The sequence below is a fragment of the Pelodiscus sinensis genome, unplaced genomic scaffold, assembly GCF_049634645.1.
Source record: "Pelodiscus sinensis isolate JC-2024 unplaced genomic scaffold, ASM4963464v1 ctg34, whole genome shotgun sequence".
NCBI classification, from domain to species: domain Eukaryota; kingdom Metazoa; phylum Chordata; order Testudines; family Trionychidae; genus Pelodiscus; species Pelodiscus sinensis.
The window spans coordinates 1364187-1507879 of NW_027465849.1; the positions used below are offsets into that span (position 1 = coordinate 1364187).

Here is a 143693-nt window from a genome sequence, read left to right on the forward strand (position 1 = left end):
TCCCTCAAGCCTATGGGGAGTGTCCACTGAGCCCAGGAAACCAAGTAATTACTTGGGACAAATAAAAAGAAAACAGGGAGGAATGTGAGGGTCAAAGGGCTAAAACAAGGGTACCAGATGGAGACACCAAGCAGAGAACCCCAGACCGCGATCACTGCCCTTTGAACGTCTCAAGAGAGCCAGCGGACACTGCCCAGTGGAACTCTGCTCGGATACGTGAGCAGATGCAGGAACGGAAATAGGCCCCACAGTCTCAGGCTGCTCCCTCGGTCAACCTCTGCTCCCTAGTCTTATAAATTACCATCTTGGCGATAGTCAGGAGGAGGCTGACCAGGAAGTCCTGCGACTTTCTGAGGCCTCAGATGGAATATGCGTAAATTAACAGGTGTGGGGAGAAGTGCAGCCAGAACCTTAAACAAAGGTTCTGGAGGAGCCAAAAGAGGGGCTGTAACCTGGCTCACTAGAGGTAGACGTGTGCCAGGTTCTTCCCCTCGCCACAGAATGGGCTGGTGTTGAGAATGAAGGTGAACCGCGCCAAATACAAGCCCATGCTCACAGCTCCATGCAGGATTCTCCAGCAGATATCCCCGGTGGGCCATGAAACCAAAGTGGAAAAGAGACTGGCCCACTGGGGCTGCCCAACCTCTATTCATGGTAGGAGATCCTGCCACTTGGTGTCTGGGCGGGACACAAGGGTGGGGAAGTGGAGCATGTGAAGCACGAGCGTGTACAGGTGACTCTTTGGCGCAGTTCGGAAGGGGACCGGCTGCAACGCACGCAGCCAGCTCGGGTGATGAGGGGGAGATGATCGGAGAGGCATGTGGAGCTTAGGGACGATGGATAGATCAGGCGGGCCAGGGGTGAGGTGCGGGCAGGGTGCACCTTCTTGCAGGACCTTGTCGAGAGAAACCCAAGTGGTGGGTGGCAAAGCGTCCTTCACCTCCTGAAGTACGGGCCGGGGAGTACATAGGGTGGAGAGCCCCATGCGCTGGGCGAGGGCCTGAGGATCATAGTCCAGGATGTCTCCGATTCTTGTGACTTCTGCCAGGACCAGCCTCTGCTGCACCGAAAGGAACTCCGCTGCCTGCACACGTAGATGGGGATTGTGTAGCAGGGGCTCTGCGAGGACGTCTGTTCCCATGGTGGCTCCCAAGGACTTGGTCACCATTAGCAGCTTCCAGATCTAGAGGAGGTCCTGGTAGAAGGCTGGCAGCCCATAGAGGTTCGTGAAAGACCTCTCAAATAAAGGAGCTGCCGGTCATATCGGAGCCCTCGGAAGTGGTGAAGGAAAGAGTGTGCCACCGTGCTCCACGCCAGACTACCTGCATCAAATAGAAGTCTCTGCAGGGCCTGGAGGTGGAGGACATGGACCCGCGTGTGCAAACATATCAGGCCCTGCCCTCCCTCCTACAGGGGAAGATGGAGAATCCCTGCAGAGATCCAATGCAGTCCTGGCCAGAAGAACCACAGCAGCAGCTACTGGATCTGATCCAAGAAACCCAAGGGCAGTACCAGGGTGCTGAGACGGTGCCAGAGCATGGACAGGACTAGTTGGATAAGCATCAGTACCCTCCCAAGCAGAGGGAGGCACCAGAGCAGTCCCATCCATCTGCGCAACTACTCAGCCATCCTGGACTCTAAACCTTGCCAGTTCTCCGGAGGAGAGGGATGCATGGAAGAGAGAAAAAGGTGAGATAGAGCAGCGGACCAGTGCTTCACCTGATGGCCTGAAGAGCGGCTGGGAGGAAGCTCGACTGCCACCTGGCCCCTACCACCAGGCCAGAGCTCTTGACCCAGTTGACCCGGGCGGAGGAAGCTGCTGAGTAGACGGCTTGGCAGGCCTCCACCCGCGCCAGGTCTCTCAAGTCCTGGACCATGAGGACCTGCATCTTCAGCTCACAGAGCACCAACCCCGTCAACCTCTTGCGAAGGAGACGGAGGAAGGGCTCGATGGCCAGAGTATACAGCTAGCCTGACAGTGGGCAGCCTTGATGTACTCACCGCCCGAAGCTGATCAGTGAGGTCAGGGTCCAGCTGAGCTTGACCAAACACTCTGCAGAAGCGTACAACACCTGGAGAAACCCCACAAAATGGGGCCCGAAGCCGAAGGCCCTCAGAGTGCCCAGGAGATACCTGTGGTCCATCCGGTCGAATGCCTTCTCCTGATCCAAGGACAGGAGGGCGAACGACAGACCATCCCTACACCCTAGCTCTAGGAGATCCCAGACCAAATAAAGGTTGTTGAAGATGGTATGGCCCGGGATGGTGTAGGTCTGGTCTGGATGGACCACGTCCGCCAGCACGGACTTGAGTCTCAGGGAGATGGCTTTGGCTACAATTTAATAGTCCGTGCTGAGGAGCGAGACGGGACGCCAGTTCCTCAGATTGCGGAGGTCCCCCTTCTTGGGCAGCAAGGCGAGCACCGCTCGCCTGCACGATAAAGGGAGGATCCTGCTTTCCAGGGACTCAGCCCAGACCTTGGTAAGGTCCGGGCCGAGGATGGCCCAGAACACTCAGTAGAACTCCACAGTCAGCCGTCCATGCCCGGGGATTTATTGGTGGGCATGAGATGGAGGGCTTCCGAGAACTTGGCCAGGGAGAGAGGCAGCTCTAGCCGGTCCCGGTCACCCACGCTGACCGTCGGGAGTTCGTTCCAGAGAACCCTGAGGGTGTCGGCGTCGGTTGGATCCGGGGAGAAGAGAGAGGCGTAAGAAGGCACGAGCCCTCTTGCGCATCTCCACCGGATCCGTGAGGGGGTGCCATCCTCTGCCAGAAGGCGTGTCTTTTAGCCCCCCTCTTTTTCTCCAGGGCATAGAAGAAGCGGGAACCTTGATCCATCTCCCGAAGGAGATGGATACAAGAACGAACAAAGTCACCTCTGGCTCGAAGGTCCTCGAGGGCCTGGAGTTCCTCCCGCGTCTCCCGGTACGCTCCGCAGAGGGGCAGATCCTTGGAGCCGGTGGCCAGCTGCCTCTCTAGTTCTAAAACCTCCCGTTCCAACTGCTCTATCGCCGCATCCCTCCGCCGGCTGGCCCCCCGGGTGTAGTCCCAGCAGAAGAGCTGCATGCGCACCTTCCCCACATCCCACCACTGCCGTGCCGAGGGAAAGGCGCACCGCCACTCGCGCCAGGCCAGCCAGAACTCCCGGAAGGACCCTAGGAAGCCCATGTCCTCCAGCAGGCTGTTATTGAAATGCCAGTAGGCTGGCCCCGGCCTCTCCGAAGAAAGAGAGGCCTTCACGGCCACTAAATGGTGGTCCAAGAACGGGGCCGGCCAAATGCTGGAGGAGTGGGCCCAGAAGAGATGGTGATGAGACAGATAAATGCGGTCCAACCGGGAGTGAAAAGACCGATGGCCTGCCACCTGGACGTAGGTAAATACCGTTTCCTCGCCCAGGTAGAGGTCTTGCCAGACGTCCACCAGGCAGTGATGGTTTATTATCTCCCTGACGATGTCTGCGGCAGCCGGGCACTGCTCGAGCCCAATACGGTCCCAGTCCTCGAGAGTGCAATTGAAGTTTCCGCCCAGGACCAGGCACTCGCAAGGATCCAGAGAGCCGAGAAAGACAGACACCTGCTGATAGAAGCGGAGCCTCTCCGAGACAGATGACAGGGCGTAGATGTTGACAAGATTTAATATCAGCCCCTCTATCCGAACCCGGAGATGCAGCAGGTGACCCTGCACGACCTCAGCATTCCCCAGCATCTTGGGCTGCAAGTTCGGGGAGAACAGGGTAGCCACCCCAGCTTGACGGGCTGACAGGTGGATGAAATAAACCCTATCCCCCCACTCCAGCTGACAGCTAGCCTGGGCGGCCAGATCTGCATGGGTCTCCTGGAGGAATATGACAGAGTACCTCCCCATCCAAAGGAAGGAGAGTACCTGACACCTCCGGAGACTCGACCCGCAGCCCCAGGTGTTCAGAGTGGTGTCAAGTATGGGTTCTCTTGGCCAGGCCTCGTGCGTATAGCCAAGATCTACCTCAGCAACCTCACCACGTCACATGGATAGCAACAAGGCTTATCTACCAATAAAATGGAGCTTGTTAGAGTCCAGCACTCAACACCATATATGGGCCTCACACCACAGCCAGACCACACCCATGCCACTCCCAGAGCACAAACAATACCAAATATGGTAATAGGCAAGAACATAAAAACCTCTCTGCCCTTACCTTGGAGAGGACTCCCAAATATTGGAAGACAGAATCTGAGTCTGGCTTAGGACCCAAAGGCCGCCTCCCACCCACCGAATCTAAAAAGGGGTGTACGAATCTCGAGCATGCTCCGATTCCTTGTGTGTCTTTGTGTTGTTGTTGCTAAGTTTGTAAATATTTAATTTACCTTCACTGTTGTTAAGTCGTTTAAAAGAGACAGGTTAGGAAATATATTGCTCTGTGGTAACTTTTACCCTTGCTATTGTTTGTGTTAGAGAAACAGTTTTTTTAAGGGTGTATATATTTGACTTAGCTGTAACTTAGGTAGAGTTTAAAAATTGTTGTGTGACAAATATTAGGTAGTTGCTCATTTAAGTTGTTCAGTTTAATAAATCATTCCTTCTTTGATAAAACTTGTTTTGCCATCATTTGGTATTTTTACTGGGTATTTGGCCTTAAGCCTCTGGGACTCCTGCCATTTTACCGAACCAAGCACCAACAAGTGGCAAAGATGAGTGGCGGCATCGAGAGGGCTGGGGAAGATCCTCATTGGCAGGAGTGCCAGCAGCCCCCATTGGGCCTCGCAGCAAACCATGACTGTGCCCAACAGCGAGCAGGGTGTCACGGAAGCTACAGACTGGGTGGTAAGCTGTGGCCTCCTGGTCCCTTTACCCTCCCCCAGAAGGGCCCTTACTGTTTGTAGGATGAGATGAAAATCTCCCCAGAGCTGAAGGGCGAGAGGGACTTTGTTCTTGGAGCCACGGATGTCTTCCAAGAAAGCACGCATCTCGCCCTTCAGTGCATCTGGCATCAGGGCCTCGGGCCCTTGAACGCCTTGGGGTCAGACCCCTCCGTGAGCCCCACGACCCATCGACACGGGGATGCAGGGCGTCTGAGGTCCCTGCTGGGAGGACAGTGGCGGAGGGAGACCAGCCCCAGATGTGCTGGGAGCAGGGGAAATGAAAACCGCCTCCTGCGGGCCAATGTCTGGGCTCAACGTGGCAACCCCAGGGGCAGCAGTAACAGAGTAAGGGGAGGAAAAGAGTTCAGGCAGGGGATCAGGAAAAGGAGGGAGACGAGGAAGGGGAGTAGGGGGAGGAAGAGGTGAGGGATTGGGGAAAAGACAAGGATGGGGGGGAGGAGGAAGAGAGGTGGGAATCTCAGTTGGGAGGGGGTTTGAACAGGGAGCAGGAGAAGGAACAGGGTGAGAAGCCCCAGCAGAGGAGGCACCGGGATGCGGTGCCTCCTCGCAGGGCAGAGAATTGGTGGCAACAGCAGGGGTAGTGATACTCTCCCCGGTGCTGGGCTCCAGTGCCACAGAGAGTGCAGCACCAGAGGCCACAGCACCGGAGGTGATGGATATTAATGGGACCTCCCACCCACTGAGAGCCTCAAGGGTTTCGGTGGCCGTGGCCGAAACGCTGCCGATAGCCGGGCAGACAGTCACACCCTCAGAGGCAGGGAGACAGGATAGCGGTGGGTTGGAAGGGGAAGGAGAGGTCGGTTGTTGACCCTCCAGGACCTGATGATCCCCCTCTGAGATAGCTGGGGTCAGCCCCAAAGCCTCCACTTCCTAGGAGAGGAAGGCGAATGCGCTGCCCTCCAGCAGATGGTGATCTTTGTCGGTAGCAAGGTCAGTGGCTGCTCCCTCAGCGGAGGTGGGAACAGTGGGAGGATCCTCCATGGATGCCCCCTCTTGCAGGGACCCGGGAGGGAGGTGTTCACCTCTCCCGCATCCGCCACGGTCACCTCAACTGCTTCATGGTGCTCTGAATCATTCGAGGGCTCAGAGGGTGGGACAGTTCCAGCGTCCATTCCCATAGGTGCAGGGCGGTTGTCCTCCCCATGAGTGGGTGGGGTGGAATGCCGAGCACGCTTTCGGCGCCTCCCTGTTGCAAGCTCCCATCCCTCTGAGGAAGAGGGATGGGCCTGAATGGAGGAAGAGCCAGGGGACAAGGGCGGTGGTGGGAGGGCAAGGGTAGATGAGGGCTGGGCAGCAGGGGAAAGGGATGCCTCCCCCTGAGGTAGGTCCTACCCGAGTCCCGTCACTGACCCCGCCACCCTCTCCTCCGCGGACCTGGCCTTGCTGCTTTTGGCGGTGGCAGCAACAGCACCCGCACGCTCGCCTGGGCCCTGCAGAACCTGAGCGGGATTGACGACGGTCACAGTTGGAGGAGGGGCGACCCCAGGGTCTGGACCATTAGGGACACCGACGATGGTAGGACCGGTGCCCTTACGGACGTCGGGGGTCCTGGGTGCCTCTCCAAATCGGGCCAGGAGACAGCCCTTTTGGACGTACCTCATCGCCCAACAGAGAAAACACTGTGCCTCCCCCATGGTGTAGTACACCCGGTACCGGGCCCATTGATGGGGCACCAGAAATGACCCTTCGAGGGCTTCTCCGCCACGTCCCGCCGGCAGTAGTTGGATTTGTACCTGCCAGCGAAAGGAGAGGACGTAGTGGAGGGAGGGATCTTTGCAGCCCAGAGGAAGGGGTCTTAGGACTGACAGAGGCTTCCTCAGGGTGGAGAGGAAAGGCAATAGGGTGGCATTGGGGAGGAAGGAAGAAATGGAGGACAAAACCACCCGTACACCTACGTCCTCCAAAGGCTCGAGGGGAATGTGGACTCCCCCCACCGCCAAACCCCTTTCCACTGCCTCCTGGGTGGCAGCCTTGGACGCCAGGAAGAATACCACCCTCCCGAACATCCTAGAGGCTGCCACCACGGCCGCGGGCCCCACCACACGGGCCAACGCCCACACATAGGTCTCCATGTGGGGCGAGGCCGCCACCAGGAGACAACGGACCCCGTGCCTCCTAGTCAGGGTGAGAAAGGGGCCGCGGCCGACGGGGATGGTATTCTGGGAGGCGGATCGGGAGGCGGCAGGTGGGGGGGGTGGCAGCTACCTGGGCGTACGCCCTGAGGCCTGGGACACCGTTGCCCCCAGAGCTGGTGGAAGGAACAGGGGAGCAGGAAGGAGGGGGGGCTGCGGCCAGCAGATGACTCGCGGCCGGGGAGTGAGCCCTCACCTCAGGAGGTATTGCCTTCCGGGGAGGGCTCTTGCCCTTCTTGGTTCCCCGGCCCTTCCTACCCTTCAGGAGAAGTTCTTTAGAGGTAACTGGAGGTGCCGCGGCAGAAGCGGTCAAGGCCCCGGGGAACTCATCCATGTTCACCCACCCTACCATAGTGATGGGGGGCCAGGCAGCCTCAGAGGGGTTGTTGTTTTTAGGGGTGGGCGGGGAAGGTCTGGCAGGGGTGTCACTGGACAACCCCTCCATAGTAGATATAGGTGGGAAGGAAAGGCAAAAAAAAAAAAACCAAACAATTAGGGGAGGACCAAAAAAAAAAAAAAAAAAAAACCACCAGGGGAGGGAACAAGGAGAGGGCGGGTATGTCTACACTACAAAGATAGTTCGAACTAACACACGTTAGTTCGAACTAACTTTGATAGGTGCTACACTAGCGCTCCATTAGTTCGAATTTAATTCGAACTAACGGAGCGCTTAGTTCGAACTAGGAAAACCTCATTCCACGAGGATTAAGCCTAGTTCGAACTAGCTAGTTCGAATTAAGGGGTGTGTAGCCCCTTAATTCGAACTAGTGGGAGGCTAGCCCTCTCCAGCTTTCCCTGGTGGCCACTCTGGCCAACACCAGGGAAACTCGTATGCCCCCCTCCCGGTCCCGGACCCCTTAAAGGGCCACGGGCTGGCTACGGTGCCCGTGCCAGGTGCAAGCCTGCCAGCACCCAGCCAGCAGACCCTGCACCTGGCATGGATTGAGCCACCCACCCGATGCCCCCCAGCCCTCCCCCTCTTCCCGGGACCAGGCTGGCGGCTCCCGGGAGCTTGTCCGGGACCGCAAGAGGCGGGCACCCGCCTGAGCTAGTGCGGACATCGTGGACCTCGTCCACGATCTCCGCACTGGGCACAGGAAAGTGGCCGGCTAGGGCAGGATAGCTGCCAGGCTGGCCACCCAGGAGCAGGTGTGCAAGAGAATCAAGGGGGTCCACTGAGACCCCCGACCCTGAGCCCTGAGCTTACAATGGCCGTACTGGGTCAGACCAAAGGTCCATCTAGCCCAGTAGCCTGTCTGCCGACAGCAGCCAACTCTAGGGACCCTGGAGGGGATGGACTGAAGACAGTGACCAAGCCATTTGTCTCATGCCATCCCTCTCCAGCCTTCCACAAACCTTGGGCAGGGACACCACTCCTACCCCCTGGCTAATACCACTCAATGGACCCAACCTCCATGACTTGATCTCACTTCCCTTTAAACTCTGTTCTAGTTCTAGCCTTCACAGCCTCCTGCAGCAAGGAGTTCCACAAGTTGACTCTTTGCTTTGTGAAGAACAACTTTCTGTTATTACTCTGAAGCCTGCTACCCATTCCTTTCCTTTGGTGTCCTCTAGTCCTTCTTTATGGGAACTAATGAAGAACTTTTCTGTATGCACCCTCTCCACCCCACTCATGCTTTTAGAGACCTCTGTCCTGTCCCCCCTCCATCTCCTCTTTTCTAAGCTGAAAAGTCCCAGTCTCTTTAGCCTCTCTTCATATGGGACCTGTTCCCAACCCCTGATCATTTTAGTTGCCCTCCCCTCTCCCACCTCCTTTTCCCAGTCTCCCTCAGTTTTGTTCAATAAAGACAGATTCCATTTTGGAAGACATGTTATCTTTATTTTGTACATCAAGAAGAGGGGCTAGGGAAGGGTAAGTGGAAGGAGGTGAGGGAGGTGAGCCCCCCAGTTGCCTCCTCTCCCCAGATGGCAGCCTGCGGCAAGTGCAGCCGGGCTGATGGCCAAGTGGTGTGATGTGCCCAGTGTGGGTAGTCCGGGCAATCCAAGCCAGGACTGAGAACTGAGAACTGTCTGTCCGGGGTGGGGGTCAGGTCCCTTTAAGCACAGCCCTCGGCTAGCCTGAGACAGCATCTCCACGCTCTAAGTCCTCCTCTGATGCCCTGCCAGCACTGCTTCCGGCCATCCTTAAGCCCGGTTCAGGGTCCACTTAATGTGGACATGCTAGTTCGAATTAGCAAAACGCTAATTTGAACTAGTTTTTTAGTCTGGATGCGTTAGTTCGAATTAGCTTAGTTCGAATTAACTAGGCTGGAAGTGGGGTTGTGACAGACCGGGCCGTGTCTGGGCACAGCTGAGGGTGTCCGCTCAGGGCGAATTGCTCAACTTTGGGGCTCCTTACAGTCCCCAGACTGGTGACCTCTCCAAACAGGCCACAAACCAGTCCCACAGAGCGTGTCAGCTGCCTGCCTGAAGTCTCATGAGCAAAACCCCTCTGACACCCGAGCAATATCCGTGCCCCAGATGGCCCCGGGCCTCATACACAGGTGGGGGGTCCTAGCACCCAATCCCACCTACCCCGAACAAATTCTGTCTGGTTCCAAGAAACCAGCCACAGATCCCTGGTCAATTTACCCTCTGGAACTTACCCACAAATCACGCTGAGCCAATCCTTTAGCATCTAACAACTAAAGGTTTATTACCACGAGAAAGATAAGCATGAGAGTAAGGTTGTTAAAGGATAGTGCATTACATGCATTGAATCTCCCAGTTCTCAATGCAGGCTCTAGCAGAGATGTTACAATGCTGTCTAAAAGTCCTTGTTGCGCATCCTAGGATCAGGATGGGTCCACAGGTCTTCTGGGCTCTTCGATCCCTGCATTGCTGCCTCTGGGATCAAGTGCTGAGCTGAAGATCAAGATGGCGTCCACCACATGGCCTATTTATCCCTCCTTCCTGGTCTCCTCTTGGCTACAGCAGGTCACTTGGCCCACGGCTTATTCCTGTGTTCCCTGCTGGTAGCCTTTAGGAATGAGTCACCACTTATTCTTTAGGTGTGTCCTTGGCCCATTGAGTGCCATTATCCCATAGGGCCTCGCCGATTAGCATGTCCATAGGCCGGGCTCTGCGCACTGCTCATCCACATGCAGAGAAATATTCAGTATCCACACAGATTACAGATTCCTAACTACACACACAGACATTATAGAATCCCATGACTAGTGTACACAGGATTATCAGACCGTAAGCTTCTATTCAACACCCCACATGGCGCCTTTTATACCTTTTTGGGGCCAACACCCCCACCTATGGGTGCATCAGTGATCTGGCTGCTCCCCTCTAAATCCAGTAACGTGACAGGGGTGGAGGGTGACAATTCAGAAAGGGGAAAGGGGAAGGAGTAAGGAATACAGCTCCCAGCACAGGATAGTAAGAGCAGCTCCTCTGGCTGCACTGGGAATGTGAGAGGGTTAATTATTTGAAAGACATGTGGGAAGTGAAACAGTGTGTGGGGGAAGGGTAACTAAAGAAGAGTGAGAGGCTCAGGCATCAAACGAGATGACAGAGGGGGCATGGGCACACGGGTAGAGGAGGGTACAGGCTGTGAGGAGGGGCCTACTCAAGAAAGCAGGAGGGCAGCAAGATACTGTGGGCCGGGGGGAGGGGGAGGAAGCGAGTGTGCCCACGGGTGCCTGAGTGGCAGGCTCACTGTACCTGCTGCAGGACCCACCAGAGCAAGGGAGGGGCGGGGAGGCAAGCAGTGGGGCCAAGGAAGGAGATGGCACCTGCAGCCCCTGAGGCTGGAGAGGGAGCAGCAACAGCAGCAGCAGAAAAGCAGGGGAGACAACAGGGAACAGAGGGAACCACCCCCAGTCCCAGCACCCCACAAAAGCTGTGCCAGCTGCCACCTAGGGGCCCAGATGGCAAGAGGCTTCTCACAAACACTCACCCCGCCCCACAAACTTGTGGAGGGGAATTAAGAACCCCAGGAGTTGCTGTAAAGCAGCCCCCTTACCTCCTCCACTCCAGAGGGAGTAGCAGATGGAAAATGGGGGTCCCGCTCCCCCCACCAGGGTGAGGGCAGCAAAGGCCCCCCTATCTACCCCCAAACCCCCAGCAGCTCCTGCAGCCAGCTGAGGGGTAGGGGGTGGGGAAAGGCTGCCTGCAGACAGAGCAGGCAGAGAGAAAAGGGGACATGGCCCAGAATGTAGCCAGGGCCTGCCTGCCACAACCCCAGTAGCCCCCCCACCCCACACACCCCTCCCAAAAAGGGGAGGGGAGGGGTGTAGGGGAGGAAAAAGCACAACAAGCCCAGACCAGCAGCCTTCCGTGGTCAGTGGAAGAGTGGTTCCTCTCTCTACCTCAACTATGTGGTGTCTGGGAGGTGGGCGGGCATTAGCCAGCCCACATTTAAAGGACCTCCCCCCAGCCTGAAGGGAGGGTCCACAGAACCCGGAAGAACCAACTAATTACTGGGGAAAAATAATGAAAAAAACAGGTACGGGTGTGAGGGTCAAAGGGTTAAAACGAGGGAACCGGATGGGGATACCGAGCAGAGAACCGCAGACAGCGCCCACTGCCCCCCGAAGGTCTCGAGAGAGCCAGCGGACACTGCCAATTGGAACTCTACCCGGATACATGAGCGGATACAGCAATGGAAATAGGCCCCACAGTCGCAGGTCCCTCCCCAGGCCAACCTCTTCTCCCTGGTTTTGTAGATTGCCAATTTGGCCATAGCCAGGAGGAGGTTGACCAGGAGGTCCTGAGACTTTGTGGGGCCACGGATGGGATGTGCGTAAATTAACAAGAGGGGGGAAAAGTGCAGCCAGAACTCCAACAGGAGGTTCTGGAGGAGCCAAAAGAGGGGCCGTAGCCTGGCGCATTCGATGTAGATGTGCGCCAGGGTCTCCCTCATGCCACAGAAGAGGCACGTTTCAGAGATGGGGGTGAACTGCGCCAAGTACATGCCCGTGCTCACTGCGCCGTGCAGGATTCTCCAGCAGATGTCCCCGGTGGGCTGTGGAACCAAGGTCAAATAGAGGCTGGCCCACCGGGGCTCCCCACCCTCCATTGGTGATAGGAGATCCCACCACTTGGTGTCTGGGTGGGACACGGGGGTGGGGAAGTGGAGTGTGTGAAGCACAAGAGTGTACATGTGACTCTTTGGCGCGGTTCGGAAGGGGACCAGCTGCATTGCGTGCAGCCGGCTAGGATGATGAAGGGAGGCGGTCAGGGAGGTACACGGTGCTGGGGGCCGATGGAGAGATCAGGAGGGGTGGGGGGTGAGAGGTGGGCAGGGTGCACCCTCTCACAGGACCTTGTCGAGGTAAACCCGAGCAGTGGGCGGCAAAGCATCCTTCACCTCCTGAAGCACGCACCGGGGAATACATAGGGTAAAGAGCCCCATGCGCTGGGCATGTGCCTGAGGATCCACCCAGTCTCCCTGGTCATAGTCCAGGAGGTCTCCGACTCTGGTGGCTTCTGCCAGGACCAACCTCTGGCGCACCAAAGGAGACTCCGCCACCTGCATACATAGATGGGGGTTGTGTAGCAGGGGCTCCGTGAGGAGGTCTGCCCCCAAGGTGGCTCCCAAGGACCTGGTCGCCGCAAGCAGCTTCCAGGTGCGGAGAAGGTCCTGGTAGAAGGCTGGCAGCCCGTAGAGGTCTCGCGGAAGACCTCTCAAATAAAGGAGCTGCCAGTCATATCGGAGCCCTCGGAAGCGGCGAAGGATAGCATGCACAAGCGTGCTCCATACTGGACTACCTGCATCAAATAGGAGTCTCTGCAGGGCCCGGAGGCGGAGGATGTGAACCCGCATGCGCAAACACATCAGGCCCTGCCCTCCCTCCTCCAGGGGGAGATGGAGAACCCCTGGAGAGACCCAATGCAGTCTTGGCCAGAAGAACTGCTGGATACAGGCCAGGAAACCTGGGGGCAGGACCAGGGTGTTGAGACGGTGCCAGAGCATGGACAGAACCAATTGGTTAAGTACCAGTGCCCTCCCATGCAGGGAGAGGCACCGGAGCAGTCCCGTCCACCTCTGCAACCGCCCAACTACCCTGGCCTCTAAACCTTGCCAGTTCTCCGGCGGAGAGGGATGCCTGGCAGAAAGAAAAATACCGAGCTAGAGCAGCGGACTTACGCTCCACCTGATGGCCTGAAGCGTGGGTGGGAGGGAGCCCGCCTGTCACCTGGCCCCTTCCACCAGGCCTGTTGACCCGGGCATAGGAGGCTGCCCAGTAGACGGCTTGGCAGGCCTCCACCCGTGCCAGGTCTCCCGGGTCCTGAACCACGAGGAGCACGTCGTCGGCATACGCTGACAGGACCAGTCTCGTCTCCGGCTCACGGAGCACCAACCCCGTCAACCTCTTGCAAAGGAGATGGAGAAAGGGCTCGATGGCCAGAGCGTAGAGCTGGCCTGACAGCGGACAGCCTTGACATACTCCCCGCCCGAAGCTGACCGGTGCAGTCAGGGTCCAGTTGGACTTGACCAAGCACGCTGCGGAGGCATACAGTACCTGGAGAAACCCCACAAAAATGAGGCCCAAAGCCGAAGGCCCGCAGGGTGCCCAGGAAGTACCTGTGGTCCATTCGGTCGAATGCCTTCTCCTGATCCAAGGACAGAAGGGCGAACGACAGACCGTCCCTACATCCGAGCTCTAAGAGATCCCGAACCAGAAAAAGGTTGTCAAAGATGGTTCGGCTCGGGACGGTGTAGGTCTGGTCTGGATGAACCACATCCGCCAGCACGGACTTCAGGATTAGGGAGATGGCTTTGGCAACGACCCTGCCACACTACTTAAACTAAGGTGTAAGCTCTGCTAGTGCTTTTCATTTGGTTCTCATTTGGCAGCCCTGGCTGGCCAGGATGCAGCTACTGAACTAGGCCTTGTAGAGCCACATGCCTTGGTCACTGTCACCCAGCTAGAGGTCATCACCTCAAAAACCTAATTCCTGTCCCCATCACTGCAGGAGGACAGAAAGCTGAGCTAGGATGGCATGGATCCAGCTTGTCCTGTTTTGCCTGGTTTATAACTTGCTGGCTCTGCTGTTATGTGTGATCTAGACACTCCTTGCCAGAGGCTAATGGTTGAGCTAGCTCAGTGCCCTGCTCACTGCTGGGAAGGGAGGTTGCTGCGGGGAGGGTGTTACAAAGGAAGCCCTGCAGCAGTTGTGTGTCCCCAAACCCGACCACTTGTAGAGGGAGCGTTCCTGTGAGCCGAGCCCCTTCAGAACCAGGGGATCTTGCACAGGCAGGCTCTGACCCTGGACTTGGTCCCCCTCCCTCCTGGCTCCATGCCTCTGGGCTGCTGTTATAGGGCATGTGGGTGGGAATGAAGCATCTGAACTCTGCAGTGCATCTACTGCAGCACCTAACTTGTTGCTGAGTCTCAGCCAGCAGGTGCAGGAGCCTTGGGATCTCTGTATCCATGGAACTGGGGTCTGGCCAGCACACAGCCTGGAAAATGAGTACCCTACCAGGCCCGTGTACCCTGCCTCTGATCCATATTTGACTCCAGAAAAGCAACTCCAGACTCCTCCCAGGAATCACTGGGTATCCTAGCATGCTGGCTGAAGGTGGGAAACCTCTCATAGCCCATCAGGCCACTGCCCATTAACCTTGAGGAGGTTTTAGAGGCCTTATGTCAGACAAAGGGCAGAATGGAGGATTGAGAGATTCTCTCAGTGAGCATTTAAACATGGTGCATTCTGGGGTTGATGGAAAAATTTTGTTTTCACCTGTGGAAAACTGCAATGAATTTCCACTTCAATGGTCCACAAGAACCATTAAATTTTAACATTTAATTAAAAAACTAAACAGTGGGAGAAACTTTTCAGCTCAACTTCCAAATCTACCATCCATTTTAGAGTATCTGTCTGTTTGTTTGATCAAGAATTCCTCGGCTGCATCTAGACTGGCAAGTTTTTTGCAAAAGCAACTGCTTTTGCGGAAAAACTTGCCAGCTGTCTACACTGGCTGCTTGAATTTGCGCAAGAACACTGACGATCTAATGTAAGATTGTCAGTGTTCTTGTGCAAATACTATGATGCTCCCGTTCAGGGATAAGCCCTCTTGCGCAAATGTATTTGCGGAAGAAGGCCAATGTAGACAGGGGAGGATTGTTTTGCGCGAAAAAGCCCCGATGGCGAAAATGGTGATTGGGGCTTTCTTGCGCAAAACCTTGTCTAGATTGGCACGGACGCTTTTCTGCAAAAAGTGCTTTTGTGCAAAAACATCCGTGCCAATCTAGATGCTCTTTTCCGCAAATGCTTTTAACGGAAAAACTTTTCCGTTAAAAGCGTTTGCGGAAAATCATGCCAGTCTAGACGTAGCCCTCCTGAATAGTAAGACCTAGGAACACCAAATTCAGTATGCAGCTTCCTCTTATCCTAAGTTAAGGGTTTGGCTGTGCCAGGAAAACAGGAACTGCCTGGTGTCATACCGAGGTGTCTTCATATCTCTGTACCTTTGGTAGTCTGAACTGTCAGCGTCGTCTGGTCAGGGTCGTCCTGGTGCGCTCCTGACAGGACCTCTACTTTGTCGGTGGTGATAAACTTTCGGCTGCATGCGTAACAATCAGTACTCCCTTATCTAGAGCAGCGGCGGATATAGAGCCGGGTGAATGGGGCGGCTGCCCTGGGCCCCGCGCTTCAATAGGCCCCGCGCACGCACCCCACGCACGCTACTTCTGTGCTGCCGAGACGCATGTGCGAAATGCTATATCCGGTCGGTTGATATCGAGGTGCATGCACAATATTGTGCCTCCCCAGGCTCTGCGATGCAGCCCTGGGCCCTGCAAAATTATCATCCACCCCTGATCTAGAGTGTTAGACCCTGTGCACTTGGGTCAACACAAGAGATCTCTGAGAGGCCCCAGAAACGACAGATGCAGGCGAGGTTTGAAATCAATCAAGCAGGCTTATTGTCAAATGTGAAGCTCTACCAGTTGGTAACAGAGATCAGTACAATGTTACACCAATGGGCACTACGGCCCGCGTTGACAAGGTTATGATCTAGGGCAGGGGCTTGGGGTGCAGGGTCTAGAAGGCAGTATGGGCACAGGAGAGGATTCTGGTCTGGGGGAGGGATATAGGAGGGAGTGCAGGGTCTGGGAGGGAGTTATGATCTGGAAGAGGTGGGGAAAGGATATACAGAGGGTTTGGGTGGAGACCTGGGGTGAAAGGAGGTGGTGGCCTGGGGTAAGAAGTTGGAAGAAGAGAGGGGATGGGATGTCAGCGGCAGGTTATGGCTTGGAGATGCTTACCTAAGTAGCTCCCAGCCAGCTGCCTTGCAGAAGCATGTACCTCTGCTCCAGCACAGGGAGGGAGGCGTGAGGGAGGGAGGAGGCTTTTCTCACTAGCCCTGCCTCCAGGAATATTTGTCAGTTCCTATTGATCAGAAACTGGCCAATGGGAGCTAAGAGATTTTGCTAGGAGGCAGGAACAGTGTGAAAAGCTTCCCCATCTCTCTTAAAAAGGCAAGAAGCTTCCAGGAGGGGGAAGGCATGAGCAGAGCTCCAATGACCAGGAGGTAAGGCTGCAGAAGGGGACCATGGACAAGTTGTCCAGGGGTGCCCCACTGCAAAGGAATAGGGGGAAAGCATTGGCCCAGGGTGGGATTAGTTTGGAGGCCCGTGGGCTGATGCATTGCAGGCAGGAGCCCCGTCAGCCAAGACAGGAGGCTACTCTGACTCCGTCTTTAGGGCCCGGGACGGATACTTGGAGAGAGGGTGGAACCGAGTCTCCCTTGCCCCAGGGATCTCATTGCAAGCCTCTGAGGTGGCACGTGGCTGAGGAAAATGGTAGTGTACAGGAAGAGGGACAACGAACTATGTGACTGTTACATAGAGGAGCAGTCCCCCAAAAGATGTCCCCAAACTGGTTATTAGGGAGACGGTTTATGAGAGGGCTCTTACAGGAAGCAGACCTCCCCCCCAATAGTGCCATTGATTGTCCAAATACGGAAGGGGAATCCTGTGAACGGGCTAGAGCAATACAGGAGTTGGCCCCAAGGGCGGGTCACACCCCGAAAGGGAGGCGACCCAGGGAGTGACGGCCTGACAGTTTCTAATACCCAAACGCAAATCATTTGTAACACAACCCTAGCTCTAGCGCAGATACCTCTGAGCCCTAATCCAGCCAGTTTCCAGCCTCTGGGTTGTGTTTTGCTTTCATAGCCGATGGGGTCAGTTTCATGGACTGACAAGACATGAGAATTCCTGTCAGAGCTGTCAGCCTCGCTGGGCCTCTGGGCAAGGTGTGTTTTGGGAGGAGGGGGGGAGAGAGACTCCATGCTCCTAAAAGGGAGGGGCCTTGGGCAACAGCCAGCAGCACCATCTGGCCCATGGCACACCTCACCACCAGTCCTCACAGCTGCGCAGAGTGCATCACATTGTGCTCTTGTCATCGTTTAAAGGGCCCAGGCAGTGGTATCAGGAATCCCAGGTCCTTTTGAATCACCACATCCTGTGACAATTGTTCTGTTTGACCCCCCCCCCCCCAGCCCCTGTCAGTGGGCCTGCTTCCCATTGCAGACAGTGAGAAGAAGGATCTTAGGGTTCAGGCTTAAGGTCTGGTTCTTCAGGTCTATTCCCAGCAGTGCTAATGACTCACTGTGTGATCTTTGAGTCCCCTCCTGTCTGGCTGCCTCAGTTTGCTCCTTTTAAAGCCAAGGAAAGTATTTGCCATCTCCATAAAGGTGTTTGCAATCAGTGCAAGTCAGTGTTCTTTCTCTTTTTTCCACCCACATGCAGAATGAATTTTGTTACATGTTCCAGTACATGTGTGGATATGCACCATCAAGAGAAACACATGCTGCCAGATGTGGGCTCTGTGCTAATCAGTTGGCCACCCAAGTACCCAGCTTACAGGCAATATTGAGGCAAATCTAAAAGCAGACGTGGAAATGGTTCTGAACTACAATAACAAAGCTGCATGTGGCTCCCCATCACCAAAAAGACAGCCACAAACTAAACAAGCCAGCAAACAGAAAAAAAACACCATTACAAAAAAACTTAAACCAGCCCTGACATTGCCAAAGGCATGTGGGGCAAACATCCACAGGAACATGATTTTAAAAGCCGGAGCACTCACCTCGCTGCCTCTGTTCCTGCTCCCTGCATCTTTGGAGCCTTCCTTCTGGGCCACTGCTCCCAGAGTTCCCCAGCATCTGAGGTTTGAAGAGATCTGTTCCAGGACACAGATACATGGACGGCATGTGGCTTTCCTTCTTCCAGTAGCATGTGTGTCCCCACTGTGATTATTGCAGCTCCCTTCAGTCATGTCACAGTGTGGGGGGTACTGACATAAGGGGTACCCAGTGGGATTACCTCTGCTTCCCATGTATGGAGTGGACCTCACTCTGTTTGAGGGAAAGCCCTTTGCAGTATGAGGTCCGAACACAAACCTGCCCATATCCCAGCAATGGGTTTTAGAAAAGAAACACTCCTCACCCACCATGGATGATGGGGGGGAGAAGGCGTTTCTGTGACCTCAGCACTCAAATTAAACCTTCAAACAAACCTCTTTGTGGGCAGTCCTGGCACTCAGCCAAAGATCTCACAATCTCAAATTATTTGTGTTCTCACAAGCAGATGTGGGCAAAGGATTCCTGACAAAGAGTTTACTTGCCAAAAATGCAGTTTTAGCCAACCACAAATCATCCATGAATTTATCCCAAGCAGTTTCTAAATGTAATTCTACATAATGGGCGCGCTATTCAGGCATCCCTGTAACCCTTGTTCCACAAGGGTTAAGGGTTTTGTCGAAATAGTGCTTTATTTCAAAATGTGGTGCTGTGTAGACAGTACCAAATTTTGAAATAAGCTATTTTGAAATAACCTTAAAATAAGTTACACAATTTGCACTACACAAATGGTGTGGCTTATTTCAAGATAGGGTGCTGTATAAACACACCCTCAAGAAGTAGGAAATGCTGCTCAAATGCTTCCTTATGCAGAGGAGGGATTTCAATCCATAGCCCCTGCCACCCAGCTGACTCCTCCGTTATTCTCACTTGTTTGCTCTTTGGTCCTATTAATATTTAAGTAGTTAATGCGAAGTGGAACAGCCTCCACAGGAGAGCAGCCACCCCAGCATGGCCTGTGACCTGCAGGTGAGGCTGCTCCCATTCAAAACCCTGCTTTGACCCTCTCCAGACAACTGAGTTTCTTTTTTATCTGAGGTGATTGAGAAAAAGCAGAAAGCATATAAGGAGTGGAAGATGGGAGGGATCAGCAAAGAAATCTACCTTATTGAGGTTAGAGCATGTAGGGACAAAGTGAGAGGCTAAAAGTCATGTAGGCTGTGTCTACATTGGCGCGCTCTTGTGCCAAAGTGGCTGCTTTTGTGCAAAAACGTGCTGCCTACCTACACTGGCGGGGAGTTCTTGTGCAAGAACACTGACGTTCTAATGTGTGAAATCAGTGCTTCTTGCTTAAGAACTATAATGCTCCCGCTCAGGAATAAGCCCTCTTGTGTAACTGTTCTTGCGCAAGAGGCCATGTAGACAAGCAACATGAATTTCTTGCGCAAGAAAGCCCGATGGTTAAAATGGCCATCGGAGCTTTCTTGTGCAAGAGAGCGTCTACACTGGCACGGATGCTCTTGCACAAAAGCACATCTCTTGCGCAAAGGCATATGCCAGTGTAGACACTCTCTTGTGCAAATACTTTAACACATGTGTTAAAGAGTATTTGCGCAAGATCATGCCAATGTAGACGTAGCTGTAGAGTTGCACCTTGCAAAGGAATTAAAACCAATAGTAAAAGGTTTTACAGACATATAAATAGGAAGAAAACAGAGGAAGTGGGACCGCTAATCATTGAGGATGGAGTGGAGGTTAAGGATAAGCTAGGCATGGCCCAATATCTAAAATACTTTACTTCAGTCATTAATGAAGCACTTAGGGATAATGGCAACCTAACAAATGGGAATAAGGATATGGAGGTAGATATTACCAAATCCGAGGTAGAAGCCAAACTTTAACATATTAATGGGAGTAAATCGGGGGGCCCAGATAATCTTCATCCAAGAATATTAAAGGAATTGGCACATGAAATTGCAAGTCCATTAGCAAAATTTTTTAATGAATCTCTAAACATAAGGGTTGTATAGGCTGGCCAGTTTTTCTGCAAAATCAGCTGTTTTTGTGGAAAAACTTGCCAGCTGTCTACACTGGCCACTTGAATTTCCGCAAGAACACTGACGATCTCATGTAAGATTGTCAGTGTTCTTGCGGAAATACTATGCTGCTCCCGTTCGGGCAAAATCATTTGCGCAAGAGACAGCCCAGTACTGTTTTGCGCAAAAAAGCCCCGATGGCTAAAATGGCAATCGGGGCTTTTTTGCGCAAAAGCGCGTCTAGATTGGCATGGACACTTTTCCACAAAAGCACTACGAGGTAAGACTGACCGGCCTATAGTTCCCTGGATCGTCCTTCTTCCCTTTTTTGAAGATGGGCACTACATTTGCCTTTTTCCAGTCATCCGGGATTTCTCCCGATCTCCACGACTTTTCAAAAATAATAGCCAAAGGCTCCTCAATGACATTTGCCAACTCCCTCAGTATCCTCAGATGCATTAAGTCTGGCCCCATGGATTTGTGTACGTTTAGCTTTTCTAAATAGTTCCTAACCTGTTCTTTAGCCACCACAGGCTGTCCATCTTCATCCCATCTTGCATCACTTAGCGCAGAAGTCCAGGAGCCGACCTTGTCCGTGAATACAGAGACAAAGAACGCATTGAGTACTTCAGCTTTCCCCACATCATCTGTCACTAGGTTACCTCCTTCATCCATTAGGGGCCGCAAACCCTCTCTGATCACCTTCTTCTTGTTAACATGCCTGTAGAAACCTTTCTTGTTATCCTTCACATCCTTAGCCAGTCGCAATTCCATTTGCGCTTTCGCCTTCCTGATAACCCCCAGGCATTCTCAAGCTATACATTTAAACTCCTCCCTGGTCATTTGTCCAAGTTTCCACTTTTTGTAAGCTTCCTTTTTGTGCATAAGTTCACCAAAGATTTCCCCTGTAAGCCAATCCGGTCTCCTACCATGTTTGCATCTCTTGCTACGCGTCGTGATGGTTTCTTTCTGTGTCTTCAATAAGGCTTCTTTAAAATACTGCCAGCTGTCCTGGACTCCTTTCCCCTTCATGTTAGCATCCCAGGGGATTCTGCCCATCAGATATCTGAGGGAGTCAAAATCTGCTTTTTTGAAGTCCAAGGTGTGTATTTTACTACTCTCTTTTCTTCCTTTGGTCAGGATCCTGAAATCTACCATCTCATGATCACTGCTTCCCAGGTTGTCACCCACCTCCACTTCCCCTATTAGTTCCTCCCTGTTTGTGAGCACAAGGTCCCTCCCCCTACCAAGGCTCAGCCAATCAGCAGAGACTTCTAGAATTCAAACTTTAATTAGAAGCCAACAGTTTCCACCTGCCAATCATACCCAATCACAGCACAAACTCTATCAAGGGGAGGGGGAGGGCAAAGGGGAAGTGGGAAAAAAAAAGCTTCACTCACAAACACGGGGGGGGGGGAACAAAAAACAAACAAAAACAAAAAAAGAACACACACCAACCCTCACTCACAAATACAAGCTCAGAACACAGCAAGAAAGCCCCAAACACAACACACACTTCCCTCAAGACTCCTGTATCTGCTTCTCCTTTACCTGGAGAACTCCCTCTCTAAACTCCCTGTTAGCACTCACCTGTTCGCAAGTACCATTTGACTGGAGAATTGCTAATATAGTTCCTATTTTTAAGTGGGGGGGACGGGGGAAAGTGACCCGGGTAACTACAGGCCTGTGAGTTTGACATCTGTAGTATGCAAGATCTTGGAAAAAAATGTGAAGGAGAAAGTAGTTGGGGATATTGAGGTTAATGGCAGTTGGGACAAATTACAACATCGTTTTACAAAAGGTAAATCATGCCAAACCAACCTGATCGCCTTCTTTGAGAAAGTAACAGATTTTTTTTTAGATAAAGGCAATGCAGTGGAGCTAATCTACCTTGATTTCAGTAAGGCATTTGATACCTTACTACGTGGGGAATTACTGGAAAAGATGGGGATCAATATGAAAATTGAGAGGTGGATAAGGAACTGGTTAAACGGGAGACTACAGTGAGTCATACTGAAAGGTGAACTGTCAGGCTGGAGAGAGGTTACTAATGGAGTTCCTCGGGGATCAGTTCCGGGACCATTATTATTTAATCTTTGTATTACTGCCCTCGGCACTAAAAGTGGGAGTGTGCTAATAAAGTTTGCAGATAACACAAAGCTGAGAGGTATTGCCAGTTCAGAAAAGGATCGGGATATCATACAGGAAGATCTGGATGACCTTATAAATTGCAGTAATAGTAATAGGATTAAATTTAATAGTGAGAAGTGTAAGGTTATGCATTTAGGGATTAATAACAAGAATTTTAGTTATATATAAGATGGGGACACACAGTTGAAATAATGGAAGAGGAGAAGGACCTCGGAGTCCTGGTTGATCATAGGAGGACTATGAACCACCAATGTGACATGGCCGTGAAAAAGGCTAATGCGGTTTTGGGATGCATTAGGGCGAGGTATTTACAGTAGACATAAGGATGTGTTAGTGCCGTTATATAAGGCATTGGTGAGACCCCATTTGGAATACTGTGTGCAGTTCTGGTCTCCCATGTTTAAGAAGGATGAATTCAAACTGGAACAGGTACAAAGAAGGGCCACTAGCATGATCCGAGGAATGGAAAACCTGTCTTATGAAAGGAGACTCAAGGAAATTGACTTGTTTACCTTAACCAAAAGAAGGCTGAGGGGAGACATGATTGCTCTCTTTAAATATATTAGAGGGATAAATACCAGGGAGGGAGAGGAATTATTTAAGTTCAATACCAATGTGGACACAAGAACAAATGGATATAAGCTGGCTAGTAGGAAGTTTAGACTCAAAATTATACAAAGGTTTCTAACCATCAGAGGAGTGAAGTTCTGGAACAGCCTTCCAAAGGAAGCAATGGGGGCAAAAGACCTATCTGGCTTCAAGATTAAGCTAGATGGGTTTATGAAGGGGATGGTTTGAGAACATGATCCTGGCAATTAATTGACCTTTCGCTATCAGTAGTAAATAGGCCAATGGTGGGAAGATAGGAGTTACTATAGAGAACTTTTTTCTGGGTGTCTGGTTGGTGAGTCTTGCCCACATGTTCAGGGTTCAGCTGATTACCATATTTGGGGTTGGGAAGGAATTTTCCTCCAGGGTAGATTGGCAGAGGCCCTGGAGGTTTTTCACCTTCCTCTGTAGCATGGGGCATGGGTCACTTGCTGGAGGATTCTCTGCATCTTGGGGTCTTTAAACCACCATTTGAGGACTTCTGTATCTGAGCTATAGGTGAGAGGATTATTCCAGGAGTGGATGGGTGAGATTCTGTGCCCTGCATTGTGCAGGGGATCAGACTAGATCATAATGGTCCCTTCTGACCTTAGAGTCTATGAGGGTATGTCTACACTAGCTCTGTAGTTTGAACTAGGTAGGCAAATGAGGGCAACCAGAGTTGCAAATGAAGCCTGGGATTTAAATATCCCGGGCTTCATTTGCATCTTCCCAGGCGCCGCCATTTTTAAATCCCCCTTAGTCTGAACTCCGTGCCCGCAGCTACATGCAGCAGGGAGTAGGTAGCTCCAGTTAAGATCTCTAATTCGAACTACCAGTACTCCTCGTGGAACGAGGGCACGGAGTTCTGACTAAGGGGGATTTTAAAATGGTGGTGCCCGGGAAGAGGCAAATGAAGCCCGGGATATTTAAATCCCAGGCTTCATTTGCAACTCTGGTTGCCCTCATTTGCCTACCTAGTTCAAACTACAGAGCTAGTGTAGACATACCGTGAGTTTCTTTCTCAAATGATAGTTGGGCTTCCCCTCTCATTTGACAGTTGGGGTCCCCCATCACCTCAGGTGGCAGTTGGTCATTCCCCCTCCCCCCTTTAGGGGCCCGTTGCTGATTCTGCTCACCAGACCCTTCCCCCACAGCAGATTTCCACATCGCTGCTAGCTGTTCTGGCCCATCCCCGGCACTCGCTGCACCCAGGGCTGGAGGGTTCGGCCCGTCCCAGCAGGGCTCCTCAAGGATCCAGCCAGTCTCCAGCTCACAGAGCAAAGGGCCATGGAGCCCCTGGCGGTTTGCTCCCCTAGTGACATCCCCGTGCCCTGCAATGCAACACGCGGGTGACACTGGCAGTGCCCAGCCATGGCCAGACACCTGAATGAGTGTAACAATGAGGCGGGCTCTGCCTGCTGAGGCGCCCACACTGGACAGGCCCCGAGCAAACTCCCAAGCTCTGGGAGCTGGCCTGGAGCCCAGTAGATCCAGGGGCTGCCGAGCCCACGCTGTGGGTGTGTCTGGGTTTTATTAGCCAGGCAGGGTGGGTGAGGTCAAAGCTTCTATTGCACCAATGTCTGCTGGGGAGAGAGATGCTTTTCAGCCACACGGCTCTGCTGTCCTGGGACCTGCACAGCTCCAACACTGCAGAGAACAACGTTGGTCATGGTAAGAAAAGCCGTGGTAGCAAGGGCCTGTAGAGGAAAGAACCAATGGCCACCACTGCCAAAGGGATAGCTGCCTATCCCCATCAGTGTGTGTGTGTCTATGTAAGCATATGCTAATTGTTTTGCTATTGTATTCTCAATAAACATGGCATATTGCTTTTTCCCTCTGTGATGGGGCAGACAGGCCCCGCACTGAGGAACAGGGGATAGCCCAGGCCCAGCTGGCAGAGGAAGCCCGCCCCGCTGACCCTGCTGGGCATGCTCCCAGCAGCGGCCGGGTATAAAGGCAGAAGGAGCCCTGCAGTCAGGGAGGCCGCCGGGTGAGGGAGGAGACCAGGCCGGACTTGTGTTCCTGCAACAGCTGGGACCAGAGGCGCCGCTCATACCTGACACGGAGAAAGCAGCCGCCGACCCAGGACATCCGGAGCGTGCCCACAACCCCGGCAGGTACTGCCTCAGAGGCGAAGGGGCCCCAGGGGAACCGGGGAGCGGTAGGAAGCAGCCCAGGGCAAGGGCTGCAAATTGTGGCTTGGCGTGTATGGGCCGGATTCCCTGCCGAGCCGGGTATTGCGTAGACCCAGTAAGAGGGGGCCGAAACCCCTGACAGGGGCGTAGCCCTTGACACCATCTAAAAGATCTCATGTGATTCTTATAACCATAACAGGCAGTCCTCAAACTCAACAACAATCTCACCACAAACAAGTTTGTGTTCTCACAGGCAGTGCTGGGTGAATATTTGCTTCACTGAAAAATGCTGCATTGACTAATGCAAAACTACGCATGAATTTAACCCGATTAAATTTGTCTGGACAAAGGTTGCTAATACGGTTTTCAGGTCTGCTTCAGAAGTGTGTGTCTAATGCCTAAATGCCCTCTGTGGGCTCTTGCATGTATGCGCCACCCAATTTGTTTCTATCCTGCTTCTGTTTCCTTTCCTCCATCATGTTTGCATCCCCTGCTCTGCTCTCCCCATGTCCACCCCCTTCATTTCTCTCCTTCCTCCCTCCCCATTTCTACCCCCTTTCCTCCGTCCAGCCCCCATCCACCTCCCTCCATTCTACCATCTGCCTCTTATCTGAGGAAATTTCCAGATCTCCCCTCCCCCCACCCCAGCCTATTAAGATCGTCCCCCTCAGGTGGCAGTTGGGCTCCTCTATCCCCAAGTGGCAGTTGGTTGTTTCCCCCCTTAACATGCCCCTCCCCCCACAGCAGGTTCCCAGTGCTCCGGCCCATCCCGTACTTGCCACACCCAGGGCTGGGGGGGTTTGGCCCATCCCAGCAGGGCTCCACCCCCCAGGTTCCAGCCCATGGAACAAAGGGCCCTGGAGCCCCTGGCTGTTTGTTTCCCCCAGTCAAGTCCTCGTATCCTGCAATGCAACACGCGAGAGACACTAGCGGTGCCCACCTGTGGCCAGACACCAGAGCGAGTACAGAGACCACATGGGCGCTGACTGCTGAGGTGCCTATGCTGGAGAGGCCCGATGCGAACTCCCCAGCTCTGTGAGCTGGATTGGAGTCCAGGTTGCACAGGGATTTACACAAATAAGTAAAAGAAAAAAACAATTTTTTGTTTAGTATAGTTTTGTGTCAAAACATGTCCTGGGGCAGTTGTCACTGGACTATAATTTCTTCAGTGCAATTAGTGTGCATGGTGCTGTACAGCCAGGTATCATACATCCCTGCCATGACAACTTGCAACTTGCTCCTGATTAGAGCATTAAATCTCCCAGCATCCTTTGCTGAAGTCCTAAGTATGTCTGTGGCTTGGCCCAGCTGCTCGGTCAATGTCAGTTTCCTTGAATCTTTGCCAAAACCAACAGCTTCACCTCATTCCTGTTTCCCATTCACCATTAGGTGGCCCAGTCACCCCAAATTAAGCATCTTCTTCCTGTGATCAGCCAGGCACTGAATGGGGTCTGATACCTATTGCACTTTTGATCTTTGAGGCAGAGTCCCTTCACTAGATTTGGGGCTGTCTCTATCGTAAGCTCACAACAGAACCCCAAATCCACAACCTAAACTCAGGGGAAGATCAGATTCAGACCCACAGCTGGAGCTAACCCTCAAGGCCCCATTTGCAGTTGCCGTGCACCAGTCCAGCATCTCCCTCCCTGGTCCCCTCTTGCACTGATCAGTTGCAGCCACTGGAGTGTTTAGAAATGGGAGCCATTAAACCAAGAAGGAGCATCTCCTTCTAGTTTTTAGACATGTTCTAGCTCACCTAAGTGCAGGATCCCTGTGGGAGGCTCTCTGACCTGGGCTGTGCAGTTGTTCAGACTACATGGTCCCATTGGTCCCTGTGACAGACCGGGCTGTGTCTGGGCACAGCTGAGGGCGTCCACTCAGGGTGAATTGCTCAACTCTGGGGCTCCTTACAGCCCCCAAACTGGTGACCTCTCCAAACAGGCCACAAACCAGTCCCACAGAGCGCTTTAGCAGCCTGCCTGAAGCCTCACGAGCAAAACCCCTCCGACACCCCAGCAATATCCGTGCTCCAGATGGCCCCGGGACTGGTCTATAGCAGGCCTACGCCAGGGTGAGGGAGCACAGATCACACACTCGGGCAGGACCCCATACCTGCCGCTATTACAATGATCAGCACAGGGAGGTGGTAGCCCCTCAAACTACCTCCAGCTTCTGGTATAGGCTGTAATTGTGGAATATGCGGGTGTCATGAGCCTTGCCTGACCAGCTGACGAAAATGTCTGTGAACTGTCTGCTATGGTTGAGCAGGGCCTGCAGAACCATGAAAAAGTATTCCTTCCATGGTTGGGGGCATGGATGGAGAAGTGAGTTCCATCAATAGCCCCTCCATTCCATCCCCCCGCAGTTGGGGAAGACCAGGGTGGCAAATCCAGTGATGATGGGGTCCAGGTCTCCCAGGCAGATGACTGCGCAGCAGGACAGTGTTTATGGCCCTTACCACCTGTAGAACGAGACAAACAAAGACACATAACAGAATCAAAGGGGGTGCCTGAACCCTTGGGAGGTCCCTGAACACTCTCTTCCCATCCCCCTCACATACTTCATGAGCCACCCCCTCTGAAGGCTGTCCCCCTAAAGGGCAGTGTGAAGGTGGAATTGCAGAACTGCCCTGGGGATGGGGTTTCCCCACCACCATGCTCAGCCTAGTGCCCACACCTCCAACCCCCTCTTTCCTAGGGTCTCTTTTTCAAGTAATCCCCACCTCCAGGGACTGCAGCCTGAGAGCACCATACCTGCCTGAGTAGGGCCCTGATAGTCAACTTTCCCACACCAAACTGGTTGTCAATGTAACAGTAACTGTCTGGCATAGAGAGCTTCCAGATGGTGATGGTGACCCGCTTCTCCAGAGGGACGACAGGTTGCATCTGGATGTCACATCATCGGAGAGCAGGGGTGAGCCAGGCACATAGCTCTAGCAATGTCTTCTTCCTCATTCGGAAGTTTTGGAGCCAACTGCTCCGTCACCAGCGTGTCCCAGCCGTCGGAACTGGTGTCTAGCTTCCAAAACCATCTCTCTACCATGGGAGACGATTGCAAGGGCTTTGGTCCCACACACTGGTGGAGGTTCTTAAGGATGAGCTCAGAGTTGAGCTTATGCAGGAACATGAAGGCAGCCTGCATAAACTGCTGCAAAAACTTCAGCATGGTAGTGTTGGACCATCACATGCCCAGAGGCAGCTCTGGCTGCATGGCAAGGAGCGTGCTGTGATGTTCAAGGGCAGGGCAACCAAAGTACACAGTACAAATGCTTTGCTTTCCCTCAGAGAGGTAGGAAAGCAAGTAGAAGACCCTGACAAATGGCTTTCTCAGCTAGCCTTAGGCAGCAGCACCTGGAAGTAACTGCTGATCTAATGCCCTGCCTGAATTGGTTCCAGGTGGCCTAAAATGTGAGATTCAGTCCAATCAGTGTGTACAATATCTTTCAAAATAACACATCACTATTTCATTTCACTTTTTGTGGATAGATGCTCTATTTTGAAATAAGCTTTTCTGACAGAAGTTTGCAGTGTAGACATGCTCTATTACTACTTTTATATTAAATGGTATTAAGTGTTTTGTCTTTTTGCTCGGTATTCTGTTTTGTTCTGTTTGCTATCCCTTGTGATTGCTTGACATTTATATTTTGTAATTAACACACATGTTCACTCTTTATTACAAAATCCAGTTCATATGTTTCATATAGGAAGAGGAGGCAAAAAAAAAAAAAATCTGTGCATATCTCCCACCACATTAAAGGAGGGATGAATTTCAAGAATGCACAAGCATAGCTCTTTATGTAGCACAAGACACTGATCACAGAAGGTGTATGTGGGCTCAGCAGGACACTCACTCTCTGGACTTTGAGCTGGCCAGACCACAGATCAATGAAAACAGATTCCCAGCACTCCTGCTGCCTGAGTCTCAGAAACAGGTGAAGTCCTGCAGAGCCTCACTGGATAGCTCAGATGCTTCATCTCCCTTTCCCCACAATGCCCACCAGAGACATGGAGCCACCCGATGGTGACCAGCAGGGCTGGGGATCCAGAAGGGCCTGTTACACAAAGGGAACCCAGCCTGCTTGGCATCACTCTTCCTCCAAACTTAAGCCCCTAACATAGGAACAAGGGGAGAAAGGACACACCACTGAAATTTCCAGCTATTATTGTTTTCAAAATTTGAAGCAACACCAACCATTGTTCTCGACTGGAACTGCCTGACAAAGCATCACAAATATTTTCTCTAAAAAAAGACACCCCCAAAGACTCTCCCATTTCTCTAAAACTGCTCTACCCCTGGTCCCACGTGGGTAGTGCGTGGGCCACACACAGATGACGTTGGCCATGGGTCATACTGCACAGATGGGCCTAGAGGGGCGGGTCTCCTTGGAGGGTGGATCTGGCCTCAACGGGACTGGAGGAAGATGGGGGGGGGACATAAATGGGGCCTGGAGGATTCCCTGGAACTCTGTGGATGGTCCTGTGACTCCTTTCTCCCCCCCCCTAAAAAAGCGTAGCTCATTTTGGTATCACTGTGTTGTACTGGGAGTGGGTGGGCTTTTGGCTGCAATCCTTGGGGGCTCAGAGCATCTCAGTGTGAATGCCTAAAAGGCTGGGAGTGAACAGAGAAGAATGCGCCAGGTGGGACAAACAAATGCTGTATGGACAGACAAACGAGAGTATTTCCTCCTCTGCCAGCTCCCTGCACACAGGCAGCAGCTGGGAGCCTCTCACTATTGCTCCTCTGCCCCTCTTGGCCCCTGCCCAGGGCTAGTGAAAGAGGTGGCAGGGCTCCAATTCCAGCTGATCAGAAATGGGGCTGAGCCCAGCAGCAGTTGGGTGCAGGAACAGCTTTCCCAAGTGTTCCAGCGGGTGAAGAGTGGGAGGGGAGAAGGTCAGCACCATTGGGGATGGGCCCATGGACATTCTCAGCCCTCATTTGTGAAAAGATGCTCAGACCCCCTGAGTCACTGGCTGGGGCTAGAACTGATCAGCATTTTCTGGGTGGAGAAATGTCGCAGTGGAGAATCTAATTTTTCTGAAATCAGTGTTTGCGGAGGGCAGCAGAGATTGATCTTGCAGCAGAATTCCCGAGTGTGAGCCTATGGAGGACACAAATGCTGCCACCCCTTCTATCGTAACAGCAGGAAACCAGTGACTGAAGTGTGGGAAAGTTGTATTCCCATCCAGCCTTGGGGAAATATGAAGGGTCCAATGAGAACATCTTGCATGAGGATTATTGCTAAGAAAAGTCTCCTAGGAAAATCCCCCTTTGCTGTAAGCCCTCCCTGCGCTATTGCAAAAACCTCATGTCACAGTTACAGGCTGGCTGCTCCTCTGTGTCCCCGCTCTGAGTGACCCCTTGGGCCTTCCCTGCTCTGAGACCAGCCCTGGGCTATAGACTGGAACTGGTGGCCATCATGGGAAATGCAACGTAGGGCCCCATGGTGCCTCGGCACTAGGAATATTCCTGGCCCAGGAACCAGCTGTAGCAAAGTTCATTTCTGGTTCTCTCCCCCAGCACTGCTTGTCACCTTCGCACCCTTCCCCCTCCCCCATGCATCCCTCATTCTGCCCGACACCTTCAGCTGACTATAAATGGCTTGGTGACCCTGCGGCCTCGGGGGAGGACTCCATGTTCTGCACACCCTTCGCCTGCCCCTTTCCACATCCAAACTCCCTTCTGGATCCCCTCCCTCCACACCCCCTTGCACACCCACATTCCCTCCCTGACCATTCATCTTCTCCTTCAGCCAAACTCCCTTCCATTGCTTTAGGCAGGCAGGCAGGGGAAGGTATTTGAGTGGGAGAGTGGGGAGGACTCCGGGTGTTCTGGGTACCATCAAATTTTGTGCAAATCTGGTGGCCATGCTGACTCCCAGCAGGTCTGACTGGACAAGGTAGTGCCCAATGGGAGCTGTGACCACCCCTGACAGGAGAGACTCAAATAGCTTCTTACATGAAGGCTTATTTGATCTCAGCAGGAGGTGCCAGGAATAGTCAGAGAAGAGGATTTCACACACCGTAGGGGCTCCCCCAGACCTAGGCAGCCTGTCCTACTCCAGGCCCTTTTTTCTGGGGCTGTGACTGTTTGTGCCCCACACAGGAGCTGCTCGAGGAGAGCTGCTGGCAACTGGCACCCTAGGTGGAATGCACAATCAGTACCCCCGCCTCCATAGCTCTCAACGGGGTGACATTAAATGCGGCGCCCTAGGCAACTGCCGAGTTGCCTACATCCATGGGCTGCCCCTGCACAGTCTCTGCCTGGCCCCTCCCCTCTCTTTGGGGCATCTGTCATAGCAGCACAAGGTCTGTGTTCCCTGGTGTGGCCCTAAGTCTGGGCTGACCCTGGGTGACTCAACAGGGTCCAGGGTGGTTGTCAGAGCAGCTGAGTCTGCAGGGTCTCCACTCCTTCAAGTGCCAGGAGGTGGGGGAATCGGGAAACCACTGCTCAAATTAAACACTTGTGTTCATGACGTGATACCCAAAAAGTTTTGAAAGCAACAGACAAAGTTCAGAGATAAATTGCTGGCTGCTGCCAGGTAGAAATGGCATGTTGGGTGGTGTCAGCTCCAGGAGAAAAGTGTCTCCCACCCTAACACCTCTCTGGGGTTCATCTCAACAAGACTGCCTTGTCTTCACTAGGATCTGACACCAAGGGTACGTCTAAACTACATGGCTCCGTCGACGGAGCCATGTAGATTTGTTGTTTTGGCAAAGGCAAATGAAGCCGCGATTTAAATGATCGCGGCTTCATTTACATTTACATGGTTGCCGTGCTAAGCCGACAAACAGCTGATCAGCTGTTTGTCCGCTCAGCGCGCAAGTCTGGACGCTCCCCTGCCGACATCAAAGCCCTTTGTCGGCAGCCCCGGTAAACCTCATCCCACGAGGAATAACAGGGCTGCCGACAAAGGGCTTTGATGTCGGCAGGGGAGCGTCCAGACTAGCGTGCTGAGCGGACAAACAGCTCAGTGCGGCAGCCATGTAAATTTAAATGAAGCCTTCATTTGCCTTTGCCTATGTGTCTAATCTACATGCCTCTGACGACAGAGGCATGTAGTCTAGACACAGCCCAAGAGTGCTGCCTGGCCCAGCCAGATCATCACACATACAGCTTTCACCTAGCATGGACCCAGGATTTGTGGGCAGTGCTTCCCAGAGCTTCTGTCAATTGCTAGGTTCCATCACAGCCTGCAATTAACCAAGAACCAGGCCCTAGGGTGAAATGCATCATCCCCAGCAGAAACTCCAGACACGGCACACAGTGCATTGGGGTCACATGTTAAAGCGTCGCACCAGCCGCAGGTAGAGGGTCACGTTTTATTTGTTTTAAAGCCAAAGCTGAGATTCTCCCCCAATCCCAGGACTCCAGGAGCTGAGGCTTTAGGGGAACAGTGAACACCATGAGACTTGGCAACGCTACAGCTGGCAGCCTGTTCCCCTCCTGGACCCCAACCCCCTGCTGCAATTTCCAACAGCGTCTGAACTTCCCTGAGTCCTTGTTCCATGAGAAGCTTCTACAGAATCATCCCTGCTCCCTGTGAGCCCAGCCAGCCCTGCCAGAGCCCATGGGTTTTTTTCAATATCTTTATTAATTACCTGGATGAGGGGATGGATTGCACCCTCAGCAAGTTTGCAGATGACACTAAGCTAGGGGAAGAGGTAGATACATTGGAGGACAGGGATAGGGTCCAAAGTGACCTAGACAGACTAGAGGATTGGGCCAAAAGAAATCTGATGAGGTTCAACAAGGACAAGTGTAAAGTCCTGCACTTGGGACGGAAGAATCCCAAGCATAGTTACAAGCTGGGGACCAACCAGTTAAGTAGTAGTTCTGCAGAAAAGGATCTGGGAGTTACAGTGAATGAGAAGCTGGATATGAGTCAACAGTGCACCCTTGTAGCCAAGAAGGCTAATGGCATATTAGGCTGCATTAGGAGGAGCATTGCCAGCAGATCCAGAGATGTCATTATTCCCTTTTATTCAGCTCTGGGGAGGCCACATCTGGAGTATTGTGTCCAGTTCTGGGCTCCCCACTAAAAAAAGGATGTGGACATATTGGGAGGGTCCAGCGAAGAGCAACCAAAATGATTAGGGGGCTGAAGCATATGACCTATGAGGAGAGGCTGAGGGAGTTGGGTCTGTTTATTCTGCAGAAGCGAAGAGCGAGGGGGAATTTGATAGCAGCCTTCAACTTCCTGAAGGGAGGTTCCAAAGAGGAGGGAGAGAGGCTGTTCTCAGTAGTGACAGATGGCAGAACAAGGAGCAATGGCCTCACGTTGCGGTGGGAGAGGTCCAGGTTGGATATTAGAAAAACTATTTCCCTAGGAGGGTGGTGAAGCACTGGAATGGGTTACCTAGGGAAGTAGCGGAGTCTCCATCCCTAGAGGTGTTTAAGTCTTGGCTTGACAAAGCCCTGGCCGGGTTGATTTAGTTGGGATTGGTCCTGCCTAGAGCAGGGGGCTGGACTTGATGACCTTCTGAGGTCTCTTCCAGCTCTATGGTTCTATGATTCTAGGAAGCAGCTCAGTATCTGAGGCTGACACGAGCATCGCATGTGTGTGCAATGGAAGTGAGTCAGAGCCACTAAAAGACCCTCCCGCTCCTCTTCCCCAATTGGTGTGTATGGAATTTTCTGTTTTACAGGCATGTTAGTGCAGTTCTCTCCAGTCAGCACAGTGCAATGTCTGTGGGGTTCAGTTCTAAGTATTGCAAGTCAGTGCGGGAAGGTGGGGGGGGGGGGTTCTTTTGACCCCCAGGGAGGAGGAAAGTTCAGAACATCCCCATGTCTCTGCGTCCCCTTTCAGGGAGATTCCTTCCCAGGCGCTGCGGTATGGGGCTGGTTCCTCCCTCATCGATGCTAGAGAATTGGCTCAGAGGGCCCCTATGGAGTTGAGTTTGGAAATCGTGCATTTCTCTGTATGACTGCCTTGGGTTTGGGAGGGATAATGGGCTTCGGACGTGGGGGGGTGGGAGGTTCTTTTCCTCCTGCTGGCTGGGGTGTGTTTCCAGGTGTGGCTGCTCCTGCTCTGTTTGAATCCCCTTCTCTGCTTAGGTTAGTGGCAGCAGCTTTGGAGTCTTTTCTCTGCAACGTGCCCTGATCTGTTTTTTCCTGCTTGCTTGTTTCTGGGGGCAGAGAGAAATGCAGGCCCTGGGGCTGTTTCTCCTGTGGCAGGTGGGGAGCTGGCCTCATGGATGAGCGATTGTGCCAGGATGTCCTGCCATTGTCAGACGCGGTGAGTCCAGAGTGATTGTTTTCAAGATCCAGAGTGACAGAAGCTGGGGAGAGACACCAAAGTAACCCCATTAGCCACAGGTCATGCAGGGACCCCAGGATCCTCCAGAGAGAGATTCCAGCCAAGAGATATGGGAGAAGGGAGAGCTCGGCTCATCCAGCCACTCCCTGCCACAAATGCTCCCTGAGCCGCTCCACGCATCTCTTCGCAGCTGTGTGTTGTGGGGAGGGGAAATGGGTTTCCCTGCCCTGTGTCCTTGGCATGTCCAAATCCCAATCCTACTCAGGCATAAGTGTCAGCTCATGATGGGGCTATGGAAGGGGGAAGGGGGCTGCTCAGGCTGTTACAGTGCCCAAATGGGTCTGAATAAATTGCTCAGGGTTTGGTGGGGGATACCTAGAGCTGTGAGTGAAGGGTGAGGGGCAGAGGGGCAAAGCTGGGGCACTGAGCAGAGACTGAGCTGCGCTGAGTGGGCAGGAAGGGGTCAGAGAAGGAGCTAAGGGCCAGACTCTGGTATTAACCATTGAAGTGTCCAGAGTGACTGGCCCGGCTAAGCCTGGATTTGGCTGCAGGAGCTTTCAAAGCTGGGCCTGGCCCATGAGCTGGTGGGGAGATGGGGGAGATGGAGTGAGACTCTGCCAGCTGTGGGGAGAGGCCTGAATGGGGCTATAGGATAGATGACGGGGTGGGGTTGGATCACTACTGAAGGGTTAATGGGAGATGGGGGACATCAAGACTAACTGAGGGGGCTTGGGAGGGAGCTGCCTGGGGTAAGACTTATAGCTCAGAGCAGTGTATTGGGAAACCAGACATGACATCTAGCCCCTGCTCTGCAACCAACACCCGCCTGCCCCACCTGTCACTGGGGGACCCACCACCTCGGACAGCCCAGCTACATAATACCGATATCACTGACCCCAACACAGCGAATGCTCAGCCCCTCCCAGCCCCACTCTCCCATGTAGCTCTGGGTATGTCTACACTTGCTCATTAATCTGAGCTAGGTAGGCAAATCAGGCAACCGGAGTTGCAAATGAAGCCCGGGATTTAAATATCCCAGGCTTTATTTGCATGTTCCTGTCCGGTCGCCATTTTTAAATCCCCCTTAGTTCGAATAAACTGCCCCCGGCTACAAGCGGCAGTTTAAAGTTAAAATGAACTAAGTCCTTAGTTTGGATTAACTGTTACTCCTCGTGGCTCCTCAAATGGAGACACTCACTCCCAGGTGCAGTGCAGACACAGCCCATGATCCAAGGGGCTCAGAGCTCACAGCAGGTATGAGGCCCAGCCCTGGTAATGTACAACAGACATGTTCCCAGATGTGGGCTCCTGTCCTATCCCTGTTCTTATGGGAACCATATGGACAGTGAGTCCCATCAGAGGATACCACACAGATCCCACTCAGAGCACAGTGCATTGGGAGGTTCTGTGCAATCAAGGTCAAGACCTAGGCTTGGAGAAGAAAACAGGACTGGAGTGAGGAGCTGAGGGCTCAGAGGGCAGGGAAGCTGTAGGTGGGGACTGAGGGATGCCAAGAGATCTGGGGTGGGGAGGAAGCCCAGGGCTGGGACAGCAGGAGGCTGCAGGCTGTGGAGTGTTTGTCCCACAGAGAACCCGCTGCCCAGCCAAGTTCTGAGGCCTCTCCCAGTGCCCTGGCATGTCTGGTGTCTGCAGGACATGCTGGCTGTGTCTACACTGGGCCACTTATTCCGGAAAAACAGCCGCTTTTCCGGAATAAGCTGCGAGCTGTCTACACTGGCCCCTTGAATTTACGGAAAAGCACTGACGATCTACTGTAAAATTGTCAGTTTTTTTCCGGAAAAAACTATTCTGCTCCCACTCGGGCAAAAGTCCTTTTTCCGGAAAACTGTTCCGGAAAAGGGCCAGTGTAGACAGCCCAGTAGTTTTTTCTGGAAAAAAGCCCCGATCGCGAAAATGACGATCGGGACTTTTTTCTGGAAAAGCATCCGTGGCCAATGTAGACGCGCTTTTCCGGAAAAAAAGCCCCAATCATCATTTTCGGAAAAGCATCCTGCCAATGTAGACACTCTTTTTCCGGAAATACTTATAAGGGAAAACTGTTCTGTTTTAAGCATTTCCGGGAAAGGGTGCCAGTGTAGACGTAGCCGCTGTGTGGAGGACATCATTCAGAGCCCTGGACGTTACTGAGCCAGACAGAGCAGCTGATACCTGACAGGGCTGATCTTGCTTTCAGGGGTGCCTTTGCTGCTTTGGAATTTCCTGCAATTGTATGGCTGGCAGGTGCCTAATGACTCCACTAGCTGCAGGATGACCTTGTGCTTGTGAAAGGTTGTGTATGGAGACAAGGACATGAGAGCTGCGAGTTCACTGACCAGTCTTGAGGAAGTGATCGCCAGAAGAAAACGTTTTCATGGTAAGAAAAGTGGTGAGGTTGCCATTGGTTCGAAAGGTGGTCTTGTGAGTGAGCGTAAGATCAATTCTAAGTCCCACGGGGGAGGGATGGGCCTTTGAGGTGGGTGAAGGTTCTGCAGATGGTTCTGCTATGCAGCAGGACATTTTCCACTTGTTGGGAGCACTGTTACTCCGCTCCCAAGAACCAGATAGGTACCATGCCGTTAGGTGCAGCATTTGTGGTTGGGGGTGAAGTATTGACCCCTGGTTCTGGGATAACAGGTTTGGGTGGTTCAGAAGCGGGTAGAGAGGTCATAGAGACAGGTGATAAAGACATGTGAACCATATCTGTTGGGGCCAGGCTGGGGCTATCATGATCACTCAAACCCCATCTGTCTGTATCTTCTAGAGGACTCTGGGAATGACAGGAATGGGTAGGAAGGCCTATAATAGGTGCCCCCCCCAAGTGAGAAGCATGGCATCGCCCAAGGAGCAGGTCCCTATGTCCACTCAGGAACAGTACTGGGGGTATTTGGAGTTCTGCCTGGTGGCATCTTTTTGGAATTGTGGAGAGTGTAACCGTTTCGAAGCATTGCCTGCAAAGATATTTGTTTAATTGGTGCAGGTCCATGATAGGTCTCCAACCTCCTGTTCTCTTTTTGGAGAGAAAATATTTCAAATAAAACCTCCTCCCTTTGTATTTTTCGAGGACCTGCTCTATGGTTCCTATTTGAGGTGTAAAACCTCCTGGTAGAGCAGAGTCTTGTTAGAGGGGTCCCTGAAGATGGAGGGAGAGGATGGGGAGGTTGGAGGAATTGCCGTGAAGGGGATAGAATAACTATGGCTGATGATTTCTAGGACCCACCACTATGTAGTGATTGCTGCCCACTGATTGTAAAAGTGGTGCAAGCGGTGGTGAAATATCTTGGTACTTGGTACTTTAATGGGGGGAGGTCAGGCAGACCCTTGACCAAATTTTCAAACTTGCTGCTTGGAGGCCTGCATCACTGAAGAGCGGTTGTTTGGGGCTCTCTATTGTTGGTTTTGGGGTCTGAAGTGGTTTTGTTCAAATGGTTGGTATTGGTGTTGTCTAGTGAAGGTTGTGTCCCAGCATCTTTGTTGGGTGTGAAGCACTTTCTTGATGTAGTGCATGAATCCTTGCTGGAATGTAGTGCTTCATCAGTACCTGCAGCAAACAGTTTTGCTTTATCGAATGGCAGTTCTTGTACTTTGGCCTGGAGGTCCTTAGAGACTCCCACTGCTTGCAGCCAAGATGAACATGCCATCACCATGGATGTCGCAGTGGACCTAGCCGCAGTATCTGAGGCATCCAGGGCCATTTGTAGCACTGTACAGGATATAGTGTTACCCTCCTTAATGATTGCCTTGAGCATAGGTCCTCTGCCAGATTGTACATGAGCTCTGCTAATTTCATGTAATTGTCAAAATTATGATTTTCAAGCAGTGCTGCATAGTTAGCTATGCGTTGATGAAGAGTACACTTTTTTTCCCAAACACATCCAGGCTTTTTTGGTTCTTGTCCTGTGCATGTGTTTTAAGCTGTAGGTTCTTGGACCTTTGATTGGCAACATCGACCACAAAGGAGTTTGGTTGAGGATGCAGGTAGAGAAAGTCCATGCCTTTAGATGGCACAAATTACTTCCTATCGGCTCTTTTATTAGTTGGAGAGGCCATGGCAGGTGTTTGCCAGACTTCATCGGCTGCCTCAAGGATTGCTTCATCTAAAAGCAGTGTGATTTTGGACTTGGCAGAGGGCTGTAGATTCTTTAGGAGTTTGTGTTGTTTCTCCTGGACCTCAGAACTACCTCCTGACTTGTAGCCACCCTTTTCGATAGATCCTGGAATTGCTTAATATCATCAGTGGGTGTTGGGTCATTTGAAATAATGGCCTCATTGGGAACAGAGGATGAATTATCATTCGGTGCTACATCAGATCGGTGGATGGTTGGGTCTGTCCTTCCTCTAGATCTGAGCCCTCAGATGGGGAATGTGATGCATCTGAGAGCATGGAGGGCAGTGACCTTTGTGCAGGTGTAGGCATGCAGTGGAGGTGTGTTGTGGTGCCCAGTAATGATGGGGAACCATTGGCTGTGATGAGTGTCATAGTAATGCCAGTCAGCGTGCCATGGAGGATGTTGGTAATGTGGCAGTCTGTAAGCCCCATAATGTGCATATGCCCTATCTGGGGAGGACTGTTGCAAGGAGAACATGCTCCCTGTATCCCTGTGGTAGGCACTGAATTGTGATAAGGATGGTGACCATGGTGAGCCCCTTGTGAATGATGTTGTGGTGAAGACTCAGGAGGAGGCAGGGTCCTAGACCCCCTATCATGTGCTGGTGGCCCTTCTGTTTTGTGACCTCAGGAATGGCAATGGGATGGTAGACATGTGACCTGTTGCCACACTGGTCAGCACCTGTGGTGGTGGCATGGGTGTAGCCGTGACCCCAGGGGAGCTGGAATTAGTGTGGGTACTAGAGGGAAACTGGAAGTTGACCTATCGGTTCTCTGTGCCACAGGCGAATGTTGTGCTGTGGGTTCGCAATGTGCTGGGGATCTTAAATGTGCCTGTGGTGATCCAGGTGCCACAGGGCCCTTGGTAGATGCCCTTTCATGGTAGCTGATTTCAAGGGCTGTTTTGAGCACATCTTTGAGTCCATTATTAAGGAGGCTCAAGACTTTGCCATGCCTGGTTCGTCTCCTTTGCTAATTCTTGAGGAGAGAGAGTGGACTGGTGAGGGTCTAGGTTCTGAGAGTGTTCTCTGAGGAGAAGGGTTTGGGCATTTTCCCTGAGGAGAAGTTGCACTCACGCCTTATTGCCCCCTTGATAATTATGGGGGTCCAGAGCTCTATCCATACACTGTGTGCACACAGTGAGCACCCTTTCTTTGAGAAATCTCATTGTGAGGCTACGACAATGGACATATTTCTCAGGTATTTGTGTGTCCCCGAAAAAGCATATACATTTGCTGTGGGCATCAGAGACTGGCGTAATTTCTTAGTATTTGCTGCATCTTTTCTCCTTGGGAGAGTCTGGCATGTCTCCCAGAAGCTATATAGAGTTGTAGAAGCAGCTAAGACTAAGGGTCACTGGTTTCTGTTTCCTTTTTTTTTTCTCCTTGCTGTGGATTGCTGCTGCGTGCTGGTAAAAGCTGGTAGTAGTAGCTTTTTTGCTTCTTTGTTTTCTGTGTAAAGAGAAGGAAGTCCTGTGTGCCTCAGGACTATCTAATGTGAAAAGTCTGTTCTGCTTTGTCCCGCAGAAGAAGTTACTCTCCGTGTGCAGTAACGAGGGTTCTTCGAGATGCGTGTCCCATGGGTGCTCCACTGTAGATGAATTTACAGCAGTAGCTTGTGAAGGAGGAGGGTTCAGAGATAATGTGCCATAACTGTGGATAGCACCGCTGATGCCACTGCAAAGTCTGGTATGAGGAGATTGGAGATGGCATAATGTCTGGTGAACATGAAGTTCGATGACCATGTAGTGGCTCTGAAAATATCCTTCAGCGGTACTCCACTGAGGAAAGTGGTGGAGGCTCCTACTGCAAGAGTTGAATGGGCTCTCGTCGTTAATGGTAGTGGTTTATTTCACAGGGTATAGCATCTCCTTATACACTCGACGATAATCGAGGAGATGCATTGTGCAGATAGTGGGTAGCCCCTGGACTGTTCCGCCATAGATACTAAAAGCGTATTAGATTTCTGGAAGGGTCTAGTTCTTTCAATATAGAAGGCCAGCACTCATTTTATACCCAGTGTTTAGGCGTGCCTGTTCCAGCAAGGGATGTGGTTTGGGGTAACAGGTGGGCAGGATTATTGGTTCATTTATATGGAACTGAAAGTTCACCTTGGGGAGAAAACGCGGTTGTGGGCATAGTATGACCGCTTCGGGGGTGAACACCGTATACGGCGGTGAAGCTGATAAGGCAGCTAATTCGCCAACTCTTCTTGCTGAAGTTATTGCGAACAAGAAGATAACTTTCATGGAAACTGTGTGGAGGTCCCACGTTGCTAAAGGCTTGAAGGATTTATACATTAGTGTATTCAAGACCATCTCAAGGTTTCTAAGGATGCGCCAGTTGCGTATGATGTGGAAATAGATTGTCCATTCCCTTCATGAATCTTTTCATCATTGGCCTTGGATAATCGGGAGGAAATGTTGGCAGGCGTTGTACACTGCCCTGAGCTCTAGAAAGTTGATGTGTCTCAACGATTCCTCGGGGGACCGTAGGCCCTGTACCTGTTCATGTCTAAGGTGGGTACCCCATCCGAGGAGTGATGCGTTGGTCATAAGCTGCAATGTTGGCTGAGGATGGCAGAAAGGTATGCTGGACATCAGGTTGTCGTGAACGGTCCACCAGGCTAGCGAAATTCTGACATGGAAAGGGATTACTATTGTCCTGTGGATATCATGAGTGTTTGGAGGGCATGTCTTTTCCATACAATGCTGAAGGCACCAAAAATGTAACCTTGCCTGCTCGACGACATAAGTCGTGGACACCATATGCCCCATAAGTTGTAGGCAGTGTAGTATGGAGACTTTTGGGCTGGTTAGCAGTACCTGAATCAAATCCTGGATTGTTTGGAATCTGGTTATTAGTAAGAAGGCTTGCCTGTGGATGGAGTCAAGTTGGGCCCCGATAAACTGTTTTGATTGCTGAGGTTCCATAGATGACTTCGGGATGTTGAGAATGAGACCCAGCGCCTCAAAAACTGTGCTCGTGGTATTTGTGGCATGGAGTGCCTCTATCAAAGACATGGCTCTGATTAGGCAGTCGTCGAGATATAGAAAAAACATTATGTCAAGGCACTACAGCTAGGGTCTTGGAGAAAAACCTTGGAGCTGACGAGAGACCGAAAGGCAGGACCTTGTATTGGAAATACAAGTAATTGCATTACTCATGCAATGAGGAGTAACAGTTAATTCGAGGGAAGGGTTTTAAATCAGACACAGCAAGTTAAATCGGGCGACTAGCATTTTAAAATGACGACCAGCCACGAATATGCTAATCAAGTGCTGGACATTTAAATCCCGTGCTTCATTAGCAACTTCAGTATGCTTCATTTGCCTCCCTAGTTCGAAGTAGGGAGCAAGTGTAGACATACCCTCTGTGTGTGACGCAGAGAGCTCACATTGTTAATAGGTTGACTTGGGTGAGTCAGATTTTGACCTGACCTGTCCCCTCAGCTCTACCCTGTGGTAATGAAGGTTCTGGGTCTTCTCAGCACCCTCTGTGGCTGGAAGCCTCTGCCCAGGGGCTCCAAGGGGAGGTGGTTGGACTTACCGAGTTTTTGTCTCAGCTGCTCAAGTTCTGTGGATAGAACAGCAGAGAAGCGTTGTTTCAGTCTGTGTTGTTGTAATCACAGAGCCTTGGGACTGTTCCAAGCTAAGCTATATCTGTCCTACAATTGGGAATGAGCTTCCCAATTTGGGCAAGCAGACCTGTGTGAGCTTTACTCACACCAGTGTGCTCAGAGTGGACAATTAGCCAGAGGTAGCAAGTTTGGTGGCTTGGGCTGCTGCTCAAGCTAATCCCAGTCAGAGCCCATGATACCCACTTGGACCCCTGCCCTGAGCCCCCGGTACCCAGCCTCACTGATAATATTAGTGCCCCAGCTCTACTTAAGCCAGTGCATTGGCTCCCAAACTGGGGAGCTCACTCCCAGATACAGAAGCAACAGCTACAGGTCTCAGAACTGACAGGACATGTCAGAAAAGACGGCTATTGAATGACAGACAAGGTCACAGCACAGCCCTGAGACAGCTCACCAACTTCCCCGGAGTTCAGCACCTCTCCATGACAGCAGGGCAGGGTTTGAGGAGAAGGAGCATCCCCAGAAAACATGTGTCCCGTAGAGCAGGGATGGGAAACCTAAGCCCTGGTGGCTGTATTTGGCCCCCTGCTTGACTGGATCCAACCCTGAGGCTCTGGGATCTGCTCCCAGCTTTGGAGAGCCCAGGCCGGCACTCCAGCACCATCACCTCCCAATGGGGCTGGAGCACACAGTCTCCTCAGTTGCCCCCCATGGTTCTGGTGTGCAAGAGGAATGTGAGATGCGTCTTTTTCCTTCTCACTCAGGGGTGACATCAGGGAAGGGTTAGTTTGGTTTTGCTTCTCCCTTGTGTGCTGTCCATGACAGATTTTTCTGTGGGTCATTGTCCTCCAACCTAAAAATATGGTTCCCCACACCTGCTGTAGAGAGGGGTCTATCCTGATTCAGCCTGTCACTGGGTTTCAAACCACCTATTTCTGGGCTGTGCAATTCCTATGTGATGTGATGCTGGTCTACAGAAGTATTAGCTCTAGGATTAGTGGAGGGAAGGAGCTTAGCTGCAGAAGGACTCCCTGGGCTGTGTGAGATTTACTGCCTGTGAAAGGGTCCACCCTCTCATGAGCACCCCTCTGTGGCTGAGGGATGTCTTGTGATCTCTCTGCCTAGCTTTCTGTAGGAAAGTATGTGGCCTGGAATCTGGCTTCTTTACCTCCTTGCTGTGGCTGCTGGGGGGAGGAGGAGAGGCCAGGCTCACCTGCCCCTCTGGGTCTCAGCCCAGGGACCCTGTAAGTAGAAGTTGCCTGCTGCAAGTCTCCACTGTTGGCTACTTCCTTGATCCCTGGGCCACTTCCCCAGGACCCTGCTCTGTCCAGTCATCACAGGGTTCTGAGGCTGGGCTCTCAACGCTCCCTGTCCAGGGTGCTATAACATCTTGTAATCAGGTTGTGGCAAGTCTTTGGTCACTGGAGCTTGGTCTTACCCAAGCCTAAAGCTCAGTTTGCACTTGGAGTGGTCTGCGATGCTGCTGTTCTCCCAGTCAGTCCATAGATATGTGCGGGTAGAGCACTCCAGTGAGGAAGAGGCAGGCTCTAGCCCAAGGGTGGGCAATAATTTTTGATGGGGGGCACTCCAAGAATTTGGAAAGTGGTTGGGGCCACACTCTTCCTAGAGGAGGTGCGGGGTCTGGGATGGAGGTTGGGTGCAGAGGGGGCTGGGGTACCAGAAGCAGGCTATGGCCAGGAGACTTACCAGCCAGCAGGCAAACCTGCCTGCCTGCAGAGCTAAGGCATTCAGAGGTTAAAATGTTTCGCAGCAGGCCAGCATGCTTGCTTGCCCAGCCATGTACTGAGGAGAGGGAATGTGGTTCTTCTTGGCTGCCTGTGAGTCAAACAAGCAGCTCCCATTGGTTGGTCTAGACAGAAACCGGCCAATGGGTTTGTTCTGGGGGCAGGATGGCTCCTGAAACATCCCCCCTCCCCTCCAGTTTTGAAATAGAGGGGATGCCTGTGAGCCACTTTTCTGCACAGCAGTGGGGCTGCAGGGTAAGCAGGAAAGCCTGCCTGGGGTTCTCCGCTGTCTCCATGGGCTGGATTCAGTGGCTTGGCAGGTCACATCTGGTCCATGGCTGTATTTTACCCAGGCCTGCCCTAGTCTTTTATATCTGCCTGCTGGGCCCTGATTAGCCACAGCAGAGGCAGACACTCTGTCCTGCTTGGAAGATCTCTCTTCCGCTACTCTCACCAGGGTGAGGTGTGGAAAGGCCTCCAGCCTCCAGTCAGGGCATTGGGGCTTAGTCCACCCCATTAGTCTGCCCAAAACTAGAGTCATGGGTCTGGATAGGTCTAGAGTGACCATATTTCCCTTGGGGCTTAGGACTTCAGTCCTTCAGGGTGGAGGGAGGGAGGAGGTGCAGCCCTATGGGGAAGGCTGCCAGTGCTCAGGGCTTCAGTGGCCAAAGCCCTTAGTGCCAGGACTCCCTCTGGGGTTGGCAGCTTTCAGAAGTGATGTGCCAAGATTTAACTTATTCAAGGATCTGTGTGACGGGGCACGAGAGGGGTGGGGGCAAGAGCAGGCTGGGTATGGTGACTGTTTTGGGGGCCAGGGGCCATGCAAGTGAGAAGCAAAAAAACTCCACCAAAAATACCCAACCCTCGCTGATGTGGCTTCCAAAAGAGGCAGCTCAGTCTCTGTAGCTTCAGCCCCCCCCCATCACATCTTCCCTCCATTCCATACTTGTTCACCTGCATTGCCCCATCCCCTTTAGGTACAACCCTTGCCCTCTCCCATCCTGCCCCTGCATCCTCCTTCACCACCCTCCAACCCCCACATTCCTGTGCCCCCAGCTCGGGCAGCAGCACTGTGATTAGGAGAGGTGTGTGTGGGGGAAGGGCAGCGGCTCCAGGGCTGGGACAGGCAGAGCCCACAGCTGCCCAACACTGGCTCCAGCCCAGCGGGACACTGGGGAAAGGCTTCCCTCACCCCACACAAACCTGAGGAGAGCAGCGTGGGCTCAGCCTCAGCTCTGTGAACCAGCCCTAAAGCAGGCAGCCTATAGATAGTAGGGGGAGGGTTAACCCCTTAGCTCCTAGAAGCTACATGCCCAGGCGGGCAGGGGCAACCACAGGGACATGAGCAAGCCTCTTCTGCCCCCCAGCCTTCCCAGCTGGAAGCCAGAGCTGTGGGGAGGAGAGGGGCCACAGGAAATCAGCTCGCCATAGGTTGCTGATCCCTAGAACCCTGCTGAGTGCTGCCGGCTCCTCCCCTCCCCTCCCCCGCTGCATGGGAAAGACAGGAATAAGTGCCCTTAAAAAAACTGGGATGCTGGTAACAGGCTTTTAATATGGGACTGTCCAAGGGAAAAGGGGCCAGATGGTCACCCTAGATATGCCCTAGCGCCCATGGGGAAACTTGTGGGTTGTGGCTCCTGTTAGAACACATTTCAGGGTGCACACCCAGAATACAGTAGGGTTTGGAATCCATTAATTTGAGGTCCTGAGATGGAGGGGTAGTGATGGGTGCGGGCTGCAGGAGGGAACAGAACTGGACAGGATGGGGGAGTCCAGGGCTGAGATAACAAGTAGGCATTGGGTTAGGGGTAAGGAACACTGGGATTGTCCTGGTAGCCCAAAGCTGGGATAGCGGGGGATTGTGGCTGCTGGGTGAGGAATATGACACCAGAGTTGAGTGCACACAGGGAGATCAGTTATGTGGCTCCTGCCAATGCCCTGGAATTTGGCTGTGTGCAAGATCAGGACACTGTTCAGATCTATGGACAGCACTGAGCAAGTTAAAGTAGCTGATACCTGGGAAGTGAGGTCTGGCTTCCAGGACCACCTACTGCCACAGGGTTTCCTGCAGTTTAACAGCTTGCAGGTGTGTGATGTGCCCACTGGTCCTGCCAGGACTGAGGGTCCTAGGAGAGCAGGGTGGGATAGCAGAGGGCTGCTTGTAGTGATGATGGTGGGCTATGGCAGACCTGTCTCTGCATATGTCAGTCCAGGGCTGTGTAGCAGGAATCTTGTAGGTCAAAATTGAAATTCAGCCACAGAATTGCTCGAGGAAGTTTGCCCAGAGCCTAATTAAGCCCCACTGATCCATATACACCGCATTCACTTCCATCATTAAGGATGGCACTGAAATATGAGCTACCAACATAGTAATGTTGGGTTATTTCCAGGGCAGGGGGAGATGGTCATTAAGGTGACAAATGGCCAGACAGAGAGGGGTGATTTCTCCATCTCATTATTGTGTAAAAGCCAAGACACAGGTTTACTAGAAATCATCTGATTACCTGATTTCAAGTCCTCCTTCTCCTTCTTCTCAGTCTCTGAAATAGGGGGTGGGGGAGAGAAGGGTTAGACAAAGAGACGTGCTGTGAGATGCGTGTTCAACAGAATGACTTGGGTTAGTTACAGACACTCCACAGCCCCAGTCCCAGCAATGCAAGAGCCAGCCACTTTGACAGGCGTGTGGGTGGAAATACCCACAAACACAAAGGAGCCCCGGGACTGGCAAAGCATTTAACCGTGATGGGAAGAGGTGGATCTGGATCTGGATACAGCTCTGACATTCTCGGCCCTTCTGTCTCAGGTAAATTCCTTGTCTGTGTTACTAACAGCCCTTCAGAGCAACAGAGCTCTGCACTCCACGTGCGACTAGGGAATGGACGTGCAGATGTTGGGGTTCAGGCCTGGAATCTGTCCTTGGCCTACAGCATGGAAATATCAGTTACATTTGGGGAGTGGCCCAGAAGAGCCGGTACTGCTCACTTATCTGTTGGAAATGGCTGGCTCCTTCTCCTGCTTCAGCACAATGTGGTTGGTGCTCAGCTGAAAAAAGCCAGGTGCCCCTGGGCTTTCTAACAGGATGTGAGAGCAGGTAACCCCTGTCTTTGCTGCATAGAGCTCTCAATGCTGCCGTGGGACTGAGCTGACTCTACTGTGACTCTGACTTCAGCCCAAACTGTTCCCTCAGCCCGGCCTGCAGTGTTAGTGCTTCTGGATCCATTCAGCGCGGTGTGTGACTGGAAGCCTCTATCTGGAGCTGTGTTGGATGAACTTACCGAGATTCTCCTGCAGTTTGCTGCACTCTGGGGAGGGAAGAGGAGGAGAGAATCCTGGAGTCAGTGAGGGTCATTCCAAGCACAGTGACATGGGGCTGTTCTCTGCTTGGGAGTGAGCATCCCAGCCACACTGCAGATGGGAGTGAGCATCCCAGACTGGGCAGCAAACACAGGCTAGTCCTGCTTGTGCCCAGGCACTGAGAGCAGAAGAGCAGCTGGGGTCACCATGGACAGCATCTGATCCAGCACCGTCCAACCTGGACTCCAAGGCACACTCAACTGGCCACATTTAGCCACTACCCCTGCTACACAACCAGCACTATGATTTCAGTGTCCCCCACTGAAATCCAGCTAGTGTGTGTCTGGCTACACAAATGAGGCAGCACCCACCAACCTGCCTTGTAGATGTGACCCATGAGTCAAGCGTCTCAGAACCGACAGGGTAGATCACACAAAACCGGTTAATAGGCAGCAGACAAGTGACACAATAGCCGATAAAGAGCCCACAAATGGCCATAATGGGCAGCACCCTCCATTGATGGCACGGCAAGGAATGAGGGAAGGGAGCATTGCTCCTAAACATGTATCCCATAGAGAGAGGCCTGCCCTGCTGCACCCTGTCACCGTGCCTCAGACCTGTTATTTCTGTGCCATGGAACCCCTGTGTTGCACCGATTTGCACAAGTGTGTAAATCTAGGGTGAGTGGTTGGCAGGACTTTAGCTGAAGAAAGGCTCCATAGGGCTGTTTGGGTCTGGATTTACTGTCCATCACTAGATACAAGGGCGCAGGTCTTGTCCCAGGGTGCATGGATACACTGTAGGTTGTGCTTCATGTCCAAATGTAGCTTGCTGAGCACATACAGAGTGGATTGGTATTTGGATTCTTCTTTCATTTGTGGCAGGGGCAGGGCAGAGTGACAGGGAGGAAGCAGGGTTGGAAAGTAAAGGGCTGGGGTAGCAGGTATGCAGTGGGTCAGGAGCAATGAGCAAGAGCAGCACCATGGGTAACCCAGGGCTTGGGCCATGGGCTTCTGAAATTCTGGGGCACCAGCAGGAAATCCAGCATGGGGACAGCAGATATTTTGCAGGTCAGAACTTAGATAGAGCCACCACACTGTCTGGAGGAATTTTATCAGTCCTTGACTTGAGGCCTGTCTGCAGTCTCATAGTTGGGCCTACCTGGGTCTGATTTGCAGAATGAGCTCAAACTTACACAGCCCTTACACAGTCCTTTTCCAGTCCCACCAACCCACAGGAGGGACAGCAATTCACTTTCAGTTGTTAAAAGTAATATAGACATTTGAGTTTCAAACTCTGCAGTGTTTTTTTTTCCCTACAGCTGTGGAAGTGGTCTGTGTGTGTGGCCGGGGGAGGGGGGGGGGGGAGGAAGGAGAGAGGAATGGTGACAGAAGATCTCAGAAAGTCATTTCACAGTGTGAAAGCAGAGAAACATTAAGAAGGGAGTTAGCTACATACCTGCTTCAAAAATCTTCCTCTTATTACCTGAAATGAAAGAGTTAGAATTGGAATATAACCCATAACAACTAGGGTGAGTTGCGGACACCCCATACTCAGCAGCTCAGAAAGGAGCTGGGCTGGATGTTAATGGTTTACACCAACGTGCAGGAGCCTGGGGATTTACAAAATACCTAACCTGATGGCACTCATGGGGCTAGAGTCTGATACAGCTCTGACATTTCCAGCCTTTCTCCTAAGAGGAATTCCTGTTCTGTGTTACTAAGGCTACATATAGAGAGCATTTCTTTTGCAGGACAATGGAGGTAACCTGGAAAAGTAATGCTGTGTTCAACAAAGGCATCCATTTTCCAGAAAAAAAAATCGAAAAATCACACCCACTCTTTCACTATACCAGTAAACCTCTTTCAAAGAGGCATATGGATGTGTTGAAAGTGCATTTTTTCCAAAATTTGGCACTGTGTAGAGGTGCCAAATTTCAGAAAAGCCTCTTTTGAAAGTAAATTGGAAAATTCACATATCTTTTCCCAATTTAATTCTGAAATCTAGATGTAGCCTGACAGCCCTTTGGAGCACCAAAGCTCTGCACTCCAGATGTAACTCGGGGATGAGAGTACTGAGAGCTAGAGCGCAGAGATGCAATCTGGCACTGGCCACAAAGTCGAATCTGGTCTCTTCCTCATTTCAAGTTTCTGGAAAATGACACACAGAGGCAACATTCCAGCAGTTGTCTCTGGGACGCAGATACCCCCTCTCAGGATCCATCAGAACATGTCACTGGCTTTGGATTGTCACAGGCCAGGTGCCACGTGTCTGTCTGATCAGACACAAGGGCAGGTAACCCCCTGTCTGCTGCACAGAGATCACCACGGTGCACTGGGACTAGAGTGGCTCCAGTGCGACTTTCATTCCAGCCAGAACTCTTCACTCAGCCCTGCACTCTTTGAAACCTCAGACTAGGCCTTCCAGCTCTAACTAGGAGATGGACATGCAGAGGATCAGAGTTCAGTCCTTGGATCTCTTCTCAGCTACAATACATGGAAATGGAGGCCTGAATCTGGTCTCTTGCTCATCTCCATATTCTGATAGGATGCAGAAAACATGGCAGCTGTCATGTGTCAGAAGCAACTGCCCTCTTTTCCTATTCCATCAGAACATGTAAGTGGCTTTGGATTGTCACAGGATAGGTGACACCTGTCTGTCCATCATGACATGAGAGCAGGTAACCCTGTGTCTCCAGCACAGAGCTCACAGTGGTGCCACGGGACTGGGATATGCGGTGTGAGTCAGGATTTGAAACACTCTGGCCACTGAGTTCTGCCCTGTATTGTTGGGGCTTCTAGATCTTCTCAGCTCTACATTTGTCCCTTCCCTAGGGCTCAACGTAGGAGGTGAGTGGACTTACCCAGATCATGATGCAGCTTCTGGCATTCTGCAAACGAAAGGAGACAAATGTTGGTTCAGTCTGGCTGGTTGTATACACAGCGCCATGGGAATGTTCCAAATTGAGCTACATCTCTCCTGCAATCAGGAGTGAGCTTCCCAGGTTAAGCAGGCAGACAAGTAGGAGCTTTACTCGTTTAGTACGATAGGAGTAGCGAGATAGCCGGGGGTGTCATGTTTAATGGCTTGGGCTGCTGCTCAAGTACAATCCAATTCATATCCCCTGATAGCTACTTGGGCAACTGCCCTGAGCCACTTCCTGCGGTATCCCAGCCACAGCGATGTTATTAGCGCACTAGCTCTACTTGAGCTAAGAGGCCTGGATCCCAGAGCTGGAGAACTCCCAGTTGCAGCATCAACACTCCTGATGAGTGAAGGATTGAAGAATGGGCAAGACATGCTGAAAAAGACTGTTCATCGTGAACAACAGACAAGGGTATGGAGGAGCAGAGAAACAGAGCTTACATTTGCCCCAGACATGGCTCCTCCTCATGACAACAGCGCAGGGAATGAGGAGAGGGAGCATCATTATAAGACACGTATCCTGTATGGGGTGGCCTGCCTGCTGCAGCCTGTCACATGGCCGCACATCATCTGTGTCTGTGCCGTGCAATGCCTGTGTGGTGCTGAACTGCACAAGTGTGGAACTCCAGGGTCACTGTTTGGCAGAAGTTTAGCTGTAGAAGGGCTCTGTGGAGCTGGGAAGCTCTGGATTTACAGCTCACACAAAGATACAAGGAGTCAGGTCTTGTCCCAGGGCAGAGTGGCAGGAGGGGGCAGGGTTCTGAAGTCCAGGATGGGGGAACCAGGCATGTAGAGAATAGAGCATAATAGGCAAGAGCAGTGCAATGGGTGACCCAGAGTGTGGAGCGTGGGCTTCTGGGGATTGAGGGGCACCAGCAGAAGTAAGTGCAATGCAGGAAGCCCAGCACTAGGACAGCAGATATATACATGTCAGCACTGAGTTGTATCCAGAGAATTGCAAGTAGGAAGATTGCTCAGCCCCTGGCTCAGGGCTTGCCTAAGCAATGTCATAGCTGGGACTACAGGGATGTGATTTGCAATATGCCCCAAAATTCTGCTTGTACATCTGCTGAAAAGATGCAGCAGGCTGCCCTGACATCGTTCTCTGCAAGTAGGAGCTTGTGAATGCAAACTAGGAACATTTGAATTCCCACCTGCAGCATCCAGATAGAGTTAATACAGTTCAGGGCTATGATGTGCATTGAATTCACAACCCTGTAACCTGATTCTTTTCCCAGTGTAGACTTAGCCTGAATTTTGTCAACCCACAGGCTTTAAATTCACTCTCAGTTGTAAAGGAGAATATTGAAATTTGAGCTTCAAACTCTGCATTTTATTTTCTCGCCACAGCAGAGGGAAGGGGAAGATCAAGAAGATGACAGAAGTCCATGCAGGGTATTTGGGGATTTTTCTATGTATTCACTGTGGCTACATCTACACTGGCATGATTTTCCGGAAATGCTTAAAATGAAACAGTTTTCCGTTATAAGTATTTCCGGAAAAAAAGCATCTACATTGGCAGGATGCTTTTCCGGAAAAGCCCTTTTTCCGGAAAGGCATCCATGGCCAAAGTAGACGCGCTTTTCCGGAAAAAAAGCCCCGATCGCCATTTTCGCGATCGGGGCTTTTTTGCAGAAAAGACTACTGTGCTGTCTACACTGGCCCTTTTCCGGAACAGTTTTCTGGAAAAAGGCCTTTTGCCCGAGAGGGAGCACCATAGTTTTTCCGGAAAAGCATCTGATTTCTTACAGTGATCGTCAGTGCTTTTCCAGAAATTCAAGGGGCCAGTGTAGACAGCTCACAGCTTATTCCGGAAAAGCGGCTGATTTTCCGGAATAAGTAGCCCAGTGTAGACACAGCCTCCATGAAAGCAAAGGCTATGTCTACAGTGGGACGGTTTGGCCATAGAAGGGCTGTGGATATGCAAAGGTTGCGAAAAGTGAACACCCATCCAACCAGTTTTTCTGACTCCTATTGTCAACATTTCATGATCATATTGCTAGCTTCCCTGCGGACAGATAGAGCAGAGCTCTGTGAGTAAGTATCCCACAGTGCAGTTTTATGAGAAGGCAGAACTGATCCCGGTGCTTCTTGGGATTCCCTCATAGCTCTGTGAGCTCTCAGTGCTGAAAAACATCAAAGCAGCACAGCAGTATCTCCAACTGTCCCCCTGCAGCAGCAGCCTGCCTGCCTTTGTGTTCCTAGTGGAGTAGAACTGGAGCACTCCAATTATTTGTTCTTTGCCACAAACAGAGCAGCTCACTCAACTCTCAGATAGTTTCTGGAGCTTTGAAAGGGGAGGGGCACAGGCTTCCAGGGCAGCAGAGATCACAAAACACTGAGCATAGCCATCAAGACAGGCCTTGTGGGATAGAGGCACAAACCAGTCCTCTCAACAAAACAAACAATGGAAAACACATTGGCTCTTTGTTGAAAATAAAGGAAGGGGAAAAGACAAACATTTTTCACAGGGTCGAAAGGTTTTGTCATCAGAACTGGAGGATTGTCCCTACATAACATGCATTATAGTGTAAAGGCTCTCACTATTTTGTCATCAGAAGGCAGCTTTTGACAAAAAAAAGTGTCAGAATAGAAAAGGTCCGAGAAACACATGAACAAGGAAGTTAGCCAAGTACCTGCTTCAAAGGCCTCCTTCTGAGTGTCTGAAATGGAGAGGAGAAAGGGTTAGAGATAGAGGCAGGAACCGGGTGATGCTCTGTAACCCATAATAACTGGGGTAATTTAAAGATGCCCCACAATCCCAGTCCCAGCAGTTCTGCCAGGAGCAGGGCTGGTAGTTAATGATAGGCACCAATGCGCATGAACTCTGGGATTTACACAACAACTGACATAGGAATGGAACTAAAGAGGATTACAGTTCTGAACTGTGATCTGGCTCTGGCCTCAAAACTGAATCTGGTCTCTACCTCATCTCAAGTTTCTGGAAAATGGCCCAAAAGAGCCACATTCCAACAGTCATCTATCAAAAGCAGATGCTCCCTTCTCCTGATCCATGAGAACATGTAACTGGTTTTGGATTGTCACAGGCCAGGTGACATGTGTCTGTCTGATCAGACACAAGAGCAGGGAACCCTGTGTCTGCTGCACAGAGCTCACCACGGTGCACTGGGACTAGAGTGACTCCAATGTGACTTTCATTCCAGTCAGAACTCTTCACTCAGCCCTGCGCTCTTTGTGCTTCTGTCTCAGCTCAGCACCATGTGTGACTGGGAGCCTCTGCCCAGGGGCTCTAATGGGGAGGTGGGTGGACTTACCCAGATTTTTACCCAGCTCCTGGCACTCTGGGGAGAGAAGAACAGGAGATCAACATGGGCACAGGGCAAGTTGTTCCAATCTCAGGATCCATCTATGTTACAGCTGGGAGGGAGCTTCCCAATCTGGGGAGGCAGGCATGTGATAGGTCTTCCTGACCTAAGGCGCTGAAAGTCACAGGACAGTGGGACTAGCATGGACAGCAGTCTGGGCCAGCTGCTCTAGTAACAACCCACTTGGACCCTCTGGGCACACACCATTATGCCCTTGCACACAGTCCACTGATACCTTAGTGCACTGGCTCCAGCAGTGCTAGCCAGTGTTTGGCTCCTTGGGAGGAAAAACGTCACTCACAGCTGCAGGGAAGACACACCCAAAGAGACAGGGGTCTCAGAACGAACAGCGCATGTGACACAACATTGTTGTTAATGATCAGCAGCCAAGGTCCAAACCAGCCCCGAAACTCAGCCCACAAATTGTCCCAAGGGAAGCACCCTGAGGTGATGGCCCTGGGAATGAGGGCAAGAAGCATCACAGCTGGACATGTATCCCTCAGAGTGAGGGCGATGTGGCTGCAGCCTGGCACTCCTCAGACCTCCTATTTCAGTGCTGTGCAATCCCTGTGTGCTGCTGATCTGCACAAATGTGTAACTGGCTGGCAGGTGTACAGCTGGACAAGGGCTCCAGGGGCTGTGTGGTCCTAGATTTAGTGCCCATCCCTAAAGTCGTGGGTCTGGACCTGTCCCAGCTCCTATAGAAAAATTAGGATTTGGCTGCTGTAAGAGCACACCTCGCTGAACACGCCCAGAGGCCAGTAAGGTTTGGAGTGTATGTTAATTTGAGGCCCCACACTAGAGTGAAGGGGGGTGGTGGGTGGGAGCTGCGGGACTGAACAGGGCTTGGGAGTTCAGCACAGGGATAGCAGAGAGGCAGTGGGCTGGGATGAGGACACTGGGATTTCCCTGAGTAGCCTAAGGATGGGATAGTGGGGGGTTGTGGCTGGGCAAGGAGGGACACAACCAGTAGTGGGAGTACACAGGGGCTCACGGTTGGGACTGAAGATATTTCACAGGTCAGAACTGAGAAATATCCACAGGACTGCATGGAGGAAGTTTGGTCAGCCACCGACTCAGGGATTATATACACAGTCCCATAGTTTTGCCTACAGGGGACTGGTCTGCAGGACACTACAAACCAATTCTCTGACTGTGCTGTGTGCATGGGACTGGTGTACAGGAAACAGAACTTAGTTTGCACTAACATGGCCCTGTTCCAGTAGGACAATGTTAGCACGAATTAGGAAGCTTTGAATTCTTACCCACAGCATCCACATGGGGTTAATGTGGTGCAGCACTTTGATGCAAATTGTTGTTCACACAACCGAAGTTGGAGCCATTAGGCAAAGCAGATTTGGCTGAAACCCTCCATCCCACACACATAAATTAATTAGCAAATGTTAAGGATGCTGATGAAATCTGAACTGCTACATTTTCGTGCTCATTTCTTTCCAGGGCACAGAGAGATGCCCATGAAGGTGACTCAGGTTGATACTGTGCATGTGGGGATATTTCCATATAATCACACGGCGACAGTCCAGACACATGTTAACGAGCGGATTGGCCTAGTACCTGATTTCAGGGATATGTTCTCATTTTTCGCAGTCTCTGAAATGAAGAGAAAAGAGATAATGACAGAGACTCGCTGTTTGAAGCCGTGTGCCCCATAACAACTGGCGTTAGTTACAGCTACCCATAGGCACACTCCCAGTCCAAACCCCAGAGCTAGAACTTTGATCGGGGCAGGGACAGCAATTAGTGATTTGAAACCACCCAGAAGCATTGGGATTTACAAATCATCTAATCTTGGTGTCAGAGATGGGTCTGGATCCGGATACAGCTGTGATTTTCTCAGCCCAATTCTATGTTGCTGACAGCTCTTTGAAACCTCAGACTAGGCCTTCCAGCTCTAACTAGGAGATGGACATGCAGAGGATCAGAGCTCAGTGCTTGGATATGTTCTCAGATACAATACATGGAAATGGAAGCCTGAATCTTTGTCTCTTGCTCGTCTCCATATTCTGAGATAGGGTGCAGAAAACATGGCAGCTGTCATGTGTCAGAAGCAACTGCCCTTTTTTCCTATTCCATAAGAACATGTAATTGGCTTTGGATTGTCAGTGGACAGGTAACACCTGTCTGTCCATCCTGACATGAGAGCAGGTAACCCTGTATCTGCAGGACAGATCTCACAGTGTTGCCGTGGGACTAGGACATGTGCTGTGAGTCAGGTTTTGACCCACCGGGGCCACTGAACTCTGCTCTGTATTCTTGGTGTTTCTAGATCTGCTCAGCTCCACATGTGTCTCTTCCCCAGGGCTCCAGATAGGAGGTGGGTGGACTTACCCATCTCATGACGCAGCTTCTTGCATTCTGCAAACAAAAGGAGACAAATGTTGGTTCAATCTGGCTGACTGCAAACACATCGCCATGGGAGTGTTCCAAATTGAGCTACATCTCTCCTGCAATCAGGAGCAAAATGCAGGACAATGTAGCACTTTAAAGACTAACAAGATGGTTTATTAGATGATGAGCTTTCGTGGGCCAGACCCACTTCCTCAGATCAAATAGTGGAAGAAAATAGTCACAACCATATATACCAAAGGATACAATTAAAAAAATGAACACATATGAAAAGGACAAATCACATTGCAGAACAGGAGGGGAATGGGGGGGGAAGGAAGGAAGGTAAGTGTCTGTGAATTGATGATATTAGAGGTGGGGAGAGTGGGACGTCTGTGAGCTAATGGTATTAGAGGTGATAATTGGGGAAGCTATCTTGGTAATGGGTAAGATAGTTTGCGCATTTGTTCATTCCTTCCCGGAGAGTGTCGAATTTTAACATGAATGACAGTTCAGAGGATTCTCTTTCAAGTGCAGATGAAACAGGTCTTTGTAGCAGAATGCAAATAAACCATCTTGTTAGTCTTTAAAGTGCTACATTGTCCTGCATTTTGCTTCAGCTACCCCAGACTAATACGGCTACATTTCTATCACTATTCTGCAATCAGGAGTGAGCTTCCCAGGTTAAGTAGGCAGACAAGTAGGAGCTTTACTCATGTAGTGCGCTAGGAGTAGCAGGATAGCCAGGGAGTGGCATATTTAATGGCTTGGGCTGCTGCTCAAGTACAATCCAATTCAAATCCCCTAATAGCTACCTGGGCAACTGCCCTGAGCCACTGCTCATGGTATCCCAGCCACAGCGATGTTATTAGCGCACTAGCTCTACTTGAGATAAGTGGTCTCGATCCCAGAGCTGGAGAACTCCCAGTTGCAGCATCAACACTCCTGATGAGTGAAGGGTTGCAGAATGGGCAGGACATGCCAAAAAAGACTGTTTATCGTGAACAACAGACAAGGTGATGGAGAAGCAGAGAAACAGAGCTTCCCAATTGCCCCACACATGGCTCCCCCGCAAAACAACAGCGCAGAGAATGAGGAGAGGGAGCATCATTACAAGACACGTATCCTATAGGGAGTGGCCTGCCTGCTGCAGCCTGTCACCTGGCCGCAAATCGTCTGTATCTCTGCCGTGCAATGCCTGTGTGGTGCTTAACTGCACAAGTGTGGAACTCCAGGGTCACTGTTTGGCAGAAGTTTAGCTGTAGAAGGGCTCTTTGGAGCTGGGCAACTCTGAATTTACAGCTCACACAAAGATACAAGGGGTCAGGTCTTGTCCCAGGGTAGAGTGGCAGGAGGAAGCAGGATTATGAAGTCCAGGATGGGGGAACCAGGTACGTAGAGAGTAGAGCACAATAGGCAAGAGCAGTGCAATGGGTGACCCAGAGTTTGGAGCGTGGGCTTCTGGGGATTGAGGGGCACCAGCAGAACTAAGTGCAATGCAGGAAGCCCAGCACTAGGACAGCTGACAACATGTCAGCACTGAGTTGTATCCAGAGAATTACCAGTAGGAAGATTGCTCAGCCCCTGGCTCAGGACTTGCCTAAGCAATGTCATAGCTGGGACTACAGGGATGTGATTTGCAATATGCCTCAAAATTTTGCTTTGTACTTCTGCTGTGAAGATGCAGCAGGCTGCCCTGACATTGTTCTCTGCAAGTAGGAGATTGTGAATGCAAACTAGGAACATTTGAATTCCCACCTGCAGCATCCACATAGAGTTAACACAGTTCAGGGCTATGATGTGCATTGAATTCACAACCCCATAACATGATTCTTTTCCCAGTGTAGAATTAGCCTGAATTTTGTCAACCCACAGGCTTTAAATGCACTCTCAGTTGTAAAGGAGAATATTGAAGTTTGAGCTTCAAACTCTGCATTTTATTTTCTCGCCACAGCACAGGGATGGGGAAGATCAAGAAGGTGACAGAAGTCTATGCAGGGTATTTGAGGATTTTCCCATCTACTCAAAGCATGAAAGCAAAGCCTAAGTCTACACTGGGAAGGTTTGGCCATAAAAGTGCTGTGGACATGCAAAGGTTGCTAAAAGTGAACACCCACCCAACCAGTTTTTCTGACTCCCATTGTCAACATTTCATGATTATGTTGCTAGCTTCCCTGTGGACAGATAGAGCAGACCTATGTGAGTAAGTATCCCACAGTGCAGTTTTTTGAGAAGGCATAATTGATCTTGGTGCTTCTTGGGATTCCCTCATAGCTCTGTGAGCTCTCAGTGCTGAAAAACATCAAAGCAGCACAGCAGTATCTCCAAGTGTCCCCTTGCAGCAGCAGCCTGCCTGCCTTTGTGTTCCTAGCAGAGTAGAACAGGAGCACTCCAATTATTTGTTCTTTGCAGCAAAGAGAGCAACTCACTCAGCATTCACGTACTTTATGGAACTTTGAAACGGGAGGGGCACAGTCATCCAGGGCAGCAGAGATAACAAAACACTGAGCATAGGCATCAGGACAGGCCTTGTGGGATAGAGGCACAAAGCAGTTCTCTCAAGAAAAGAGACAAAAGGAAACACACTGGCTCTTGGTTGAAAATAAAGGAAGGGGGAAAAGACAAACATTTTTCACAGGATTGGAAGGTTTTGTCATCAGAACTTGGGGGATTTTCCCTGCAAAACATGCATTATGGTATAAATGCTCTCACTATTTTGTCACCAAAAGGCAGTTTTTGACAACAAAAGTGTCAGAATAGAAAAGATCTGAGAAACACAGGAAAAAGGAAGTTAGCCAAGTACCTGCTTCAAAGGCCTTCTTCTGAGTATCTGAAATGGAGAGGAGAAAGGGTTAGAGATAGAGGCAGGAACTGGGCGATGCTCTGTAACCCACAATAACTGGGGTAAGTTAAATATGCCCCACAATCCCAGTCCCAGCAGTTCTGACAGGAACAGGTCTGGTGGTTAATGATAGGCACCAATGCGCATGAACTCTGGGATTTACACAACAACTGACATAGGAATGGAACTAAAGAGGATGACAGTTCTGAACTGTGATCTGGCTCTGGCCTCAAAGTTGAATCTGGTCTCTACTTCATCTCAAGTTTCTGGAAAATGGCCCAAAAGAGCCACATTCCAGCAGTCATCTATCAAAAGCAGATGCTCCCTTCTCCTGCTCCATGAGAACATGTCACTAGTTTTGGATTGTCACAGGCCAGGTGACATGTGTCTGTCTGATCAGACACAAGGGCAGGGAACCCTGTGTTTGCTGCACAGAGCTCACCACGGTGCACTGGGACTAGAGTGACTCCAATGTGACTTTCATTCCAGCCAGAACTCTTCACTCAGCCCTGCGCTCTTTGTGCTTCTGTCTCGGCTCAGCACCATGTGTGACAGGGAGCCTCTGCCCAGGGGCTGTAATGGGGAGGTGGGTGGACTTACCCAGATTTTTACCCAGCTCCTGGCACTCTGGGGAGAGAAGAAAAGGAGATCAACATGGGCTCAGGGCAAGTTGTTCCCATCTCTGGATCCATCTATGTTACAGCTGGGAGGGGGCTTCCCAATCTGGGCAGGCAGGCATGTGATAGGTCTTCCTGACCTAAGGCGCTGAAAGTCACAGGACAGTGGGACTAGCATGGACAGCAGTCTGGGCCAGCTGCTCTAGTACCAACCCACTTGGACCCTCTGGGCACACACCACTATGCTCTTGCACACAGTCCACTGATACCTTAGTGCACTGGCTCCAGCAGTGCTAGCCTGTGTTTGGCTCCTTGGGGGAAAAAGGTCACTCACAGCTGCAGGGCAGAGACACCCAAAGAGACAGGGGTCTCAGAACAGACAGTTCATATGAGACAACATTGTTGTTAATGATCAGCAGCCAAGGTACAGATCAGCCCCGAAACTCAGCCCACAAATTGCCCCAAGGGAAGCACCCTGAGGTGATGGCCCTGCTGGGAATGAGGACAAGAAGCATCACACCGGATCATGTATCCCTCAGAGTGAGGGCGATGTGGCTGCAGCCTGGCACTCCTCAGACCTCCTATTTCAGTGCTGTGCAATCCCTGTGTGCTGCTGATCTGCACAAATGTGTAACTGGCTGGCAGGTGTACAGCTGGACAAGGGCTCCAGGGGCTGTGTGGTCCTAGATTTAGTGCCCATCCCTAAAGTCGTGGGTCTGGACCTGTCCCAGCTAATATAGAAAAATTAGGATTTGGCTGCTGCAAGAGCACACCTCGCTGAACACGCCCAGAGGGCAGTAAGATTTGGAGTGTATGTTAATTTGAGGCCCCAAACTAGAGTGAAGGGTGGTGCTGGGTGGGAGCTGCGGGACTGAACAGGAATGGGGAGTTCAGCACTGGGTTAGCAGAGAGGCAGTGGGCTGGGATGAGGACACTGAAATTTCCCTGAGTAGCCTAAGGCAGGGTCAGTGGGGGATTGTGGCTGGGCAAGGAGGGACACAACCAGTAGTGGGAGTACACAGGGGCTCACGGTTGGGACTGAGGATATTTCACAGGTCAGAACTGAGAAATATCCACAGGACTGCATGGAGGAAGTTTGGTCAGTCACAGCGATGTTATTAGCCCACTAGCTCTACTTGAGCTAAGAGGCATGTATCCCAGAGCTGGAGAACACCCAGTTGCAGCATCAACACTCCTGATGAGTGAAGGGTTGCAGAATGGGCAGGACATGCCAAAAAAGACTGTTGATAATGAACAACAGACAAGGTTATGGAGAAGCAGAGAAACACAGCTTACCAATTGCCCCAGACATGGCTCCTCCCCATGACAACAGCGCAGGGAATGAGGAGAAGGAGCATCATTACAAGAAATGTATCCTGTAGAGAGTGGCCTGCCTGCTGCAGCCTGTCACCTGGCCGCAAATCGTCTGTGTCTGTGCCTTGCAATGCCTGTGTGGCGCTGAACTGCACAAGTATGGAACTCCAGGGTCACTGTTTGGCAGAAGTTTAGCTGTAGAAGGGCTCTGTGGAGCTGGGCAGCTCTGGATTTACAGCTCACACAAAGATACAAGGGGTCAGGTCTTGTCCCAGGGCAGAGTGGCAGGAGGGGGCAGGGTTCTGAAGTCCAGGATGGGGGAACCAGGCACGTAGAGAGTAGAGCACAATTGGCAAGAGCAGTGCAATGGGTGACGCAGAGTGTGGAGCGTGGGCTTCTGGGGATTGAGGGGTACCAGCAGAAGTAAGTGCAATGCAGGAAGCCCAGCACTAGGACAGCAGACATATACATGTCAGCACTGAGTTGTATCCAGAGAATTGCAAGTAGGAAGATTGCCTCGCTCCTGGCTCAGGGCTTGCCTAAGCAATGTCATAGCTGGGACTACAGGGATGTGATTTGCAATATGCCCCAAAATTCGGCTTTGTACCTCTGCTGTAAAGATGCAGCAGGCTGCCCTGACATCGTTCTCTGCAAGTAGGAGCTTGTGAATGCAAACTAGGAACATTTGAATTCCCACCTGCAGCATCCACATAGAGTTAACACCGTTCAGTGCTATGATGTGCATTGAATTCACAACCCCGTAACCTGATTCTTTTCCCAGTGTAGACTTAGCCTGAATCTTGTCAACCCACAGGCTTTAAATTCACTCTCAGTTGTAAAGGAGAATATTGAAATTTGAGCTTCAAACTCTGCATTTTATTTTTTCGCCACAGCAGAGGGATGGGGAAGATCAAGAAGGTGACACAAGTCCATGCAGTGTATTTGGGGATTTTTCTATCTACTCACAGCATGAAAGCAAAGTCTTAGTCTACACTGGGAAGGTTTGGCCATTAAAGTGCTGTGGACATGCAAAGGTTGCTAAAAGTGAACGCCCATCCAACCAGGTTTCTGACTCCCATTGTCAACATTTCATGATCATATTGCTAGCTTCCCTGTGGACAGATAGAGCAGAGCTATGTGAGTAAGTATCCCACAGTTCAGTTTTATGAGAAGGCAGAACTGATCCCGGTGCTTCTTGGGATTCCCTCATAGCTCTGTGAGCTCTCAGTGCTGAAAAACATCAAAGCAGCACAGCAGTATCTCCAACTGTCCCCTTGAAGCAGCAGCCTGCCTGCTTTTGTGTTCCTAGCGGAGTAGAACAGGAGCACTCCAATTATTTGTTCTTTGCCACAAACAGAGCAGCTCACTCAGCATTCAGATACTTCCTGGAGCTTTGAAAGGGGAGGGGCACAGGCTTCCAGGGCAGCAGAGATCACAAAACACTGAGCATAGCCATCAGGACAGGCCTTGTGGGATAGAGGCACAAAGCAGTTCTCTCAAGAAAACAGACAACAGGAAGCACACTGGCTCTTGGTTGAAAATAAAGGAGGGGGGAAAGACAAACATTTTTCACAGGATTGGAAGGTTTTTTCATCAGAACTTGGGGGATTTTCCCAACAAAACATGCATTATAGTGTAAAGGCTCTCACTATTTTGTCACCAAAAGGCAGTTTTTGACAACAAAAGTGTCAGAATAGAAAAGATCCGAGAAACACAGGAACAAGGAAGAATAGTGATAGAAACACAGGAACAAGGAAGTTAGCCAAGTACCTGCTTCAAAGGCCTCCTTCTGAGTGTCTGAAATGGAGAGAAGAAAGGGTTAGAGATAGAGGCAGGAACTGGGCGATGCTCTGTAACCCATAACAACTGGGGTAAGTTGAAGATGCCCCACACTCCCAGTCCCAGCAGTTCTGCCAGGAACAGGGCTGGTGGTTAAAGATAGGCACCAATGCGCATGAACTCTGGGATTTACACAACAACTGACATAGGAATGGAAGTAAAGATGATTATAGTTCTGAACTGTGATCTGGCTCTGGCCTCAAAGTTGAATCTGGTCTCTACCTCATCTCAAGTTTCTGGAAAATGGCCCAAAAGAGCCACATTCCAGCAGTCATCTATCAAAAGCAGATGCTCCCTTCTCCTGATCCATGAGAACATGTCACTGGCTTTGGATTGTCACAGGCCAGGTGACACGTGTCTGTCTGATCAGACACAAGGGCAGGGAACCCTGTGTCTGCTGCACAGAGCTCACCACGGTGCACTGGGACTAGAGTGACTCCAATGTGACTTTCATTCCAGCCAGAACTCTTCACTCAGCCCTTCGCCCTTTGTGCTTCTGTCTCGGCTCAGCACCATGTGTGACAGAGAGCCTCTGCCCAGGGGCTGTAATGGGGAGGTGGGTGGACTTACCCAGATTTTTACCCAGCTCCTGGCACTCTGGGGAGAGAAGAACAGGAGATCAACATGGATTCAGGGCAAGTTGTTCCCATCTCAGGATCCATCTATGTTACAGCTGGGAGGGGGATTCCCAATCTGGGCAGGCAGGCATGTGATAGGTCTTCCTGACCTAAGGCGCTGAAAGTCACAGGACAGTGGGACGAGCATGGACAGCAGTCTGGGCCAGCTGCTCTAGTACCAACCCACTTGGACCCTCTGGGCACACACCACTATGCTCTTGCACACAGTCCACTGATACCTTAGTGCACTGGCTCTAGCAGTGCTAGCCTGTGTTTGGCTCCTTGGGGGAAAAAGGTCACTCACATCTGCAGGGCAGAGACACCCAAAGAGACAGGGGTCTCAGAACAGACAGTTCATATGAGACAACATTGTTGTTAATGATCAGCAGCCAAGGTACAGATCAGCCCCGAAACTCAGCCCACAAATTGTCCCAAGGGAAGCACCCTGAGGTGATGGCCCTGGGAATGAGGGCAAGAAGCATCACAGCTGGACATGTATCCCTCAGAGTGAGGGCGATGTGGCTGCAGCCTGGCACTCCTCAGACCTCCTATTTCAGTGCTGTGCAATCCCTGTGTGCTGCTGATCTGCACAAATGTGTAACTGGCTGGCAGGTGTACAGCTGGACAAGGGCTCCAGGGGCTGTGTGGTCCTAGATTTAGTGCCCATCCCTAAAGTCGTGGGTCTGGACCTGTCCCAGCTCCTATAGAAAAATTAGGATTTGGCTGCTGTAAGAGCAAACCTCGCTGAACACGCCCAGAGGGCAGTAAGGTTTGGAGTGTATGTTAATTTGAGGCCCCACACTAGAGTGAAGGGGGGTGGTGGGTGGGAGCTGCGGGACTGAACAGGAATGGGGAGTTCAGCACAGGGATAGCAGAGAGGCAGTGGGCTGGGATGAGGACACTGGGATTTCCCTGAGTAGCCTAAGGCTGGGATAGTGGGGGATTGTGGCTGGGCAAGGAGGGACACAACCAGTAGTGGGAGTACACAGGGGCTCACGGTTGGGACTGAAGATATTTCACAGGTCAGAACTGAGAAATATCCACAGGACTGCATGGAGGAAGTTTGGTCAGCCCCCGACTCAGGGCTTATATACACAATCCCATAGTTTAGCCTACAGGGGACTGGTCTGCACGATACTTCAAACCACTTCTCTGACTGTGCTGTGTGCATGGGGCTGGTGTACAGGAAACAGAACTTAGTTTTCACTAACATGGCCTTGTTCCAATAGAACAATGGTAGCATGAACTAGGGAGTTTTAAATTCCTACCGACAGCATCCGCATGGGGTTAATGTGGTGCAGCACTTTGGTGCAAATTGCTGTTCACACAACCGAAGTTGGAGCCATTAGGCAAAGCAGATTTGGCTGAGGCCCTCTATCCCACACACATTAATTAACTAGCAAATGTTAAGGATGCTGATGAAATCTGAACTGCTACATTTTTCGTGTTCATTTCTTTCCAGGGCACAGAGAGATGCCCATGAAGGTGACTCAGGTTGATACTGTGCATGTAGGGATAGTTCCATATAATCATACGGCGACAGTCCAGACACATGTTAACGAGCGGGTTGGCCCAGTACCTGATTTCAGGGATATGTTCTCATTTTTCACAGTCTCTGAAATGAAGAGAAAAGAGATAATGACAGAGACTTGCTGTGTGAAGCCGTGTGCCTCATAACAACTGGGGTTAGTTACAGCTACCAATAGGCACACTCCCAGTCCAAACACTAGGGCTGTGTCTAGACTACAGGATTTTGTCGACAGAAGTTTTGTCGACAGATAGGGTACGTCTAGACTACAGGATTTTGTCAACAGAAGTTTTATCGACAGATACTGTTGACAAAACTTTGGTTGACAAAGAGCGTCTAGACTACATCCAGTTCTGTCGACAAAGCAAGCCTCTTTGTCGACATAACAGTGTGGACGCAAAGGACAATGTAGATGCAATAATGCCTTCTTTCGACAGAACTCTGTCAACAAAAGGCGTTATTCCTCGTAGAATGAGGTTTGCATACGTCGACAAAACTGCTGAGTTTTGTCGATGTTATGTCGACATAACTCAAAGGCAGTGTGGACGCAGGTATAGTTTTGTCGACAAAAGTGGACTTTTGTCGACAAAACCCTATAGTCTAGACCCACCCATACTGTCGACAAAACTTCTGTCGACAAAGAGCATCTAGACTACATTGAGTTTTGTCGACAAAGCAAGCTGCTTTGTCGACATGGTAGTGTAGACGCAAAGGACAGTTTACATGCAATAACACCTTCTGTCGACAGAAACTCTGTCAACAGAAGGCGTTATGCCTCATAAAATGAGGTTTACCAGTGTCAATGAAACTGCTGAGTTCTGTCGACGTTATGTCGACAGAACTCAGAGGTAGTGTAGACGCAGCTATAGTTTTGTCGACAAAAGTCCACTTTTGTTGACAAAACCCTGTAGTCTAAACACATCCCAGAAGCTAGAACTTTGATTGGGGCAGGGCTAGCAGTTAGTGATATGAAACCACACAGGAGCATTGGAATATACAAATCATCTACTCTTGGTGTCAGAGGTGGGTCTGGATCCGGATACAGCTGTGATTTTCTCAGCCCAATTCTATGTTGCTAACAGCTCTTTGAAACCTCAGTCTAGGCCTTCCAGCTCTAACTAGGAGATGGACATGCAGAGGATCAGAGCTCAGTGCTTGGATCTCTTCTCAGCTACATTACATGCAAATGGAAGCCTGAATCTGGTCTCTTGCTCGTCTCCACATTCTGAGATACGTTGCAGAAAACATGGCAGCTGTCATGTGTAGGAAGCAACTGCCCTCTTTTCCTATTCCATAAGAACATGTAATTGGCTTTGGATTGTCACTGGACAGGTAACATCTGTCTGTCCATCCTGACATGAGAGCAGGTAACCCTGTGTCTGCAGGACAGATCTCACAGTGTTGCCATGGGACTCGGACATGTGGTGTGAGTCAGGTTTTGACCCACCGGGGCCACTGAACTCTGCTCTGTATTCTTGGGGCTTCTAGATCTGCTCAGCTCTACATGTGTCTCTTCCCCAGGGCTTCACGTAGGAGGTGAGTGGACTTACCCATCTCATGACACAGCTTCTGGCATTCTGCAAACAAAAGGGGACAAACATTGGTTCAGTCTCGTTGGTTGTATACACAGCGCCATGGGAATGTTCCAAATTGAGCTACATCTCTCCTGCAATCAGGAGTGAGCTTCCCAGGTTAAGCAGGCAGACAAGTAGGAGCTTTACTCGTGTAGTGCGCTAGGAGTAGCAGGATAGCCAGGGGGTGGCATGTTTAATGGCTTGGGCTGCTGCTCAAGTACAATCCCATTCATATCCCCTAACAGCTACTTGGGCAACTGCCCTGAGCCACTTCCTGCGGTATCCCAGCCACAGCGATGTTATTAGCCCACTAGCTCTACTTGAGCTAAGAGGCCTGGCTCCCAGAGCTGGAGAACTCCCAGCTGTAGCATCAACACTCCTGATGAGTGAAGGGTTGCAGAATGGGCAGGACATGCCAAAAAAGACTGTTGATAATGAACAACAGACAAGGTTATGGAGAAGCAGAGAAACAGAGCTTGCCAATTGCCCCAGACATGGCTCCTCCCCATGACAACAGCGCAGGGAATGAGGAGAAGGAGCATCATTACAAGAAATGTGTCCTGTAGAGAGTGGCCTGCCTGCTGCAGCCTGTCACCTGGCCGCAAATCGTCTGTGTCTGTGCCTTGCAATGCCTGTGTGGTGCTGAACTGCACAAGTATGGAACTCCAGGGTCACTGTTTGGCAGAAGTTTAGCTGTAGAAGGGCTCTGTGGAGCTGGGCAGCTCTGGATTTACAGCTCACACAAAGATACAAGGGGTCAGGTCTTGTCCCAGGGCAGAGTGGCAGGAGGGGGCAGGGTTCTGAAGTCCAGGATGGGGGAACCAGGCATGTAGAGAATAGAGCACAATAGGCAAGAGCAGTGCAATGGGTGACCTAGAGTGTGGAGCGTGGGCTTCTGGGGATTGAGGGGCACCAGCAGAAGTAAGTGCAATGCAGGAAGCCCAGCACTAGGACAGCAGATATATACATGTCAGCACTGAGTTGCATGCAGAGAATTGCAAGTAGGAAGATTGCCTAGCCCCTGGCTCAGGGCTTGCCTAAGCAATGTCATAGCTGGGACTACAGGGATGTGATTTGCAATATGCCCCAAAATTCTGCTTTGTACCTCCGCTGTAAAGATGCAGCAGGCTGCCCTGACATCGTTCTCTGCAAGTAGGAGCTTGTGAATGCAAACTAGGAACATTTGAATTCCCACCTGCAGCATCCACATAGAGTTAACACCGTTCAGTGCTATGATGTGCATTGAATTCACAACCCCGTAACCTGATTCTTTTCCCAGTGTAGACTTAGCCTGAATTTTGTCAACCCACAGGCTTTAAATTCACTCTCAGTTGTAAAGGAGAATATTGAAATTTGAGCTTCAAACTCTGCATTTTATTTTCTCGCCACAGCAGAGGGGTGGGGAAGATCAAGAAGGTGACACAAGTCCATGCAGTGTATTTGGGGATTTTTCTATCTACTCACAGCATGAAAGCAAAGTCTAAGTCTGCACTGGGAAGGTTTGGCCATAAAAGTGCTGTGGACATGCAAAGGTTGCTAAAAGTGAACACCCATCCAACCAGGTTTTCTGACAAGGAAGTTAGCCAAGTACCTGCTTCAAAGGCCTTCTTCTGAGTGTCTGAAATGGAAAGGAGAAAGAGTTAGAGATAGAGGCAGGAACTGGGCGATGCTCTGTAACCCATAATAACTGGGGTAAGTTAAAGATGCCCCACACTCCCAGTCCCAGCAGTTCTGCCAGGAGCAGGGCCGGTGGTTAATGATAGGCACCAATGCGCAGGAACTCTGGGATTTACACAACAACTGACATAGGAATGGAACTAAAGAGGATTACAGTTCTGAACTGTGATCTGGCTCTGGCCTCAAAGCTGAATCTGGTCTCTACCTCATCTCAAGTTTCTGGAAAAGGCCCAAAAGAGCCACATTCCAACAGTCATCTATCAAAAGCAGATGCTCCCTTCTCCTGATCCATCAGAACATGTCCCAAGCTTTGGATTGTAACAGGCCTGGTGACACGTGTCTGTCTGATCAGACACAAGGGCAGGGAACCCTGTGTCTGCTGCACAGAGCTCACCACGGTGCACTGGGACTAGAGTGACTCCAATGTGACTTTCATTCCAGCCAGAACTCTTCACTCAGCCCTGCGCTCTTTGTGCTTCTGTCTCGGCTCAGCACCATGTGTGACAGGGAGCCTCTGCCCAGGGGCTCTAATGGGGAGGTGGGTGGACTTACCCAGATTTTTACCCAGCTCCTGGCACTCTGGGGAGAGAAGAACAGGCGATCAAAATGGATTCAGGGCAAGTTGTTCCCATCTCAGGATCCATGTATGTTACAGCTGGGAGGGGGCTTCCCAATCTGGGCAGGCAGGCATGTGATAGGTCTTCCTGACCTAAGGCGCTGAAAGTCACAGGACAGTGGGACTAGCATGGACAGCAGTCTGGGCCAGCTGCTCTAGTACCAACCCACTTGGACCCTCTGGGCACACACCACTATGCTCTTGCACACAGTCCACTGATACCTTAGTGCACTGGCTCCAGCAGTGCTAGCCTGTGTTTGGCTCCTTGGGGGGGAAAAGGTAACTCACAGCTGCAGGACAGAGACACCCAAAGAGACAGGGGTCTCAGAACAGACAGTTCATATGAGACAACATTGTTGTTAATGATCAACAGCCAAGGTACAGATCAGCCCCGAAACTCAGCCCACAAATTGTCCCAAGGGAAGCACCCTGAGGTGATGGCCCTGCTGGGAATGAGGACAAGAAGCATCACAGCTGGACATGTATCCCTCAGAGTGAGGGCGATGTGGCTGCAGCCTGGCATTCCTCAGACCTCCTATTTCAGTGCTGTGCAATCCCTGTGTGCTGCTGATCTGCACAAATGTGTAACTGGCTGGCAGGTGTACAGCTGGACAAGGGCTCCAGGGGCTGTGTGGTCCTAGATTTAGTGCCCATCCCTAAAGTCGTGGGTCTGGACCTGTCCCAGCTCCTATAGAAAAAATAGGATTTGGCTGCTGTAAGAGCAAACCTCGCTGAACACGCCCAGAGGGCAGTAAGGTTTGGAGTGTATGTTAATTTGAGGCCCCACACTAGAGTGAAGGGGGGTGGTGGGTGGGAGCTGCGGGACTGAACAGGAATGGGGAGTTCAGCACTGGGTTAGCAGAGAGGCAGTGGGCTGGGATGAGGACACTGAAATTTCCCTGAGTAGCCTAAGGCAGGGACAGTGGGGGATTGTGGCTGGGCAGGGTGGGACACAACCAGTAGTGGGAGTACACAGGGGCTCACGGTTGGGACTGAAGATATTTCACAGGTCAGAACTGAGAAATATCCACAGGACTGCATGGAGGAAGTTTGGTCAGCCCCCGACTCAGGGCTTATATACACAATCCCATAGTTTAGCCTACAGGGGACTGGTCTGCAGGACACTACAAACCAATTCTCTGACTGTGCTGTGTGCATGGGACTGGTGTACAGGAAACAGAACTTAGTTTTCACTAACATGGCCTTGTTCCAATAGAACAATGGTAGCACGAATTAGGAAGCTTTGAATTCCTACCCACAGCATCCGCATGGGGTTAATGTGGTGCAGCACTTTGGTGCAAATTGCTGTTCACACAACCGAAGTTGGAGCCATTAGGCAAAGCAGATTTGGCTGAGGACCTCCATCCCACACACATAAATTAACTAGCAAAAGTTAAGGATGCTGATGAAATCTGAACTGCTACATTTTTCGTGCTCATTTCTTTCCAGGGCACAGAGAGATGCCCATGAAGGTGACTCAGGTTGATACTGTGCATGTGGGGATATTTCCATATAATCACACGGTGACAGTCCAGACACATGTTAACGAGCGGATTGGCCCAGTACCTGATTTCAGGGATATGTTCTCATTTTCCACAGTCTCTGAAATGAAGAGAAAAGAGATAATGACAGAGACTTGCTGTGTGAAGCCGTGTGCCTCATAACAACTGGGGTTAGTTACAGCTACCCATAGGCACACTCCCAGTCCAAACACCAGGAGCTAGAACTTTGATTGGGGCAGGGCTAGCAGTTAGTGATATGAAACCACACAGGGGCATTGGGATTTACAAATCATCTAATCTTGGTGTCAGAGATGGGTCTGGATCCGGATACAGCTCTGATTTTCTCAGCCCAATTCTATGTTGCTCACAGCTCTTTGAAACCTCAGACTAGGCCTTCCAGCTCTAACTGGGATATGGACATGCAGAGGATCAGAGCTCAGTGCTTGGATCTCTTCTGAGCTACATTACATGGAAATGGAAACCTGAATCTGGTCTCTTGCTCGTCTCCATATTCTGAGATAGGGTGCAGAAAACATGGCAGCTGTCATGTGTCAGATGCAACTGCCCTCTTTTCCTATTCCATAAGAACATGTAATTGGCTTTGGATTGTCACTGGACAGGTAACACCTGTCTGTCCATCCTGACATGAGAGCAGGTAACCCTGTGTCTGCAGGACAGATCTCACAGTGTTGCCATGGGACTCGGACATGTGCTGTGAGTCAGGTTTTGGTCCACCGGGACCACTGAACTCTTCTCTGTATTCTTGGTGTTTCTAGATCTGCTCAGCTCTACATGTGTCTCTTCCCCAGGGCTCCACGAAGGACGTGAGTGGACTTACCCATCTCATGACGCAGCTTCTGGCATTCTGCAAACATAAGGAGACAAATGTTGGTTCATTCTGGCTGGTTGTATACACAGCGCCATGGGAATGTTCCAAATTGAGCTACATCTCTCCTGCAATCAGGAGTGAGCTTCCCAGGTTAAGCAGGGAACCTTTGTAAGCATCAAATCACTTTTTGAATTTAAGTGCAATCCAAGATCTACCTCAAACCCAAACACTGCTGCCCTGCCTCCTTTGTGCCTCTTCTCTGAGGCCTCGCCCCTGCTAACTTCATTCTCCCTCCCTCATCCTCCCTCACTTTCACCAGGCAGGGGCAGCGGGTTGGGGTTCAGGCTCTTGTCTTGGATTATGGGATTTGGACTATGAGAGGGACTCTGAGCTGATCTTGGGACAGGAAGTTGGGGTGCCAGAAGGTATTGGATGCAGGGGTGCTTGGGGTTAGGTCACAGGCTTGGGGTTCAGGAGGGGCTCATCATGACTGGGGTAGGATTTCAGGATGTAGGTTCTAATTGGGTGGCTACTGGGTGGTGGTGCAGTGGGGATAAGACAGATTCACCCTGCCCTGGCCCTGCACCACTCCCAAAAGCAACCAACAAACTCCATCCCAAGTCCTGTTGTGACCCATCTCTGTGGAGATGGGATACAAGGTGGGAGAGGGGGAACCTTGACATCAGCGCCTCTCCTCTACCTCCCCCACCCTTCCTAGAAAGCAGAAGGCTCCCAGACATGGTGAGGAGTCAGCTCCAAGGCAAAGGGTAGGAGATGAGCAGCAGTGGGGGCAGGGTAAGTTGAAGTGCTGGCAGGTGATAGCCTCTTGGCCAAACCAAGGAAGATCACCTGTCAGAGACTCCAGCATCTACCGATAGATTCCGATCAACTGGTTTGTGACCACTGCTCCAGAGTTACTGGCTGGCAGGTGTTTAGCAGGGGAATGGCTCCAGCAGCTGGGACAGAGGCTACATGACAACAGAGCAGGGAATGAGAGGAAACATCACCAGAAAACAAGGATCCTGTAGAGAGAGGCCTTCCCTGCTTCAGCCTGGCACCGGGCCTCAAATCTCCCGTATCTGTGCCATGTGATCCCTGAGTGGTGCTGATCTGCACAAGTGTGGAACTCCAGGGTCAGTGGTTGGCAGGAGTTTAGCTGTAGAAGGGCTCTGTGGAGATGGGCGGCTCTGGATTTACAGCTCACACCAAGATACGAGGGCTCAGGTCTTGTCCCAGGACATCATGGTGAGAAGAGAGCAGGGTTGGGAAGTAAAGGGCGGGGGCAACATCCTTGTAGTTAGTCAGGAACGAGGGCGAGAGCAGCACCATGAGTAACCCAGGGTTTGGAGCGTGGGCTTTTGGGGTTTGAGGGGCACCACAGAGCCGTGTGCAAGACAGGAATCCCAGCACTGGCACAACAGATATTTTATAGGTCAGCACTGGGATATATCCATAGAATTGCAGGGAGGAAGTTTGCTCAGCCCCTTGCTCAGGGCTTGGCTAAGCAATGTCATAGCTGGGACTACAGGGGTGTGATCTGCAATATGCCCCAAAATGCTGTTTTGTACCTCCCTGTGAAAATTTAGCTGGCTGCCCTGACAGAGTCAGAGCTTGTGAATGCAAACTAGGAACCTTTGAATTCCCACCCACAGCATCCACAAAGAGTTGTCACAGAGCAGCGCTTTGCTACTCACTAGCCCGTAATCTGAACCTTTTCCCAGTGTAGAGTTAGCCTGAATCCTGTCAACCCACGGGCATTAAATTCCCTCTAAGTTGCTGAGAAAAATATTGAAACTGGAGCTTCAAACTCTTCAGGTTTTTTTTTCTTTCCATCGCTTGGGAGGTGGGACGTCATGAAGGTGACAAAAGTTCATAAATTTACTTGGGGTGAAAGCTGAGAAACATCAACAAGGGGTTTAGCCTTCAAACCTGCGTCAAAGTCCTTCCTCACAGCATCTGAAATGGGGAGGAGAAAGAGTTAAGAATTGGAGATAGGAACTGTGTGATGCTCTGTAACCCAGACCAACTCTGCGCTGGTTAGGGTGACTCCAATGTGGTTGATTTCAGCCAGAAAGTGTTCACTCTGCTCTGCCCTGCACTGTTTACGCTTCTTTCACTGCTCACATTATTTCCCTGCTCTACCCAGGGGCTCTAATGGGGAGGTGGATGAACTTACGGAGTCTTTCACGCCGCTCCTTGCACTCTGGGGAGAGAAGAAAAGGAGATCAACAGGGGGTCAGTGAGGGTTGTTCCAAGCTCTAGATAGGTCTATGCTACAGCTGGGAGGGAGCTTTCTGGTCTGGGCAGACAGGTATGTGCTGATTTTGCTTGAGCTAATGCACTGAAAGTCACAGGCTAGTAGGAGTAGCATGTACAGCTTGTGCCAGTTTCCCAAGTAGCAACCTGCTTGGACTCTCTGGGTATGTACCACTGTCCTGGCTTCTCCCACACTGCTATCCTTAGGGCACTGGCTCCAGCAGGGCTCACCTGTGTCTAGCACCTTGAGGCTGAGACTATCCCTCCCAGCTGCAGGGCAGACACATCCAAAGAGCCTCTGGTCTCAGAACTGACAGGAGAGGTCACACAAAACTACAGTTGGGTCCCTGATCAACCACTAAATAGAGCCCACAAAATGCCCCAAGGAGCAGCACAGTAGGGACTGGAGTCTGTGTTGATTTGAGACTCGAGGTAGAGTGCAAGGCGGTGTCAGTGCAGGCTGTGGGGGCAGAGGGGGAGGGGAGGAGACAGGACTGGACAGGACTGGGGAGTCCAGAGCTGGGATAGCAGGGAAGCAGTGGGCTGGGGATGAGGACACTGGGTTTGCCCCAGGACAAGCAGGCACCAGGCAGCCTTAATTCTACTGCCCAGGAGCTGCCCAGGTAGCTTGAGCCCCCACCAACTTGGAGCCCCTCCTACACCCCAGGATCCTCATCCTCAGCCCCACTCCAAAGCCCACACCCCAGGCAGAACCCTCACTTCTCCCGCACTCCAACTACTTGCCACAGCCCAGAGCTCCCTCCTGCAGCCAGAACCCCCATTTAGAGCCCTCACCCCAACCTCTTGGCCCAGCCCCGTGGAAATGAGAGTGGGGGTGAGCAGCCACTAGGGGAGGGGGAGTGTAGTAAGCAGGAGGCTGAGGTCTCAGGAAAGTGGAAGGACTAGGCTGTTCAGTTCTTTGCTGACTGGCTCTGGGAGTAACACAGGGGCAGAGCTTGCAGGGATCATCTGCCTTAGCACTTCTGTGCCACTGACCAGGACTAAAAAACACCCCAGGTAAGTGCTGTCTGGCCAGAGCCTGAACCTTGACCCCCTCCTGCACCTCAACCTCCTGCCCCAGCTCTGAGCCCCACATCCAAACTCCCTCTCAGAGCTCACATGCCCTTCTGCACTCCAACCCCCTGCCACAGCCTCAGTCCAGAGCCACCCCCCATACACACACACATTCTCACCCTGCTCCACCCTGTGAAAGTGAGTGAAGGATGGGACAAGGAGTGACTGAAGGAGGGGAATATACTGAGCCGGGCAGAGCTTTGGAGAAGGGTGGGGCAGGTATAGGCCATCAGGGAAGGGGCAGGGCAGGTTTCTGAGATCAGACAGTTGGCAACCATAGAACTGAAATGCATCCACAGAGCTGCATGAACTAAGAAGTTTGCTTAGCCATGTAGTCTAGATGTACCCTTAGGGTGCCAGGTGTCCAGTTTTGAACCTGACAATCCAGTATTTGAGCTTTCTGTTCACAAAACAAACTGAGAAAATAGAAATGAGAAAATGGAAACGTCCGGTATTTTCTAACTAAGATGTGATATAGATTGTGATGTAATGTCACGTGTGCCCGGTATTTTTGTTGAAACTGTCTGGCAACCCTACACACACTTGGGCCTGCAGATAGGATTGCCAGATGATTTAACCAAAAATACCGACCCCCTCCTCCACCAAAAAAAAAAAAAAACACTGGGGAAAAAATTCTGTTGAGGGACAGAAAAAAAGGACTGCGAGAGTTATTAAAAAAAATAGTAAAACAGCGTGGCCCCTTTCAGAGTGTTTGTAGGGTCAGAATAGGGATAGGAACAGAGGAGCAGTTGAGCACTAAGAGCCAGGGAAGGCATTGCTTCCCCTTGGTCTTTAGGCTTTTTGCAGGTGGCCATTTTGTTTTCTTGATCATGCCAGAACCCCACTTCCCTGCGGAACCAGGTAAGGAGAGTGTCCGGAGGAAGGGGACTGTGGGTGTCGGAGGACCTGTGGGAGGGGGAGGCCAGAGGCTGGGCCCACTTGCTGAGTGTGTTGTAGGGTTGCCAGGTGTCCGATATTTACGCCTCCTGTCTGGGAAAAAAATCAGAAAATACTGGATATTTTAGGTCGATACCAGACACCTGGCAACCCTACCTGCAGGTGTTTAATCTTCATCTGACAGCAGCCTCCTGCACTGTAACTGCCCATTGAACAGTACCTAGTTGGTCCCCTTCAAACATGACTATGCAAATGTGCGCAAGGAACCTTTCAGTGCAGTTTCACAGCAACCTCAGGGGGGACTGTTACAGTGGAGCACTTGGGTGTGCTGCTATTCACACCCCTGTAACCTGAACCATTAGGCAGTGTAGAGCTTGCCTGCGTTAGGCCAGGCCATTAACTTCAATCTCTGTGATTAAGAATTAAATCTGAGCTGCCAAGTCTGAAGTTCTTGACTATTTCTAAGGCAGGGGGTGATGATTGTGAAGGTCACTAAGGTGCATATAGTGTGCGTGGCGATTTTTTTATTTTCTTATATCATGAAACCACAGACACACATTTACTAGGGTTTTGCCAAGTACCTGATTCCAGGGTCGTATTCTTACCCTCTGAAATAGAGAAGAGAAAAGTGTTAGACACAGACACACATACTGTGGGTTTGATACACATATCTCTGAGCCTCATTCCCAGCCCAGTGGAGCAACCAGCAGGTTTGACAGGAACAGGGCTGGCAGTCAGTGACATGCATCAACACACAGCAAGACATGTGGAGTTTCTCACTCCCTACCCCTTTTCTGCACACACACTTGCACTAATTTAACTAATTAGGCCTCAAAACACTTTATGAATTAAACTGGCATAGTGCTATGTGTAGAACAGGCCTTGGGCTGTGCAGCAGGGCTAGTAGAACCATGGGGCGTAGGGGGTTAGTTACTCCATAACGCTTTCTCTGGCTAGTTACAGCATAGCACAGACTACTGGGGAGCCCCAGCCTGCCCACCCAGCTCAATGAATGCTGGTTACAAAAGAACACCACAGAGAGTACAGGAGATGAAAGAGCAGGATGCATCCTTAGGGCTTTTCCTGGCTGTGTTTGCCATGTAACTTGTGTTCTCCAAGAGGTGTTGCTCATGGCCACTCTGGGTAGTTGTGTGTGCTCACCATATGCACCAGTGCTGGAAGATTTTCCCTCAGCAGTATCCAGAGAGGACCAGCACCCCCTACATTTGCCATTCAGTATAAAGTGTTTTCAGGCTTCTATATCTCCCCTCAGTTCCTTCTTGGTGGAAACTCTGACAGTGGGGAAGAAGTTTAGAATGTTTAATGGACATGAGCAATATTTCTTGAAAAGCATCAGTTATGAAAACAGGTCTTTTCTTCTTCAAATGCTTGCTCATGTGCATTCAGCATAGACTGAGCAGTATCTCCAGAAGCAGGTAGAAGTTTAAAGACATACTGATAGCAACACAATTTTGATGAATGCAGGGTCCTTCTTGGCCTGTTGCATGATGGTGTAGTGGGAGATGAATGTATGCACTGAAACCCCACTCCACCCTTGCAAATGTCCTAGAGAGGAATGTGGGTCAGGAAGGCTGCCAAAGAAACCTGGGTCTTGGTGGAGTGCACTCTCACCAATGGAGATGGCTGTGTCCCTGCCAACGCATAGCACGTTTGGATGCAAGAGGCTAGAGTTCCTCTGTGTGGATACTGAGAGATCCTTCATCCTTTTGGCATACACAAGAAAAACTTGGAATAACCTACAAAATGGCTTTTTCTGATCCAAGTAAACAGCAAGAGCTATCCTGACATCCGTGGCAGGGAGGCACCTTTCCTTATTATTCCACGAGAAGTAGAGGTAGTTCAGAAAAGGAAGCCTAATCTGAACTACCTAGTTCGGGCCGCGTGTAGCAGCGGGCACGGAGTCCGCACTAGCGGACATTTAAAAATGGCGACACCCGGCAACATGCAAATGAAGCCCGGGAAATTCAAATCCTGGGCTTCATTTACAAGTTCGTATGCCTACATTAACCACCCTAGTTCGAACTAGGGTGGTAGTGTAGACATACCCTTATAGTCCTAGCCTTCACAGCCTCCTCTGGCAAGGAGTTCCACAAGATGACTACACGCTGTGTGAAGAAGAACTTTCTTTTATTAGTTTTAAACCTGCTACCCATTAAGTTCATTTGGTGTCCTCTAGTTCTTCTATTTAGGGAACTAATAAATAACTTTTCTTTATCGGTCCTCTCCACACCACTCATGATTTTATAGACCTCTATCATATCCCACCTCAGTCTCCTCTTTTCTAAACTGAAAAGTCCCAGTCACTTTAACCTCTCCTTGTAAGGGACCTGTTCCAAACCCCTAATAATTTTTGTTGCCCTTATCTGAACCCTTTTCAAGGCCAAAATATCTTTTTTGAGGTGAGGAGACCACATCTGTACACAGTATTCAAGATGTGGGCATACCATAGTTTTATACAGGGGCAGTAAGATATTCTGGGTCTTATTTTCTATCCCTTTCCTAATAATTCCTAGCATCCTATTTGCCTTTTTGACCGCCGCTGCACACTGCGTGGAAGTTTTCAGAGAACTGTCCACGATAACTCCAAGATCCCTTTCCTGATTTGTCGTAGCCAAATTAGCCCCCATCATACTGTATGTATAGTTGGGGTTATTTTTCCTGATGTGCATTACTTTACACTTATCCACATTAAATTTTATTTGCCATTTTGTTTCCCAATCACTCAGCTTGGTGAGATCTTCTTGGAGTCCCTCACAGTCTGCTTCTGTCTTGACTATCCTAAACAGTTTGGTATCATCTGCAAACTTTACTACCTCACTGCTTACCCCTTTCTCCAGATCATTTATGAATAAGTTGAAAAGGATTGGTCCCAGGACTGACCCTTCGGGGACACCACTAGTTACCCCACTCCAATCTGAAAATTTACCATTTATTCCTACCCTTTGTTTCCCGTCTTTTAACCAGTTCTCAGTCCAAGAAAGGACCTTCCCTCTTATCCCATGGTAATGTAATTTACACAAGAGCCTTTGGTGAGGGATCTTGTCAAAGGCTTTCTGAAAATCCAAGTATACTATATCTACTGGATCCCCCTTGTCTGCATGTTTGTTAACCCCTTCAAAGAACTCTAATAGATTAGTAAGACAGGATTTCCCTTTACAGAATCCATGTTGACTTTTGTCCAACAAATTATGTTCTTCTACATGCTTCACAATTTTATTCTTCACTATTGTTTCGAGTAATTTGCCTGGTACTGAAGTTAGACTTACCGGTCTGTAATTGCAGGGATCGCCTCTAGAGCCCTTTTTAAATATTGGTGTCACGTTGGATCCCTTCCAGTCATTAGGTACAGAAGCCGATTTAAAGGATAGGTTACAAACCACAGATAATGGCAATTTCCCATTTGAGATCTTTTAGAACCCTTGGATGAATACCATTCGGTCTCGGAGATTTGTTAACATTAATTTTTTCTATTTGTTCCAAAACCTCCTCTAATGACACTTCAATCCGGGACAGTTCCTCAGATTCATCACCCGCAAAGGACGGTGCAGATTCAGGAATCTCCCCAACATCCTCAGCCGTGAAGACTGAAGCAAAGAAATCATTTAGTTTCTCCACAATGGCTTTATCGTCCTTGATTGCTCCTTTTATATCTCGATCATCTAGGGGACCCACGGGTTTTTTAGCAGGCTTCCTGTTTCTAATGTACTTAAAAAACATTTTGTTATTTCTTTTTGAGTTTTTGTCTAGCTGTTCCTCAAAATCTTTTTTTGCTTTTCTTATTATATTTTTACACTTGATTTGACAGTGTTTATGTTCCTTTCTATTTATCTCACTAGGATTGGACTTCCACTTCTGTAAAGATTCCTTTTTGTCCCTCTCTGATTCTTTTACATGATGGTTAAGCTACGGTGACACTTTTTTAGGCCTCTTGCTATGTTTTTTAATTTGGGGTATACATTTAAGTTGGGTCTCTATTATGGTGTTTTTAAAAAGTTTCCATGCAGCTTTCAGGGATTTGGCTCTAGTCACTGTGCCTTTTAATTTCTGTTTAACTAACCTCCTCATTTTTGTGTAATTCCCCTTTTTGAAATTAAATGTCAGGGTGCTGGACTGCTGAGGTGTTTTTCCCACCACAGGAATGTTGAATGTTATTATATTATGGTCACTATTCCCAAGCGGTCCTGTAACGGTTATTTCCTGGACCTGATCCTGCACTCCACTAAGGAGTAAATTGAGAATTGCCTCTCCCCTTGTGGGTTCCTGCACCAGCTGCTCCAAGAAGCAGTCATTTAAGCCATTGAGAAATTTTCTCTCTGCTTCTTTTCCTGAGGTGACATGTATCCAGTCAATATGGGGGTAGTTAAAATCCCCTATTGTTATAGAGTTCTTTATTTTGGTAGCCTCTCTAATCTCCCTCAGCATTTCAATGTCAGTAGCGCTGTCCTGGTCAGGTGATCGGTAATATATCCCTACTGCTAATTTCTTATTATTGGAGCATGGAATTACTATCCATAGCAATTCTATTGAACATGTTGATTCACTTAATATTTTTATTTCATTTGATTCTACATTATCTTTCACATACAGTGCCACTCTGCCACCCACCCGGCCTGTTCTATCCTTTCTATATATTTTATATCCCGATATGATTGTGTTCCACAGATTTTCCTTGTTCCATCAGGTTTCAGTAATGCCTATTATGTCAATCTGCTCCTTTAATACGAGGTACTCTAGTTCACCCATCTTATTAGTCAGACTCGTAGCATTTGTGTACAAGCACTTTAAAAATTTGCCACTGCTTATTTGTCTGCCCTTGCCTGATGCATTGGATTCCTTTCTATGCGGTTGTTTGTCTGCTCTGGGCCATGGTTTGCTCTCTCCCCTCCTCTCTTTCTAACTACAGTTTAAAGACATTCTGATAGCAACACAGTTTTGCTGAATACAGGGTCCATCTTGGCCTGTTTCATGATGCCATAGTAGGAGAAGAATGTATGCACTGAATCCCATTCCACACTTGCAAATGTCCTAGAGAGGAATGTGGGTCAGGAAGGCTGCCAAAGAAACCTGTGTCTTGGTGGAGTGCTCTCTCACCAATGGAGGTGGTTGTGTCCCTGCTGACTCATAGCACATTTGGATGCATGCAGTTAGGGTACGTCTAAACTACATGCCTCCGTCAACGGAGGCATGTAGATTAGCCAGATCGGCAGAGGGAAATGAAGCCGCAATTAAAATAATCGCAGCTTCATTTAACTTTAAATGGCTGCCCCGCTCTGCCGATCAGCTGTTTGTCGGCAGATCGGGGCAGTCTGGACGCACCGTGCCGACAAAGAAGCCTTTCTTGATCGGCACAGGTATACCTCGTGAAACCAGGTTTACCTGTGCCGATCAAGAAAGGCTTCTTTGTCGGCGCGGCGCGTCCAGACTGCCCCTATCTGCCGACAAACAGCTGATCGGCAGAGCGGGGCAGCCATTTAAATTTAAATGAAGCCACGATTATTTTAATCGCGGCTTCATTTCCCTCTGCCGATCTGGCTAATCTACATGCCTCCGTCGACGGAGGCATGTAGTTTAGACACACCCCTAGTGATCATCTGAGTGGATACTAAGAGATCCTTCATCCTTTTGGCATACACAATAAAAAGTTAGAATGACCTGCAAAATTGCTTTATCTGATCTAAGTAAACAGCGAGTGCTATCCCGGCATCTGGGGCAGGGAGATAGCTTTCCTCATTGGTCTTATGTGGTTTTGTGGATACAAGACCGGGAGGCAGATGTCCTGCCCCATGTGAAAAGCAGAGATCACCTTGGGGAGGAAGGCCAGGTAAGGCCAGAACTGCATCTTGTCCTTCAAGAAGACAGTGTAAGGTGGCTCTGACAACAATGCAAGGAGTTGAGACCCTCCTGGTGCATGTTATTGTTATCAGAAAGGCTATCTTCAATGATAGGTGTGAGAGGGAGCAGGAGACCCTGGCTTCAAAGGGCTGTCCCATCAGCCTGGAGAGGACCAGGTTAAGGTTCTACTGAAGGACTCAAAGCTTGTGGAAAGAGCATCTCAAGGCCTTTCTAAACCCTGACTGTGATGTCATGAGATAGCACTGAGTGATCTTGAAATGGCAAGTAGAAGACCAAGATTGTTGCCAAGTGTACCTTGATTGAAGCATGTGTACAGACCAGATGGAGGAGGTAGTCCAAATTAATTTTCAAGGTGACATCAGAAGGGGAATTCCCTTTCTGAGTGGTCCACACTGAGAATCTAGTCCACTTTGCCAGATATCTCTGCTTTTAGCTTTTTCGGAGGACTTGTCACACTTTCTCTGAATAGGATTGATCTTCCAGATTCAGCCACCAAGCATCCATGTTGTGAGGTGAAGAGACACTAGGTCTGGATGCAGAAGACAGAAGTGTTCCTGGAACAGCAAGTCCAGTTCAATAGGCAGGACCCAGGGCAGCAACATTACAAGGTTCATGAGGGTTCCCAACAAACGCTGGCAGGGCCAAGCTGGTGCAATAAGAGTGACTCAAGCCCTGTCTTCCTTGATCTTCTGCAGGACTTAGCCAATGAGAGAGGAAGCACATAGAATAGTCCCTCCCTCCAGGGAAGGAGGAAAGTTTCTAAAAGGGACTCTTTCTCTAGACCTTTTCTGGAGCAGAAAGTGTGACATTTCCTGTTCAGTCAGGTCGCAAACAGGTCCACCTGGTGCTAATAAACAAGCCCCTTCCTACTTATTGATGTACAATGTTGTGGCATGTTGTCCATGTCTGGCTGGTGAATGAGGAAGATCTTGCATGCCTTGCTCAACACTCTGAGCAGTTTGACATTTATATAAAAGGCTCTTTCCTCTGTGAACCATGTACCTTGTGTCTGTAGGCTGCTAAGATAAGTACCCAGCCCAGGTGTGAAGTATTGGACACCAGATTTGCCTAATTCTGGAGGTAGGTGACAGGAGAGGGATCATGTGAGGGTTACCTGTTGTGTTCCCTCCCTCTGAGGCATCTGGTATTGGTCACTGTCGGCAGACATGATACTGGCCTACTATGGCCATTTTTATGTTCTTATGTAATGAGGGGTGGCCCAAACACTACTCATTCCATCCTCTCCATCTGTCATCGATGTTTCCCTGTGTGTGTGTATAGTGTCCATCCGAAAAGGCCAGCACCATCACAACACAAAGCTGTCCTGTTCTTAAACATTGAAATATTCACAGTAGAATACATTAAATATGTGAATTAAAAAAAAAAAAAGCTGCAGCTGTGTCTATTAATGCAGCTCAGGAGAATGAAGGTCCCAAATTCACAGAGTTTCATTGACCTGGGTCCACAGATAAACCAAACAGTCACAGAGCTCACACATCTCAAGAGACAGAGCAGGAGACCTACCAAGAGTTAACAGAGCCTCCTTTTCAGCAAGTTTCTTCTTAGACGCCTTTCGCTTCCCTATGAGACAGAATCAGACATTGCAGTGAGACAGGGAAAGAAGGGGGCATCGAGCAATTTTCTAGTACAGGTGAGGCAGATGAGGACCCCAATGTATTTGTTAGTTTGACTTAGCTCCTAAAACCAACCCAAGGTAAATATCTAAACAATAAGATGCTCCCAGGGCCTCAAAGGGCTGGGCTCTAAATATGCCCCATTACCTGTGAGTCCAAAACATGCACAAGCTCCAGCAGCAATGAGAACTGCAGCGAACAATGCCCAGAATGCAACCAGCCAGGAGGACATACGGGGGAAGGCATCACCTGTCAAACAGAGAGCACAGGATGTGAAGAGTACGGTCTCAACCTGGAGCTTCAAAACAGGTTTTGTCACTTGGTTTGACAGCTGAGCACTGGCTTGGGTACCCCATTATTTCCCAAGACTGAAGGGAACGTCCCTTTCAGGCTCAAATGGGAGCCATTGGATCCAGAGAAGACAGCGTAGCCCAAGAACCAAGACTCTGCCCTGACCAAAACCCTCCTGTTGCTACAAGCCTACAGCCAGCAGCTCCGTGCCCATTCTGCCCAGCTCTGCCTACACCAGCTTACTGTTGGGATAGTCACTGCCACATAGCTCCCAATGCTCAGTCATCATGGCCAGTCCAGAGAAGTTCAGCATAACTTGAGTTTACACATTTCAGATTGGGAGGCAGGTTTCCAGACCTCTAATCCTTATTGTAGATATTTTCTGAACACTTTACAGTTTGTCAACATGCTAACTGAAAGTGTAAACAACAGGACTGGACACAGAATCCAGCAGTCGTCTAGCTAACATCGTAGACAGAGGTAATGTCTACTGAGGTGAGGTGAGAATATTCTCTGGAGAATATTTTCTGAGAACTAGAATATTCTGAGAAAATTCTCCAAAAGATTATTTTCTAATTTTTCATTTCCTCTTGAAATAATATATTGTATTAAACGTTTAGAAAACCCTGAACATTAAAGGGCTTTCTTGATCATTCAAGATAGTTTGAGAACGTTATAGAATGTTCCAGAATGTTATGGAACTTTCTAGAACATCCATGAGTCAGGAATTCTGACTGTTATGAAACTTTCTGGAAGCATCGCAAAAAGTATATAAAGAGGCAATAACACATTTATTCTCTTTTGTGAAAGGCGTAATTGTGTTTTCATCAATATGAAAAGAAGAACTAAGCCTAAAAGCGATGTGTGGGATTATTTCCTTCATAAAACAGTTAAAGGCCAAGTGTTATATGAATGTAAGTACTGCAAGGCTGAATACATCAGAAATGCAACAAGGATGAGAAAGCATATTTCCAATTGTTTGAAGACTTCTGCTTACATCAAGGAAAAGGCAACAAAATTCTCAGAGTCCTGAAGCAGACCACCTCAACCATCAACTGCATCAACATCTATAGAACACTGTGATAGTGCTAGTGAATTTACATCACCACCTTCCACATCTAATTCAGCCAAGATGTCTCACTCTATATGTCACTACTTTGATTCTATGAGTGAAACTGAAAACAAAGTTTTGGTTAAATATTTTGCACGAGCTATATTCTCATCGGGATTGCCTCTTTCACTGGTTGAAAACTAAGATTGGATTATTTTCATGCAAAAATTAAGACAATCTTACAAGATGCCATCCAGGTACACACTTTCTAACAGACTTTTAGAAGCTGAATATCAACATGTTGGGGCTCTTATAAAAACAAAAATTGCTGAAGCCTCTTCTCTTGCACTACAGTGTGATGCTTGGAGCAACTGAAGAAATTAATCTGTTTTAAATTGTATTATATCATTACCCCAACCCGTGTTTTACAAGACAGTGGCAACTGATGTTGAATGCCATACTGCTGAGTATATGGCATTCTGTATGGAAGAAATAATGACAGAAATAGGCATTGAAAAATTTGGTGCCATTGTCACTGATAATGCTGCAGCAATAGTGAAATCCTTATCAATGCTTAATGAAAAATACAATCACATTGCTATGTACGCTTGTGCTGCTCATACACTAAATTTGTTGATTGGTGACATCAGTAACTTAAAATCTGTCCAAGCAACTGAAGCTACCTGTAAAACTATAGTGAAGGAAATTAACAAATCACAAGTTTTACAAGCTCATTTCACTGCATTTCAAAAAGAGAAAAATTAACTGCACTTAAATTGCCAGTTAAAACTAGGTGGGGTTCCATTTTATTTTGTTTGAAAAGCTTATTGAAATAAAAAAAGTCTTAAAATGCCTTGCTGTCCATAAAGATTTACAGATTAAACTGAGCAAACGTACCAGGAATTCAATCCTAGATGAAGATGTATTTTGTGCACGGGTCCAAAAACTGTATGCACTGATAAGTTCTGTTGTTAAATTGATTCTGCTGCTTGAATCTGACCAGCCAAAAATGAGCAAAGTTCCTGAATGTTTTTGGGAATTAAGCGATCATTTTGATAGGCTACTTCCCAAAAGTCCATTTACCAAACAAGAAAACAGGATACGATGAAAAGCTTTGAAAAAAGAAAAGATATGTCTCTAAAAGACATTCACTATGCTGCAAATATTCTAGATCCAAAATTCAATGGTGAGTGCCTAACTAGAAATGAACAAATACAAGGAACAGAATTCATCGATAAATTAGTCACAAGAACTTATGGCACTGATCACTCCGCAAAAGTCTTTGCAGAGCATCTTGCTAAAGAAGGTTTCTTTTGGAAAAGCATATGTAACAAAATCAGCTGGCTCAGTAGATGCAGTAACATGGCAGAAAGGTATTTGCTATGGATCAAAGTTAGGGAAGGCAGCAATCAACATATTGAATATGCCACCAACAATGACAGCAACTGAAAGAAGTTTCAGTACTTACAGTATCATTCATAATGCAAAAAGAAACAAGTTAACACAAGAAAGGGCAGGCAAGCTGACATTCATAGCCCATAATATAAAGCTTCTTAAAAACCCAAATGATGCTCAGTTGAAATCCCCAAGAGAAAAAAGGAAACAGAACTATAGAAATGAGGAAGAAGAAATTGATGATGCTGAAGAGAAAGAAGTAGTAGTCAAAGAAACGGATATGTATGAGGAAGAAGAAGAGAGAGAAATATATGGGTCAGATTTAGAAAGTGCAGATTCTGAATAGATTTGTATTCAATCCAGAAAGTTAAAAATATTTGTATCCTGAAACAGAAGATTTGTAATAAAAGTTCTAGTAATTTAAACCTCTGTCTTTTTTTACTTTCCCGAATTTTCATTTTAACAATTGGAAACTTTCATGATTCTTGTAATTTAAACCTCTGTCTTTTTTTACTTTCCTGAATTTTCATTTTAACAATTGGAAATTTTCATGATTCTTAAAGTTTTTTTTAAAGACATTATTATAAATAGTAAAATTCTTTAAAAACTATTTAACAAGTATTTAAGAGAAAATTCTCAAAAATTCTTGCATTAGAGAATGTTCTCAAGAACATTCTCGAGAATATTCTCCGAAAGTTTATTCCCAAGAATTTAACATCACTAATAATGTCGCCTTCTTTCTCCTGCTAGATATTTGTGCACACAGGTTGTTAATCATCTTAGCCCGGTTTCACTCTGGGAGCTCACATTCGAATCCTTTTCAAAATCTGCTTTCCAGAACACATCTTCCCATCCTTTAATTGAGTCATACATTCTTTGCTCATATATACCAGACAAAATACCAGACAAAAATTTGTCGAGAAAAAAAAGCACCAAGGAGACCTTGGTTGGGGAGTGGGATTCAGAAAGTCACACCAAAATGCAGTCACGGTCCCTTTAATTGTTGCGTGTCCCAAGTGGGCTTGCTTAATTAGAAAAGACATTTATATGTCCAGTATTTTCTCAATTTGTTTACTGAACAAATAACAGACTGTCTGGTTCAATACCAGACACCTAGTAACCCTACTCATAGATGTGTGACCTGATATCTGGCCATGTTGAAATGCATGTGTCATGATGTAGGAACTTATGAAGCCTGTGTGTATCTTGGTTTCCTTCACATGCTATACTGTTACTGAGCAACCAAGGACCATGGATGTCCCACCTCTTGGCAGGAAGCCAAGTAGTCTTTGGCCTACTAGGGAATAAATGACTGGGGATGTGACTTGGAAGCTGAGAGTGAACTAGAAGAAGCAGTTGGGGTGCACCTGCAGGTTGGTTTGGACACACAGAGCAGCGGGTAGAGATGTAAATCACCACGTGGAGGAGACTGGGTAGTCATGCGTATTAGAGAGAAAGAGACACTTTGGCCCTATCACTTGCTATTGTGGTCTGCCTGGTGTGGAAGAGCAGGGCTTTGGGGTGTTACTGAAAAGATAGGCATGGGGCAGGCTTTATTCTCTCAGGCAGATCAGAATGTAGCAGCCTGCCTGATTAGTAAACTGGTCCCACTGTTCTTAGTGAATTCCTCCAGGAATTTATAAAAGGTGTAAACATTATAACAGCCCTTTACAGTGCCAGAGTGATGTAAAAGGAACCTTGTAAAGGACAATGTAATCTTGGAAATGCTTATGGTGCTTTAATGATTAGAAATGGTCTAAATTGACTGGAAACATTTCTTATCACAATGTGCTGCATGAAGTATTTGCTAATGACCACTTTTGGAGCTGTTATAGTAGCCAGTATAAAAAGTGACTTTGCGTCCCCAACCCTCACTTCCTCTTTGTTTGTCTATGATGTAACACTGAGCATTTGGCTGCTTATATTTTTGACTAATAATGAGAAGTAAAGAGTCAATGCTTTCACATTGCTATTAGACAGAGGAGTTTAGTGATTTCCTTCAGTTCTCTCCACTTCCATTTTACATTCATTGTACTGTACTTTTATATAAACTACAAAAATAATTGAAAATAGCTGGATTATGTTGCAGTATTTTGACAATAAATATGCAGACTTTTAAAGTATTGTGTGCACAGGTTTTAATTTTTTGGTACAGAATTCCCCCAGCTGCATCACGCCCTAAGATTGTGCCTGTCTCCCTCACAAGTCTGTCTCAATGGGACTTGCTGAAAGGAGCTGATGTGGGAATCAGGGGTAGTGAAAGCCAGTCTAGGCGGTGCTGAAGCCATATGGCTTTTTCTGGAGGAAGTGAGAGACCTTAACAAGTCTGGCACATTGAAGGTCCTCCCAGACATGGTTCCACAGAGAGGGCAGAGATGGTGGTTGGGATGAGATGCTAAACACACACAAGAAGTATTTTTCAAGAAGGGACTTGAAGCATTAAAACCAGGGTAGTCAACGCAAACAGCAAGAACAGGGGCTGTGTCTAGACTGCATCCCTTTTCCATAAAAGGGATGCAAATTAGACACATTGCAATTTCAAATGAAGCGGGGATTTAAATCCCCCCGCTTCATTTGCATAAACATGGCTGCCGCTTTTTTCCGGCTCGGAGCTTTGCCGGAAAAAAGTGCTAGTCTAGATGGGGATCTTGCAGAAAATATAGCCTTTTTCCGAAAGATCCCTTATTCCTTTTAAGGGGAATAGGGGATCTTTCGGAAAAGGCTATATTTTCTGAAAGATCCCCGTCTAGACTGGCGCTTATTTCCGGCAAAGCTCCGAGCCAGAAAAAAGCGGCAGCCATGTTTATGCAAATGAAGCGGGGGGATTTAAATCCCTGCTTCATTTGCAATTGCAATGTATCTAATTTGCATCCCTTTTACGGAAAAGAGATGCAGTCTAGACACAGCCATGGTGTGTAAGCCTTTCTCTGCGCAGGAAGAGAGGGTTTCATGTTGGGAAGCTCATTAAAGGGTGCAGCTGATTACACAGCTGGAGAAAGATGATGAGTCTAAGAAGCAGGCTCCTGACTCAAGAGGGGTTCCAAGAGGATCTGAGGGTCGCAGAGGCAGGAACAGTGGCAGTAAGAGAGAAAGAGGAGCTGAGGCAGCAGCTGGGTATCTTTGACTCAGCTCCCCATCCAGCACCGCCCAGGATCTGCATGATCTTGTTCCCCATTGGCAGATGTGAATCAGTGGTAGCTGGGGCTGAGAACGAAGGAGTTTCAGCTGGAGCACAAGAGGCATATAAATATGATCTTCATGTTCGGTAAATCATAACCTCTCCAGTAGTATCTCTCATGAGTCATCTTAAATAGAATACAACGTCACTATACCATAATCATATCATAACCATATCTGTATGAAGAAGAGGGGGCATAATGTTATAGCTGTCTTCCCATTAGCCATCACCGTCCACTCCCATTGGGAATTAGATGGACTATGTGTAACTGCCTGGAAGCAGATTTTAAACTGGGACCTCTGCAGCTTAGTGTAGAAGCTTCCACAGCTCGAGTTATAAAGCCAGCTAGCACTGTACAGTTCAGTCATTCTTATCTCTCACTGTATGTGGTCTAAGTGCCACTACATGGGACAGTGAACCATACCGCACAGGTGTTTGGGTTTCATATGCTGTAATATTTTTCTCTCTGTGCTAACCAAGGACTTCCTGTGCTATGCTATACAGAGGAAGCAATGCTGAGTGGCAGAAGGCTCCTCAGGCGTGGGGCCAGAGGGCACTATCTGCCAGCCCCGCCCCAGGGACTATGGAATGGTTGAGTAACTGATAAGAATTCATGATCTCAATCGATTATTCAATTAATCGATATTTAACATCCCTAATACTGACCTGTCATCATTATTTACCTCTCCACCAATTTTAGGGTCATCTGCAAATTTGACCAGCAATTATTTTATGTTTCCTTCCAGCATGTTGATAAAGCCCTTGAATAGTGTTTTCTCAGAACAGAATCCTGTGGGACTCCTCTAGAAACTTTCCTTTTAGAGGATGATTCCCCATTACAATTACTTGGAGATTTATTACCAGTTTTTAATCCATTTAAGGTGTCATACAGAGCTAATCTTGCATGGAAACCTTGATAAAAAACAACAACAAATGGTCTGGTAGCAATTTATAGACTAACAAAACATGTAGATTATATCATGAGCTTTCATGGGCACCACCCACTTCTTCAGGTGACTGGTGTTTTTGATCTGAAGAAGTGAGCTGTGCCCATGAAAGCTCATGATACCATCTACATGTTTTGTTGGTCTATAAAGTGCTACCAGAATATTTGTTGTTTTTTAAGTTCATTCTGTAGAGAATGACTTGGCTATGCCCTGAAGCTTCTTGATAAAAAAGTAAGTCAAACCCTTTCAGAATCTGAGACCTGGTCTACACACAGAATTAGGTTAGCTTAATTACATTGCTCAGGCCTATGAAAATATTCACTTCCTCTGTGATGTATTCAGCCAATCAGACTCCACTGTAGACACCAGTAGGCCAAATTACCAATCACCTCTCAAAGGTGAACTTGCTCAAGTCATGCAGCTATTGCCTTTCTCCTGTAGACACAATCTGAGTCTCTTAAATCATCCCAGTTACCTTTATCAACCAAATGTGCCAGCTCCTCAAAGAATACTATTGATTAATTTCCCAAGACTCGGTCTAGCTTCTAACCAACAGTTTGTCCAGATCTCAGAAACCTCCATCACTCATGTCCTTCCCACCTTTTGAGGAGCTATTTCCTATCTCAGTGCCAGATACAGGCCCTACTGCAGTGCAATTTCCAAGTGACCCCACCCTCCCTCACACCCACACTCTGCAAACTTCTGCCCAAGAACACTCACTGGAGAGGTGAATGGCCAACTGTTGCTCTGTCTTTAGAAGGCCATTCCGCACTATGCAGCTGATGTCTCCATTGTCTTCTGTGACAGTGACACGACTCACAAAACTGTACAGATTCTCCCCATCCTGAGTCATGTTGGTCACAGACTCCATTGTCCGATTCAGCTGATTCTTGCCAACCCACTGGAGTTCAGGTTTGGGGAACCAGCCTGCAGAGCGACAGGCCAGCCCAATCCCCTGGTTCTGGGGACCCAGCACATCAATGAACAGCGGAGTCACAGCTGCAGAGAGAGACAGAGTATGTGTCAGGGAATCCTGTCTTTTGTACCACCATGAGATTCACCAGCTGGGTATAGGGAGCTGTGCCTGGAAAGCCCCGTTCTCTCATGTGTTGCCTCCTTCAGTTCTGATTGGAGAAATTAAATAAAACCAGCTTGCATTTCCATAGAGCACTGTGCCCTGCAGGTTCACTGAGTTATGTGCAGATATAAACTGCTCATAGAGACCAGTGTGCTTACTGCTGAAATGCAGCCATTTCTGGGGTGGAGCCCAGCAGCTGTCAGGATCACTTGCAATTCAGTACAGAGGAGGAAGAGAGGAATGGTGACACACCTGTGTCTCTGCTATTACTCCATCTGTGCCACCATCCTAAAAATTGCCCCTCCCAACCCAGTGTACTGTTTCTTCACAGATACCACTGCCTCAAGCCATGGTACCCTCAAGCTTGGATTCCCTACTCCCTCCACTGCAGATGTAGCGCAAATAGGCAGCACCAAATCTGGGACCTCTGGAGCTTAATGCATGAATCACTACTGCAGGAGCTAAAAAGCCAGCTGGCTCTCAGCTAAGGCTGTAGAGGAAACTCACTCTTTCTTTTCTTAAGCAGGGTAAGTGACACTACATTGGGAGAGTGAACCACCCCCAGAAGATGTGTGGGATACACACATAACAACTCTCCCTCCCTAAATCTCTCCCTAAAAGCACCTATCTCCTGCGGAGCCTTTGGGCTAGAAGCCACCAAAGACGAGAGATGATTTAAAACTACCTCAGGGCTCTGCTTTATCACAGGGCCCTTTTCCCCCAGAAAGGACTGGATGTGTCTGAACTGAATTGTCTGGGGCTGCATTACTTCCACTGTCCCTTTCACTGCCCTTGTGCAGCACTGAACGCAGGGTCAGGGCCCAGGGAATAACAAACAGTATCCCAGCCCTTGGACACTGCAGGGGGAGTTTCAAGAAAGTGAATGTAATTATCATCTGACTGAGCTGGGATTTGGGCAGACAATTAGGGTAAACGTCCAACCCCCTCACTCAGCACTGCCATGAGCATGAGAGCTGGGATGACAGCTTTGTGTCTCATTGAAAAGAGGCTGTTTAATGCAGCACTGCCCCTGCAAGCTCTACATTGGGGTTAGATCTGAGTCTGAGGGGAGAGCGCCCCCTACTGAGTCCTGCACATCACTCCAGGCAGCCCTGGATCCTACTGCTGTATTGTGCTCAGTGTTGGGGCATCCTCAGTGGAACAGGAAGCTCCAGCTGACCAAACCTAGTGTCCCTTAGTGGCATGTCTCACCTGCAACCTGTAGTTCAGTGGTGGCTTCCTGGCTCCACTGTGGGTTCCTCACAAAGCAGTGGTATGTCCCAGCATCCGCCACTTGGAGCCGTTTCAGCTTCAGGGAGATGTTGCCATTGCTGAATTCCTGCAAGAAGAGCTCCGTCCGGTTCTGGTAACCCTCCCCTGGCTGCTCACTGGGACCCACATCTGAGTACTCATGAACTGGGGTAAATGCTGTGCCAATCTTCCTCCACCACAGGTCCATTCTTGGCAGCCGGGCGGCGGGTGAGAGCTGGCAGGGTAACACCACATCCTGGCCAACAATCCCCACCACAGGGCGTGGGGAGCCAGATAGGGAGAACTTCTCTGGAACAGAAAACCCCAGCAGCAGAGTTAGAGGGAAGAGGACAGGGCATCGCTGAGCAAGGGCCCAGCCATACACACAGTGAGTGAGAGGAGAGGGCATCGCTGAGTTAATCAAAATTCCATCTGCTCACAGCAGAAGGTTCCCAAGGCTGAGCTATGTGTAGCTCAATTGAGTTATTCTCTGTGTGGGTGCAGGGCAGTGCAACCACCCCACAGCTGCACAAGCTAGTCCTCCAATGCTGTCCTACAATCCTTCGGAAAGTCCTCCAAAGGCACCTGTCTTGTAACTACATATACTCTATTGGCAAAGGGTAGCCCCAGTGGAAGCCACCTGCCAATTTATATCCTCAAGACACCCAGTTACAAGTTCCTTCCATTACAAGCAACTTCTTTGATTATCCATTTTCAGATCCACGTAGCCCTACTATTGCTGCTGAGGGGTCACCTCAGATGGTTTCTGTCTGGCCTGAGGATATTACATCTTTTGATGGACCTTTGGGACAATTCACAACACTTCCATAGACTCAATACCCAAAATAGAAGGTGCCACAGATGGGATTCATTGTTCTGGGTTTGAGGTCTGGTGGAAATTAAACATCAGAAGGTCTGAGCAACAGCCGCGGCTCCCCATGGGATGTGTAGAGCAATTACTGCCCAGCTGCAGCCCTTGGTGCTCACTGTGTGGTTACAGGTGGGGAGAGATAAGAGGGAGATTTTCAAAGCCACTGAGTATTGCCATCTCTAAGATGACTAAGTGTTTTTCATGAAGCCCCAGCTCCTGGAGGCATGTGATACGGTGAGAATCTCAGATTTTATTTTAAAACCAGCAGTTTCTAGCTCTACTAGTTGCAGAGAAAAGCTTAAAAATGTGGCCAGAAAGTGACTCAAAAGCTCAAAAATTAAGGAAATTAGAAGACTGCAAAAGATTATTTTGTTTTGTTTCCTAAATCTGATGATTTTGTCCCCAGTCTCCTGATTTCTGCAGTCTGTGTCATGGTGTTTGAAGGCTTGGGGCTAGTGTTGGGGCAGTTCCCATTATCCTGCTACAAGGTACCCAGACAAACCTGGTACCCAGAGCTAGGATGTGCCCTGCTCACCCTAAGGTCATCCCCTCCTGACAGCATCCTGGGCTTGACCATTTCACTCTGCAGTACTGAGGACATGTTAGGGGGCCTCAGATGCTCATACCCAGCCCAGCAGGGGCAGAGAAACTGTGAGGCATATTTCAGTTAAAACATTTTTACCAGAGAGAGCACATGGTGTCAGGAAAAGGAGCCCCAGGCTGCACACACAGAGCCACCATCGTGTTGCCATGGGAACACCCCGGGCAGAGACCTGTCAGGAGAGAGCAGGGATGGTTAACACCCCACATCCTGAGTGAGGGGCTGGCAGTAACCCCATCCATCATCTGATCCAACCCCCTCTGCTCCCAGGCAGAGCATTTCCCCAGAACAAGAGAAGATTTCATCCCCCACAGGGCTGTCACCTGCCTAGGCCTGACACCAGGAATTTACACCATCGGTCTGTGCCATGTATCCACCCCCATTTCCTCCCCTTGTTGGTTCTCTGACCAGCCATTGGCACAGGTGTCCCAATTCCAATGCAGGGTGAGCCTACAGCAGAACAGGGATGCTTCTGAGGGAATCCGAGCGGTACCCACTCCACTGCCCCGCTGCAGAAAGGGCCTGGCTCTGTGCCTGCCTCCTCCCTGGACAACACAGCAGATGTGTGATCCAGGGCTCTCCACAACTAACTGCATGAGCCGCTACAGTATAAGCTAAAGCCATACTGTGCAGCTGCAGCTGGGACAGGCTCATGTGCTGTGAGGGTCAGGCCCAGAGGGGACCCATCTGATATCCTGGGTGACACCAGGGTACTTTCTAAAAAGTCAATTTGGCCAAAAGTCACCCACTTCAGTAAGTGACTCTACCAGGTGACAAGGATGGGCTGGCAGGGGCTATCACAGACTCCAGGCAATGCTGCCAGATATCTGCTCCCCAAGCCCTGATGTCACTGGAGACCACCATATACATAGATGTTGCAGTAAGATGCATGGTTGGTGAGCAGGTCAAGAGCAATAGTCTCAGCTCTGCCTGTAGCCTTTGGCAATTCTCCACAGGGTCAGACTGGATAGACTCCGTGGGCTCTTCTGGCCTTAACATCTGTGATACAATTTCTGTTTCACTTCTAGCAACCTCCAAACATGTCCATCGTGTGTGTGTGGTGCATTGAAACCTGGATTTGAATTGGAAGCTGCCAGTATAAATAAGGGTCTTCCTGGTCCTGCTGGCAAGCAGGACTGTGTAAGAAGCTGTGTGATATGGGTCTGCAGCAGGCAGATCTACAGAGAGCAACCAAGAGCAAAGTGGAGTTACCTACACCCTGTCTGATCCTAGAGTGTTATCCTTCTGGGTTAAAGCAATAAAGTTGTGCTATGCTAAGTCCTCTGTGAGTGCTAGGAGTGTACCACTCCTTTCTGAGCCCACTGAAGGTCACTGGGGAAAGAATTGCTAGAGGACAGGATTAAAGCCAAGACACTTTAGAAGATGCTCAGGGCAGGGTTAAGGCCTAGGGGCTGCAGGGTTGTACTGAGAACTGCAGCAGACTAGTCTTCCGTTAAAAAAAAAAGTAAGTTTTCAGTTTCATGTGTGGGGAGAAAAGCTCAGAATCAGGTTTTTAGTTAAATGGTTCCAACCACACCTGCCTAAATCTGCTGAGAGATGGAGACTAGAGATTATGAGGGCAGAACTGCCCCATAGAGATAATCAGGAGGTTTACTGACAGCCCTGCTGCTTTGGCGGCACTGCCAACTCCCCCTCATGGAGTGTGCACATGACGGGAAAGAACCGTGGGGCCCAAATCCCCTACTTTCACAACAGCCCAGGGAGTAAGAAAGGAATAAAACTTATTAAAAACAAACTAGAGAGCATCTGTGGTGATCTATTGGCCAGTTTTCTGCATCCTTTTCTGCACATTTCAGAAAGATGTGGAGAAATCGAGAAGGTCCAGAGAATGTTTAATCAGAGAATAATTAAACATTCTAGAGAACATGACCTATGAAGGAAGACTGAAAGAATTGGGCTTGTTTGGTTTGGAATGGAGAAGACTGAGGCTATGTTTACACCGTGATCTTATTCAGGAAAAAGATACACAAATTGTGAATTGCAATTTGAGTACCTTTTTCCATTTCTTTTTTTCAGCAGGGGACAAATGTGGGGAAAACCTCCTCTTTTGAAAGAGCCCTTATTCCTCATAAAATGAGGAATATAGCACTTCTTAAAGAACATGCCCACTTTTTCAGAAACTGTTCCCTGGACGTGACAGTTTTTCCGGGATACCCTGAGAGGGGACATGATAGCTATTTTCAGGTATCTAAAAGGGTGTCCAAAGGAGGAGGGAGAAAAATTGTTCTCCTTAGCCTCTGAGGATAGGACAAGAAGCAACGGGCTTAAACTGCAGCCAGGGAGGTTTAGGTTGGACTTTAGGAAAAACTTTCTAACTGTCAGGGTGGTTAAACACTCGAATAAGTTGCCTAGGGATGCTGTGGAATCTCCACCTCTGGAGATATTTAAGAGCATATTGGATAGATATCTATAAGGGATGGGCTAGACCAGTGGTCCCCAATACAGTGCCCGTGGGCACCATGGCGCCCGCTGGGGCATTTATGTGCACCTGTGCAGCTCCCGCCCCGGCCGTGCAGCACGTATGTGGTGCCGCCCTTGGGCACTTGGCGCATACGCGACCCCCACTCTGAGCGACCGGTGCATGCATGGTGCCACCCCCGGGTGCCTGGCACATGCGCAGCCCCTACCCCAGACACACGGCACATGCGTGGCCCCCGCTCCAGGCGCACAGCCACAAAAAGTTTGGGGACCACTGGTCTAGATGGTGCTTGGTCCTGCCGTGAGGGCAGGGGACTGGACTTGATGACCTTTCGAGGTCCCTTCCAGTTCTAGTATTCTATGATTCTATGTTCTTGCTTTCAGACTCAACTCAAAATGGCTATATTCATAACACTGACATTAATGATGGAGGCTTTCTAAATTGTAATCTTCTAAATTGTAATTGTAATTCAAACATATTTCTATATCTTCCCTCCTAAAAAATCCATTAGCTCTTATGCCCATATATAAATAGCTTACAACTATCTAATTACACCTTCATTAAATTATCCACACATCTAGTACGTTTCCATAAAGTCAAAGTGTCAGATACTTAGAGAGGAGAGGTTATCAGCAGATCACTCTGGAATAATTCTTTAGGTTCTTCATATACCCCTTCTCCAGGCAGCTTAGCAAATCTCTGAGGCCTGGTCTATACTTACTTGGAAAGTCAAATTAAGATACATGACTCCAACTACATGAATTGTGTAGCTGGAGTAAATATACCTTAATTGGATCTTTGGCTCCATCTCCACAGTAAGAGGTCAATGGGAAAAAGGCTCCCGTTGACTTCCTTCACTCCTCACGAAGAGTAGGAGTTTCAGCATCGACACAGGTGGCCCCAGCATTTGATTTAGCAAGGCTCAGCTACACACAGTGCCAGGCTGAGAGCTCTGTGGGGCAGGGATGGTCTTTCACTGTCTGTATGAGCTACAATGGGGCCCAGATGTCAGTCAGAATCTATGCACCGCCTGGCATAATGGGGGCTCAATTCTCACTTGGGGCTTCTGAATGCTACTGTAACATATGTAATAATAACAACCAAGAAGATCTCTAGGCCAGATGACCCCCCCACACACACTCGTACATGCACTTCTGGTCTGGCAGCCCCTCCTGCTAGAGGCACTGTTAGGGCAGGGATATGCAGCCCTTTTGAAAAGGCACCAAATCACCTGTATGTCCCATCACAGCCTGCTAGGAAAGGCCCCAAGGAACCCCAGAGGGCCACACCATGTGGTGGGGGAGGGGAAGAAAAAATAGGCTGAGCAGTGACTCACATTCACCATCTGGGTTTGCCCAGTGCTGATGGGAGGTGGGAGCAGGAAGACAAGCTCCCAGCAGGCAGGAGCATCCCCTGAGAGCAAAGAAAAGGGGGTAATAACGGGCAGGAACCTACCTTAAGGATTCAGCATGTCCCAGGAGATGCCGTGTAGAGAGCCTGGGGTCCTGAACAACACTGAGCACCCAAGGAATTGAATGGACGTGCTGGGGCAGACGGGAAAATGGGTCCCGGAGCTATGTGTGAACTCTGACCGGGGAAAGTGAAAGCACCTGGATGCCTGTCACACATTAATCTGGCTGTTGCAATAGAGGTATAATCCAGGGAGGTGTTAGTTACCTGCAGACACACAGTGAATAGCGAGTGTTTTACATACTGTTGGGCTGTGTCTAGACTGGCCAGTTTTTCCAGAAAATCAGCCGCTTTTCCGGAAAAACTTGCCAGCTGTCTACACTGGCCGCTTGAATTTCCGCAAAAGCACTGACTTCGTACTGCAAGAAATCAGTGCTTTTTGCGGAAATACTATGCTGCTCTCGTTAGGGCAAAAGTCCCTTTTGCGCAAAACTTTTGCACAAAAGGGCCCATGTAGACAGCTGAGATTTGTTTTCCGCAAAAAAGTCCCAATTGCAAAAATGGCGATCAGGGCTTTTTTGCGCAAAAGCACATCTAGATTGGCCACGGACGCTCTTTCGCAAAAAGTGCTTTTGCGGAAAAGCGTCTGTGCCAATCTAGATGCTCTTTTCCAAAAATGCTTTCAACAGAAAACTTTTCCATTAAAAACATTTCCGGAAAATCATGCCAGTCTAGACGTAGCTCTGGGGCTTCTGTTCATCCTCCCATCACTCAGGAGCCCCACTGCAGCACAACCCTTAGTGCTGATCCTCTGCTGCCCTTGGAGCTGGCCTTCCTGTCCACACCTGTGGGGCATTAGTACGCTGGGCCACACACTGAAAACAGCATCCCGGGGTCTAAGGTTCAGTGCCAGTGATGTGAATGTGGGACAGGAAGTGCAGAGCAGAACAGCCCCAGTGGTTTCTGAGGAGGAACCATTATGATAGTGTGGATAGGGGCTTCTATTCGGCTTCAGTGGTAGGGTTGGAATCCAGGATCTGCCAGGCCAAAGCACCAGGGTCTACTTAAATTAAGCTGTAAGCTTTGCTGGCACTTTTTATCTGCTTCTCATTTGGCAGCCATGGCTGGACAGGATGCAGCTACTGAACTAGGCCATATAGAGCCACATGTCTTGATCACAGTCTCCTGGCTAGAGGGAGAAGGTTGATAGTTTCCTGCCTGTTGCCACCCCAGAAACCTAATTCCTGTACCCGTCACTGCAGAAGGGCAGAGCCAGGCTGGGCTGGCAGGGTTACATGGATCCAGATTGTCCTGTTTTGCCTGGTTTACAACTCTCTGGCTCTGCCGTTATGGGCGTGTGTGTGTGATCCAGACACTCCCTGCCAGAGGCTAATGGGTGAGCTGGCTCAGTGCCCTGCTCACTGCTGGGAAGGGAGGCTGCTGGGGGGAGGGTATCACAAGAGAAGCCCTGCAGCTCTTCTGTGTCCCCAAACCCGGCCACTCACTTAAAATGAGGGATAAGGGATCTTTCGGAAAAGGCTTTATTTTCCGAATGATCCGCGTCTAGACTGGCGCTTTTTCCTGGCAAAGCTCCGAGCTGGAAAAAAGCGGCAGCCATTTTTATGCTAATGAAGCGGTGGAGATTTAAATCCCCGCTTAATTTGCAATTGCGATATGTCTAATTTGCATCCCTTTTACGGAACAGGGATGCAGTCTAGACACAGCATATTACAGTATATTACATATCACAGTATATTAAAAAGTGACACAGTCCCCTGCAGAAAAAAAATCACCAACACATTTATACTTCAACAAGCTTAGCATAAATTTCCAGAACTAGAAATTGTACAATCAGCACACCAAACACTCTGTCAGTCATTGCAGATTATAACTCAGGTTTTGTTTTAATAAAACTCAGTCAAAACTATAAGCTTTTTACCATTGTTTCCAATACCAAAACACAAATGATTTTAACACAACTCTAGCTCTAGTGCAACTATCTGTGAGCCCTAATCCAGACAGTTTTCAGCCCCTGTCTTATATTTTGCTTCCATAGCCAATGAGGTCAGTTTCATGGACTGACAAGACATGAGACTTCCTTTCAGAAGATCTGTCAGCCTCACTGGGACCCTGTACAAGGTGTGTGTGTTGTGGGGTACGGGGGGTGGACTCTGTGCTCCCAAAAGGGAGAGGTCTCGGGCAAAAGGGGCAGTAGCACCAGCCCTCAGCACCACCTGGCCCATGGCACATCCCACGCTCAGTCCTCACAGCTGCCCAGAGTGCATCACACTGTACTCTAGTGGTGGTTTAAAGGGCCTAGGCAGTGGTGTCAGGAATCCTGGGTCCTTTTTAATCACCAGGTCCTGGGACAATTGCTTCCTTTGACCTCCCTCCACCCCCATCAGTGGACCTGCTTCCATTGCAAACACTGGGAAGAAGGCTCTTAGGGTTCAGACTTAAGGTCTGGTTCTTCAGTTCTATTCCCAGAAGTGCTAATGACTCACTGTGTGATCTTTGCTGAGTCCTCACCTGTCTGGCTGCCTCAGTTTGCCCCTTTTAAAGCCAAGGAAAATATTTGCCATCTCCTTACATGTGTTAACAATCAGTGCAAGTCAGTGTTCTTTCTCTTTTTTTCCATCCACATGCAGAATGAATTTTGTTACATGTTCCAATGGGTGGATACGCACCATTAATAGAAACACATGCTGCCAGCTGTGGGTGCTGTGGGCTCTGTGCTAATCCGTTGGCCACCCAAATACCCAGCTTACAGGCAAGAGTGGTGATAAAAGCCTGAGCACTCACCTTGTGACTTCTGTTCCTGCTCACTGCATTTTTGGGGCATTCCTTCTGGGCCACCATTCCCCAGCATTCCCTGGTGTCTGAGGTTCAAGGTGATCTGCTCCTGCTCCAGGACACAGATATGTGGATGGCATGTGTCCTTTCCTCCAGCAGCATGTGTGTCCCCACTGTGATTACCCCAGCTCCCTTCAGTCATGTCACAGTGTGGGGGGGGCCTGACAAAAGGGGCACCCAGTGGGATTACCTCCGTTCTCCAACTATGGAGTGGGTCTGACTCTTTTCAAGGGGAAGCCCTTTGCAGTATGGGGCCCAAACACACACTTCCCCTTGTCCCAGCAGTGGCTTTTATAAAAAAATCCCTCCTCATCCCCATGGATGACTTTAGGGGAGAGGAATTTCTGCTCTGTGGCAGAGTTGGAGAAAAAAATCAGATAAATACAGGGAGGTATCCCCAGACAATGACATTACTTTCCCTGCCCCATAGAGCAGCCAGTCATCACACATGGAGATTTCACTCTGACCAGGGTGGGAATTTCGCCTGGAAACAACTGGGGATTCTCATTTCAATTCACTGTTGCTATTATTAAGAAACCAGCACTGATGAGCAGCCCTACAAAAACAAACATGTAATTGCAGCTCCAGCAACTCACAAGTAGTCCTAGAATAAGAAACCAAGGTGACCACAGCTACAGTACTCACAAGCAAACTTCAATAACAAGCAAACTTACAATAACAAGCCAGCAGGAGTCGTCCACCCAGCTCACAAAAAGACCCTGTGATAACAAACTAGCACGTCTGCAGCCCCAACATATGAATTGTCTCAGTATTCCTATGGACACCCCTACAATAACAATCCCCCATAGAAAGTGTCCCAGTGCTCCTGGCAACACCTACAAAAACTAAGCAAAATGCAACCTCAGCAGTCAAAGTAAACCTTCAAACCATTTGTGGGTAGTCCTGACACTCAGCCAATGATCTCACAATCTCAAATTATTTGTGTTCTCACAAGCAGAAGGGGGCAAAGGATTCTGGACAAAGAGTTTACTTGCCCAAAGCGCAGTTTTAGCCAACCCCAAATCATCCATGAATTTGACCTAAGCAGTTTCTAAATGTATTTCAAAATAATGGGTGCGCTATTCAGGCATCCCAGTGTGGAAGAAAACGTTGTCCTCACTCTATGTTTGTAAGCAACAAGTAGCCAGAGGCAGTTTTATTCCGAGCGGCAGCAAGGGAAAAACTGATTTGGAAAAGGGGGGGGAAGCCCCTTCCTTCCCAGGCAGATCTTCAAATACAAGCAATTATGAAGCAGTCTATATACTGTCCATTACATATGATAACAATAAACAATTAGTCTCTGTCCCATTACAAATGGCTAACAGTTATTTTAGTTCCACCCAGATGCTCCTGATCTCAAGGTCCCTGCCAGAGTCAGCATTCTATCCTTATCTCCTAAAACGAGGCAAAAGGCGAGAGGCGAGATCTTTTACAGCTCTCGCGTTGTCAGGTCTCAGAGTTAATGACGGGAGCAAGAGTTAGGCTAGCAAATTTAAAATGGCTGCTAACAAAAAACATTGCTTCCACACTTGTAACCCTTGTTCCACAAGGGTTAAGGGTTTTGTCGAAATAGTGCTTTATTTCAAAATGTGGAGCTGTGTAGACAGTACCACATTTCAAAATAAGCTATTTTGAAATAACCTTTAAATAAGTTACACAAATTGTACTACACAAACAATGTGGCTTATTTCAAGATGGGGTGCTGTATAAACGCACCCTCAGGAGCTAGCAAATGTTGCTCATACCTCACTTCCTCATTCAGGGGAGGATTTCAATCCATAGCTCCTGCCACCCAGCTGACCCCTCAGTTATTCTCACTTGTTTGCTCTTTAGCCCTATTCATGTTTAAATAGTTATGCGAAGTGGAACGGCCTCCACAGGAGAGCAGCCACTCCAGCATGGCCTGTGACCTGGGGGTGAGGATGCTCCCATTCAAAACCCTGTTCTGATCCTCTTCAGACAACTGAGATTCTCTCTCAAATGATAGTTGGGCTCCCTCCATCCCCCTCCCCCTCATTTGACAGTTGGTTCCCCCATCCCCTTCTCAGGTGGCAGTTTGGACATTTCCCCCCTTGAGGGGCCTGTTGCTGACTAGGCTCGCTAGGCCCCTCTCCCCACAGGAGGATCCTAAGTTGCTGCTGGTGACTCTGGCCCATCCCCCGCACTCGCTGCACCCAGGGCTGGAGGGTTCAGCCCGTCCCAGCAGGGCCCTCCCAGGTTCCATCCAGTCTCCAGCTCACTGTGAAAAGGGGCCACGGAGTCCCTGGCTGATTGCTCCCCTAGTGACATCCCCATGCCCTGCAATGCCAACATGCTGGGTGACACTGACAGTGCCCAGCCATGGCCACATGCCTGAGCGAGCACAGAGAAGAGATGGGCTCTGTCTGCTGAGGCATCCACACTGGAGAGGCCCCCAAGCAAACTCCTCAGCTTTGTTGGTTGGCATGGAGCTCAGCTGGCCCAGGCGCTGCCAGGCCCACACTATGGGTGTGTCTGGGTTTTATTAGCCAGGCAGGGCAGGTGAGGTCAAAGCTTCTATTTCACCAGCATCTGCTGGGGAGAGAGACACTTTCCAGATACATGGCTCTGCTCTCCTGGGATCTGCATGGCTCCAGCACTGTGAATGTGACAATGTTTGTCATGGTAAGACATCCTGGGGTAGCCAGGGCCTGTAGAGGAAAGCACCAGTTGCCACCACTGCCAAAGGGACGGTTGCCTATCCTCATCGGTGGAATTCAAATCCACCCAGAATACAAGGGATCAGCCTTAACTCCTTGGTCACCTCTTTTCCTGCTAGGTTGTCTTTCATGTGCCATTTTGTCATCCATGACCAAGCACTCCAGTGGAAGTAGAATAGAAATCATAGAAGTGGCCTGCAGGGATCCCAAATCCATAGACAAGTCACATAAGGCAGCTAGATCATTAGGGCTGTGGTCTATTGATCTATTCCGTGCTGCACATGTATGTTTGAATCCTTTTATTGTTGGCCACCTCTTCTTGTTTTGATGGAAGCACCCACTGGCTCATTCTTTCATGCCTCTTCTACCCAATCCCCAAAAGAAAAGAAGCTCTCCACAAATGGGATGTCACAAAGAATGTGACAGTTACATGACACATCTGAACTACTAGTCTGCTTGCTGGCCTCCCTGCTATGACTGCTCTAGCCTAGCTTGGATGCTTGGCCTTGCCAGACCAAGGGACAGCTTAGGGAAGGGACCATTTTGGCTGATAAAGTAAACATGTGGCTAAGGTGCTGGAATGCTACGCTGAGTGCCTGGATTCAAAGGGTTGGGTTGACAGGTGTCCGGTTTTCACCCAGACAATCTGGTATTCATGTCCCCTGTCCAGTAAAAAAACCCAGAAAATACCTAGACAGCACCTTTTTTTTTCTCAACAACTTTGGCTCCCAAAGAGTCCAAAGTGATCATTGGAGCAGCTCGACCATGTGTGCACTTAGGCAAACAAACACTGCGCATGTGCTGAGACAAACAAGGTTAGCTCCTGAAGGCCGAGTCCCAAGCTCACCACTAGATGTCAGGGGAGAGCCCATTCAGACCTTGCTTACCTCTTAAATCTGCAGATGAGACTAAGCAGGGAAAGGGTTGCAAGCAGGCCTGGCCAAAGAGTTTGTAGGGCCAAAGGCGGCATTTTGTGGTTTGCTGCACTACATGGTCAGGAGGCTCCCAGCTGAGGCAGCAAGCGAGCAGCAGGAAGGGCAGGAGCCAGGCATTGTGGGGCCCTGAAGACACGGGGCCAAAGGCAACTGCCTTGCTCACTTTGCCCTAAGGCTGGGACTGATTGCAAGCCTTTTAGAGACAGGCATAGAATTCAAAATTAGCTTGACAAATTGGAAAATTGCTCTGAAATCACAACAGATGAGGTCTAAGCTGGAGAACTGTGTCTAGTTTTGGATGTCACACTTGAGGAAAGACGTAAACAAATTAGAGAGTCCAGTGGTGGGCAACAAAGATGATTTAAGGTTTAAGGGCTATAATAAAGAGAATGGTGTTTATTTGCTCTCATTCCCAGTGAAGGTAGTACAAGATGTAATGGTTTTAATTTGCAGCAAAGGAGATTTAGGTTAGATAGTAGGAAAAACTTTCTAATGATATGGGTAGTTATGCTTTGGAATAAACTTCCAAGGGAGGTGTGGAATTGCCTCATCAGAAGTTATTAAAAAGGGGCCTGACAAACCCCGAGTCAGAGATGATCTAGATTAATTCAGCCCTTGTTCAGTGCAGAAGGCTGGACTCACTGACTTCTTAACTTCCCTTCTAGCCTGATATTTCTGTGGATCTATGATTGCCAGCATCCCCACACCTCACATAGTACTTTAGGCTAATGTGCATTGACCACTAGGAGACTACAATGAAAACACATGGACACAAAGCAGAACAGAGCATTGGGAGATCCCACCTGAAAACAGTGAGGGGTTCACTATGTGGCAGGACAGAAAATAAACTTTCCTGAAAACATCATGAGAACAGACTAAATGGAGAGAGTGCGAATGAAGCTGGTTAATGAGTGAGGACAAAAATAACATTCTGTGGCCAGGTCATTCAAACCCACATTGCAGCGTGTGAGCCATTGGGCTGCTCGCTGGAGATCAGGCTGGGGAGAGCTCACTGCTAACAGGGGAGGAAGTGTCAGTACAGGAGACTCTGCAGATGCTCAGGGCACTGTCAGCTCATCCTGTGGTTGCCTCCCTTTGCGACTGCATGGAGCAGTCAGACTGTGTGTGCAAGAGAGTCTCTAAGCAGGGACCACAGTTCACAACACCTGAGACCAAGTCCATCCCCTGCAGCAGAGTTCCCAGCTTATGTCTCTGACATTTTCCTGTTTCACAATCCCAACCCACCCAGCCTCCTTCCCTCTTTGTCTGTCATAGCCCAGGTCCATTGTCCTTCCAAGCAGGTACAAGGCTGGTCATTGTCACCCAGGCTTTGGAAGGGCAGAAGTCTGAGGGGAGAAAGGACAATCTAGTGTCCAGGGTAGCAGCTGGGAGATCAACAGCCATTGCTTCAGTCTTACTCAGCTATGAATTTCCGTGTGTCCGGGGCTCAGGCACTGGGGCTAAATCTATACTGCCTCCCTCCTGCGCAAAATCCTATCCAAATGAAGCATGGATTAGCATATTGCTGTGCTTCATTTGCATAATTAATTAGGGGCCTTTTTTGTGCAAACCCCCCCTCTTGTTCAAGAGCGATTATTCCTGAAAAAATGAGGAAGAATGGCTCTTGCACAACAGCGTTTTTTTGAGCAAAAAGGAGGCATCTACACATCCCGTTTTTGAGCAAAAGCCTCTTACACAAAAACAGCCCCTAATTAAGTATGCAAATTAAGTGCAGCAATATGCTAATCTGTGCTTCATTTGCATAGGCTTTTGCACAAGAGGGAGGCAGTGTAGACATAGCCTAAGTCTGATTCTGTTCCTCAGTTTTCCCATCTGTGAAATGAGGATGAAATTCCCTACCTCTCCGCAGTGTGTGAAGATAAACCCCATTAATGATTGTGTGGAGCTCAGATAAAACAGTGATAAACACTGTTTCAGGGACTGTCTTTTGTTTTTTACAAGATGGAGGAGGTAAAACCGTCTATTGATGAGAAGCATGTGCTATCTAGCTACACAGTTCTGCTGTCCTGAGACCAACATGGCTACAACAATACTGCAGAGAACAAAAGTGAGGTCTAGTGCCCATCACTGCTAAAGGAAGTGCTGGCTATCAACATAAGTGAGATTCAACTCCATCCATCCAGAATAGATGGGATCAGCCTTAACTCCCTGCTCTTTACCTTCTGTGTTTTTTTCATATGGTCTGTCATTTAGTCAGCCAGCTCCAGGCACCAGAATGTAGTGAAGGAAACATGGGGCTGGCCTGCAAGTCTATAGCTGAATCATGAATACTAGAAGTGGAAGGGACTTTGAGAGGTAATCAAGTCCAGTCCCCTTCAGGACCAAGCACCATCTAGACCATCCCTGATAAGTGTTTGTCCAACCTGCTCTTAAATATCTCCAGTGATGGAGATTCCATCATCCAAGATGGCTCAGGTGTTAGGGATGGGGCACGCTAATCTTTTCTGTACTGCAAATGTTTTCATTGTTGGTCAGCCTTTCTTTTGGTGGCAGCGTCTACTTCTCATTCTTCCAGGCCTTGGCCACCCTGTTACCAAAAGAAGAAAAGCTCCCTGCAAACTCCACAACACTCCTTACACCAGGTGGGTATCAAACGTGGCTTAGAAGAATGTGACTTATGTTTAAAGGTTGAACACCACTGGTCTGCTTGCAGGCCTCTCCTCCCATGTCTGCTTTCACCTAGGTTGAATACCTGGCCTTGGCTGGTCAAGGGATAGCTGGTGGAAAAGGGGCCAAAGTGACCAAGTGGGTAAGGTGCTAGATTGCTCATCTGTTGTACTCTTCATGTCTGGGGTCAGACTCACACCACCAGGATAAGTATCTGTCCCACAATCCTGCTGCCCTTAAGTCACACAAGAAGAATAACAACACTTCAGTCCTCCTGCCCCCAATAACAAAGGGAATTGTGATCCAACGCCAGCCAAAAGTGATCATTGGGGCAAAGCAGCTCCATCATGCTGAGCAGAGAGGCAGGGTGTGTGTGCTCAGGTAAACAAGGTCAGCTCCAGAAAGCCTGCTCCTGAGCTCACCACTAGATGTCAGGGAAGAGCTCATTCAGCCCTTGCTTACCTCTAAAATCTGCAGACAAGAGGAGACCAAGCAGTGGAGGTTTGCAATTCCATTGAGCTTCCAGACATCTGTACCAAGCCAACAGCTTTACCTTGTGCCTTGTCCCCCTTCATCATTAGGTGTCTCAGTCACCCCAGACTGAGCATCTTCTTCTCCTAAGTTAAACTTAAATAATTGTCTCTGGTACCTGTTGCACTTTTGGATTTGCAAGGAGAATATCCACATCCAGCCTCTATGGAAGTTTAAATCCGACTGTGTGACCTGGGGATGTGTCTGTCAGAAGCCTAAACTGGAACCCCAAATCCACACCCCCAAATTCTGGGGAAGGCCAGATTAGGATCCTCAGCTGGAGCTAACCCTCCAGGCCAAGGCTATGTTTTCGTATTGGGTATTTTTAGTAAATGTCATGGACAGGTCACAGGCAGCAAATATTCGTGACAGGTGACTTTCCTGGGCTCTGCAGCTCGCATTGTCCAGGAGCTGCCATCAATGGCAGCTGCAGGGGTGGTGCCTGCAGGCAGAGGCAGAGCACAGAGCTGCCTGTCCCTGCTTCTGCCTGGCAGTTGAGCGAGGGAGATGTTGCTTCTCCTGGGGAGTCCCCTCCAAGGTAAAGGCTGCCCAGAGCCTGCCTCTCCCCAGCCCATGCCCCAACCCCCAGCCCTGAGTCCCTTCCCACAGTGTTGGGGAGTTTTGTTTATGCATGGTTTAATTGTTCTACCTCATTAAAATGTAATGTTATGATGGTGTTTAACTCAGTAATCAGGGCAACCAAAATGGAGTCTGTGATCTTTGACCTAGGAATCCATGTTGGATTTCCTCAGGCCCTGACTGCTCACAGACCGGCCTGAACCAGATTTTCCCGCCAAGAGGTCATGAGGGTTCCATTCTCCTCAGACTTTTCCAGCCCTGGTGGCTTTATAAGGGCTGCGCTGCCTCAGCCTCAGGGCTGTCTGCCATAGAGGCAGCAGCACACGGGTCTGTCGGTTCTACCATGTAGCACCTGCAGTGGAGGAGGAAGACAATTACCATCCTCAGAATGGATGGATAATCCACTCGTAATACCAACAGTCTGTGACAGGACATTGTGGGATTCCCTGATGCTCCTCCCCAGGCGTCCTAAATCAGCCAGAAGACAGAAGGTCCTGGGCACCTCCACCATTGTCACTAACAAGTCCTCAGGAGAGAAATGTCACTGTATTAAAGGCTGAAACAAAAACCAGGACTATGTAGCACTTTAAAGACTAACAAGATGGTTTATTAGGTGATGAACTTTCGAGGGCCAAACACGGGTTTGATTTAGTGGGTCTGAGCTTCAAGCCCCCGGCGTGTTGCTGTCACTATGACTAGCTTTGTTTCATGTTCATAGTATCTGCATTGGGTTATTTTTCCATTTCTTTCTCTTTTGTAATTAACCCCTAAATAACATTTTACCTTGTTTGCACCCCAACATTGCCTCCTCTTTATTTATTGTCCAGGGGCGGCCCGCCCATATAGGCAAACTAGGCGGTCACCTAGGGTGCCAAGTTAAATGGGGCACCAAATGGTGGCACAATATCGTTGAGGGGTTTGGAGATGGGGGTGCCGATTGCATGGTTCGCTTAGGGTTCCAGATGCTGGCAGCTTGTCTAGGGCCGCCCCTCCTTAAACCAGAGGGAGGGGAGGAAGGGTTTCACTTCAGTGTTACATTAATTCACAGGTGATGGGTGGGTGGGAGCCCAATCCTATACTTCTGACAAGGGCACCAAATGGCATTTATAACTGTGTTTGCTATCTATGCCCTGGGGGTAACAACATACAAACTTGTGCTGCTGCTGGGGGAGGGGGTATGGTGGCCCAAGACTACCCCACCATTGCTGCTGATGTGAATGACCAAGGGACTGCCCAAGCTGCTCAGGTGACCCCTAAAGGAGGGCATTGTCCGTTGCAGAAGTCACAAAGGTCCAGAAAGTCACAGAATCCCATGATCTCCCTGACAAACTCTCAGCCTTACTTAGGGTCCATCTCCAGTTGCTCTGCTCCAGTCCAGCATCTCCCTTCCCCCAGTCCCCTCTTGAACTGATCAGCTGCAGCCACACACAGTGTTTACAAATGGGAGCCAGCTTGGAGCTATTAAATTGAGAGGGGACATTGCTTTCTGCCCGACAGGCTCTAGCTCAGCCAGAAGTTAGCAGCTCAGTGTAGGGATCCCTGGGCTAGGCAGACACTCTGACTAGATAGTCCCGTTGGTCCCTTCTGGCCTTTACATGAACGACCTTGAACATAAACTGCCCTGGAAACTTCATGAGAGCAGAGTAAATGAAGAGAAAATGAGAATGATGCAGGTTAATATGTGAGGACAAAAATAACATTGCGAGAGCAGGTTCTTCAATCCCACATCACAGCGTGACACCCTCCCCCACCTCACTGGGCTGCTAACTCAGGGTCAGGCCTGGGGAGAGCTCGCTGCTGGGGCCAGGGAGAGGAGGTATCCGCACAGGGGACTCTGCAGATGCTCAGGGTGCGGTTGGCTTGTCCTGTGGTTCCCTCCTTGCACGGCAGCACGAAACAACCAGACTGTGTGTGCAAAGAGTCACTGAGCAGAGGCTACTGCTCACGGCACCAAATCTCTTTTTCCTTCCCTCTTCTGAGCTGCAGATGCTTGCTCACTAGTCCTGCAGCATCTAGCTCCACCAATATCCCTTACAGGGAGGGAAGATGGGTCTAAATCCAACCTAACTATTGTAGGCCTAGAGCCTGGGGAAGGGAGGCAGAAGTTAGCCCATATGGAATGGGAGGTGGGACTTTGAGATCAATTAAATCCCTTGTGGCAGATTTCTCAGCTTCTGTCTCTAACATTTTCACCTTTTTCCAGTCCTGTCCCATCCAAGCTCTTCCCCTTCATTGGTTGAAATAGCCCAGGATCACTGGCCTTCCAGACAGGTATCTTGTTGGTTGTTGTCATCCAGGCTTTTGAGAAGTCTGGGGGCTGAGTGAAAGCAGAATGATCTAGTCACTAAGGGTATGTCTACACTACAAAGTTAGTTCGAACTAACGGACTTTAGTTCGAACTAACTTTCATAGGCGCTACAATAGCGCTCCGTTAGTTCGAATTTAATTTTCCACGAGGATTAAGCCTAGTTCGAACTAGCTAGTTCGAATTAAGGGGTGTGTAGCCCCTTAATTCGAACTAGTGGGAGGCTAGCCCTCCCCAGGTTTCCCTGGTAGCCACTCTGGCCAACACCAGGGAAACTCGTCTGTCCCCCTCCCGGCCCCGGACTCCTTAAAGGGGCACGGGCTGGCTACGGTGCCTGTGCCAGGTGCAAGCCTTCCAGCACCCAGTCAGCAGACCCTGCACCTGGCACGGATCGAGCCACCCACCCGATGCCCCCCAGCCCTCCCCCTCTTCCCGGGACCAGGCTGGCGCCTCCCGGGAGCCTGCCCGAAACCGCAAGAGGCGGGCACCCTCCTGGGCTAGTACGGACATCGTGGACCTCGTCCACGATCTCCGCACTAGTCACAGGAAAGTGGCCGGCTTGGGCAGGAGAGCTGCCAGGCTGGCCACCCAGGAGCAGGTGTGCATGAAAATCAAGGTGGTCCACTGAGACCCCCGACCCTGAGCCCTGAGCTTACAATGGCCGTCCTGGGTCAGACCAAAGGTCCATCTAGCCCAGTAGCCTGTCTGCTGACAGCGGCCAACCCTAGGGACCCTGGAGGGGATGGACCGAAGACAGTGACCAAGCCATTTGTCTCGTGCCATCCCTCTCCGGCGTTCCACAAACCTTGGGCAGGGACACAACTCCTACCCCCTGGCTAATAGCACTCCATGGACCCAGCCTCCATTACTTGATCTCGCTTCCCTTTAAACTCTGTTCTAGTTGTAGCCTTCACAGCCTCCTGCAGCAAGGAGTTCCACAGGTTGATTCTTTGCTTTGTGAAGAACAACTTTCTGTTACTAGTTTGAAGCCTGCAACCCATTCCTTTCCTTTGGTGTCTTCTAGTCCTTCTTTATGGGAACTAATGAAGAACTTTTCTGTATGCACCCTCTCCACCCAACTCCTGCTTTTAGAGACCTCTATCCTGTTCCCCCTCCGTCTCCTCTTTTCTAAGCTGAAAAGTCCCAGTCTCTTTAGCCTCTCTTCATATGGGACCTGTTCCCAACCCCTGATCATTGTAGTTGCCCTCCCCTCTCCCAGCCTCTCTCTTCCCCTCGCCTCCCCCAGTTTTGTTCAATAAAGACAGATTCCATTTTTGAACACAATTGTCCTTTATTTTGTACATCAAGAAGAGGGGCAAGGGAAGGGTAAGTGGAAGGAGGTGAGGGAGGAATGGGGTACACGCCCCCAATGGGGAGGTCTGGGCTGGCTCTGTGGGCTTCTGGGGGTGGAAGCTCTCCTGCAGCCCCCAAATTGCTCCCTCTCCCCAGATGGCAGCCTGTGGCAAGTGCAGCCGGTCTGATGGCCGAGTGCTGTGATGTGCCCAGTGTGGGTACTCCGGGCAATCCAAGCCAGGACTGCTTTGCAAGCGGGACACCCCTGAGAACTGTCTGTCCGGGGTGGGGGTCAGGACCCTTTAAGCACAGCCCTCGGCTAGCCTGAGACAGCATCTCCACACTCTAAGTCCTCCTCTGATGCCCTGCGGGCACTGCTTCCGGCCATCCTTAACCCTGGTTCAGGGTCCACTTAATGTGGACATGCTAGTTCGAATTAGCAAAATGCTAATTCGAACTAGTTTTTTAGTCTGGATCCGTTAGTTTGAATTAGCTTAGTTCGAATTAAGTAATTCGAACTAAGTTAGTTCGAATTAACGTTGTAGTGTAGACATACCCTAAGGCAATGGATGAGGGTTCATAAGCTTTGGTTCAATCTCTCACTCAGCTGTGGATTCCTGTGTGCTCTGGGCTCAGTCACTTGGGGCATTTCTGTGTCTCCCTTTGAAACTGTTTCCCTATCTGTGACAAGAGAGTGAGATTCCCTCTCTTTCAGGAGTGTTTGGGGAACAAACCCCTTTAATGACAGTGTAGAGCTCAGATATTTCAATGATAGGGGATGTACAAGCAGAGGGAGAACATGGATGGGAAGAGCTGGTTATCCCAGGATTTCTCTATAGACTGGAAGGGACATTTACAAGTATAATTAAATCCCTCATGCTTTGCTGGTATAATTCCCATAGGGTCGTTCTTATTGTAGCATTAGAGTCTTTATGAAGTTTATTGATCAATTCCAATGCCAGAAAGGAAGGGACCACTGTGATCTAGAGACACACCCAACTGAGGTACATGATTCTCTCCCCACTCATGAATCTACAATAGGCAGGAAACAGCCAACTTTCCCCAGCCTTACACCACAAAAATGTTCCATCTTGCCCTGCTCAGAGGCCATGCCAGCATAAGTTCATTATCAAGTTCACCCCTCCCTCAATGTAGAGAGGACACACCCAAGCTTTTATAGTCTGAGCTGAGATTTTCCAAGTACTTCAGTCAAAACACATGGTTTTAGGTAAAATGTCAAACAGATTTATAGCCTCCAGAAAGATAGATGTTAAGTGATTATAAGTAGCAGGCACAGTGATCAGTATTGGTTACTTGAGAAATATACATAAACTAGCCAATTAGCCCGTCATAAGACAGGATTTTCAGGTCTCTCTTCAATGTCGTTTTTCTCCCTGATCCTCCTGTCTCTCGCTCTGTCTCTCTCTCTCTCCTCCTCCTACTGCCTCCCCCTCTGTCTATTAGCTCTCCTTCACCTTCTGCCTCTCTCTCTGTCTCTCTTTCTTTTCTACCCCTCCTGTCTCTCACTCTCTCTCCACTCTCCTCCGTCTCTGTCGGGGATGCACGAGCGGGGTGGGCAGTACCCTGGGATCTGCTCGCACCTGGGTGAGTCCGGCTCCCCGCCGGGCAATTCCCTCTTCCCGCCCCCCCCCCCCCCCCGCCAGCCAGTTCCTTCTTCTGATTTCCCACAGCCAGCCTCGCTGCCCCCAACTCCCACCCCCGACCAGCTTTGCTTCCCACCAGCCACCCGTCCCCTGTTGTCCCCTGGCCAGTTACACTGCCTCTGACCTCACCCTCCCCCGTTCTGTTTCCCCCCAATCAAGGGTGGCCAGGTTTTTTTACACCCTACCCCATGGAGTGGGGCCATGTGCATCACCACCCCCCCTCCCCCATTTTCCCTCCTGCTGTGGCCACCGCGGGGGAGCAAGCGGCCTTTTGGGGTCCACACTCCCCATGCAGCACAGGGAGCACGGACCCCAAACGGCTGCTTGCCGCCACTTGCTCTCCCACCGCAGCCCAGCCGAGGGGTGCAGAACTCAACTGAGTGCCACGACAGGAGGCAAGAGTGCCCCACGGAGGCAAGACTGTAACGCTACTCACAGACTCACAGACATTGGGCTACTATATATATGATTTGAGGTCTAAATTCCAACTTATATAGACAAAGCAAGACTTGAATCAAGCAGTCCCTCACCCTCCTAAGTGGTAAAATCAGGTTATAATTCCTCAATACACAGTCTGAAAACCCTCCAGTCTGGATTTACCCCAAGCCCTGCTCACACCCCACTCCTTCCCTGAATTCCCCATGTTCTTTCCAGGGTCTGTGTAAGCAAGGCAGCTAAAGGGTCTCTGCAGCAAGGAGAACTCACACTGTGGAAACTCTAGCTTCCTGGTTCAGCTGTTTGCAGCTCTGACTGGGATGGGGGTGGAGGGTAAGTTCCCCTTCTTCACATCCTGCTGTGCTCTGACCATGATCCCGTCATCTATTCACTCATCAATGGGGGAGACTTTCCCTGTTCCTGTTCCTGTGGGCAGTCTGGGTTGGGGCTCCATGTCTCAGAGCCATTTCTCTGTCAAAATAACTGATCCTGATACACAAGGGCCTGATCCAGTGAAGTCAGTGACAACAGTTTTTCCACTGTCACCAAGGGTTAGGCCCTGTCTGAGCAACATTGGCTGAGCTCCAAGCCATTCCTGGATGACACCCAAAGGTGCCAGGAGCTCAGCCTGTGCCACAGCCCCCAGATAACTCTGGGCTGGAGCCACCACAGGGCTGTGAGCTAACAAAGACAGATATTTGAGAAAGAGAGATTTTGTCAAATTATTTTCAATATTTCAGTTTATATTTAAAAAGAAAATTTTAAACTATGTTTGGGGTGTGGTAAAAACAAAATTCAAAAATTAAAAAAAAAATTGTCAATGAAAAGCCACGTTTTGAGAGACTTCTTAAAGGTTTCAGGTTTTGGATTTCTCCACTCCCCATTTTTACCATTTTGCCACCCAGAGAGGGGGGAAATGTCAATACAAAATACTGTGAAACAATGACTTAAAACCCATTGGGAAAATATTGACCCTTTTCCACCCTGCTCTCTTCTGGGCAATGCTTATAACAGGCCATGTCAAACTGCTTCTCACCTGAGTATCTGAGCTGCCCCAAATATCCCCTGTCCAGCCGTTCTGCAGAGCTGACTCCACCCAGGGGTGAAATATGCCCAACCTCCATCCCAGGACAATCCTCTTCTGCATCAATTACTCTGAACAACTTCTCTGCCCTGTGCCCTCACATATTTTCCTTGGGGTCTTCTCCTGTTTGGCTCCCTGCAGAGGTGTCCTGGTCCCTAGGCAGTGAGGTGGGGGAGGGAGAACTGTTTCCACAGTGGTATGTTTAAACTCAAGCAAACCAGCCTCCTTCAGTTCTCAATTTTGCAGCACTAAATAGAGGCGCTGTGGCCAGGGCGGGGAAGGGGGCGGTGCAGGGCAGGAAACAGGGAGCGATGATGATTATCAGAATATCAGATATCAGAGCCAAGGAGGGGACAGAGCAGGTCAGAAAGAGGTTGCAGCATCTCTGCTGCCTGTGTCCTGCAGATCCCAGTGGCCTGGGAGAGGTTGGTTGGAATACCTAACAGTGGGGTGGATCTGGGGGCAGATTGGAGAAGAGACAGAGACTGGAGTTTCCTTTCTCCTGAAGTCAGAGAGAGCAGAGTTCACAGGTAGGAGAAGGGAGTGACTCCAGATTGTCCCCGGCAGACCCCATCAACAGCAGAAGCTGCTAAACTGTATTCATACCACAGCCCCAATGCTCCTGTCTCTGTGCCTCTTGCTTCCTGGTGAGTATGTGGGAATCCTGTGTTAATTTGCTGAGTGTAGGGGGGAAATGGAAGCAAGAGCTTCCCCTGGTTCAGGGAGTCAGCAAATCCCCTTTATTGGCAGAGAGAGCTGATCTGTAGTAGTGAGGGAGTGGGACTGTCTTAACCCAGCACAGGGCCAGGGTTCCAGGCGTAGGCCATGCTGGGGCCAGGCTGGGGCTAGTAGTCAACCCAAGCTGGGGTTACAGTCCCAGCTTCACAGAGTTTAAGAGTAGAAGGGATCATTCACTCACCCAGTTGGACCCCTTGAGAGCCCAGAGCAAAGACCTTCCCCCAGCTCACTACCCTGACCCCAGTCACTTGTGTTTGACCAAAGCATCTCTGGCACTGATCATTCATCCTCTTTCTGTTCCCAGTGCTGAGTCCCAGCAGCCAGGAGATCTGCTCAGCTCCCGGTGAGTCTGTCTGTCTGTCCATCTGTCCCCAACTTACTCAGAGCCTTTACTCTTCCCACCAGATATACCCCTTGGGCCACTCCTTGCTCAGTGTGGGGCCAGCAGTAGGTGGGGCTACATGGGATCTGAGCTGCCTCTCTGCTGTCACCTGAGGCCAATGTGATAGGCAGTTAAGAGAGTTGAGCCCTTGTCCCATCTCACCCCTGGGGCACTGGGCCTGGGAAATAGAGAACACCTTAGATCTGACCCCAAGGGATTTACCTTCCCATCGATTGCACTGGCTCACAACCCCTTGTGGCCAAAAGTCTGTCCCTGTAGCTCTCCCCACTCCACGTGGACACAGCCGGCACCTCATTCTCAGCAGCATTGTTAACAGCTCTGGCCAGGCAGGCACCATTTGAGAGAGCACAGCTAGAAAGGACCATCCGCTCACCCAGGCTGAGCTCCCATATGATCCAGGGCTCACAGGGAACTGCGTCCAGCAGGGCTGGGTAGAACTGGGACAAGACTTTTCAGTCACAGCCATGTTTCTTCTCTGGCTGCCTGGCTAGCAGGGACAGGGGTTGCTGCCAGACAAGGCAGCAACTGGGGACTCCATGGAAGCAGGGAAGGTGCTGGACAGATACTGACGTGCCTGTGGCCACAGGAGTTTCCTGTGAATTCACAAGTGGAGCCCATCACCCTGGCAATTCCCAGGAAAGGGGGATCAGCTCCCTGCCACTGCTCCAAGATCTTCCTTTGGCCTGAGGCAGGAATTGCCTCTGGTGCACCCCTGTGTCAGCTCAGTGTTTTGAAGGTGGGAGGGACACCAGGGCAGGGAGGGTATAAGAACAGATATCAGAGGGGTTAGGGACTGGACACAACTCCTTAGCTTTTGGCTGTGTAGCTCCATAGGGCAGTGACTGGACTTCACTGCATGAGCTACAGGGGAAGACTGAAGCATTGCCCAGGCCCTAGACAGCTCTAAATGGAAGGCGTTTCCCTCACTGAGGGGGTTGCCTCTCCCAGATGGACAGTCCCAGCTGTGTCAGTGAGATGACTTCATCAGGGCCCCTTGTTCTAGGAAACTGAGCTGTGCCAGGCAATGAGATCCAGCCTGCTCAGGCCTTAGGCTCTTCTGCAAACCAAATGATGCCACTTAATAAGCAGAGAGATCTCATGCCCACATCTGCCCAGCTGGGCTGGGATCAGAGACTCCATCTCAGACCTGGCACAGATCCCCTGCCATTTACCTCCTGCCTCACTGACAGCATTAGGTACCACTGACCTCACACTGACAGCTCTGACCCTTTCCCCTTCCTAGGTACTCTCCCTGCCCCCATCCTCTATCTGAGTCAAACATCTGCACATCTGGGGGACTCCGTGAAGCTCAAGTGCTCCGTGTTCTCCCAGGCCCAAGCCACCCATGTCATCTTCTGTAAGGACGGGAAGACCATTTCGTCCCAGACTGGTTCAGAGGAGAAAGTCAACTACAAACATGCTCATGCAGTGTCCACAGGCAGCTCTGGGAATTACTCCTGTGGGTACGAGATCAAGGACAGTGACAACCGGGTGAACAGATCCCAGCTCAGCCCTGCCCAGCGCCTCAGCATCACCAGTGAGATCTGTCTGTTTGTCTGTCTGTGAGCTTATCAGCTCAGTTATGCTTATTAGCAAGGGAAAGGGAGCCGGCATAAATTGCAGAATGAGGAAGGGGGTTTTCAAGGCACCATTAGCTAACTCAGTCTGAGTTCCTGTATGATGTGGGCCAGGTTCTGCACCCTACAACCCTGTGTCCAGCTAAGCAGGGGCTGGCCAGTTTCTTTGGTGGCTGCCTGCACAGCAGCAGGGAGCAGGCTGGGATGAAGGTGACAGGCAGAGAGAGATCAGACCAGCAGTAGGAGCAATTCCCCTGCGTGTTCAGAGCTGGGTCGTATGGGAAGGGGGATCCGCTCCCTGCTGCTACTGCAGTACCTTCCCTTAGCCTGGACCTGGAATTGTCCTTGGCAGTCCGGGTGACAGGTGGGAGTTGGGAGGGGCATAAGGACAGAGAGACAATAAGAGCAGGCCCCAGAGAGGTGAGGGCCTGGAAACCACCCCTTCCCTGTAGGCTGGTAAGCTCACAGCAAATGACCATATGGGCTGTGCAGGCAGGTTGAGGTGTTGACCAGACCCTATATAGACCCCTTGCTGAGGGGTCACCCCTCTCCCAGCCATACTGCCCCAGCTCAGTCATTTGAGTGCTTACACCAGGGCCCCTTGTTCTAAGAGAGTGAGTGTCGCCAGGCAACGGGAGCCCAGCCACTGATCCAGGAGAATAAAGTTCCCTGGTAACAGAGAGAGCTCGTCCGCCAGCTGGGCAGGGATCAGAGCCTCCGAGACATGGCCAGACCCCCTGCCATTTACCTCCTGCCCCATCAACAGTTCCAGGTGCCACCAATGGCTCCATTTCCCTTCCCAGCTGCTCTTCTTACCCCCATCCTCTACCTGAACCAGACGTCAGCCCAGCCAGGAGACGTTGTACGGCTTCAGTGCTCTGCCTTCAACCAGGACCCAGCCACCCGCATCATCTTCTATAAGGATGGGGAGAAGATTTCATCCCAGACAGTTTTGTCAAAGAAGGTCAATTATGACTATGACCATGTGGTGTCCAGCGACAGCTCCGGGAGCTATGCCTGTGAGTACGAGATCAAGGACAGCAACAACCGGGTGATCAGATCCCCGCTCAGCCCTGCCCAGCACTTCAGTGTCACTGGTAAGGGGTGTGTGTGGATGTGAGTGAAACCGTATCCTAGCTCAGCCTTGCCCAGAAACTCAGCAAGCCATAAAAGGAGAGAAAGGGGGGTCAGAATGGACAACAATTAAATAAGAATCCCCAGAAAATTCAAATGCAGAATGTATCCATTTTAAAAAACAGAATGAAAAATTTCTGTCGAAACATTTTTGGTGAGCATTTGCCTCAGGGAACCCATCCCCCACCCATTTCCCATCCATCTCAGCTCAGATGGCCCAGCCCAGGGATTATGGCTGCTAGGGTCCCAGTTTTCATATGGAAAGCTGGCAGCTCTGGTGAATACCGCTAAGCAGGCTGTTAAATGTCTGGCCTGCAGTACAGTGGGCCTAAGGCTAGCTCCCTGCCTACCATGGCTACCACCCAGCTGGAATGTCTCTGCAGCCCCTTGGCACAGAGGTGATCAAGGAAACTCCGCATTGTGTCCTGCTCCCAATGCCAGCTCCACAGCACACATTGGCTGGGAACCGGTGCACGCTTAGTGCACAGGCTTCCTGGTTGCACCTCCCTCTAGGCGCTGGATATGCTGGCCACTTCCAGGAGCCACAGTACAATGAGGGCAGGCCAGGAGACTGCATCAGTCCCACTGCACTGCCAACTATAGCCACCTGAGGTTAGCGCCTCTCAGCGAGATCCTGCACCCCAACACCCTGTCTCAGCCTTAAGGCCTCTTCTGCACTCAAACTCTTTCCTGGAGCCTGCAGCTCACAACCCTTCCTACACTTGAAACCCTGTTCCCCATCATGGAGCAACCCCCCCTGCACCCCAACCCCCTCATCCCCAACCCTACCCCAGAGACCACATACCCAGCCAGAGCTGTCAACCCTCCTACACTCCAACCAACTGCCCCGTCCTGGAGCCCCCTTCCACACCTTGAATCCCTCATTTATGGACCCATCCTGGAGGCAACATCTCCAGCTGGAGCCTTCACCCCCTCCCATTCTCCAACCCCCTACCCCAGTCCAAGGAAAGGGAGTGAGGGTGGGGGATACTGTGCAATGGAGGGGGAGGTGGGAGTGAGTGGGGATGGGTTTTCAGAGAAGGAATGGAGGAGTGGCCAGAAAAGGAGAGGAAGGGGGGTCAGAATGGACAACAATTAAATAAGAATCCCCAGAAAATTCAAATGCAGAATGTATCCATTTTCAAAAACAGAATGAAAAATTTCTGTCGAAACATTTTTGTTGAGCATTTGCCTCAGGGAATCCATCCCCCACCCATTTCCCATCCATCTCATCTCAGATGGCCCAGCCCTGGCAGGGATTATGGCTGCTAGGGTCTCAGTTTTCATATGGAAAGCTGGCAGCTCTGGTGAATACCGCTAAGCAGGCCATTAAATGTCTGGCCTGCAGCGCAGTGGGTCTAAGGCTGGCTCCCTGCCTCAAGATAGAGGCAGAACAGAGGTGTTCAATTTCATGCAATTAGAAGGTATGGACACCATGGAAATATCAGGCTGGAAGGGATCTCAAGAAGTCATCATGTCAGCCTTCTGCAGCAAGGCAGGCCCAAGTAAATCTGACAGAGGGATTGTAATCTGTGGTTAATAACAGATCCACTCTGATTTATTTAGCCTCATTAACATGGGTCCTGCAATTGACAGGTAATTTCTTTTGCTGTTAGATATATCTGGAACTCTGTAATTTCTACTCCAACTCATCTGATGAAGTGGGTTTTACCCACAAATGCTCATGACCTAATAAATCTATTAGGAATCCTTTTTGTTTGTTTGTTTACAGTTCGGGTATGTCTACACAGCACACGTATTTTGGAATAAGCTATTCCGGAAGATATATTCTGAAATAGCTTTTTTCAAAATAGAACACCTGCACTACAGAGAAGCTCCAAAATTAGTTCGAGGCAGGCTCCCCTAATGTGGATGTGTTACCTCGATTTAGAGCCCTAGGAAGCACTGGGGAGAAATTACTTAAAATGGCCCTGGTGAGGAACTATTTCAAAATAGCAGCAGTAGAGCATCCACACTACCACTATTTCGAAACAGCTTTTGCAGAAGCAGAGTTATTCCTCATGGAATGAGGTTTCCAGAAGTCAGAATAAGCCGTCCATTACTTCAATTTATTTTGAAATGACAGAATTGCTGTGTAGAAGCTGCCATTGTTATTTTGGAATAACATCAGTTACTTTGAAATAACTGTGCTGTGTGGACAGACACATACAGACTAATAAGGCTGCCCCTTTGAGACTTTTTACTAATGATATCTTTACCTTCTTACCCTGAGTGAATATGGCATATCTGTCCCATGAGAAATTTCAACCTTTCTCATTTTATTTTCATCCTGAATCAGGAAAAAAAGTAAAAAAATCAGATTTTTGCATGGAGCAGAAATTCAGCAACATTTCAATTCTGACACATCCAAGCACCTTCTCAAAGGGTTTTGATTGGAATAAAAAGGATTTTTTTGACTGACTGTTTTCCACTGGGCATTTGTAAACCAACTTTGTACACCTCTTTACATGCCATACAGCTCTTTGGTGCTCACTCAGGAAAGCTCTCAAGTATGTGCTAACGCTAACTAGGACCACACTTACGTACATGCTTATCTCTGAGTGCCTGCTGCAGTCGCATTGCTGGAACTAAAATGGCCGTGCAATGTTCAGATTGTACCTAGGTGCTGTCCTGAACTGTGATAAAGCACAGCAGTTCTGACAGGGATGTTTTCTGCCTTGAGAAGCTCACCCTGGGAGCTGGGAGGAAGAGGGGGAAATCCAGGTTTGTTGAAAAAAAAATTACGAACAAAACTTTCACTCACAACTTGTTATGGAAAATTTCACTGTTTTGATGAAAAATATTAAACAAAAACAAAAATGATTTGTCCATATTTTGACTAGATGTTTGACTTTGTCTTGCGTTTTCAGAACCAATATGAGACAAAACCGTTTTTCAAATGAACATTTTCCCTTTCATTTGTAGATTTTGAAAACAAAAATATCAGCTCAAAATAAAACACAAATTTGTTTTCATTTCAAAATTATTTTTGTGGAAGCACGGAGAATTGTGAACTGTTTGGGGCAAGGATTTTGTTTCAATTATATTGGTTAAGGACTGTAATAATATTGAGTCAACCAATTTTACTCACCAAGAATGACTAATAATGTCACCCTGCAGGTAACCATGGACTCATCTCTTCCGGTATGTTCATGATGACTGGTGGGGTCTGGCTGGTGGCTGCTTGGAGAGGAAATTCACAGCAAGGTTCTTTCCTAGGGCTGGATCTAAAGCTCCTGTTGGGAATTACAATCCCTGCTGTCCTGGTGCTAGTTGTGGTAATTTATCTGCTGGGGAAGAAAGGTGGGTATGAGAGTGAGGCTGAGCTGTGTTAGCAAATGTACAGACAGAAGTGACAGAGACACCCCCTAAGATCCTCTATCCCCCATGTGACTGGGATGTGGGGGAGAAAAGATATAGTGAAATAGATCATTTATTTTTGGCTTGGGAGAAAAATCAAAGAGATAATGAAAGAGATTGTGGTTGTTTTTACTATGGTAGCACGTTGGAGCCCAGTAAGTAATCAGGCCCTGCTTTGCTAGGTGTTGTCCACTATTAGCTACATAAATGTATTGACCCAATCAAGGATGGGAAACCCCTTTGTCCAAAGCTGCACACACCAGACCATAGATGGTCCCAGTCTAGGGTTCAGCCAGGGGCATGTGTGTGGATGGAATATCCATGCACAGGTCACTAAGCCATCCTCTGGTCAGAAAGGTCCCTTGTGCCCATGACAATGTGTAAGAGCTTTCCTGCATCAGGCCCTGACAACTCTGAACATAGCACCCCCAGTCCCCAACTCTCAGTCTCCAGTAATCCCGACCATCTTGAAACTGGCTCAGAACTCATTGGCTTGCCAACAAGTCACCAATTTGAGGCTTTGTGTTTGTCTAGGGGATGTGATCTTGGAGGAGTCTCTAGTGTCACATATTACATAGAACAAAAGAACATAAGAATGGCCATACTGGGTCAGACCAAAGGTTCATCCAGCCCAGTGGCCAATGTGAGGTGTCCCAGAGGGAGTGAATTGAACAGGTAGTGCCAGCAGTCTGGATCCACTATGGTTTAGGTAGAGCCTATCCTTCCTATATAGGCTCCCCCAGACCAAAAGTTTCCCCAGTTCCTTATAAAGTTAACCCCCTCCTCCCTACACCATTGTCTCATCCATGCATTGAGACTCTGAAGCTCTGTCTGCCTCCTGGCCCTGCACGTGGAACTGGAAGCATTTCTGAGAATGCCACCATAGAGGTCCTGGATTTCAGTCTTTTTCCTAGCAGCCTAAATTTGGCCTACAGGACGTCTCTGCTACCCTTCCCTATGTCATTGGTACCTACATGTACCATGACCACTGGCTCCTCCCCAGCACTACACATAAGTCTATCTAGATGCCTTGAGAGATCCGCAACCTTCGCACCAGGCAGGCAAATCACCACACGGTTCTCCTGGTCATCGCTAACCCAGCTAACTACATTTCTAATGATCGAATCTCCCATTACTAACATCTGCCTTTTCCCACTGACAGGATTTTTTTCCCCCAGAGAGGTAACCTCAGTGCGAGAGTATACCCCAACATCTGGAAGGAGGGTCGCAACTATGGAAAGGTTTCCCTCTGCTCCCGTTGACTGCTCTGCTTCCTTGAGCCTTTCATCCTCCTTAACAGCGCATAGGGCAGGTAATCATACATGCTACACTGAGTGCAATAAACAGGATAGCCCCCACTCTGCTGCTGGGCTTCTGCCTGCATTCTCTCCTACAGCTATGTAGGTTATTGATAGCATTTCTAGTTAAATCAGTAAGTTTTGATTAAAACTTTTAAACTAAACTATAAAGAATGGTAAATGTACCTTGGCCCCTACCCGCTCCACTTCCAGACTCCCTCTCAAAACTCCCTGTTTGCTGCTCCTGTTCGCAAGCACTGACTCACTTCTTTATAAAGCCCTGGCCTTCCTGATAGCCCCGCCCCCTGACTAAGACTCAGCCAATTAACAGAGGCTACTAGATTTCAAACCTTTAGAAGCTCAGAGCTTCCAACTGCCGGCCATAGCATACACTCCTTCAAACAAACAAACAAACAAACAAACCAAACAGACAAACACAAGCTCAGCACACAGCAAGTAACCCCCAAACACACACTACAGACAGCCACTTATCTGAAGGGTCCCATATTTGCTCCTCCTTTACATGGAGAATTCCCTTTCAAAACTCTGTTTGCTGGTCTTGTTTGCTGTCCTATTCAAGTTTTTCTTCCTAAAAATGAGAGTTATAAATTTATTTTTAATGAAAGATGAGATTCTCATTGAACCCCCGATCATCAGGACATAAAATGCTATGAGACCAGCCACTAAATCATCAGACGTAGCCACACCACTCCCAGGGGCAGTCAATGGGGCTGGTGGAGGAGACTGCTGGGCTGGACCATGGAAAGAGGGCTCTGTGTTACTACAATGAGGAACTGAAAGTGTGTTGCTCAGTTTCCATGTCTTTAAATATATATCAGTTCCAGGGAGGAATCGTGTCCACATCTCTGAGCACTCTGAGTGCCTTCCAGCTGTGTCTCTGCCAAGAGTTCAAAGGTAGGAAATTATTCCCTCTCCCATCTCATTTCCTTTCTTAGTCCCTTCTCTTTATCTCACAATAGGGCTGGCAACTCCAGAATCTAAGTAAAACCCTTCTCCCAGCAGCAGTCAGGGTTGGGTTCAATAGCTAGGGGTGTGTCAAGACTGCAGGGTTTTTTTTTTGAAAAATGGCCATTTTTTTCTGAAAAAAAAAAAACCCTTCACTTAAGTCCACACTGCTATTGTGTTCTTTCAAAAGAAAATCAAAAGAACGCAGGGTTTTTTCTGACATTGGTCAACTTCATTCTACAAGGAAGAACGCCTTTTCCGAAAGAGTTCTTTCAGAAAAAGGCATGTATGGATGTGGAAGACAGAGTTTTTTTCAAAAGAAGAGGCCTTCAGGAAAACGCATGGGTGCACTGGTGGCCATTCCATCCACAATAATCAGATCTTAAATGAGAGATAGTGTCCAAACAATGTGGACACACTCTTTCGAAAAAGATCATTTTTTCCATGTGCTTTGGAAGTGTGGACGCTGTCTTTGGAAAGAAATTTTTTCAAAAGCTCTCTTCCAAAAAAGCTTCTTTCAAAAGAAGCCTTCAGTCTAGACATACCCTAGGATCTTCTACATCTATCCAACACAGAACTGTCTCAAGCCCAACCCACTAACGTGGGAGATTCACATATTACCCTTGGGTGCCTCTGAGAGGAAATGCTTTCCCCACTTGCACACACAGAGTCTGAGTGTAGAAAACAAACTTTTAATAAAAGGGGAGGGAAGCAACTCGGAATTAATTTGAGAAAACACTGCAAAGAGAGTTCATAAGCAAAATCCATGAACAAAATTTCTACTCCAAGTAGGTTGGATAATGTCCTTTTCTTCTTAGGTTCTTAAGTCCAGCAACCTTTCCATGCCCAACCCTTCTCTGCACCCAACTCACAGATGCTGACCACTCACCACTCTATCCCACTAGCCACACCTTCACCTTCACTGTGCTTGCCACACCTCTCTACTAGCCACCCTGCTGGCTACTTGTCAAACTTCTCTTCCTCAGCTACTACTCATTCACCAGCTGTGACCTCTACACATCAGTCTCTTAGTAACATGCAGCTCTGTGTAGGCAGGACAGAAACACAGTCCTACCACAAGTGGTTTCAGTTCTGATTGAGCAATGTAACCAAAAGGTTGATAATAAAGCCTATGTCGTGCTGTTTTTTGAGCGTAGAGAAAAATAGATTGAACCAGTCTTAGAAAAGACTCATCAGAGACAAGCAATCTCCTACCTTAAAGGCCACTTCAACCCAATCCACTCCTACCAGGCATTGACATTGGAGCCCTTGTCTTACTGAGGTTCTTTCAGCTGAGAATGACTGTCTCCTTAGGGGCAGGTTAAGCACCATGCTGCTTTTCTGTATTCCCACCATAATTATGACATTGGTGACTATATTTCACTACCCCTGCATTTAGTACTAAGGTGATTTGTACCCAACCCCCAGCCAAGACAATTACTTTAACACCATCATACCTGCTAAAAATGTAAGCAGGGGAGGAGCAAACTATATTTACATACACTCTTCCCCTCCCTTCTAGCTTCCATGGAAACATTCATTCAGATCCTGCTTCTAGAGTTTATTCCTTCTCTCTCTCATTTCCATTCTAGGTTTGTTTTTCTGTGCTCTCCTGCTGGGAGCATGGGGGGCAAGGGGCAGTCTGTTCTGGAGTTGTTTTAGAAAATCTCAGGGCAGGATGCACTCTTTGGTAAGGGTGGGATCTGGGGGTTATGAGGAGATGCTTTTAGGAAGGAGTTTGACACAGCAGTGTGTACCCATCGAATTCACTGGTAGATGAGTGAGTGTGTTTGAACATGGTCCCTAGGTTTGTGAAAGAATTACCCTGTTTCACACTTGGAGGCTGTTGGAGCTGTTTGGCTAATGGCCCTGGAGCTTAGAGCAGCTTCATCAGTTGCAAGTTGCTCCAAGAGGTACTCCAGGAAATCTAGGTTGCTCCCGGACCAAATGGATGTAATAGAAGGAGAGGCCAGCACTGGGCTAGGAGGAGAGCCATGTGGCAGATCAGGCAGTCCATGAGGTGCCCAGTTGGACGCAGAAAAGAACAGGTACGTGGGGAGGCTAGAGGCAATTTCCAGGCTCTGCCAGTGTCCAGCCCAGCCTGGGTTCCCGGTGCAGTGACTCTGCCAATAAAATGGATAGGGGCAGACTTTACACAGACATTCAATAGTGTGATTGCCCCACTCCATCTCCAGCAGTGTATATCTCTGTCTGCCTCTTGCACTCTTCCCTCTACCTGTAGGGCTCTTCATCTACATCTCCCAAAACATTCCCTTACCCACTTGCTCCCTCTGACCCAAAATACATCTACCCTGGATTGGGGTTAGTACGCTGGGCCAGGAGCAAGGCTCTGAAGCTGAATTTTTATACCAAGCAAAAACACTGAATTTGAGTCTTAATTATGAATGCTCAGTCTTTCTTCAATGAGCAGATTTGAGCCAAAAATCTAGTTTTGTTTGGGTAAAAAAATTTCAAATAAAATATTTTGCTCCTATTTTGTTCAAAATTTTTTACAGAAAATTTTAGAATTTTTCTGACAAAATTCATAATTAAACCAAACTATCAATCCAAAAGAAAATAAACTCTTTTAAACTTTTTTTAATTGAAAATTTCATTAACTCAAAGGGCTTTGGCTAGACATTTGAGTTTGGTTAAACTATTGTTCATGGAAAACCCAATTCTAACGTTGTGAAGGTGGTAGTGAGATTCTCAGTTCCCCCTAATCAGGGCTTTGTATATTGGTTTCTTGGTTATTTCACTGATGTATAACAGGCTGTTCAAGACTTTATTAGACTTTCTCTCCATAAATGGTGCCACATTCCCTGCTACCCAGAGGTAGGGCTTGCTGCCTTTCCATGGAATGTGAGCTGAATGGAGGAGTAAGGTCCCAGCAGGGGAACCAGGTATGGAAATAAATCTAGTCACAGCTGGATCTCTGAAAGCAGACTCAAGCTATGTCTAGACTGCATTGCTTTTTCGGGATATCAGAAGTATTCTGGAAAAGCAATACCACATCTAAGAAATGTGTCCATATTTAAAAAATTTTTTTGAAAGAATGAACATGCTCTTTTGCCATTCCAATAAACCTCATTCTATGAGGAATAAGGGATGGCTCAAAAAAGCACTTTTTTTCTGAAATCTGGTACTGTGTAGACATGCCAAATTTTGAAAGATCCTCTTTTGAAAGTAAATTGTTTAAAGATATGCAATTTGCATACAGCGCAGCCTAGACATAGCCTCAGTGTCATCCAGGTGACACTCAGAGAGCACACAGAATCACTGATATACCGTGTCTTACTTCTCCCCACAGGGAACACGTCCAGCATGACACTAGCGATGCTCCTGAAGATAATCTTCACTGTAAGAGCTTTTGTAGAGCATTGGGGTTACCAGCTTCACCTGCACCTGTGGGAGAAATGTGTGGGCTGGGAGTAAATGTGTTAAGTGATGGGGGATGAGCAGATCCCATCTGGTCAAGAGTTACAACAACAAATTGCCTGTGCTTGAAGTGAATGAAGATAAAGAGTCCTAGGGATCCCAGGGCTCAGGCATCTGAGTCTCTGAGGTTCCTTTGTCCCACCTTTGCCTATGATCTGGATCCCCACATTGCCATGGCTTAGGGGAGTGAGCAAAAGTGCTACTAGTTCCCTTCCTTCATGGAAAGACCACATCTGGGGAAAGCTCACATGGAAAATATTCCATTCCCTTCAATGGGAGCTGAGTTTGCCCATTGTTGGCTTGTCCTTTCTGTCCTGTGAAAACTTGGACTGCAATTTTACAACACAGCAATAAGTCCCAACAGATGGCTGGTAATTGATTCCCACCTGTTGGTTATATTTTGAGGCCTCTGGCCGAAGAATATTCTTACCTCAGGCTGTGTGAGATTGACATAGACATAGAGAATATAAAAATATGCAAGTAGGATGTATAAAAAATTCTTATTTAAAATCCCTTATATGTCTAAAGTGTTTGGAAGCCCTGAGGGGTTAGTGTCATATCCTAGAGGGAAATTTAACCTCATAAGAGGCACAAGCTTTCTGCCACTTAGCATCTCATTAGCTAATTTTACATTTTTATTTAAAATTTTGAATATTAACCCAATGGATCCTAAAATTACTGAGCGAGTTGGAAAAAAAGCTTTTTTTCCTGTGGAACACTTACATAAAAATGAATTTGAGCTTTTAAAAAGAATTTTCTGTGGGAAATTTCAACTTTTCAATAAAATATCAAAAATCAAAATAGTAGAGCTGAAAAAGAAAATATTTCAATTCAAATGGGAGCAAAAGTGCCTCATGGGAGCTGTAGTCCAGATGCCTCATGCTCATGGTATTCTTTTTGAGTCAGACTCTCTGGCTCGCTCATGATGCATCACTTTCTCCCCTCTTGGTAATGGGAAGCAGTATGTCCTGGGAGGCTCCAGGTTGCAGTGCATCATGGTTGATGAGGGCCACTCAGCCCAGCTTGTAGAGGAGAATATCAACACCAGGCAACTGAACTGAAAAGTCCCATGCAATACCACAGTGGTTTTTTGTATCAGAATATATCTGGTTTATGACCAAAATATTTCCTTTTGGGGGCTTTGGTTAACAAAATGTTGAAATTTTCTTCCAAAAGCCAAATCTGTGACATAATATCTCTGAGACAAACCCAGACAGACAGTTTCCACTGACTATCTTCAATACCCCCTATGAAATCCTTCTATTCTAGTACCACCTAGTGACCCTGATAAGCATCAGGTTCTATGGTGCTCAGAGATGCCAACGGGAGTGCCTTGTTCAGGGATGGAGAAAGGCAGGAGCCCTGGGGTTATAATTTATACTCCAGGATGTGTCTTCCTTTAAAAGCAATTCCACCTCTTGACAACACCTAACTATTGTTCTCTCCCCAGATGCCTCAGTGAATTGTCAGGGAAAAGCCAGGGTGAGTCTCAGCTTTTATTGGTGATAAAGTGAGGTGAGAGCAAACAGTTTTCCTGTTCCAGCTCCAAAGGGACCTGTGGGCTTGGAATGTGGAGTCACTCAGGGTTCTCAGGCTTCAGGTTATGTCTGTTATTCTGGTCTCCCTGCTACTGCCTCAGATACAGATCTCTGCCCTGGAGCAGGTAACTGCCTCCCACCACTGCTGTTAGCCTGGCCAGTCAGGCACTGCAGCAACAGACATAGACATGCATCCAAGAGGGAGGAAAACATCCTTCCCAAACTTACACCACAGTGAGTCCCCCACAACCTGATAATTTATCTGGCTATAGAGGGGGCTCTTCAGAGGGGCCTCTGCAGCCACAAAAGGCAGAGATGTTCACCATTTCAGAGTTCCCATTATACTGCCAGGCTGCGTCTAGACTGACATGATTTTGCAGAAATGCTTTTAACGGAAAAGTTTTTCCATTAAAAGTATTTCCGCAAAAGAGCATCTAGATTGGCACGGATGCTTTTGTGCAAAAAGTGCTTTTGTGCAAAAGCATCCGTGGCCAGTATAGATGCGATTTTGCGCAAGAAAGCTCCGGTGGCCATTTTCACCATCGGGGCTTTCTTGCGCAAAAAAGTCCTTCCCTGTCTACACTGGCCCTCTTGTGCAAAAACATTTGCACAAGAGGGCTTATCCCTGAGTGGGAGCGTCAGTGTATTTGCACAAGAACACTGACAATCTTACATTAGATCATCAGTGTTCTTGCGCAAATTCAAGCGGCCAATGTAGACAGCTGGCAAGTTTTTGCACAAAAGCTACCGATCTTGCCAGTCTAGACACAGCCCCAGGGAATTGGATGTCCAAATCTCCCATGTGGGTTTGCAAACTTCCAGACAGTTTCCCAAGTGGGAATCAGCTGAAGTGAGATGGAGCCTATTAGAGAAACCCCAGCACCAAAGGGGATGGAAGACAAACAAGGGTGAAATCCTGGGAGTTTCCGTTGACTTTATTGAGGGCAGGATTTCTCCCAGTGGGTTGCCATACAATGGGGCATGCAAATGCAAACAGTGTCTATAAATGATGCCTCTGTCAACATCATGATTAAAATATGGAACCTAACAGAAAAGTTAGGATATTTATTGAGGGCAGGATTTCTCCCAGTGGGTTTCCATACTTTAGGATTTCCATAATTTAGGATTCCTCTGTGCTACAGACAGTGTCTATAAATGATGCCTCTGTCAACATCATGATTAAAATATGGAACCTAACAGGAAAAAATGACATTGACTGTAGCATAGAGGAATCCTAAATTATATCAGATAACAACACCTCATTGCAGGGAGACCCTGGCACTTCCACAAAAAGGTGGCTGGTATGGAAAGCGGGAGAAGGGCTCCTCTGCCCAGCTGGCAGGAGGCAGGGCAAAGCCCAGCCATCAAGAAAGCAGAAAAGAGCCAGAGCAAGTTTGGGAGAGTAGGAATCTGAGCTGCCTGCCTCAGAAGGGTTGATGTAGGGAATGGAGTTACTGGTCCCAGACCAAATGTCCATTAGAACTGCTCCTGTCGTACATACAACAGGCTGTCAGAGATACATTTTCTGGCTTCATTTCTTTGTCTTTCAGCTGGCTAAGCAGAAAAGTAACATTACTGTGTTTTATTTAAAGCATCCGCAGCCCCAGAAAGAAGAGAATCTGACATATGCCTCTATCGCTAAGAAGCAGGACAGATTTCACTAATGCAGCCACATTGCAGAACCTCCCAAAATCAGAGTGCAGCCAGGAAATTGGGGACATTCTCTGGCCAGTGCACAACACCCAAAGAGTTTCAGAAAAAATGTTTCTTCTGAAGAAATTTGAGAAAATACCCAAACTCTGTGTTCCTACCCTAGCTCTTTATATTCACAGCTCAGGTCCTGGGTCCACTCAAGCTATGTCTAGACCACAGGCTTCTTGTGCAAGAAGCTTTTTGCAGAAGCGATCTTTCTCAAAAATGTCTTGCGCAAGAGCCCATCCACACTGCAAAAGCCCATCGAAAAAGTGATGTGCTTTTGCACAGGAAAACGTCCAGAGTGCATGGACGCTCTCTCGAAAGGAAACTTTGATTGCTATTTACAGAATGGCTACCAGGGCTCCTGTACTTTTTTTGATTGCCTCTTTTTGTGCAAAAAACCCTGTTTCCTATCACACACTCCTTTTTGAGCAAGAGCTCTTGCGCAAAAAGGAGTTATTCCTCATAAGAAGAGGAATACCTATTGTGCAAAAACCCTTCTACTCTTTCCATTTTTTTGTGCAAAAATGCACTTGAGGTGTGGATGCTCCATGAGGTTTTGAGGAAAAATGTCTGTTTTTCTGCAAAACTCTGTAGTGTAGACATAGCCTAAGTGCTCTGCAGAGATTGAACTGCCAACCTAAAGTGCACAAAATCCTGAGGAAGTCACCTCACAATCCCCAAAGTGTGTATTGCTCAACAACCTGTGTATACGTGAAACATTCCAGGGGGCCATGTGCCCTTCCAATGTTGGGAAACACCTTGGCACCCCACACAAATTAGTCCTAATCTCTGTTTTCTGGCCAGTCATTTTATGAGTCAACTGACTGGAGTCAGACTGTCGGGAGAGTGAAACCCAGAGAGAATAACAGTAGAAAACCAAATAATTAACAGTAAACAGGACCTTTCACATGAACACCCTGCATTACTGTGATTTGTCATTTTAACAGTGATAATACATCGAAACTTTTGGGTAGAGCTCTCTCATGCTTTGAACTGTAGATAGAAACTGGTTACTTATTTTCATAACTGTTATTCGAGATGTGTTGCTCATGTCCATTCCACTTAAGTATGCATGCACTGCATGCATGGATTGTAGGAGAGTTTTTCCTTAGTGGTACCCATTGGGCCAGCAGTGATCTGGCACTGATCCAGAGTCGTCGTCATCATCTCCTGATGAAGCCCTGGCGGATCCTGCACCAGCACTGCCTACTGTGGATGCTCGAGTGCATCAGGAGCTGCTCAAGCGTCTGGCCTCCAGTCTGGGTGTCCCTGTGGAGCCAGTAGTGGAGGACATGGATCCCATGATTGACATTCTTTCGGATGACACGCCTGCCCGTTTGGCTTTGCCACGTAATAAAACCGTGGCAAAAATTACCAATGCCCTGTGGCAAACACTGGTGACCCTGACCTTACCTTAAAAGGAGTCCAGAGGCACTACTATGTTCCCCAGTTGAGGCATGAGCACCTGTACTCCCAGCCTGTCCTGGGGTCCTTGGTCGTTCAGGCTGCGACCCAAATGGAGAAGCTCCCCCAGCCAGGGCCATCCCCAAAAGCTAGGGAGCCCAAACTTTTTGACCTGGTGGGCCGGAAGGTGTACACCACCAGTGGGGTGCAACTCCACATCACTAATCAACAGGCTGTGGATAAGTTTAAGGACAAGCTGCCAGTCGAGTCCCATCAGGAGTTTGCAGCCATGACCTCTGAGGGTAAAGCCATCGCCCGTACAGCCCTTCAGGCTTCCCTGGACGCTGTCGACTCTGCAGCCCGCACCATGGCATCAGGTGTGGTTATGCGCCGTGTTGCCTGGTTGTAGGTGTCTATAATACCTCCTGATGTCCAGTCTACTATCCAGGATCTACCTTTTGATGGCAAGGCGTTATTCTCAGAGCACACAGACTCAAGGCTCCATACGCTCAAGAATACGATGTCTACCCTTCGGTCCTTGGGGATCCACACACCGGCTCCCCAGCATCGTCAGCTGCCCTACAGGCAGCAGGGGAGACCACAGTCCCAGGTCCCCCCTGGGGATTACTGGAGACGCTGTCCTCGTCCTCCTGGTGAGGGTGCGGGGGCGGCTGCAGGCCCCTCGTCCAGAAGGGGTGGGGTTGGTCAAGGCCCCTCCCAGCAGCATAAGCACCAATTTTGACAGGCTCCCAGAGAGTTGCGCACCAGCCTCCCACCCTGGCCCCCTTTTGGGGCCAAATTATCCCGGTTTGCTCAGGCCTGGGCAGAAATCACGACTGACACCTGGGTCCGAAACATAGTCAGGAGTGGCTGTACCAAAACCTTTTTGGGCCCGCCCCCTGCCAACCCACCTGCCCCGTCCCTTTTCAGGGACATCTCTCACAAAGGCACGCTCCACCAGGAGGTGCTGGTGCTCCTCCAAAAAGGAGCTGTGGAAAGGGTCCCTTTCCATCTGGAGGGCAAGAGGTTTTTACTCCCGATATTTCATTGTCTCGAAACCCAAGGGTGGGGTCTGTCCTATCTTAGATCTCAGGGACCTCAACAAGGCGGTTGTGAAATCCAAAGTCAGAATGGTAACTCTAGCTTCTGTAATCCCGGTCCTATAGTTAGGAGACTGGTACGCAACTCTCGATCTCAGGGATGCTTACTTCCATGTGGCGATAAGACCCAGCCAAAGGAGGGTCCTTCATTTCATTGTTTCCCGATGCCACTTCCAATTTACAGTGCTCCCATTTGGCCTTTCAGCAACACCAAGGGTCTTTACAAAATGAATGGGAGTCGTAGCGGTGTTCCTCTGCAAAAGAGGGGTACATGTATTTCCGTACCTGGACGACTGGCTAATTCGTGGTTGTTCCTATGAACAAGTGGAGACCCATGTGTCCCTCATGAGGGCCCTCTTCATAAGGCTGGGACTCATGCTAAACAAGGAAAAGTCATCATTGACTCCCTCTCAGTACCTCGAATTCGTGGGTGCCCTCTTCGATGCCAAAGTGGAGATGGCATTTCTCCCCAGACCCAGGTTCCTGTCCATAGTGGAGCTAGTCTCCAAATTGACCCGGTCTCCGATCACAACCGCCCGGGTCTGCTCAAGGTTACTGGGGCACATAGCAGCGTGTACGTATGTGGTACGCCATGCTCAAATGAGGCTCAGGCCTCTGCAGACCTGGTTGGCAAAGGCATTCAACCAATCCAGGGGTCTCTGGGGCACAGTTCTCACAGTGCCTCCAGAGGTAATAGCCTCCTTACAATAGTGGACTCAGGAGGCTGTGGTGTGCAGCGGGATCCCCTTCACTGTACCTCCCCCTCGCTCACTCTAGTCACAGATGCCTCGGACCTGGGTTGGGGAGTGCACCTGGGGTGCCACAGGACCCAGGGTCTTTGGTCCCCTGCAGAGCAGGCTCTGCACATAAATGTCCGGAGCTCAGGGAAGTCAGGAGAGCGTGCAAGATCTTCCGGTCGAAGTTGTCTCGCCGCTCAGTCCTGGTCCGCCTGGACAACACGGCAGCTGTTTTTTACATCAACTGGCAGGGGGGAGCCCGGTCACCTCCCCTCTGACGTGAGGCTCTGTACCTCTGGGACCTGTGTGTAGAGCACGACATAGTTTTGCAGGCAGAGTACCAGCCGGTGTGCAAAAACCTGCTGGCCAATGCTCTGAGCAGGTCCTTCGGAGCCCACGAGTGGTCTCTCAAGGACTCGTCACATCTTCCGTAGGTGGGGCTATCCCCTACTAGACCTGTTTGCCTCGGCACGCAATACCAAGTGTCAGAGTTATTGCTCCCTGTTGGGGCTGGGGGAACACTCCTGGGAGGATGCCATGACAGTCACGTGGCCGGCAGGCATTCTTTATGCTTTCCTTCCATTTCCCCTAATTCCCAGGGTTCTAACCAGGGTCAAGACCTTCAGGTCCATGGTCATCCTGATAGCCCCCAGGTGGCCTAGACAATTCTGGTTCCCTATGCTGGTGGACATGCTCAGCGAGGAGCCTGTAACTGTCCCGCCAGATCGGGATCTCCTGACCCAACCTTGGGACGGGGGGACCATGGTTCACCCAAATCTCAGGTCTCTCCATCTAATGGTCTGGTTTATCTGTGGTTGACCCAACCGGAAAGGGAATGTTCCCAGGAGGTACAGATGGTGCTCCTAAGTAGTAGGAAGCCGTCTACCAGGGGGTCGTATGCAGCCAAATGGCACTGCTTCTCATCTTGGGCGCCCAGAAGGGGAATGCACCCATCCTGTGCACCTGTCCCGTCCATTCTGGACTACCTTTTTGAACTTAGGTCCGGTGGCCTCTCTACCTCCTCTATCAAAGTCCATGTGGCATCTCTCTCTGCCTTCCATGTTGGTTCGGCAAGAGTTTCTCTGTTTTCTTACCCTGTGGTTAAAAGGTTCCTCAAGGGTTTGGATAAGTTGTATCCCTCGATTAGACCCCCTCTCCCTGCTTGGGACCTTAACCTCATTTTGTTTAGACTTGTGTTGCCCCCCTTTGAGCCACTGGCCATGTGCTCTTTGAAGCACATCTCTATGAAGTTTGCGTTCATTGTGGCCATTACGTCGGCTCGCAGGGTCTTCAAACTGAGCGTGTTAACTATAAATCCACCCTACCTGGTGTTTTCTGACAATAACATGAGGCTCCGCCCTCACCCAGCTTTTCTCCCCAAGGTGGTGTCACTGTTCCATTTGTCCCAAGAAATTTACCTCCCAGTTTTCTTTCCAAAGGCCCAGGCCTCCCCTAAGGAGCAAGTGCTCCATTCCCTGGATGCTAGACATGTGTTAGCCTTTTATATCGATAGGACCAAACCCTTTCGCAAATCCATGCAATTGTTTATTGCTGTCGCTGACAGAATGAAAGGCCTTCCCGTTTTGATCCAGAGGTTGTTCAATTGGGTCACGGGGTGTATCAGGGAGTTTTATGCCTTGGCCGGGAAGGTCCCACCCCGGGTTACAGCACATTCCACCAGGGCTCAGGCGTCCTCTGTGGCTTTTGGGGCGCAGCTTCCAATCACTGAAATCTGCAGGGCGGCCACGTGGTCGTTGCTCCATACCTTTACTGAGCACTATGCACTGGCACAGCAGGCCAGGGAGGATGCAGGACTGGGCTCTGCAGTCCTCAGCTCTGTATTGTAAATATGTATGGTTATCAGTGTAACATTGCACTTTCTACGGTGTTTCTGAGTTTGCTTGGTTGAACAAATTTGTTTTGTTTGTTCAGCTTTTGTGGACTTCTCTTTCTGAGTGCTCCGACCCCTCCTCCTTCAAGTGGGGTTGGCTTGGAAGTCACCAGATTCGAATGGACATGAACAACCACTCGAAGAAGAAAAGAACGGTTACTTACCTGTAACTGTTGTTCTTCGAGATGTGTTGCTCATGTCCATTTGACTCCCCCCCACCTCCCCTTCATCGGAGCGTCCAGCAAGAAGGAACTGAGGTGGGGCAGTGCCGGCAGGGGTACTTATGCACCGCCATGGCGGCACCACTCCAGGGAGCGCCCTGCCAGCGCTACGGGTACCGCTAGGGAAAACAGTCCAGAAGACGCGATGCACACGGTGCACACACCTAATTCAAATGGACATGAGCAACACATCTCGAAGAACAACAGTTACAGGTAAGTAACCATTCTTTTGTTGGACAAAAGTCAACATGGTTTCTGTAAAGGGAAATCATGTTTTACTAATCTATTAGGTATCAGAGGGGTAGCCGTGTTAGTCTGAATCTGCAAAAGCGACGAGGAGTCCTGTGGCACCTTATAGACTAACTGAAGTGTAGGAGCATAAGCTTTCGTGGGCAAAGACCCACTTCGTCAGATGCATCTGACGAAGTGGGTCTTTGCCCACGAAAGCTTATGCTCCTACACTTCAGTTAGTCTATAAGGTGCCACAGGACTCCTCGTCGCTTAATCTATTAGGGTATGTCTACACTACCACCCTAGTTCGAACTAGGGTGGTTAATGTAGGCAACCGGAGTTGCAAATGAAGCCTGGGATTTGAATTTCCCAGGCTTCATTTGCATGATGCCAGGCGGCGCCATTTTTAAATGTCCGCTAGTTCGGACTCCGTGCCCGCGGCTACACGCGGCACGAACTAGCTAGTTCGGACTAGGCTTCCTAATCTGAACTAGCTGTACGCCTCGTTCCACGTTCCACGAGGCGTACAGCTAGTTCGGAATAGGAAGCCTAGTCCGAACTAGCTAGTTCGTGCTGCGTGTAGCCGCGGGCACGGAGTCCGAACTAGCGGACATTTAAAAATGGTGCCGCCCGGCATCATGCAAATGAAGCCCGGGAAATTCAAATCCCGGGCTTAATTTGCAACTCTGGTTGCCTACATTAACCACCCTAGTTCGAACTAGGGTGATAGTGTAGACATACCCTTAGAGTTCTTTGAAGGGGTTAATGAACATGCAGACAAGGGGAATCCAGTAGATATAGTATACTTGGATTTTCAGAAAGCCTTTGACAAGGTCCCTCACCAAAGGCTCTTGTGTAAATTACATTGTCATGGGATAAAAGGGAAGGTCCTTTCATGGATTGAGAACTGGTTAAAAGACAGGAAACGAAGGGTAGGAATAAATGGTAAATTTTCAGAATGGAGAGGGGTAACTAGTGGAGTCCCCCAAAGGTCAGTCCTGGGACCAATCCTGTTCAATTTATTCATAAATAATCTGGAGAAAAGGGTAAGCAGTGAGGTGGTAAAGTTTGCGGATGATATTAAACTGTTTAAGATAATGAGGACAGAAGCAGACTATGAGGAACTCCAAAAAGATCTCACCAAACTCAGTGATTGGGCAACAAAATGGCAAAATAAATTTAATGTGGATAAGTGTAAAGTAATGCATGTGGGGAAAAATAACCCAACTATATGTACAGTATGATGGGGGACAATTTGGCTACAACAAATCAGGAAAGAGATCTTGGAGTTACCATGGATAGTTCTCTGAAAACATCCGCACAGTGTGCAAAGGCAGTCAAAAAGGCAAATAGGATGTTAGGAATTATTAAGAAAGGGATAGAAAATAAGACACAGAATATCTTACTGCCCCTGTATAAAACTATGGTACGCCCACATCTTGAATACTGTGTACAGATGTGGTCTCCTCACCTCAAAAAAACATATTTTGACGTTGGAAAGGGTTCAGAAAAGGGAAAAAATGATTAGAGGTTTGGAGCGGGTCTCATATGAAGAGAGGTTAAAGCAACTGGGACTTTTCAGTTTAGAAAAGAGGAGACTGAGGGGGGATATGATAGAGGTCTATAAAATCATGAGTGGTGTTGAGAGGGTGAATAAAGAAAAGTTATTTATTAGTTCCCATAATAAAAGAACTAGAGGACACCAAATGAAATGAATGGGTAGCAGGTTTAAAACTAATAAAAGAAACTTCTTCTTCACACAGCATGTAGTCAACCTGTGGAACTCCTTGCCAGAGGAGGCTGTGAAGGCTAGGACTATAACAGAGTTTATAGAGAAGCTAGATAATTTCATAGAAGTTAGGTCCATAAAAGGCTATTAGCCAGGGGATAGAATTAGTGTCTCTGGACTCTGTTTGTCAGAGGCTCGAGAGGGATGGCAGGGGACAAATCACTTGATTATTGTCTTCAGTCCACCCTTTCTGGGGCATCTGGTACTGGCCACTGTCGGCAGACAGGTTACTGAGCTAGATGGACCTTTGGTCTGAACCAGTATGGCCATTCTTATGTTATTATGTACTCCTCTTTGTTCATTATCCAGAATGTCATGAGCACACCAGGTCTCTACCACCTTTAAATCATCAACTGCTTGGATGAGGAAGATTCATAAAGAGTGTGTCCATCATCCACACCAGAGTGACATGGTGATTTCACCGTGGTGGTAACAGACTGGATCTCTCTGTGGGCTCTTTTGGAACATCAGAGAGCCTGGGGCAATCTCTTTGGTGGTGCCTCTATTTCAGGGTATGTCTACACTACAGCACTAATTCGAACTAAGCTAATTCGAATTAGCGCATCTAAACTTAAAAACTAATTCGAATTAGCGTTTTTCTAATTCAAACTAGTGCACCCTGCTACAGGCCACCGAACCAGGTGGATGAGGTAGATGAGGCTTTCTTCGAACAACTGAGCGAAGCTTCCAGATCGCAGGCCCTGGTTCTCATGGGGGACTTTAATCACCCTGACATCTGTTGGGAAACCAATACAGCAGTACACAGGCAATCCAGGAAGTTTTTGGAGAATGTTGGGGATAACTTCTTGGTACAAGTGCTGAAGGATCCGACCAGGGGCCGTGCGCAGCTTGACCTTCTCCTCACAAACAGGGAGGAACTAATAGGGGACGTAGAGGTGGGTGACAACCTGGGAAGCAGTGATCATGAGTTGGTAGATTTCAGGATCCTGACCAAAGGAAGGAAAGAGAGTAGTAAAATACACACCTTGGACTTCAAAAAAGCAGATTTTGACTCCCTCAGAGATCTGATGGAAAGAATCCCCTGGGATGTTAACATGAAGGGGAAAGGAGTCCAGGACAGCTGGCAGTATTTTAAAGAAGCCTTATTGAAGGCACAGAAAGAAACCATCCCGACACGTAGCAAGAGAGGCAAACATGGTAGGAGACCGGATTGGCTTACAGGGGAAATCCTTGGTGTACTTAAGCACAAAAAGGAAGCTTACAGAAAGTGGAAACTTGGACAAATGACTAGGGAGGAGCTTAAATGTATAGTTCGAGAATGCCGGGGGGTTATCAGGAAGGTGAAAGCGCAAATGGAGTTGCGACTGGCTAAGGATGTGAAGGATAACAAGAAAGGTTTCTACAGGCATGTCAACAAAAAGGTGATCAGAGAGGGTGTGCAGTCCCTAATGGATGAAGGAGGTAACCTAGTGACAGAGGATGTAGGGAAAGCTGAAGTACTCAATGCTTTCTTTGCCTCTGTATTCACGGACAAGGTCGGCTCCTGGACTTCTGTGCTAAGCGACGCAAGATGGGAAGAAGATGGACAGCCCTTGGTGGGTAAAGAACAGGTTAGGAACTATTTAGAAAAACTAAACGTACACAAATCCATGGGTCCAGACTTAATGCACCCAAGGGTACTGAAGGAGTTGGCAAATGTCATTGAGGAGCCTTTGGCCATTATCTTTGAAAAGTCGTGGAGATCGGGCGAAATCCCGGATGATTGGAAAAGGGCAAATGTAGTGCCCATCTTTAAAAAAGGGAAGAAGGACGATCCAGGGAACTATAGGCCGGTCAGTCTTACCTCGGTTCCTGGAAAAATCATGGAAGGGATCCTAAAGGAATCCATTTTGAGACACTTGAATGAGAGGAAAGTGATCAGGAATAGTCAGCATGGATTCACAAAGGGCAAGTCGTGCTTGACCAATCTGATTGGCTTCTATGATGAGGTAACTGGCTCAGTGGACATGGGAAAGTCAGTGGATGTTGTGTACCTTGACTTTAGCAAGGCTTTTGATACGGTCTCCCACGATATTCTTGCCAGCAAGTTAAGGGAATGCGGATTGGATAAATGGACGGTAAGATGGATAGAAAGATGGCTAGAAGGCCGGGCCCAGCGGGTAGTGATCAACGGTTCGATGTCAGGATGGCGGTCGGTTTCTAGTGGAGTGCCCCAAGGTTCTGTTCTAGGACCGGTTTTGTTCAATATCTTTATTAATGACCTGGATGAGGGGATAGATTGCACCCTCAGCAAGTTTGCAGATGACACTAAGCTAGGGGGAGAGGTAGATACGCTTAAGGGCAGAGATAGGGTCCAGAGTGACTTAGACAAATTGGAGGATTGGGCCACTAGAAATCTCATGAGATTCAACAAAGACAAGTGTAGAGTCCTGCACTTGGGACGGAAGAATCCCAAGCATAGTTACAGGCTGGGGACCAACCAGTTAAGTAGTAGTTCTGCAGAAAAGGACCTGGGGGTTACAGTGGATGAGAAGCTAGATATGAGTCAACAGTGTGCCCTTGTAGCCAAGAAGGCTAATGGCATATTAGGATGCATTAAGAGGAGCATTGCCAGCAGATCCAGAGATGTCATTATCCCCCTTTATTCGGCTTTGGTGAGGCCACATCTGGAGTACTGTGTCCAGTTCTGGGCCCCCCACTACAAAAAGGATGCGGACGCATTGGAGAGGGTCCAGCGGAGGGCAACCAAAATGATTAGGGGTCTGGAGCATATGACCTACGAGGAGAGGCTGAGGGACTTGGGTCTGTTTAGTCTGCAGAAGCGAAGAGTGAGGGGGGACTTGATAGCAGCCTTCAACTTCCTGAAGGGAGGTTCCAAAGAGGATGGAGAGAGGCTGTTCTCAGTAGTGACAGATGGCAGAACAAGGAGCAATGGTCTCAAGTTGTGGTGGGAGAGGTCCAGATTGGATATTAGGAAAAACTATTTTACTAGGAGGGTAGTGAAGCATTGGAATGGGTTACCTAGGGAAGTAGTGGAGTCTCCATCCCTAGAGGTGTTTAAGTCTCGGCTTGACAAAGCCCTGGCCGGGTTGATTTAGATGGGATTGGTCCTGCCTAGAGCGGAGGGCTGGTCTTGACGACCTTCTGAGGTCTCTTCCAGTTCTGATTCTATAAGGGGATGGTTGGATGAAATAACATGATCTTGGTAACTAATTGACCATTCATTTCCAGTTGGAAATAGGTCAATGGAGGGATGATAGGAGTTGCTATAGGGAACTTTCTGGGTGTCTGGCTGGTGAGTCTTGCCCACATGCTCAGGGTTTAGCTGATCGCCATATTTGGGGTCAGGAAGGAATTTTCCTCCAGGGTAGATTGGCAGAGGCCCTGGAGGTTTTTCGCCTTCCTCTGTAGCATTGGGCATAGATCACAGCTGAAGGACTCTCTGCATGTTGGGGCCTTCAAAGTATTGGAAGGCTTCAATATCTGAGACATAGGTGAGAGGATTATTCTAAGAGGGGTGGGCGAGATTCTGTGGCCTGCACTGTGCAGGGGGTCAGACTAGATGATCATAATGGTCCCTTCTGACCTTAAAGTCTATGAGTCTATGAGTCTATGATCCACACTGATTGGACACTGGGTCACATTTAAGGGCGGCTCAAACCGGTTCCAGCATGGCATTAGTTCAGTAGTTGCTTTATGTGGCTGCTGTCTGAGGCTATCTGAGGCTCGTGCTTAAAGGGACCCCCCTGGACATCCGGTTCTCAGATTTCCCGCTTGCTTGCCAACCTCGGCAAGGGACAGCAAAGCGTTTTCCTCTCTGCCTGTCTGTGTTGGGGACGCCACTGCAGTCGGCAACATGGAACCAGAACTCACCCTGGGCATGCTGCTCCAGTTTTTGGACTTGCTGCTGCAACCCTGCCAGCAATTGGTGGAGGCTGCCTTGCACCATCTGGTGCACATCAGCCTCCTGCCTCTCCCTGTGGCCTCCCTGTGGGTTGTGGAGGAGCGGCAGCAGCGCCTGGATGCCAGCATGCCCCGCCGCATCTGGCATCTGAACACCAGCAGCGACTGGTGGGACCGCGTCCTGCTGGAATGCTGGGGAGACCAACAGTGGACCCAGAACTTCAGTATGAAGGACACCTTCCTGGAGCTCTGCGAGTGGCTCGCCCCTGTTCTGTGGTGACGGGACACTCACATGAGGCCCACCATCCCCCTCCAGAAGCATGTGGCCATCGCCGTCTGGAAGCTCTCCATGCTGGACAGTTCGGGAACCAGTTCGGTGTGGGCAGATCCACTGTCAGAGCAGTGCTCATGCAGGTATGGCACTCACCGGTCACTGGGCCATGGGGGGAGGGAGGCTGCAAGGAGGGGATGGGCCACCCCAGGGGAAAGGGGGGGAGGAGGCAAAAGTGCCCCACATGGGAGGGTTCAGTCTATCCCGGCCGTACTACATGCCGCCCGCGGAGGTTGCTTCCGGGAGTGGGGCATGAGGCAGTGCCAGGGAACGAACACTCCCAGACACCCGGGCGCCAAGTGATTCGTGATTTGCTGTCTCTCTGCAGGTGGTCAAGGCCATCAACCAGGTGCTGCTCTGCAGGGTGGTTCGCCTCGCCGACCCGGACACCGTCATCCGGGGGTTCAGTGCCCTCAGCTTCCCCAACTGTGAAGGGACCATCGATGGAATGCACATCCCCATCCGTGCCCCGGAACACCAGGACTCCCAGTACATCAACTGGAAGGGGTACTTCTCCATCCTCCTCCAGGCCATGTCTGACCACTGGGACTAGCTCACGGACATTAATGTGGGCTGGTCCAGTAAGGCACACGATGCCAGGGTGTTCTGCAACTCCTCCGTGTGCCAGAGGCTGCAGGCCGGGACCTTCTTCTCCGACCGCCACATCAGGGTCGGGGAAGTGGACATGCCCGTGTGCCTGGTGGGGGATGCCGCCTACCCCCTACAGCCCTGGCTCATGAAGCCGTACATGGGGCACCTCAACCCCTCCCAGAAGGCCTTCAATGCCAGGCTCACCAGGGCCCACATCGTGGTCAAGGGGGTCTTCAGATGCCTGAAAGACCAATTTAGATGCCTCCTCACCCACCTCGACCTCACTGAGCACAATATCCCTCCCGTGGTGGCAGCATGTTGTGTGCTTCACAATTTATATGAGCGGAAGCGGGAGGCTTTCCTGCCAGCCTGGATGGCTGAGGCTGAGCTCATGGCTGGACAGTATGTGCAGCCCTGCACCGCTGCCATGCAGGAGGCCCTGTGGGAGAGCTTCCAGGTGGAGGAGGACTGAACTCTCCCTGCATGCCCCACTGGGGCCTTCTTCCACCCTCCCGTCCTTCCCCTTTCCCCTCCCTAACTCCCCTTCCTAATGTCAAATAAACACACCTGTTTTGCCAACAAAAATCTCTCTTTACTGTACATAACTGGGGTGGGGGAGGGAGGAGTGAGAGTGGGAGAGGGGAGGGGGAAACCTGGGAGGAGGGAGCTGGAAGGGGGTGGAAGGGGAGGAAGGGAAGGGAAAGCTCAGGGTTGGAGGTCCTGCTGGCTCTCCTGTTTTGCAGAACTGCTGGTGCAGGAGGATCAGGGGGGAGTGGGTGTGAAGAGTGGGGCAGGAGGGATGGGGAGTGCGGAGGAAATGGGAGGGAGAGCAGGGGTGGGAGGAGGAGCAAGAGCTGTGGTGGCCATAGGGGCTGGAGCAGGAGGAGGCAGGAACCTGTCCACCAGGGTCTAGAGGTGACCTCTGAGGGCACGGCTCTGCTCCTCCAGCACCTCCAAGCTCCGCTGCTGCGGCCGCAGGTCCTCCCGGACCCAGTGGACCTGGGTGTGGAGCTAGTGCTCCAGTAGCCTCAGGTGCCGCCGCTGGTAGTCCTCCAGGTTCCTGGTGTGCCTGCTGGCCGGGGTGCCGGTGGCTGTTGCTGGCGGGGTGGTGCGCCCTGCAGTCCCAGGTGCTGCGGCTGTGGTGAAACAAGAACAGTGGTCAGTTCTCCCTAGGGACACAGTGGGTGAAACCCAGCCCCCTCTGCAAGGAGAGGTCAGCGTGTGAGGAACAGGCCAGGACCCCTGCATGACACCCAGCTGCTGCTCCATGGTTGGAAAGGCCCAGGCGCACAGTCCCTGGGCTCCCTCTCCCCAACGCCACCCATACACATAAGGGGAGCATGATGGCACTCATATGTGGAGCTCTCCCTGGCCTCGGACAACACAGCCGATGTGCTCTGTGGGATGCCTCGGTGGTCCTGGGTCCTGGGCAGGCTCCCTGCAGGCTCCTGGCTCTCGGCGTCCTCTTCTTCCTTTGTGTCAGGGTTGATCACCACCCTGGGGGCATGGACTGCGTGAGCCCCCAGGATGCGGTCCAGGGCCTCAAAGTGAAGGCATGCCTCCGGGTTGGCCCCTGGCTGGGAGGCCCTGGAGTAGGACTGCTGCAGGTCCTTGATCTTGCAGTGGACCTGCTCCTGGGTCCACATATGGCCTCTGGTGGCCAGGCTGTCAG

The 143693-nt window shown here is 49.5% G+C and overlaps 1 protein-coding gene across 1 annotated transcript; it reads right to left on the minus strand.

Moving 5' to 3' along the window:
- Positions 1-32262: 32262 nt before the first annotated feature.
- Positions 32263-96903, minus strand: LOC142823856 (butyrophilin subfamily 2 member A2-like). Its single transcript, XM_075915509.1, has 19 exons — positions 96773-96903; positions 92959-93049; positions 91367-91714; positions 89797-90075; positions 82362-82463; positions 82105-82161; positions 75288-75314; positions 72656-72682; positions 72409-72435; positions 70489-70515; positions 69715-69750; positions 68085-68111; positions 67447-67473; positions 49791-49817; positions 48386-48412; positions 46909-46935; positions 46138-46173; positions 41858-41884; positions 32263-34226 (listed from the first exon to the last, which is right to left on the minus strand). Exons 2-19 carry the CDS (start codon positions 93026-93028, stop codon positions 33832-33834), a joined length of 1593 nt encoding a protein of 530 aa, XP_075771624.1. The 5' UTR covers positions 93029-93049; positions 96773-96903; the 3' UTR covers positions 32263-33831.
- Positions 96904-143693: the final 46790 nt, after the last annotated feature.

Coding starts and splice junctions, on each gene's coding strand:
- LOC142823856 (XM_075915509.1), bottom strand. CDS start 93,028: ATGGCAACACGATGGTGGCTCTGTGTGTGCAGCCTGGGGCTCCTTTTC. Junction 75,315..82,104: donor GGAGGCTCTGTTAACTCTTG/GTAGGTCTCCTG, acceptor TCTCTATTTCAG/AGGGTAAGAATACGACCCTG. Junction 72,436..72,655: donor GGAGCGGCGTGAAAGACTCC/GTAAGTTCATCC, acceptor TCCCCATTTCAG/ATGCTGTGAGGAAGGACTTT.